This window comes from Chrysemys picta, chromosome 6 (assembly GCF_011386835.1).
Source record: "Chrysemys picta bellii isolate R12L10 chromosome 6, ASM1138683v2, whole genome shotgun sequence".
NCBI classification, from domain to species: domain Eukaryota; kingdom Metazoa; phylum Chordata; order Testudines; family Emydidae; genus Chrysemys; species Chrysemys picta.
This window is the reverse complement of record NC_088796.1, coordinates 85,865,551-86,009,729: the sequence shown is the minus strand read 5'-3', so window position 1 is coordinate 86,009,729 and position 144,179 is coordinate 85,865,551. Positions and strand designations below refer to the sequence as shown.

General features: G+C 40.1%; 1 protein-coding gene and 1 long non-coding RNA gene across 3 annotated transcripts; one reads left to right on the top strand and one right to left on the bottom strand.

Moving 5' to 3' along the window:
• The first annotated feature begins 27,112 nt into the window (after positions 1-27,112).
• LOC122174104 (uncharacterized) lies at positions 27,113-142,170 on the top strand. 2 transcript variants are annotated; one of them, XR_006175470.2, is made up of 4 exons: positions 27,113-27,723; positions 64,001-64,122; positions 133,925-138,721; positions 139,379-142,170. It is a non-coding gene; the product is annotated as an uncharacterized LOC122174104 (long non-coding RNA). The 2 variants fall into 2 exon arrangements; XR_010602293.1 differs by lacking the exon at positions 64,001-64,122.
• On the bottom strand, positions 68,591-71,128 carry LOC135984362 (uncharacterized). The gene is made up of 2 exons (XM_065599355.1): positions 70,155-71,128; positions 68,591-69,160 (listed from the first exon to the last, which is right to left on the bottom strand). Exons 1-2 carry the CDS (start codon positions 70,729-70,731, stop codon positions 68,685-68,687), a joined length of 1,053 nt encoding a protein of 350 aa, XP_065455427.1. The 5' UTR covers positions 70,732-71,128; the 3' UTR covers positions 68,591-68,684.
• Positions 142,171-144,179: the final 2,009 nt, after the last annotated feature.

Below are 144,179 nucleotides of genomic sequence, written 5' to 3'. Positions count from 1 at the left end.
GCAGTGGCCTGCTAAATCCACGGTTGTGAGCTCAATCCTTGAGGGGGGCCATTTAGGGAACTGGGGTAAAAAATCTGTCTGGGGATTGGTCCTGCTTTGAGCAGAGGGTTGGACTAGATGACCTCCTAGGTCCCTTCCCCAACCTTGACATTCTATGATCTGCCCATCCATTTTCTATCTTTGGGGAGATCCCTGGTTCCCAGTCCTCAGTTCTCAGAGTAGGCAGGATATCTCTCTCTCCTAGAATATATCAGACACTGATAATTTTTAATTACAGTTGGCTGATAGGCTGCAATTACAGCCCCAGAAAGGCATCTCCAGAAGACACCAGTTACCTGAGAAGGATGTAGGAAGGTGCTGGGCAGGCAACCAGATTGTTACCTTCTTGGAGCAATGTGTCTGTGGAGCTTGTGGGGTAAAACTGTTGCTGGGAGCAATTGTTCCATGGGAATGTGAATGGGGGAGGTGTTCTGTGGAAACAAACTGGTTAAATAAAACTGAAAGAAAACTACTAAAATTGAATGAAAAGTAGAGGGTATATTTCTTAACTTCCAAGAAATATGTAGATTTTGTGTGATATCTTACATACTGATCACTGGGTTACTTCATACATTTTTTTTTTTATGTCAAGATCTTTCAATGTTTCCTCAGTGCTGACACCCTCAGAAGATCCTCCCTAGGATGAACGTATTATGTGCCTCCAGCAGAGTGAACATCAGTAATGATAAAGCTAAGGATCTCGTTACTTGGAAATTATGCAATACATTTTTTAGTGGGGAAGATATTATTCACTGAAACTATTGCTTCCTTACTAAGATTTATATATTAATTTTCAAAAGGAGGTGGCTTTCTCACTTTTTAACAAGAAATGAAGCAAACTCAGCACACTCTTGGATACTTTATCATTTAAAATGAATAGTACATAGCACCTATATAGCTATAATGGTACATACATCAGCTCATTAATTCTCATAACTACTCTGTAGATAAGTAAGTATTGGATCTGATTTGAAAGCCCATTGAAGTTGATGAATATTTTTGTTGGCTTCAATAGATTTGAGTCAGGCCCTCAAAAACCTGGGATTGGAAGTTGGGTTTCAGAGCCCACTGGACCTTTCCTGTAGAGAAAGGGCTTACAGAAACAGAAGGCACTGATAACCCTTGCTCACAGCTTGAAGCCAGCCGCTGGGAATCCCAAAACTGGCTGGGAATGTGCTGAATGAAGAAATCCACAGTGAGCAACCTCCACAATGGTGCATCTCTCAGGGCCGCCCAGAGGATTCAGGGGGCCTGGGGCAAAGCAATTTCGGGGGCCCCTTCCATAAAAAAGAGTTGCAATACTATAGAATACTATATTCTCATGGGGGCCCCTGCAGGGCCCGTGGCCTGGGGCAAATTGCCCCATTTGCCCCCCCCCTCTGGGCAGCCCTGGCTTCTCTGCAACCCTGACCATAGTTAATAGCTGCATTCCCCTGAGGAGAACAAAGGTACAAATACTGCCTAGCCTTCCCTTATGGAAAACTTCTATAGAATGTAATAGGCATCAAACCAATAAGATGCTCTTGAACATAAATGGGGTTGTGTGGAAGTAGCTCTATTTTATAAACTATATGAATGCTCATGTCACTGTCTGAATGCACACCATGGACAATAACAGAGTGCAGATCCCAGTGCTGATTGAACCTGGTGCTATTCTAAACAAAAAGGGCTCTCAGCCATGTTGTAGCTATTTCCTTTGCTTCACACTGACTAAGAGACATTCTAGGCTTCAGTGACACAGACAGTGACAATCCTAAAATCTTACTATATAGATTATGTCCCTGATGTAGAATTCTTCTTTATTATTTATATTATCAGAGGACCTAGCAGCCCCCAGTCATGTAGCACAACAAGGTCCTGGTCCTTATTGTACAATCACAGAACAAAAAGTATCTGGTCTAAATCTAAGAATAGATGAAGCAAAAGATGGATGCAGACAGACTACTGGAGGAGTACAAGGTAACAATGAGACAATATAGGTCAGTATGACAGGCTGCAGTCTAAGCATACCAGCAGCTTAGTCTTTGTCAATATTTTATAGGAATTCCTGTCCAAAAGAGAGTTTTGAGGAGGGATTTGAAGTAGGATAATTAGTTTTGTGGATATTTATGGGGAGCACCTCCCAAGCGGAGGAGCAGCATGGGACAAAGCTCAAAGGCGCTTAACAAGTACATGAGGAAGCTGGTGGTATGGTGCTGTCAGGACTGAGATCCCCACTTTGAACTTTAGGGTACAAATGTAGGGGCCTGCATAAAAACTTCTAAGCTTAATTACCAGCTTAGCTCTGGTTCGGCTGCCACCATTTTCAATGGATTCCCTCCCTGGGAAACCTTGAAAAACCTTCACCAAATCCCTGGTGAAAACAAATCCAACCCCTTGGATTTAAAACAAGGGGAAATTAACCATTCCCCTCCTTCCTCCCACCAACTCCTGGTGAATCAAGATCCAAAACCCCTTTGGATCTAAAACAAGGAAAAAATCAATCAGGTTCTTAAAAAGAAGGTTTTTAATTAAAGAAAAAGGTAAAAAATCATCTCTGTAAAATCAGTATGGAAATCAACCTTACAGGGTAATCAAACTTAAAGAGCTCAGAGGACTCCCCTCTAGTCTCAGGTTCAAAGTACAGCAAACAAAGAGAAACACTCTAGTAAAAGGTACATTTACAAGTTGAGAAAACAAAGGAAAACTAACACGCCTTGCCTGGCTATTTACTTACAAGTTTGAAATAGGAGAGGCTTGTTTAGAAAGATGTGGAGAACCTGGATTGATGTCTGGTCCCTCTCATTCCTGGAGAACGAACACACTCCCAAACAAAGAACACAAACAAAAGCCTTCCCCCCCCAAGATTTGAAAGTATCTTGTCCCCTTATTGGTCCTTTAGGTCAGATGCCAGCCAGGTACCTGAGCTTCTTAACCCTTTACAGGGAAAAGGATTTTGGAGTCTCTGGCCAGGAGGGATTTATAGTACTGTACACAGGACAGCTATTACCCTTCCCTTTATAGTTATGACACGCCCCCCAAATCACAGATAGTGTTGGATGTTCGGTTCCACACTGGCTGTGATTTCTTCCTGGAGTTCTAGGAGAAAACAGAGTTAATAAGACACATGTACCTTTAGACATACTACTGATTATATAAAAACTAACAATATGTTTCATTCCAAAAACAATTGTTAACCAGTTAACTCTGGGAAACTTTCCCGTGAGAGTGCATCAGCCACTTTGTTAGAAGCTCCCGAAATGTGTTGTATTTCAAAATCAAAATCTTGGAGAGCTAAACTCCACCGAAGAAGTTTTTTGTTATTTCCTTTGGCGGTATGAAGCCACTGTAGCGCAGCATGGTCTGTTTGTAGTTGGAAACGCCGTCCCCAAACATATGGGCGTAGCTTTTCCAGCGCGAACACAATGGCGTAGCATTCCTTTTCGCTGATTGACCAATGGCTTTCCCTCTCAGACAGTTTCTTACTGAGAAACACGACAGGATGGAATTCTTGATCCGGTCCTTCCTGCATTAAAACTGCTCCCACGCCTCGCTCGGACGCATCTGTGGTTACTAGGAACGGTTTGTCAAAGTCTGGGGCCCTTAGCACAGGGTCAGACATGAGTGTTGCCTTAAGCTGGTTAAAGGCCTTTTGACACTTATCAGTCCACTGAACTGCATTTGGCTGTTTCTTTCTGGTTAGGTCTGTCAGCGGGGCGGCGATTTGGCTGTAGTGGGGTACAAATCGCCTATAATATCCAGCCAAGCCTAAGAAGGATTGGACCTGTTTCTTAGACTTTGGAACCGGCCACTTTTGGATAGCATCCACTTTGGCCTGTATGGGATTTATAGTTCCTTGACCCACCTGGTGCCCCAGGTAAGTCACTCTGTTTTGGCCTATTTGACACTTTTTAGCCTTAACAGTTAGTCCTGCCTGCTGGATGCGCTCGAAAACTTTTTCCAGGTGCTCCATGTGCTCTGCCCATGAATCAGAAAAAATGGCCACATCATCGAGGTAGGCAACTGCAGATTCTCCCAATCCCGCTAGGAGACCATCTACAAGTCTTTGGAAGGTGGCGGGTGCATTTCGCAACCCGAAAGGGAGTACATTGAATTCATACACCCCTGCCTGGGTGACGAAGGCTGACCTTTCCTTAGCGGGTTCATCTAGTGGTACTTGCCAGTACCCCTTGGTTAAGTCTAAAGTAGAGATGAATTGGGCATGTCCCAATTTCTCCAATAGCTCATCTGTGCGTGGCATTGGATAGTTGTCAGGACGAGTTACAGCATTTAGCTTACGGTAGTCCACGCAAAAGCGTATTTCCCCATCTGGTTTGGGAACTAGAACCACTGGAGATGCCCATGCACTCTTAGAGGGGCGGATTATACCCATCTGTAGCATGTCCTGGATCTCCCTTTGTATAGCAGTTTTGGCATGAGGTGACTCCCGGTAGGGTGGGGTTCTAATAGGGTGAGCATTACCTGTGTCAATGGAGTGGTATGCCCGTTCGGTCCATCCTGGAGTGGCTGAGAAAATTGGTGCAAAGCTTGTGCACAGCTCCTTGATCTGCTGTCGCTGCAGACGTCCAAGGGTCGTGGAGAGGTTCACCTCTTCCACGCCACCATCCTTTTTTCCTTCATAGTAGACACCTTCAGGCCACTCCGCATCATCTGTTTCCTGGGCTGTAAACTGGCAAACGTTTAATTCTCTGGAATAAAAGGGCTTAAGAGAATTAACATGGTATACCTTAGGCTTTATGTTGGAGGTGGGGGAGGCTATGAGATAGTTAACAGCTCCTAGGCGCTCGTGGACCGTGAATGGTCCTTCCCACGACGCTTCCATTTTATGGGCCTGGAGCGCCTTTAAGACCATGACTTGGTCTCCTACCTTGAAGGACCGTTCTCTGGAATGTTTATCATACCAGGCCTTTTGCTCTTCCTGAGCATCCTTTAGGTTTTCTTTAGCAAGCGCCAAAGAATGTCGGAGGGTGTTTTGTAGGTTGCTTACAAAGTCTAGAATGTTTGTTCCTGGAGAAGGCGTAAACCCCTCCCATTGCTGCTTCACCAACTGTAATGGCCCCTTAACCTCACGGCCATACACAAGTTCAAATGGTGAAAACCCTAAACTGGGATGTGGTACAGCCCTGTAGGCAAAAAGCAACTGCTGCAACACGAGGTCCCAATCATTGGAGTGTTCATTTACAAATTTAGGTATCATGGCCCCCAAAGTTCCATTAAACCTCTCCACCAGGCCATTGGTTTCATGGTGGTAAGGGGTGGCAACCAAGTGATTCACCCCATGAGTTTCCCACAGGCTTTCCATGGTTCCTGCCAGGAAGTTAGTTCCCGAATCTGTAAGGATGTCGGAGGGCCAACCTACCCTGGCAAAAATGTCTGTTAATGCCTGGCACACACTTTTAGCCCTGGTGTTGCTTAAGGGTACTGCTTCCGGCCATCGGGTAGCAAAATCCATGAAAGTCAGTACGTACTGCTTTCCTCTGGGTGTCTTCTTTGGGAAAGGACCCAGAATATCCACAGCTACGCGCTGAAATGGGACCTCAATTATGGGTAGTGGCTGGAGAGGGGCTTTAACCTGGTCTTGGGGTTTTCCCACTCGTTGGCACACCTCACAAGACCGGACATAATTAGCAACGTCCTTGCCCATTCCCTCCCAGTGGAAGGACTTCCCCAACCGGTCTTTGGTTCTGTTCACCCCAGAATGGCCACTGGGATGATCATGGGCTAAGCTCAAGAGCTTTACCCGATACTTAGTGGGAACTACCAACTGCCTTTGAGGATGCCAGTCTTCCTGGTGCCCACCAGAAATAGTCTCCTTGTATAAAAGTCCTTGTTCTACAACAAACCGGGATCGGTTAGAAGAGCTGAGAGGCGGTGGGGTGCTTCGCGCCGCCGCCCAAGCTTTCTGAAGGCTGTCATCTGCTTCCTGCTCGGCCTGGAACTGTTCCCTTGATGCTGGAGACATCAGTTCCTCCTTGGACTGTGGACTGGGGCTTGGTCCCTCTGGAAGCGATGCAGGTGCTGGGGCTGTTTCCATTGACTGTGAACCGCTGTTTGCTGGTGCACTATGTGGTATTTCAGGCTCTGGCTGAGCCTCTTGGGTAGGGTTATCTGCTGCTTCTGCCAGTTCAGGCTCGCTGGTGCCCTCTGGCGTTGGAGTTCTAGACGGGTTTGCAAGCGCTGGACTCAGGGCTGGCAATGGTTCTGGTGCTGGTTGCGTTGCCAGTTCCGGTTCTGGGACTGGCTTTGGCTGGGTCTCTGGGATTGGATCCACTACGGTTGTTGCAGTCGTTGGCAGGGGATCCAGTTCCACCACCTTTGTCTGGGTCTCCGGTAACACAGACGGGGCCCTGGTGGACGGCTCAGGAACAGGGATGGGGGTGAAAGCTTGCTTAGCCTGGCTGCGGGTGACTATTCCCACCCTCTTGGCTACCTTCACATGGTTGGCCAAATCTTCCCCCAGCAGCATGGGAATGGGATAATTGTCATAGACTGCAAAAGTCCACATTCCTGACCAGCCCTTGTACTGGACATGCAACGTGGCTGTAGGCAAGGTTACAGATTGTGACACGAAGGGTTGAATTGTCACTGTAGCCTCTGGGTTGATGAGTTTGGGGTCCACTAGGGATTGGTGGATAGTTGACACTTGAGCCCCAGTGTCCCTCCAAGCGGTAACCTTCCTTCCGCCCATTCTCAAGGTTTCCCTTCGCTCCGAGGGTATGAGAGAGGCATCTGGGTTTGGGGATCTTTGGTGTGATTGGGGTGTAATGAACTGTAATCGGTTGGGGTTCTTGGGGCAGTGAGCCTTTATATGTCCCAGTCCATTACATTTAAAACATCGCCCTGCTAAGGTATCACCGGGACGAGGTTGGTTGGTGGAGACTGGTGTGGTGGGGTGAGAAGGTGTCTGGGGTTTCCCTTGGGATGTGGGTGGGGCCTTGGGTTGTCCCCGGTGGTAAGGTTTTGTTTCGGCTTGCCCCTTCTGATATTCGCTCCAACTGCTACTAGTTTTTTTCTTTTCTGCCACCTCCACCCATTGGGCTCCAATCTCCCCCGCCTCAGTTACAGTTTTGGGCTTCCTATCTAGGATGTACCTTTCTATTTCCTCAGGAACACCCTCTAAAACTGCTCCATTTTTACTAGGCAAAGCAGATCTTCCAGAGATTTAACATTTGCTCCTGATACCCAGGCATCACAATTTTTGTCAATGTGGTAGGCATGACGGGTAAATGACACATCCGGTTTCCACTTTAGGGCTCTGAACCGCCGACGGGCATGCTCGGGTGTTAGCCCCATTCGGAGTCTGGCCTTGTTTTTAAAAAGTTCATAACTGTTCATGTGTTCCTTAGGCATTTCAGCCGCCACCTCTGCTAAGGGTCCACTGAGCTGCGGCCTCAGCTCTACCATGTACTGGTCTGCAGTGATGCTGTATCCAAGGCAGGCCCTTTCAAAATTTTCTAAGAAGGCCTCAGTATCATCGCCTGCCTTGTAGATGGGGAATTTTCTGGGATGGGAAGTGGTACCTGGAGGGGGGTTGTTAGCATTGGCTGGTGCATCCTGCTTAGCTTTTGCCACTTCCAGTTCATGCTTCCTTTCTTTTTCTCTCTCCTCCATCTCTTTTTCTTTCAGCTCCATAGTTCTCTTGTGAGCCTCCTCTTTGGCTTTTTCCAGCTCCATCTCTCTTTCATGGGCCTCCTTTTTGGCTTTTTCTTCTCTTTCTTTTAGCTCCATCTCTCTCCTGTGGGCCTCCTCTTTGGCTTTCTCCTCTCTGTCTCTCAGCTCTATCTCTCTCTTGTGGGCCTCCTCTTTGGCTTTTTCTTCTTTGGTAGTCATTTTCCTGTTTTCTTGTGCTGGGTCACCCCCTTTGCAGTTGACAAACTGGGAAGCTCTCAGCTCTGGCTGCTGCAGAGTTAACAGTAACTTTCTAACTAGCTACTCCCGAGGATGTAAAAAGAAAAAAAAAAAACAATTCAGCTTGTAAATACCTTTTACCAGTCATTTGCTAATTGAACCCTTCTCTTAACAAAGGACCTGTAAAAAAAACTTAACACCTCTGCCTTCAGGCAAGGAGAGATAAGATATGCATCTATCTACTTCCAGCTCAGCTTTCCAAGCAGCTAGAAGGAAAAAAAAAATCTCACTGGCTTTTGGGTTTAAAATGATCCCACCGCTATTCACCATGTCAGGACTGAGATCCCCACTTTGAACTTTAGGGTACAAATGTAGGGGCCTGCATAAAAACTTCTAAGCTTAATTACCAGCTTAGCTCTGGTTCGGCTGCCACCATTTTCAATGGATTCCCTCCCTGGGAAACCTTGAAAAACCTTCACCAAATCCCTGGTGAAAACAAATCCAACCCCTTGGATTTAAAACAAGGGGAAATTAACCATTCCCCTCCTTCCTCCCACCAACTCCTGGTGAATCAAGATCCAAAACCCCTTTGGATCTAAAACAAGGAAAAAATCAATCAGGTTCTTAAAAAGAAGGTTTTTAATTAAAGAAAAAGGTAAAAAATCATCTCTGTAAAATCAGTATGGAAATCAACCTTACAGGGTAATCAAACTTAAAGAGCTCAGAGGACTCCCCTCTAGTCTCAGGTTCAAAGTACAGCAAACAAAGAGAAACACTCTAGTAAAAGGTACATTTACAAGTTGAGAAAACAAAGGAAAACTAACACGCCTTGCCTGGCTATTTACTTACAAGTTTGAAATAGGAGAGGCTTGTTTAGAAAGATGTGGAGAACCTGGATTGATGTCTGGTCCCTCTCATTCCCGGAGAACGAACACACTCCCAAACAAAGAACACAAACAAAAGCCTTCCCCCCCCAAGATTTGAAAGTATCTTGTCCCCTTATTGGTCCTTTAGGTCAGATGCCAGCCAGGTACCTGAGCTTCTTAACCCTTTACAGGGAAAAGGATTTTGGAGTCTCTGGCCAGGAGGGATTTATAGTACTGTACACAGGACAGCTATTACCCTTCCCTTTATAGTTATGACAGGTGCAAAGGGAAGCGGCTCAACATTTTGATAATGAGAGAATAGATAGGATGGGGGTAGGTCATGAAGGGCTTTGAAAGTAAAAACAAGCAGCTTATGTGTGATATGATGCAGAAGAGGTAACCAGTGGGATGATGCAATGAGAGGTTAGTTTAAGTATCTATAGATAGGCTATCATACTCTATTGAATTCTATAGCATACCTCTGTGTAAAACACCATTCCAGGTGCAATTTAACTAGAACAAATACTTCAGAGTTGGTTTATTCCTTTCTGTTCTGTGAGGTGTTGCCTTCATACAAACTAAACATTCATTGGGCATTTTTGCAAGCATGTTTGATTTGAGATTCACTTTCACCCCTACATGTCTTCCAGCATTACTGTTTCCCAGATCTCTTTCTCCTATTGAGTATATGTGTTTTGGATTATTTTGTGTGCTTCAAGTTATAAAGAGTTTGGGGCAGGGACCGGGCTGTTTTTGTGTTTGGAAGAGATCCTAGAACATTGTGGGTGTTACCACAATCTAAATGATAATATAACTGCTTAAACTGATGGATATAAATGTCTAAATTAGGAGTAGAGGACAAAGTTGCAAGGATCGATAGCCAAGAGAGAGGGAGGAAAAAAGGCTTAAGATGACAACACAAGAAACGGCACTGTTAGCTCTTTAAAAGACATCTGAAATGAGCTTCCATCCCATAGCAATAAATATGATGATAAAACTGGAATGGAAAGGTTAATGGTGTCTTTTGAAACTACTCAAGTAAAGTCTCATGAAGTCAAATAAATCTAAGTTTCACATTTTTCACATTTTAAGTATGTTTGGTCCTGAGTTCATACAGTGAGCACTCAATTTTTGTAAGATCACTCAAGTAGCCAAGAAGTCCCTGTTTCTTCTAAATGGTAAACTTCCCCTGGATATTAAAAACTTTCTTAATAGCATGTGAATAACCATCTTTTATACCATACTTAATTAAATTATTAAACAGTTTTCTTGTATTTCCCCACATCTGTGTTGCTGCAATTTAACTACATTACTGTTAATGTAATCATCATGATTATTACTATGTAGATTAATCTATTCAGTTAAAAGCTGAATAACTTTTATACCTGTTATTCAGGAAGGCTTTATTTGCAGAGGACAGAAACTGGTATTCTATTCATGTAAAAAAGAAAAAGCAATTTTCAGAATGGAGATTCCTCCTTTCCCCCCCACCCCCATTTACCTTGCTTTGATGACTTAATAGATAGTGGCATGGTGGGGCCATATACTGCTCTCAGTTCATGCAGGCAACTCCCACTGAAATCAATAGCATTTCATTCTTGGTCAAGGGCAGTGCATGACCCCTGATGTCTCATACCTCATCATTCTCATGGAGACATAAAGCAAACAGAACTGGTTGTAAAATATCAGGTTTCAGACCTTTCTTTTTCCTCACATTCTAACATTTAGATTTACAATAGCAGATCAAGTATATACTATGATTCTGATACTGGTTATAAACCTTTCAAATAATTCTGATCTGACAAATAAGAAGGTCATAAAATAATAAAAGCATCAGCCTCTTCAGTACCAAAAAATTATATATGAAACCCATGACTTAAATTCCCACCAACCTGCTAGCTGTATACTGGTGATCCATTGTTTGAATTTATTGCCACTTACCTTCTCTTGTGACTTCTGTTAAAAAGTAATGGTAGCAAAATCTAGCTGCAGTACTTTCTACTTTTGTTCACACAAGAGGGGAAAAAGACATTTTCTTTGCCTATGAAATAAACTTACATTTAGATCAAGCTAATCCATAATAAAACAAAAGTGAGATTAACAGGCTAGTGAATCTGATTGCCACATTACTTTTCAGATCTTCAAGAGACCTAAATACAAGGATCAAGATAGCATGATTAACCAGTTCTGAAAATGTACATTTATTAGCATATACCTTTAATCCATGGAATTATAATGAATCCCTAGTTTTTTCTTTATGGGAAGTTCTTCCCTTTACGTTATCATCATTCAGCAGGGTTTTACTTATGCCATTCCAACCCTGTGAAAGAAGAGAGCTCTTGGGGCATTTCACACCCTCCACTGGATAGCACGAATTTGACAGCATTCTTTACTACACAGTCTCCCTTGTTCCAGGGGAGTTCTGACACCCATCACTTTATGGGTGTGCCTCAGTTCCCCTTTCCATGTGGTGTTTTGAATTATAGCATATGTTAGTTATGCCTAGTTTTCCTGCTTCTAGTGGAATTATGGAACTTCCTAGCTGTATTTGTGCCTAACTGCTCCCGGGAGACTGTGGGCCACAAACATACTCACCCCTGATTCAGTTTCTTCAGGGACGGTAGACAGAAAGCTCACCCGCTTAGCCACTGAGTCTGGCCATGGTGGGCTTAAACCTAAGCCCTCTGGGTTTAAACCTGTTATAGCATTACAAAAGATAACACTTCAAGAAAATTAACTTCCCATAAGCAGAGTTCCAGCACCTTCTGTGGTGTCCATATTGACTCAGGCTACCGGCAGGGCAGTAAGATTTCTCGTATCCATACATGTTTGCTCGCTAGCGCCTGCTCAGACACACCCTTATGTCCTTCTTCCAGGGTCCCATGGACATGACTTGATCCTCCTGTTCAAGCCAGCTACATTTGTCCTGGTCAGCAAGCTTTTGTCAAATCAGCTCTGCTTTGATGCTTGGCCTCTGGCTCTATCCGTCTCTCTTCCACAAGTAGCCTTTTCCACTGCAGCTTTCACAGCTCTGGACTTCTCACTCCCATGACTACCTCTTATGGATGATCTATGGCCAAATCCGGTCAGTCACTTCATGTTCTGTAGGAGAAAATGGGATATTTTTTGGCCCCCCATTTGGAGCAGCTGCCCCATCCTGCCTCAAAACATATGAGCACAGCATGGCCATCAGTTCCAATTTCTGCTGATCGGTAGCAGACGGACTTTGCTGCTTTCTCATGAGCTGTTTGTAACTTGTGCTTGCTAACTAGCATTTATCCAAGATAAACTGTCTATACAGTCCATGGCAGCAAGTTTCCCAGCCTGGGTCGACTAGGGTGACCAGACAGCAAGTGAAAAAAAATGGGGTGGGGGGTGGGGAGTAATAGGCACCTATATAAGACACCACCCTGAATATTGGGACTCTCCCTATAAAATTGGGACATCTGGTCACCCTTAGGTAGACAGTTTCAGGCTATTGGGGCTCATATTAGTGCTCTAAAAACAGCTGTATAGCCAGTGCTTTGAAGTTGCAACTTAAGCTAGAGTTCAGGGTCTGAAGTCCCACCTGTTTTTAAATTGTGTTTAAGCTGTTTTAAAATTGCCACCCTGAGCCCAACTCACCCAAGTCTGTCGACCTAGGCTGGGATGCTCACTGCTACGGGCTGTGCAGACATACCATAACAGATATGCTCTTGGTTTTCAGTTTAAAGAGCAAAAGTGTAAGCTCTTGCAATAATGTTTTAAAAAGCTTCACATGCTACCAAATAGATCCCAAATGCTGCCACCATTTTGTCACATACACATTCTGTGTCAACTTTCTTTTAGTAGTTAACATTTGCTTCCTCTCTAACCTTATTAGGAATTAAAATTGGTTAGACAGGGACTGAAGTTAGACTCGCAACCTCCAGTTGGTCAGTTTTATGAAGCCAACACTTAACTAACTGTTTCTTTTACTTTCCATAATAAATGCTCATAACTCCCACTGCTTTCACTGGGTGTTGTATATCCATGTGGAGAAAATAAAATTCTTACTTATGGTTATGATGTGCAGCCATTGCAAGTACACCTCTACCCCAATATAACACGAATTTGGATATAACGTGGTAAAGCAGTGCTCCGGAGGGGCGAGGCTGCGCACTCTGGTGGATCAAAGCAAGTTCAATATAACACGGTTTCATCTATAACACGGTAAGATTTTTTGGCTCCCAAGGACAGCGTTATATCCAGGTAGAGGTGCACAAATTTAGCTAAGCCAATAATCAGCTAAATGTGAAGTCATGACAGGGCTAAATAATGGAATGTCTAAACTAAAGAATTTACTAGACTGGATGCAGTACAGGGCTAAGCTAACTGCCATTGTCTTACAAGCCTTACATAATAATTTAAGCTGCTTCTCGCACTTACATAACTGAACTACAGTACATAGTATGAACTGCTCATACGTCCCCAGTCACTAAAACACTCCAGGTTTGTTCTATTGGTATTGTCTATTCAAACAGAACTATATATTCATTAAATATTGCAAAATTACAGTGGGATGGGGAAGTCCTTATGCTGGATATGACTGCCCAAAGTGTATTGTCAATGGCAAGTGGAAACTGGAATGGTTGTGGGCAAAAGGGACTATTCTATTGTAAAAAGGGTGATAAGAAACATAATGTGTTGCAAAACAAATGCTGAACCTCCTTATACGATGCATTTGTTGAATTTGTAGCAGTATAAGGCCCTTTAATCTGTAAGGACAAGCTTTACTTTCTGAAAGCATGTTTTGATATTAGTTTTTAGTTTTATTTAGGAGGACTTTCTCTCCACATTTTCAGTTTGCATAGTTTACATGGTTTATGTACGTTTCTTATCCCTTATTTTAAAGCAACCATAATGACTTTTCATTGTAGCCTCATGCTTTGTAATCTAAAATATTTTGCATGAAAGGCAAAAAGGGTTTGTTCTTATAGTTAAAGTGGTTTTACCTAGAAGAAACTGATTTTCCTGTACTAGATATCCTCTGGGGAAAAACCATCCTGTAATATCTTGGTATGTAATCTGAAAGGATTTTAATAACATGCTTCAGTTGCTCATATCTGCTTTGCAAGCTTATACCAGTTTCACACTTCTCTTAAACTTTGCCTTGACCAAAATAGGGTGTACCTATCACTGAAGTAAAATATTTCATAATTGATGCAATTTTTTTATCTTGTCTATTGAAAACTTAAAATGCAATGAAAATGTAGTCAACAAGAAATTTCAACATATACAGTGTTGACTGTTTCATGTTTAGAAGAGTTTTAAAAGTCAATTTTATGCTCCATGAAAGTTGCTAGGCTGACAGCCTTAGAGAATTAAGATTTCTCTTTACCTTAAAAGTGGCACAGCAAAAGAAGTGATAGATCTCTGACAATGCACCAAAACTTGCACTAACAAGTTGAGACTGTTGGTAGTTTCTAGGCTATTTCTTGGTGCCTCTGGGTACATCTATGCAGCAGCAGTAACTCATGGCAGCAAACCTCCAAGCCCAGGTTGACAGACTTCGGCTCACTGGGCTTGTGCTACCATGTTAAAAACAACTGTATAGACAGATTTTTTTTAAGTTGTAGCTCAGGCTGGAGTTTGGGCTCTGAAGGCCACCCCCAGCCTGGCCTTAAGCTTCAGAGCCTGAGCTCCAGCACAAACTGCAATGTCTACACAATTATTTTTAGCACTATAGTGTGAGCCCCCTGAGCCTGAGTGTGTTGACCCAGGGTCAGAGGCTCGCTGCTCTGGGCTGTAGATGTATCCTCTGATGATGATCTTTGTGATGGTAGGTATCCATAACACAAAAACACTTATCAACTGACAACTAACCTGACACCAAATATCTGCTTATTAAAGATACATCAGCACCAAAATGGTGGGTGCTGCTTTCCACCAACATTTATTTTCCCCTCGTACAGACATGAAGAAGTTATTCTGTTTATTGGGCAGAAAGGTATTGCATTCACATGCAAGATTAGGTTCATGAACAGCATCAGAAATGGAGACCATGAGAAGCGGATGTGCTTAGTATTAAGGGGAATCAGAATGTCTGAAAAATCCGGAACTTTGCAACAACTAAGGATCAGGCTACATTATGAAACCTACCTTCTACGGTTTTGTGACATTTTGACAGGAAATAAGTGTTGTATGTGCCCAGACATGTAGCAGATATACCATAGCTGGTGAGCCACTGGTTCCTAAGTTCTGTTCTAACCTCTGGCTTACCAACCTGAAGAGAATAAAAATGTGATTGTGAAAATTATCACCCAGTAAGAATAAATTCCCTCCTTGGGAGGGTTACATTTAAACAACACTTTGTGATGATAAATGAGAAAAGTTCATTTGGGCCTTCAACAAGTTTCTGCTGTCTTTGTTTCCCCTTAACATATCATTAGTGCATACACTAGAATAAAAATCTCAGCAAAGCTGCATCAAGATATACTTGTGTAGTTACAGACCACAAAATGGGATACCCATGCTTTAATCATAATTTTAGATGAAGATAGAAAGATCTTGACCAGCAGGTCCACTTTCCAGCCGATTTGTCCCCTATAGCACATTGTCTTTTTTTTTTTTTTTCCCCAAATCTAATTTTAATGGCAAACTAAATACTTAGCATTGAATTCAGTGTTGAATACTCCCAATAATCAGCCTGTGCAGCGAAATACATTTAATCATTTTTAAAAAATAGTAGTAGTTGTTCTTCCTCCTTGTGAAATCCTCTTGGTTCTTTCACTTCACTGAAGATACCTCAGAATGCCACAACACAAATACCAGAATTCATCGAGTTCACTGTATTTTGATACCACAGAACGATGTGTGTTACCTTGTAATGTAACAAGAATTACTAAGTGAATGTTATCCAGGGGTGGAAATTTACGTTTTAAATTATACTTACTTATGTTGAGTATCTCCCAGAGCCTGATTAATGGGCACGTGCTCAACCTACAAACACTTTAAGCATATGAATGGTCCTACCCTGCAATGAGTACTGGTCAGGTGAGTTTAAGTCTAAACAGAGCATCACCAACGTAATCTGGGCTCCATATACATGCAGAGTTCCACCCACACAGAGCAAACTGCAGGATCAGGGCCTTAAAGTGGAACAAAACCCCAAAATTCTGAAAAGGGAGCAGTAAAAAACAAATAATTAAGTCTTTGTGCAAAAGACCAAACAGGACTTTTCCTTTAATGGTTTGAAAAACTGCTTACAGAGTGTACATAATTACTTGATATAATTAAAAATATTGCCTAATTACATTAATTACATAAATATAGCACAGTTAAAAAAAATCAATCCTAATTAGTGTGTATCTTTGCCTGAGAGACTGTATTGCTCCAGTTTAGTCTCAAGGGTAAAGTATAAATGCGTTAAAAAATACCAAGCCTAATTATATCTTTACTGGAGGTTATGTCTGGTTGTGTACAAAGAAAAATATACTTTTTATAAAAAGTTTAAATACATATTTATCCAAGAAAATCAAACAGTCCTTTAGAAAACCATAATTTATTTTAAAAAATATTGAATCAAAATTTTGGAACTATTTTATTTTCATCCTTGTGGCTCTGGTGGCTGCAAAAATGCTGTTCTTAAATCAGATACAAATAGCTTTAAAAGAAATCTAATCAGGTCTTAATTGGGCTGTTTTCTGGAGGAAATATTCATGAATGTTTGGGCCATGTAAGTCTTACAATTATTTTTTTTTAAATGACAGATTATGGTTCTGTAGGAAGTTAACCTATTGAATGGAGACAGTAAAACAAAACAAAACTAACAATTCCTGATTAAAAGATGCAAAAGAAGAGACCAGGTCGTGCAAACCGTAACATATATAAGTAGTCCCATTGAAATTAATGCAATGACTTGCTTGAATAAATGTTTCTAGGATTGGGTCTTCCTGCATGAGTATGTGGAGAGTATGTGGTAAGAAAGCTTGCCTCTTTTCTTGGATTATAGAGCCCTATAGCTCACTTTAACAATGAGGTAAATTAAGATTAAATGAGCTAATGCAGTGCTAGAATGGAGTAAAAATCTCCTCTGTAACCACAGGGGTGATGGGATAAACTCTGACCCATCTTTTGATAAATAATTTTGGGAAAAAATAAGAGTTCTTGGGAATGCTTAATGTAATCTCCACCATGTTTAGTGTAAAGGTATGAATAGCAGTCATCAAAATGGCCATCAGGTATCCAAGGTTCCTTAACTATGGAAGGTTGGTAAGGGTTCCTTCAGGTGTTCCCAAGAATTTTCATAAAAGCTAGGGAGACCCGTTTAATATAACCACTCACCTTGGCAATGCCTCCTGATCAGTAAAGGGGGAAGTATAAGCAAATGATGGTATAATTAATTCCCTGCAGTTGACCTGACAATGAGCACAGTTTCTTAAAAGCTCTTCCTGATGATTACTGTGTGATAAGCAGGACTGAAAGAAATCTACAAAGTTTTAGTTTTATTTAATGCAAATGGAATGTCAAATTCTGCAAAAATCAGTTGTCTTAACTGATTATTACATGCCTCACCAGGATATCCAAAATGAGATAAATCAATCATAGTCCAAGTTTTAAGTCTCTGTCTTCTGAATTCATCCAGTGCTATTTGGGGGAGAACCTTTAGATGACAATGTTACTAAAAATTAATGTATGGTGTGGTTGCTGAAGTATGGATGATCAAAAAATAGAACAACCAGACTACTAGATAACAGAAATATAATTAATTTAACATGTAATGTCTTAATGTATGCATATTCCATGGAGTATTAGCTACTTCCACATACTCCACATAGCCATCTCAGCACAACAGCAGTCTATCTATCATGCCAACAAATATTGCCTCATTGTTTCTTTGTATTCCCCCATCTATCTGTCTGTTTACATCTGTTGTACCCTATTTTATCTTTAGGTTCCAAGCTCTTTAGTACAGGGAATGTCCTTGTGTTCTGTGGTTGTACAGTGCCTATTACAATGGAGTCCTGGTCCTTGAATAGGTGTTTTATATGCTAGAATAATACAAATAATAATTCCATAAAGAAGCCCCTTTTTCCTAATTCCATGATTTCCACAGAAAATCCATTACTTCCATTTGCAATACTGATAAAAATGGGGGAGAATTTATTTTTACATAAGTATCACCATAGTATCTAAATGATGAAGAGGCAAAATATATCTGCATGATGATTGTTCATAACGGATTTCATACAGAATTATTTTCTTTAATCTTCCTAAGATCTAGGCAGCTCTCTCTGGTGTATTTTTGTTGTTGTTGTTTCTTTCCTTTTCCGGTCTTTTCTTAATCTCTCTTATTGTGATATTTCTTTTATCAAATAGATGATCTGTGCAGCACGTTTTAAAAGCAGTCATGCTTTGTCTTCGTCTAATCCTCTTTATAAATGGGTCCCCTTGGGGGAAAAAATATTCAGTTCTGAGGGACTGTTCTTTTCCCTAGATTTTGTTAGCTGCATTGTCCAAGAATATGCATGTGTCTGGGGGAGGGAAGACTTGTGATATAGTTGTTGATGACAATGAAGACTAAAACTTTGACCTGCTATCAGAAATGAAGGAGGATTACTCTATTCGCTTCCAATCCAAGTGCTCCTCTTTGGGGGATGCTCATTCAGTGGAGTATCCTGGTGTTGTCCTGTTACAATAAATGGCAATCAGGCAGGTAGGTCAGAATCCACTCTGGAGAAGAGGTAATATTGAAATGCTAATGCGATAAACAAACTGAAGATACTGCTCACCTACAGCAGTTACTTTTGGCTGGTTCACAACAACTGGCAGGGAAAGGTAGAAATATAATTTCCAGTGTATTGCAATGACAGCTACATTAGCTACACTTCTGACCTGACAAGTGAAATTGCAGATCGTCAATTCATAAAAATCTCATTATATTCAATGGGAATCTCATGAATCTCCTCTCCCACCTAGATAGGAATTATTACTTCAGCAATTGGCACTGGATATGACAGAGATACCTAATATTGATAAAAATGCAGCTGAGAATTAATCTGACATTTTACCAGGATGTGTATATAAAATCTTTGGTTCAAGTGATATTTTTTCTTTATATAGCTAATTACATGACTTTCTAAAGATTTTGATCAATAATAAATAGATCCAGTCTTTAGTGCAGAAATTGACCGAGCACAAAGTTGGCTGGTTAAAGGCTTGCTCCAAGGCCCATATAAGTCAAAGGAAACATACCCATTAACTGTAACTCAGAGCCTTAATGGAAAAGCAGGGAAGCCTTTAAAAATCTTCATATGATTGCTGTGCACCAATCTGTGGCATGAGTGGAACTAGATTGGAAATGGAATTATAGTTTCAAATATTTCCATAGACAGGATTGACTTTTTTTTTTCCCCTTAGCTGTAGCTGGACTATTAACTCTATTGACCACAGATGGTGAACTGCATTTGGAAGTCTCACTCCTAATTATTATCATATTTACATTTTTTCTCCCTCTAAATTAAAAAGCATTTGTTACTTTGATCCTTTTGGCCATTTGTGACTGTTTTTTTGCTTTTAAAGATTGATAGTCAACTGATAGTCAAGTCTTAATCATACTGTCAATGGAGACGAGCCAAAATTGTTAAAGCACTTGCTTCTGTAAGATAATTTGTTACAGGAACTGAGGCTAACTAAATATTAAAATGGGGGCCTAAATAGCTATAGAAATGTAGTTAAAGTATAGATAGAAGTATAGGACTGGCAGGGACTTCAATAGGTCATCTAGTCAAGTCCCCTGTACTCAAGGCAAGACTAAGTAATAACTAGACCATTCCTGACAGGCGTTAACTTGTTCTTAAAAACCTCCAGTGATGGAGATTCCACAACCTCCCTAAGTAATTTGCTCCAGTGGTTAACTATCCTGACGGTTAGGAAGTTTTTCCTAAAGTCTAACCTCAACCTCCCTTGCTGCAATTTAAGACCATTGTTTTTTGTCCTATCCTCAGAAGTTAAAGAACTGTTTCACTCTCCTCCTTGTAACAACCTTTTATGTACTTGAAAACTGTTATGCCCATTCTCAGTATTTTCTTCCCCAGACTAAACAAACTCAATTCTTTCAATCTTTCCCCACAGGTTGTTTTCTAGACCTTTAATCATTTTTATTGTCTCCTTTGGACTTTCTCCAATTTGTTCACATCTTTCCTGAAATGTGGTACCCAGTACTGGACACAATACTCCAGTGGAGGCGTGGAGTAGACTGGAAGAATTACTTCTCAAGTCTTGCTTACAACACTCCTGCTAATACATCCCAGAATGATGTTCGCTTTTGTTTGTTTGTTCTGTTTGTTTGTTTTTTGGCAACAAGGTTACACTGTTGACACACATTTAGCTTGCAATCCACTATAACCCCCAATGCTCCTTCCTAAGCAGTCATTCCCATTTTGTATGTGTTCAATTGATTGTTCCTTCCTAACTGTAATACTTTGCATTTCTCCTGCTTTAATTTATTCTACTTAATTCAGACCATTTCTCCAGTTTGTCCAGACCACTTTGAATTTTAATTCTATCTTCCGAAGCACATGCAACACCTCCCAGCTTGGTATTGTCTGCAGAATTTATTAGTGTACTCTCTCTGCCATTCTCTAAATCATTTTATGAAAATATTGAACAGAACCAGACTCAGGACTGATTCCTGTGGCTATGCAAACTGCCCTTCCAGCTTGACTCTTAACCACTGATGTCTAGTTTTCTAGGAATGGTTTTCCAACCAGTTATGCATCCATCTTAGGCTATGTCTACACTACCATGGTAAATTGACCTATACTACACAACTCCAGCTACATTATTCATGTAGCTGGAGTCGGGGTACCTTAGGTCGAGTTACCACGGGGTCTACACTATGGGAATCAATGGGAGAAAATCTCCCTTCAAATTACCTTACTCTTCTCGTCGGGGGTAGAGTACAGGGATTGACTGGAGAGCGATCTGCAGTCAATTTGGCGGGTCTTTACTAGACCCTCTAAATCGACCATGGTGGTCAGAGCATCGATCCCTGCTGTAGTGTAGACCTGCCCTTAGAGTAGCTCCATCTAGGCTCTATTTCCCTAGTTTTATTTATGAGAAGGTCATGCAAGACAGTATCAAAAGTCTTATTAAAGTCAAGGCATACTACATCTATCACTTCCCCACCTCCACAAAGCTTGTTACCCTTTCAAAGAAAGCTTTTAGGCTGGTTTGACATGATTTGTTCTTCAGAAATCCACATTGACTGTTACTTATCACCTTACTGTCTTCTGAGACTGCAAATTGATTGCTTGATTACTTGCTCCATTATTTTTCTGGGTATAGAAGTTAAAATGACTGGTCTGTAATTCTCCAGGTTATCTTTACTCTTCTTTTTATAGATTGGCACTATATTTGCCCACTTCCAGTCCTCTGAAATATCTTCCATGACTCTTGTACCAAATGATTGGAGGATAGCTAATGTGACACCAATTTAAAAAAAAAAAGGCTCTGGGGGTGATCCTAGCAATTATAGGCCAGTAAATCTGCAAACTGGTTGAAACAATAGTAAAGAAGAAAATTATCAGACACATAGATGAACATAATTTATTGGGGAAGAGTCAACATGGGTTTTTGTAAAGGGAAATCATGCCTCACTAATCTACTAGAATTCTTTGAGGGGCGTCAACAAGCATGTGGACAAGGGAGATCCAGTGGATATAGCGTACTTAGATTTTCAGAAAGCCTTTGACAAGGTCCCTCACCAAAGGCTCTTAAGCAAAGTAAGGTGTCATGGGATAAGTGGGAAGGTCCTCTCATGGATCGGTAACTAGTTAAAAGATAGGAGACAAAGGGTAGGAATAAATGATCAGTTTTCAGAATGGAGAGAGGTAAATAGTGGTGTCCCCCAGGGATCTATACTGGGACCAATCCTATTCAACATATTCATAAATGATCTGGAAAAAGGGGTAAACAGTGGGGTGGTAAGATTTGCAGATGATACAACACTACTGAAGATAGTAAAGTCCCAAGCAGACCATGAAGCACTACAAAAGGATCTCACAAAACTGGATGACTGGGCAACAACATGGCAGATGAAATTCAATGGTGATAAATGCAAAGTAGTGCATATTGAAAAACATAATTCCAACTGTACATATAAAATGATGGGTTCTAAATTAGCTGTTACCACTCAAGAAAGAGCTCTTGGAGTCATTATGGATAGTTCTCTGAAAACATCCACTCAATATGCAGCAGCAGTCAAAAAAGTGAACGGAATGTTGGGAAACATTAAGAAAGGGATAGATAATAAGTCATAAAATATCATATTGCCCCTATATAAATCCATGGTATGCCCACATATTGAATACTGTGTGCAGATGTGATTGCCCCATCTCAAAAAAAGATATATTGGAACTGTAACACGTTCGGAAAAGGGCTTCAAAAATTAATGACTTCCATATGAGGAGAGATTAGTAAAACTGGGATTTTTGAGCTTGGAAAAGAGACGACTAAGGGGAAATGTGATAGAGATCTATAAAATCATCATTGGTATGGAGAAAGTAAATAAGGATGTGTTATTTACTACTTCTCATAACACAAGAGCTAGAGGTCACCAAATGAAATTAATAGGCAGCAGGTTTAAAACAAACAAAAGGAAGTATTTTTTCACACATTGCGCAGTCAATCTGTGGAACTCCTTGCCAGAGAATGTTGTGAAGGCAAAGATGATAACAAGGTTCAAAAAAGAACTAGATAAATTAATGGAGGATGGTGTCCCTAGCCTCTATTTGCCAGAAGCTGGGAATGGGCGACGCAATGGATCACTTGATGTTTATCTGTTCTGTTCATTCCCTCTGGGGCACCTGTCATTGGCCACTGTCGGAAGACAGGATACTGGGCTAGATTGACCTTTGGTCTGATCCAGTATGGCCATCCTTATGTTCTTGTGTTCGTCCCTATTTTAGCCACAGATCCTACCTCATTTTCACTGGCATTCACTATGCTAGACATCCGCTTGCTATTATCCTTTTTGGGGAAAACAAACAAAAATGGCATTTAGTACTTCTGCCATTTCCACACTTTCTGTTATTGTCTTTCTCCCTTCATTGAGTAATTGGCCTACCCTGTTCTTGGTCTTTTTCTTGCTTCTAATGTATTTGTAGAATGTTTTCTTGTTACCCTTTATGTCCCTAGCTATCTTAATTTCATTTTGTGCCTTGACCTTTCTAATTGTGTCCCTACATGCTTGTTTTGTTTGTTTATATTCATCCTCTGTAATTTGACCTAGTTTTCACTGTTTGTAGGACTCTTTATTGAGGTTCATATCATTGAAGATCTCCTGATTAAGCCAGGGTGGTCTCTTGCCATACTTACTATCTTTACTGTGCAGTGGGATAGTTTGCTCTTGTGCCCTTAATAATATCTCCTTGAAAAACTGCCAACTCTGTCATCCTGTTTTTCCCCCTTAGATTTGCTTCCCATAGGAATCTTACCTACCAGCTCCCTGAGTTTGCTAAAGCCTGACTTCTTGAAGTCCATTATCTTTATTATGCTGTTTTCCCTCTTACCATTCCTAAGAATCCTGAACTTTATCATTTCATGAACTCATTCACTTCTAATTGGAGAAGAGAGGGAAGAATGGTGCTTCAATATAGAACAGTGAACGACCTTATAGAACAAGTACATTATCTTGAACTGGGGCTTTCCTCATCTGATTGCTTACTGAGCCTCCACTTTGGAGATATGCCAAAGGAGTAAATGAACATACTTAATGAACACTACCTAATGTCATTACAAAGCTAGTAAGGGCAGTCTGGATATGGGAAATCACTTGCTCCACAGGATCTGTGGTGATGCTGTGGAAAAACGATGAGATAATATATAGTGAGGCAAACAGCTTAGGGGTCAAAAGTGCAATAATATAGTTCATTATACAAATAGACATTTTCATTCAGTCACAACACTCAGACTGAACTAGTACTACCCCAGTTTGTGTTTACCAAGCACCTTTCTCCTTTTCTGAAAAAATATAATCTGTTCTGTTGTGCCGTCCGACTATAAAGACCATTACCACACTCTTTGTGTGTTTGTTATTGTCTAGTATTGTACCTGCTTGTGCATTTACAATCAGAAATCATTGGGTCAAAGATTATTACAATTGGCGCATTTCAATACTGCCATTCTATCTGAAGGACTCACGCCAATGAGTGCTGACCTCAAGGCAGACTGCCAAAAGCGGGGCAGACATCCCAAAGTGGTGGCATGTTCTATAATTAGATTTCATCAACCCAGTACCAAATGTGAACTCCCACAGGACTACAATAGTATTATAATGGAGTTACAGACAGTCCCATTAGATATTCCAGTCTATCTTGCTACCTAGGCAAGCTTGATTATGAGATAAATGGATACTTACACCAAAAATAACAAATATTCCAGGTTAATCCCAGTCCCAAGAGACCAGTCACTCATCCAGGTCAAGTTGCATCCTAGATCTCACACCAAAGACAATGCTGGTACCCAATTCCATAGTAAAAATAGCTAAATGTGTATTAGCTAAGAAAATAAATGAGAATTATTGAGAAGTTAAAGCAGGTAAATATATGCACAGATGAGTCACAGTCTATAATTCCAAATTGTAGCAGAGAGATAGTAATCTGACAGTTTCCTAAAAGTTTCTCAGGACTACACACAATAACTCTAGGGATTTCTGTATTCTCATTCAGATATTCTGCCTTGTTAGAATCCAAATAATCAAGAGATGAAGGATTTTCATTTGTATCCATATATATATTAGTTCTCTTAGAACAATTTGACAGGACAGCTATCACATGTTTTCTTCTTTGATGGCCGTAAGAGAGGGATGTTTTTAGAGTTTTTGAACTCTGAATGCCCTCACTTTGAAGTGCTCAAGGTGCATTATCTTTCTGATAAGTGTCCTTCATTTGCATTACACAAGGCTTCTTTCATGTTTGGAAGGTTATTTAGATATCGGGGGTCATATACAATGCAAAGTATTAACAAGATACAGATAAGTGAAAACAATGCATGTAACATCCCATAAGTTTTCATGATGTTTAAACACCAATACATTCTTCTACATTGAACAATCACTTTGATCTATATTAATAAACAAGTGACTTGACCTGGGGCTTTGGCATGAGCTGGCTCCTGGTCTGACAGCATCACAGGTACACTTACAGCACTCTATAAGTAATAGTTATAAACCCCTTCTATGTATCATAATTATGGGAAATGAAGTTTCTTTCACTTCTTTCTCTGGCTACTGCCTCTTTATCCCTGCTCCCTTTCATTGCCATTGCCACTTCCTTCCTAGAGTTGTGTTTATCCAGCTGCCAAGCTAAGATGCTTACTGAGCAACCCCTTCAATAAGAGTCTGTAGGACAGCATTAAAGGAAAGAGGTGTATTCGCTTCTCGGCCTTTTGGCTAAGATCATGTGTAACTCTAAGGCCAAAGGTGTCTAGAAAATGACTGGAACAACGAGATCCACAAAGCCTGAGATACAGGGCCAGCTTTAAACTGATTCAGCCTATTCCCTGGAATGGGGCCCCGCGCCTAAGAGGGCCCCGCAACATCCTGGGCTGCCGGCGGAGCAGAGGAAAAAAAAAAAGCCGCTTCCTGCTTCTCCCCCCTCCCTCTAGCGCTTGCGCTGCCATACAGCTGATCAGCGCAAGCCTGGGAGGGAGGGGTGAGGAGGAGGAATGCGGCGTGCTTGGGGAAGACGCGGGGATTTGGGGAGGGATCCAATGGGGCAGGGAGGGGGCGGGGATTTGGGGAGGGATGCAATGGGGCAGGGAGCGGGCGGGGCTGGGGCGGAGTTGGGGCGGAGTTGGGGCGGGGGGGGCGAGAGACAATTCGCGTCCCAGCATGGGGCCCCGCACCTGCTAAAGCCAGCTCTGCTGAGATAGACACCTAAACTCCCTATACAATGAATGGGGAGACACCGGTGCCTAAGAACATGATCCACAAATGTTAGGTGGGGAGTTGCCTAAAGTAGCTTATGGGCGATACCAGCATGAAGGGTAGGTATTTCCTAAGCTCCATCCATCTACCGAATTAGGAGTCTAAATCCAGGCTGCAGGGATGCACTTATCTCCTCTTGTAATCCATAGCTGGGCATCCCTCTTGTGGAGCCAGGCAGTTTAGGAGCCTAAATCATTTCTTGTCAGAATGACTTAAGTGCCTGCCTCACTCCACATAGAATGACCAGAGGAAGAGGAGTAGCCCTGTTTATATCTTTTAGCTTAGTGGTTAGAGTACTCCCCTGGATGTGGGAGACCCGATTCATTTCCCCTTTCTGTCTGAGAAGGCAAAAGGATTTGAACAGAGGTATTCCATCTCTCTGAAGAGAGCACTAACCACTGAGATATGGGAGGGGGCTCAATCTTATTTGTTGAATTTGTTTCACTATGTATAAACACTTAAATAGTTAGGGCTTGGTTACATTGGCGCTTTACAGCGCTGTAACTTTCTCGCTCAGGGGTGTGAAAAAACACCCCCCTGAACGCAGCAAGTTACGGCGCTGTAAAGCGCCAGTGTAAACAGTGCCCCAGCGCTGGGAGCCATGTAAGCTAATCCCCTCGTGGAGATGGAGTACCTGCAGCGCTGGGAGAGCTCTCTCCCAGCGCTGGCGCGCGACCACACTTGCACTTCAAAGCACTGCTGCGGGAGCGCTCCCGTGGCAGCGCTTTGAAGTTTTGAGTGTAGCCATGGCCTCAGTGGGCTAGAGAATTGAATGAAAATAACTCTACAAGCCAGTTGTTAGGGGACCCACATAGGAGGTGGGAAACCCAGGGCCCAATCCTTTTGTGCCAATGATACTTGAATTATTTATCCAAAGTGGATGAGTTTCAACAAGTTAGCCAGAGGGCATTCCATATCAGGGTATCCCATTACTTGTTGCTAAGAGCACCCTCCTGAGAGACGGTAGAGACCCCTGTTCAAGTAATTTCTCCCCATCTGGTAGAGGGAGGAATTGAATCTGGGGTGACCAAACAGCAAGTGTGAAAAATCGGGATGGGGGTGGGGGGTAATAGGAGCCTATATAAGAAAAAGACCCAAAAATCAGGACTGTCCCTATAAAATCAGGACATCTGGTCACCCTAATTGAACCTGCAGCTCCCACATCCTGGGTGATTGCTCTAAGCACTGAGCTAAAAGATAGAAGGTGGGTGGTAGTTTATCCTCAGGCTGGATTTTGAATGGGGCTTGCTAGGCATGTTCAGAACACACCTATAGAACTCACACATAGAAGGCAGGCACTCCTCTGCCTATCTTTCTCTGGGGCTCATGCTTGGGCTTTGGTGGGCGATCGGCACCTGGACTGAAGCAGCAGCAGTGCACCTGTCCAGAGGCAGAAACTTTGGTGACTAGGGAAATTTTAGATGTAATGCAAATTTAGGGTTAGTCGGTAGCTAAGCAGTGGTGTTATGAATTGCAGTGTAGCCTAAATCTGGGGTTTAAGTGATTAAGGCCCTTTGTGGATCTGGGCCTTACTCATGTATGTAATTTAACTTGTGTGAGTAGGCCTACTGAACTACTTGCATAAGTAAAGTTGCAGATTGTGTAAGTGTTTACAGGATTGGGGTCATACCATGGTGTTCAATCCTTTGCAGTTTTTATTTATGCAAAATGAATGTTGTACTACTTAAGGAAATCACATGATGAATACTTTCCATCTCTGCAGACTTTGGGGGTGTATATATGATGGAACATATATAGACTACATATGGTGACTGGCAGGGATGGAGTTAAATCTTTTTCCCTGAAGAGGAAAGCTGCAACAGTTTTTTTTCCCTCACAGCAGGGCCTGTTAAACATTCCAATAATGTGGGGGAATATTACTGGGTTCAGCTGAGACAAATTACTAACTTTAACAAAAATCACAACAGCTGGGCCTATAAAATGGAAGAGTGGATAAGATTTCCCCCCCTCCCCCTTTTTCCTGTGTTTGGTTAAGTTCTGAAAACAAAGAAAGATTTGGTAAGTAGTTCATTTTTTTTTCTTTATTGTATGTCTGTTTTCTGTGGTATGAAAATCTGAGGAAAGACTTTAAAACCTAGACCTTATGGTGTTTTTTGATTGTTTAATGGGGACCTATCCAAGCTGTAAAATTATTCTTTTCCTGCTCTTGGGTGTTGTGATAGAAATCCTATACCTTGCTGTCTCCAGGGCACTTTACTTTGCTGTTTTAAGAACATGATTATGCTTTTATATTGTATGTGTGCTGATGCTGTATATAGAAAAATGAGATTGAATATGGTATAAGGATCAAGAAAATTCATTCAACAAAATGTGGCTATAATATTGACATTTTTATTTACATGTAACTGGAAAATACCTTTAATCCCATATAGGGGCCTTTTCCTGCACACACTACTAAAGTCAATAAGAACCTGAATATGCTCCCTACCCCTACTACACTGCAGACAGACAGACTTGCTGGTGTGCAGCAGGAGTTATGCTTATTCAGGAAAGACGTAATTACATGCCAGAACTTGTGCTGTTGACTTCAGTGGGAGAAAGACTGGCTCCTAAAATAGTGAGAGAGAACCTAAGTAAGGGGGGAAATTTACATCAAACTTTCTAAATGGAAAATTGGTTTTCTCAATGAGTAAATGAGAGCTTTACCGACAGTTATAAAACCTAAAACTTTCACCAAAAGCCAAATGCTGGCTTTTAACACGAAGTAGAAAATTTTCTGTGGAGGTTCTCATTTTCCAGCTAGCTCTCAATATAAGGTTTGTGTGTTGGAAGGGGGAATGTGCTTTTCTAAATATAGTGTACAAATGCACAAGCCCATATTGGGTATAATCTGTTTATATGTGTGAAACAACAAAAATGGAAAAGCCACTTTATATAGTAATAGACCGAAGTGTCTCCACTTTTGTATTTGTCTTCTGTAGCTGAAACTTTAATTCCTGTGGTTGCCACTCTAATCATGTTTAACTTTATAGCTGCTGCATCGTAGCCTAAGATTCTAAATAACTAGGGCATATGGGTGCTTGACATTCACATTGTACAACTAGGGTTTCTATAATAAAAGAACAGTTACTTGACCATTTAATTTACTTTAGAACTAGAGCTGGCCAAAAATATTCTATTGTTCTGTCTTTCAGTAGAACATTGGGTTTCTGACTTAATGGAATTTTTCACAAAGGATCTGTTTCAGCAGAATATATCAGCTAAAATGGCACCACAGTGGCTCACAGGAATTGCAGTTCAGATATTTTATGCTCCTGTTCTCCCCTAGATCATGTTCTCTGGTCAGACTACATTTTTCATGATGCACCACAGCCAAGTGGACTCTTGGGACATACCTTCTTCCTTCACCAAGAGGAGAAAACATGATGTATCAGGGAAGATGTAGTCCAACCAGGGAACCAAGTCTGTAGAGGAGAATGAGAGCATAAAGCACCCAAACTCATAAGAGACCCTGAAGTGCCATTCTGAATTGAAATGTTTCAGTATTTAGTCTAAATATCTCCCCTAAAAGTTCCACAAAATCAGGAAAAAACTTTAGTTTTGTCAATTTTCCACATGCAGAAAAACTATTTCTTCTACCAGTTCTACTTGCAGGCTTTGGGTTATCTTATATAATACTTCAAAAGAAATGTTAAACCTAATTTTTTGCCATTAGGGGCTTTAGGGATTTTCACTCTTCCAAAGAGTTCCAGAAAACTGATTCTGAAACCAAATTTTGCTTTCTTCACACACCTGTATTGCAAAAGTTGCACAAAAGGTTTTAGCATGAGTAGATTCAAATTGCTTCATGAATCAGATCCCACTCTCTGAATATCCTTGAGGAAAACTACTCCCTGAATATAAAATATAGACCATTTTATTTCCTTTTCTGAAAGCTTTAATTCTAAATACTACAAGATTCATACCCTTATATGGTAGCATATATGCCACTGCATACCATAATATAAGATCAAAAAGAAATATTTAGGTCTATACTAGGAATTCCTAGTCATTTAAGTACTGACTTATCTTTATAAAAAACTGCCCTACTTCATCATCTACCAAAGGGTTTTCAGTGTGGTTACACCAAATTACCATGCAACCCACATACACTGTCTACAGAGACAGGAGTACTACATGCTTGCACAAGTAAATTATAAAGGCTCCAAGTCAGAAAAATAAGAGTAAAAATATAAAATTGTCTTGTTACTGTTGAACAGTAATAATAGTAGACAAATGACAATATTTATATACAGAAAATATAATTAACCCAGCAATACAAAGGGAACATGAAATTATCCACAATGGAAACCTACTCTGCCTGCGCTGCACAGCAGTCTTGCATATCTGAGAATTTTAGTTTAATTATTGTCATTTTGTATTGTAACTATTGTATCATGACTTATACAGCCCTTCCAAAATAATTATGCTGACGTTATAAGTGAAGTGAAATTTAAATCAAAGGATTAAAGTGCAGTAATTTTCAGAAAAAAGACAACACAAACAATGGCATCTCCTTATTCAACAGATCTGCCCCGTTATGTATGTAGTCATGTCTTTGCTTTTTTAAATAGAGATCTCGGTAATTTCTACTCCCCATAGTGCTGCAGATCAGACACATCTGAGGCTCTGAACCAAAGTCTGCTGAAGTCAAATCTGTAGGTTGAGTGTATAGTAGGGTTACCATATCTCATAAATAAAAAAAGAGGACCCTCCACGGGCCATGGCCCCGCCCATTTCCCCACCCCTAGCCCCACCCCAATTCCGCCCCTTCCCCACCCTAACTCCGCCCCCTCCTCCCTCCCACTCCCAGCCACGCGGAAAGGGCTGCCCCAGTGCTACCAGCATCACAGTTTCCCGGGCAGCCCCCAGACCCTGCGCCCCCAGCCGGCGCTTTCCCAGCGCAGCTGGAGCCCGGGAGGGGAAGCGCCCAGCCGGGGGCGCAGGGTCTGGAGGCTGCCCAGCAAACCGTGAAGCCGGTAGCGCTCGGGCTTTGGGCAGCCCCTATGCCTCCGGACCCTGTGCCCCCGGCCGGGCACTTCCCCTCCGGGGCTCCGGCGGCTCTGCGTAACTTACACTGTATAAGTTACACAGAGCCGAAGAGGAGCACAGCCCCCGCAGCTGGAGGCTCTGCTCCTCTTAGGCTCTGTTTAAGAGCCGGGCTGCCCCAGCGCTACCGGCTTTGGGCAGCCCCCGTGCCGCCGGAGCCCGGGAGGGGAAGTGCCCGGCTGGGGGCGCAGGGTCCAGAGGCAAGGGGGCTGCCCGAAGCCGGTAGCTCTCGGGCAGCCCGGTTCTTAAACAGAGCCTCCAGCGGCTGGGGCTCTGTGTAACTGACACTGTGTCAGTTACACAGAGCCCCGGCGGCTGGAGGCTCCAGCCCCCGCGGCTCTGCTCCTCCCCGACTCTTCGGCTCTGTTTAAGAGCCGGGCTGCCCGAGCGCTACCAGCTTCGGGCAGCCCCCCTGCCTCCAGACCCTGCGCCCCCAGCCGGGCACTTCCCCTCCCGGGCTCCGGCGGCGCAGGGTCTGGAGGCACGGGGCTGCCCGAAGCCGGTAGCGTTCAGGCAGCCCGGCTCTTAAACAGAGCCGCCATTTTCCCGGACATGTTCGGCTTTTTGGCAATTCCCCCTGGACGGGGGTTTGACTGCCGAAAAGCCGGACATGTCCGGGAAAAAGAGGACGTATGGTAACCCTATAGGGCTGGCATTTAAGAAACTTTATTTTAATTGTAGAGTGAGCAAACTTGAACTGGATGGATAGTGGCCTGTCCAGGTTTCCAGTGACACTAGTGTTTTGATTGGCTTCTCTCCACCTCCCCCACCCCCCCAACCTGTGGTTTCAGTTTATATAATATATACTACCTGAGCACCGTGTTTGTTCACATTTATGTACAACTGCATGCCCCCTGAGGTGAATGTTTTTGATGCTTAATAGTTATGTAAATACATTCAATCTAGGAATGAGCATAAAAAGCAAGTGCATTTCAGTAGGAAATTAAGGTCAATATGTCATATTAATACACAAACTACATTTAAAAACACATTAGCTTTGTGACAACAATTGGGAAGGCCAGGAAATTGCACATTAAGGAGTAGGTGGTGCCCTGAAGTCAATGATTATCCATGATAGCATAAGTTAAGACTGAAATATCAGACTAAACTTTTGAATTTCCTTGCTTTTATTGGCAGGAATTACATTTGGGGTGAGGACCCTGAAGTTTGAGAGAATCCTGTTAATCTACAGGATATTTTCTAGTGCTTTGCCTAGTTCAGTTCTAAATATCTCAAACAATGGGATACTTCCTGAAGGAAAAAATCCATCTAAACATATAAGGACTTGAATATTCTAGGCCAAACTATTTCTGAACTAAGGGTGGGCAGAGAAGCCTTAAAATAAGGGATAATCTCAAAAATGTCTTATCAAATTCATTGCAAGTTAAACCGAAAGTCTATCCTGTTCAGACTATACACACACATTCTAACTTGGAAGTAGGATGGCCAGATAGCAAGTGTGAAAAATCAGGATTGGAGGGTAATAGGCGCATATATAAGACACAGCCCCAAATATCAGGACTGTCCCTATTTTATAGGGACATCTGGTCACCCTGCTTCGAAGTTACAACTTTTGAAGATTTTTTTGGAGTCAGGGGTTTGTGCAAATAAGCTTTGAATGGAAGCTGGTGTAAGAGGCAGTGAACTCTTCAAAATAATTCGGCAATGGCTTATTCAGAGTTATAGCAGACTAATGTGCAACTTGTCTTTTGAAAATGGATATTCTTTATTCAGTTACTAGTCTACAATTCTTTACAAGTTTCTAAGATGTATGCCCGTGTGATCCTTTTAATCAAATATTTCATGGTCTGACAGAAGAAAAATAGCATCAAAGAAGACAATAGGGGATAGTAGAAATAGATATTGGTCTGTTTGTGTCCAAAATAATACAACAGAAAATTCCTAGATTTATAAAAAAGCTTTACAAAAATAAACATCATGAGAGTTTGGGGGCAATGTTTTGCCCTAATACAATTGTATGGCATGTTAAGTGTCACATTCCATCACCCTTTTTGCAAGCCATGTGACTGTGGAGCCACATGTTTGAACATTAATGACCGTGCTTTGCCTACTTTGCACATTTTCATTGTGACTTTGAGTTGGTTGGTGAGCATTTCTTGGTAAAGGCCCAGGTCATACTGAAGACCTCCTCCTGGAACCTTACCCAGTGAAGTCTAAGCCTGGGATGCTGTTAACACCGATATTACCCATCCTGGGTTGCAAAATGATCATATCTTTGCTGTGGACTATAGAAAATAAAACTCACTTAATTCCCTAAGAAATAGACGTCTTTTAGTTTAAAGAGAGAGCTGGTTAAGCAAGGACTACATCTCTGAATCTTCAAAAATGACTGACACCCTCAATTTAAGGACTTGAGCCAAACCATCAGTTGTAGTCTTTTCATTGACTTCAATGGGCTTTGGATGAGGCCTTAATAAAACAGGGGTGTCAACCATAATGATCTCAACCTAAGACCATTGATGTCAATGGAATGACTGATGCTGATTTCAGTGGGCTTCAGCTCAATACTTAGGCGAGGAATTGATAATATCTGTCAGTTATGGTATGACAGCCAGAACACTGGCTTTGAGCAATCAAAACTTAGTAAAGGTCAGAGCAATCCAAGGTAAAACAAATGAAAGACTAAACATCTAAAAGTATGTGTCATTGTGAACCTAGGTCTTAGTTTTCGAGAAGTTGAAAGTTTCACATCAGACATATATATATTTGAACATATTACAACTAAGACACAAGCTCTACTTGCTTTGCAATATTAGCCATGTCTTGGCCTCTGTTGGGTTTCTTTTCCCATGATTATAAAATAACTACCTCTGCTTTTGGAAATGCCTCAGTACAGGGAGGTTCCCCAAAGGGAATGTAAGAAACGTGCCACTAAGTAAAGGAAATCAACACTGCCAGTATGTCGTCAGGTGTCTCATGTTCACTGCTATCTTCACTAGTGTGCAGCTCAATATCTCTAAAACAAATATTATTTTGCTTGATTGTAAATAATACCAGCTTTCAGTCTTGCCACTGTACATGACAGAAGTCCAAGTTTAAAAAGTCTGTCAGGTGAATTCATGACAGCCATATCTTCAGAAGATTGACATTTCATTCTGTACAAGGAAAATTATTAGACAGAATGAGTGAAGCAGTTCAAAAACCCCTGGCTGACCCTTTAAAACAGGACTGGAAGAAGAACTTTGCATTTTTTTTAACCTTCCTGTCTAATTAAGAGTTTTTTTCAAAACTTCCCAAAAGGACAGACCGAACCCATGCCAATAAAAAAGAATACACTGTAGGGATACAGAGGCATCAAGACCATGCTGATCTCCACTGTCCATGATTTACTACCTGATCTTGGGAGAGGGGCAAGGAAAAGGCCAAGACCAGGTGGGGGTTGAGGGTAACCCAAAACCATGTGAGACAAAAGAAAAAACAGGCATGTAGGTGTGAAAGAGACCATAGAACCCATCTTCGGTACTCTCAATGCCACCTTAATTAATTATGTACTCTAGTCTTGAGAAATTACTGAGATATATCATCTTAACCCTTTTCGCTGCCCATGAGAAGCAAAAGAAAGCCGAACCGAATGGCAGTCCATTTTCCCCTTGCAGCCAACAGGTATGCTGAAATTAGGGTGACCATATTTCCCTATGCTGCATATGGGACACCTGGTAAAATTACTAATCAGCAAGCTAGTTCAATGGCAATCAATCAGAACTATGCAGTACAAACATTTAAATTAACATCAAGTTGACTGAGCCTCTGTTCAAAATAAATACTGTGTAGTTGGATTCTTTTTATTTATCTTCTTATCTTTAAGGCTTTAGGGCTCATAGGGGGAGGGGTCACACACACTCTCTCTCCTGTACACCTCTCTGTCCGACCTGACCCTCTCTGCCTGGCACTCTCCACTCTCCATGCTTGTCTGGGCCCCCAGGACATACCCGCCTCTCCTGGTCCCCCATCACTACCAAGTCCTGTGCTTTGGATGATTGTTAGTTGTTTAAAGAGTGCCTCATCCACCTCTTCTTCCTGGTTAGGTGGTCTGTAGTAGACCTCTGCCATGACATCACCCTTGTTGAAAGTCTCTGGGTAAGAATAAAAAGGGTAAAAAACAAGTCCTATTTCCATCTCAACCTCAGATCAAGTGTGTACACTTTTAATATATAAGGAAATACCTCCTGCCTTTCCTTCCTGAGCAAGCTGTATCCTTCTATACCAATATTCCCATCATGCGTATGATCCCACCAAGTCTCTCTGCCAACTGTGTCATAGTAGATAAAACACAACTAGCATTTTGAGTTCTTCCTGCTTATTTCCCCATACTTCTCACGGTAGGATACAGACATCTAAGATACTGATTTTTTTTTTTTTTTTATTCCCCCACCCCAGTTCTGTCTTCTCTCCCTTATCCCCACTATAACAGCCGATGTTCCCCCTCCCCTCCTCCACCACCACCACAATTCCAACCCTTCTCCCAGGTATCCATGTTTTTGACTTTCCTGTGGGCTTTGGTCACCTGCCCCCTTTGAACCTAGTTTAAAGTCCTCCTCACTAGGTTAGCCGGTCTGTATTCAAATAGGCTCTTTCCCCTTCCCCTATCTCTGCTTAGCAGTCCTGCTTCCTGGAACAGCATCCCATGGTCCATCCAGAATTTGAGGGACAGTCTGTAGGTGGGAGGCTGTCTATGAATAATACTGCACTCTCTTCCCCCCCCCCCAAGCTAATGGGTATGGTGGGAAACTTAAGAGCCAATAGGTAACTTGCATTAGAAAAGGGATTTTGTCTAATATGAAAGTGTAAAGCCTGAGATTGTCTGTTTATTTTCTGTGCCCCTTGTATGTTTGCTTTCCCTTACAATTTCATCTTTGTCTGTTTTTTATGCCAAGCAAGTATCCATGTGGAGTGTGAATGCACCATAGATACTCTTGGGGGAATTCTGTGCCAAAAAATTAAATTCTGCACACAATATTTTAAAATTCTGCATATTTTATTTGTCATAATAACAATATAATCACACCAGTTTCAATTATTTTGGTAGGTATTTTGAAATAAATTATCAGCAAGTATGTCTGTAACAATATAGACAACAAAAGATTCAGGAAATTTTTTTTTTGACAAATAGATTCCTTGCTAGGCACATTAATACAAAACTCTGAGTAACTCATTTAAACTACAATATAGAACTATATTTCCCGCACCTCTTGGAAGCAATGCAAAGGCTTGGGGTAATGGAGGAGCTGAGGGAGAGGGGAAGTAATTGCTGGGAAGGAGCCTGGGTGTGAACTTGGAGGGTTGTTGTGTATATTTGGAAAAGTATGAAACAGGGTTTTTTTGGGGGTGAGGCGGTATTGTTAAGGAACTTCCCCCATGCAGACCCTAACCTCTCCCATTCAGTCAGGCACATCTGTCCCTACCCCCCAAGTGTCCCTGCACCCTCATATGTCCTTGCACCCCTGTCACATGTGTCCTCCCCCCCCCTTCCCTATGTGGCCCTTCGCCCCCCCAACTCCCTCAGCCAGCCCCCTCTCCTCATCTCCATGTGGCCCTACACCTCCTGCCTCCCACCTATGGCCCTCCACCTCCACTCCCATTCAGCCCCTGCCCCAGTCTGTCCTTCCCTACTAGCCTTTATGAGCAGTCCCTTGCTCCGTCTCCCCTTATCCCCTGTCTCCTGACCTGGCCCAACAGGTGCTATGAAGGCACTGCAGACTTTCTCTCTTCCCTAGCTGGCTGGGAGTGGCTGCTCTGTTCTAGTGCCACAGCAGCCTCTGGTTGGCAAAAGGCAGAACGGTGGCAACTTTCTCACATAAGCTATTTTTGGCAAAAAAAATTAAAAATATGCACAGCACATGAATTATGCATGCACACAGTGGTGTAGAATTCTGCCAGGAGTACATAGTAAGTGGTATCTCTAGGAGCCATTTTCCTGCCTTTGGGTTGATGAACCAGAGGGGAGAAGTCCAAGGGTCTGGTACTTAAGAACTCAAGGAGGATGGATTTGGGAAGATTTGGTACTGTAAGGGCTGTTGGTGTCACAGTAAAAGGAGTAACTAGGACTCTGGAAGTCAGGGTGAGATCTTGTGTTTGTGAGCAAGCTACTGGGATCAGGGAATTGAACCATTCACAACATAATGTTACAGGGCAGGCAGTGACAGTACCCCTTGTGAGTCTAGGGGATCTCCAAAACACCACAGTTGCCCCTATGATCACAGGGCATATAGCTGTGTTGCAAAATGTGCAGTTTTGGCTTGCTAAGCCGGACTCTTATTAGATAGGATGATAAAAAAATAAGGTGTGGAAGATAAAAGGGACTCCCAAAGGCTGTGTCTATGACAATCTCATAATGTTCAGGATTCCTTCAGAGCTGGTAGAGATCCAATATCATTTGGGGCCCTCTTTCTGACTTGGTCTGGTCAGGTCACCTCTCACGATCAGGAAAAAGGTCTGATAGTGTCATATTTCAGAGTAGCAGCCGTGTTAGTCTGTATCCGCAAAACAAACAAACAAACAAACAAAAAAACCAGGAGTACTTGTGGCACCTTAGAGACTAACCAATTTATTAGAGCATAAACTTATGCTCTAATAAATTGGTTAGTCTCTAAGGTGCCACAAGTACTCCTCTTTGTTTTTTTTTTGCTGATAGTGTCATAGTGCATCCTGGGGTCATAAGAGATGGTGGGAATAACAGCCATAATGGTTAAGCTCACTCCTTCTCTTCCCCCCCCCCCTTTTTTTGTCAGCTGCCTTGGGTCCAATTTTCCCCCTCCTCCTGTGTGGTTTTTTTTTTTTTAATAATAAAAAAGGACCCACAGAAGGGGATATGGGCAGAATAGCCCACCACTTAACTTTGTTTACCAATTGAGTCAAATTTCTACAATACCAATTTTGAGTCATTGATTTTTTTTTTCCTCATTTACCAGGCATGATTGTAACAATTCTTGAATTATATTAGTGGACCTAGTGTGCTATTTAATCTTAGGTTTGCACCTTTGCCCTTCAACATTTTATTGTGGGTTCTTTTGTAACACTTTGTAAGCTCAATTGTAAAAAGTTCATAATGAGGGTAAACTTGTAGGCCTGATTACTATAACATGTTCCATTTTGTGCCCTTGAAAATCTCCTCTTTGATTACAATTTCTTTAAACTAAAAATTGGTGCAGCCTTTTTTTTATTTTTTTTAATATTTTTTTACAAATTGCAATCTGAAAATAAGTATGGGAAAAGATATTCATAAAAGTATGCTAGAAAGGGCTAGATATATCTATCTATTTAACTATATGGCTTACCTACATCTCAGTTATTAGTAGAATAGATGTGCTTCACCCACAGTCTGAGGGATTACATAAAGCATTAATGAGTCAAATGTGGATCACATTGTCTGTCTCTCTCTCGCCACTCAAAACTATTTCCTCTTCTGCACTGTAAAGGAATCTCCTTTGAGAGAGCATCTGTTTGCCATGGCAGAAATTAGTTTAAGAAGCTACACAATTCCTTTATCTTTAATCATTAACATTTCATAAGGGGCCAAAACTATCTGCTATGCTTGTTAGCTGCATCATGAAGGCAAGAGTTGCTTCTGATGTTCTTCCCCAAGATTCAATCAGCCAAGTGGATCTGCTACTGTCCAATCTACAAAGAAAGAAATTAGTATTTTGCAAAGTAAAACCTTGCAATTTTTGAAATATCATGTTCCATTTTTCTTATATGCTTGGTGAAATCTATATTACAAAAGACAATCCCATGGATATTGGATGGGAAGTAGAATGTAACTGTTGTAAATTACTGAATGTAAAACCTAAAATTTAATAGGGCTTCAAGTGGGACTATATGAAATAATGTTCTATAGAGATCAGTCAACACAAGGTAGACTAGAGGTATTTCCTGACTTGAGTTGATTAATTTGTTGGCTATTGAAAGGAGGAGGTACCTGGAGGAAGTGTTTGGGGTTGAATTGAGTTGAGAAGTTGATTTCTATGAAGATAATTAAGGCCAATTTCCCTACCCATTAATTTATAAGTCTAGCAGAAGAATTGTACAGTAGAGGTACAAATTGGATGGCTATGTTAAACTCGAACATAAGGTATGAAACAACTCAGACAAAATGAATCTATAATTATGAGGGCCACAGTAACTAAGTGCTTGAGATAATACAGTTCACAGTTCTGGCACTCATTTACAGAAGAGACACAAAAGGAGGGAAAAATTCAGAGTTTGGTAACTTGAGCAAATATATATGAGCAAAATAGGATGATAAATATGGGAAGGGAGTTTGGGAAGAGAAAAAGGGACCTTGGTGATACCCCTCCAGTGTTTGAAGCGCAAGTTTTGTTCAATTGAATGCAAAACAGTAAAAATAATAGTCCAAAAGAGAACTTAAAGCTCAATTACATCTTACAGCAATAAAATATTGTGATTTGGAGATGGTCCCTCATAATCTTTCATAGACCTTTCTCTACCCTTCACACAGGGTTGAGACCATTAACTAGGAGGAGTAGAAGTCAAAGCAAAGAGACCTCTAGATTGGGTTTGGGGCTTCCCTAAATCCTGATACTGTCTGATCTGTGATCTGCTCAGGTGTTACCAATAGTGAAGCTGTATGGTTAAAAAGTTCATTTTCACACCATATTTACATTTTGAAGATTGTGTATTGTGCCATGTAGTGGGAAATAAGGTGGATACTAAAATAAGCAGCTATTTGCCTCCTTCCAACCATGTTTTAGACAAATTAGGCTGACACTATGAACTCTGAGCTGTGCTGTTGTCGTCTTTCAGATCTGTCAGATGTCAAAAATACTGCCTAAGAAACAGACATTTAATTTAAGGTGGAAGGTATCCTATTGCACAGTTTTGATAAAGTACTAGTGAAAACTGCAGGAAACTTTAGATGGTTATAAATATTTCCTTATTACAGCGGTGTGATAGCTCTGTGGAAAACATCTGCCTGGAGAGCAGATGGGTTTTATGTATGGTTTTTTTTTGTTTGTTTGTTTTTTTAAAGCTTTTCCAGTTTGTAATCTTAAGGTGGGATTAATTAGTGTTGCTCTTTTTTTTTTTCTTCATATGTGGTTTGTTAGCTATCAAGATTATTCTCAGAAAAAAAGGATGCAAGTAACAACCATCATGGTTTTGCCTTACTTTGGCATAAGTTTCCAGTCTGAGTGCAATGATACCTGTATTCAGTTTAGTGCAGCAACCACTCTTACAAGGCAATTGACAAATTTAAGAAATGATGCCAAAATATTTCCAAATACATGAACTAAAATTCTGCTCCACCTTTCTTAGAAGACTCCCCATATGACACAAATCGTTTTGTCAGGTCCTTGAGTGGTTCCTAAAGGCAAGTGACATTGTACTTTTAAATACAAATAGGAATAATGGGCTTTTTCTGTGGAAGCAGTGGATTCTAAGAAAATGGATGTTCACATCCACAAACAAAGGTTGTATTAACCAAATATATATTTGACATTTTAGGACTAGAGCAGGTGTCCTTTTTAATGTTGCTTGAGTTATATTGTGCCAATTTAATCCCTGCTATAATTTATACCCAAGATGAATTCAGCCGTTACATGTGTCTGAAATGCTGACAGGATAAGATGGTGTTTCACAAACAAACTAGAATGTTGTCTGTATCTTGGGGAGGAGGCTATGATCTGTTTAATACAGCACTGTTATAGATCCAACGTGTGTTTTATTTTTTTAAACTCTTGTTCTAATACATCAAAAATGACCATTTGAAGTTACAGTTCTAAAAAGTACTGACTTCCATTTGCATTCTCCCCTGCAATATCCTATTCCTGATTGACATTTCAAGGCATAATTTAACACATTATAGCGAGTTAAACATTTATAGATTGAAATGGCTGAGTAACTTTTTTCAGCAGTGTAGTATCTTTCAGCATGGTATCTTTGCCCAGGCTCTATCCTGTATTCACTGTCACTACTCCCAGTGCTCAGAGCCTAGAGGAAAAGCCTCATTCTAAATCAGCAATTGGCACAGGTTGGCCACAGACAAAACTGTACCTATTTCTCCAGATCTATTAATAAAGAGGGCTTGGTTTTTTGGATTCAATGATTTTTAGTTGGGATGAAAATAGACTGGAGTATTGTCTAATGCCTGTCACCTATCTGTATGCCAGAATCAGCATTTGTGTGTGCGGAACAGATAGTCCTGCAACTATAATGAATGTTATAAACTGGTGCAGGAAAACCAGGTAAACTAATCTTTTTGTTTGGACTAGGCCCTGTTAATATTATTTTAAGGAAATTATATAATTAATAATGTTGAAATCATGCTTGGAGAAAAGAGACGCTGTGGAACTGGAAATTAACCAACAAAAATTGATATCTGATTGTGCCAAGCTTGGGGGGGGGGGGGGGGGATGAGGGATGGGCTATTGCACCCATCACTTCCTTTTTAGTCCGTAGGGAGACTTTGGGTGGTAGAGAGACAAAAGAGAGAGGGAGGAAAGAAAGAACAGATGGAGGCTACTAGAGTGAGCTTCACCATGATGGCTCCCAACCCACCATCTTCTGGAACCATGGCCTTTGTCATACTGAGGTGTCCTGACCTGGCCAGGCCAGATAGAAAGATCCAGGTGATGACATCACCCTTACCAGCTCCGGCTGAATCCCAAACACCGCCTGGGATGAAATGGGATTGGTCTCAAACAGCTGAAGTTCATCTTTGCTAACTTCTCCTTTCCCCAAAAGGACAGTTATTACCATCTTTGATAGTATCTAAGACTGTCAAACAAGAGGGTTCCCCCATGCCATTCTAAAACTCTTCAGTGACAGGGAGCCAGGGATGTTAAAATAAAATCTTTATTTAATATTCTACATTTCAAATGCTTTAACTCTCTCTTCTCCCCCCCCCTTTTTAATCTTTAATGAAAGGATTAAAGGATTTTGAATGCTTGTTTTTTAATGATATTAAGCAGGCTGAGGTCTCTGTATCTCAAAACCTGAACCTAGTTTAACATGGTTTAATATTGGACAATGAGTTATGCTAACACCTTGGCCCATTTATTCCATCTAAATTAAGAAACCCTACACCCAGCTCTCTGTCAAAACTGTTGCCAACAGTGCATGGGCAAGAAACAAAGGCTATTTATTTATTTAATTTATTTATTTGTTTACTTCTTAAAGAAAAAGTAGAAGACTTAAGTGTAAGTAAGGACAGTATTAGGCAAAAATTCACAGAATGCCTGAAGCAAGTAAAAATATACCCAAGTGCTTATATGTTGCAGACCGAAACAAATATTAGTAAAGCAAAGCACATTCAGTGCATTTGAAACTGAGAAGGAATGTACTTAAACCAATATCTGAGCATTCAAATTAAATATTTTGAAAATGCAAAAGAATGGTGTCAAGCCTGATTCCCCACTCTGGCACTTTGAGTGCAGATGGTGGGGGCCCGCAAGGACTCTGCAAATTAATTCTTGCTACTGCAGGTTTGTATTTAACCTTGGGAGTTTCAGATATTCTCTGACCTTGGATTTGTAGATGCTGCCACCACGCAAGTGCAGAAGCCCTTTGAGAGATCAGGAAGGATCACTTGGGAATTCTTTCCTGTGGGGTACCCTCAAGCCCTTTCACACCCCTCCGGGGAAGCGCTGAGAAGGGAAAACAAACAAACACAGAAATCAGCTGTTGCCACCAGCTCATTTAAAAAAAAATGCACAAACCTCTTAAAACACCGAACTCCAATCCTATTCTTAAAGAAGGTACATTTTATCAAAGAAAGAAAATGCATCTGAAAACTCAAGCTATTTTTAGATTTAAAAACAAATACAAGAATTAAGCATCAAGAATAGCTTTCTTGAACTCCAGTTCAAAGGTTACAAGCAAAACAAAAGCACGTGGGGTTAGCACAGAGGAATCCACAAGTGATAAAGGAATGAGATAAACCTAATTACATTTTCCTAGACACTTCTTGATCTGCTTACATATCTGGGGTTTCAAATGAATTGTTAGTTTCTAAGTATGATACAGATTTTTCATATCTGGCCCAAAGCTTCTTACAGCATCGTTGCTCTGTCCCTGGGAGAACAACCACAAACAGACAAAGGGGAAGTTTTTTCTCAATTTTTAAAAGTTCTAGCCTTCCCATTGGCTTTTTGGTCAGATGTCCATTCACTTCCTTTTACCTGTGCATAGCAGTGAGACTTCTTAACCCTTTACAGGTGAACTTAGTGGATGCATGTTTTCCAGTCTGAAAGTCCATGGACAATACAATTTATTTGCAGGCTGGTCTTATTAGATTAGATTCAGGAAAGAGGTAGAAAGGGTATGTTGCTGGGGTCTAGGGGCTTGGCTTTGAATTGGCTCACAACAATAGCTGATGACCACGGTTCTTCTCAGCTTGTGGAGCTTCAGGTTTATCTTGGCCAAGACATCTTTTTCTTGTGTTTATAGCATGCATTCGCTAAAACGTTTTAAGCAAAGTACTGTTTTGGTCTCTGTCTGCAGCTTTCTAGGAAGAACAGCCATGTTTCTCCCACCACTCTGTACCACTCTGCAAAGAGTTCCAGGAATTCCACCAGTGTGAACAGGCTGTCTTGAGCATAAGTTGCCTTTGTGCCTCTGGTGCCTGCCCTTGTGAATGATGTGTAACTAATATCACAACTGCCTTCAATTTTTAGCAGTGTTTACTCTACTTTCCTACACTTGCCTAGGGTCCCTCCTCCCTGGTAGAAGGACAGAAGATTTGAAAAGTACTCCCACATGCTATTACATGGCTCTGAAGCAAATATTAGTGGATGTGACCTTGTTCATATTCTTAAGCAGGTCTATATGGGACACTTACTCCTGATGTCTGCTAACCCTTTACATCCAACAAGGTCTGTCCGGTTGTTTCAGAGTACTTTGAGGTATTCTTGAGGGGCATTCTTTCAACACCTGTTGAAAGACATCCCTGGATAAGGAGGGAAAAAAGACAGACACAAAGGAATACCTTGTTTTAGAACTACTCAGTTGTTGAGGCCAGGCTGCAAGATCATGGAATGGAGGAAAGGCATGCTCGAGGAAAGGCAGAAGGACTGAGAAACGGAAGTGAATCAAGACATAGTGTAGCTTCTCAGAGGACAAATTCAGATACTCCAAAGTATTATGGAGCAAAACATCCCAAGGTCCACACCCCAGCAGCCATTACACTGCTTGGACAATTTCTTCTGCATACATCCTGCAGGCATCAGCATGCCCGGTGACAGTATCCATCCTGTTCAACCCCAGTGGAAAATAAAATCTACTATGAGTTCATCTGCACTGACCTGGGATTCATCCCAGAGTGGCCACCACCTTTATTTTTTTTAATCTTTTAACACTTTTTTTTTTTAGTACTACAACTGTACAATATAGTTCTATTATGTGAAAAACATATCTGTTTGGGGGGGGGGGGGGAAATAATGTAAACACTCCAAATTACTAGCCTCGCACCACACCACAAGATTATATCAAATCACCACTTGGCTATGCCCTGTTTATTTGCAAAGCAGCACACTGGCTGACTATGACACACTCTCAAAACATGATCTGGAGATGATCTCCACTACACAGTGCCTCTAAGTGCTCTGGTAACAGGCTGTCTGTGTCAGGCTGGTCAAAATCAACAATCTTTCCAATCTCACTCCACCCTCTCCATGCTGCCTCCAATACTTTCCCCTTGACTTTGCAAATATTATTTAAAGCACAACATGGTGTAATAACCATAGGTATACTTAGTGACATCCTGTCACATTCTGAGACCTCTCCACCAGCCCTTTAATCTGCCAAAGGCATACTCTACAGTCATCCTGCACCCACATCAGTGGTGATCTTTCTTGTGCATGTCTAGCTGCCCAGTGTATGGCTTCATGAGTCAGGGAAACATGAGAATCTCAACTGGCATTGGAAAGAAGTAAGGATGCATATATTGTGCACCTTTTTCTGAGCATCCAATGTTAATGTCAGTGAAATGTCCCCTGGGATCCACCCACATTTGCATAACCATGGAAAGTTTCCTTGTTTTTGTACTCTGAAGCAAGAGGGGAGGCAGGGAGGCATCTATTGCCCCACTGTAGTTAGGGAAGCCCATTAGATCCACTTTGTTTTCTGCACATTTGCAATCCTGTGGAATAGGACTTGTTTAATGGCTTTGCACACTTAGATGACAACTGCCCACCAACAGAGAGCAATCTGGAGTTGCAAGCTTCCCCAGTGTTTACCACCGCCCACTTTTCCACTGTCAAAGCAGCTCTCATTTTGGTGTCTTTACTATCTTCTCCCTACCCCTCTGCTTCCTTTGGAAAGCTTAAAGTCTCCAGGTGAATAGGGAAGGAACAGTCACCAGGCATAGCATTGAGAATTCTTATGTAGGCTGTACAAGGGGTGGGGAAATTCTAAGCCCCATCCCCTGATAAACTATATGCTTTGCTGGAATTTGGCCCCTGTACTGGCAAACGAGGCACTTAAATAAGACCACAAACTGAAAATGACAGGAAAAAAATAGCACAATGTCTTGGAGGCAACCAGTGAATTGGGAGGGTGGGGGGGTGGGGAAGAGGCTACTAACCTGTAACACAAAATATAACTCCTTCAAGGTTAGCATGAGTAGATGATGCTAGCAGAATTTTTTTGAAACCCTGCTTTGTAACAACTAAAAATATTTCACTGCCACTATCTCTCTACTTGCATTTCCATTATTTTCTTAAAATGTTTCATTGATAAAACATAAAATGTTAATCTATGTACTCTTGCAAGTCACTTATCTACCAATACACTGAGCTGGTCATATATCATAACGTGGTATTCTCTCACAAAGATTAAAATTAAATCAAGTCAGATTGTTACTTCTAACCATCAAAGGGAAAAGAAAATGGAAGTGTGCTGCAAGGAAGGTTAGGTCATGTCATCACCAGAACTTGCTGCATGCTTAGTGTAAGTGGTAGAAGCAGATGTTGGCAGAAACATTTCAGTTTATATTTTTAAAGTGTAATAACATTTAAATCTTGCAGACAATGTTGATAGACTAAATATTTGAAAGCTGTATTTACCCAGATTTTGTATGTCTTATTGTATATGTTCCTTATTTGTTCATGGTAGGTAGCTAATGAACAGATTTTTTTTTTTTCTTTCTTGTCTCATCACTTTTTACTTGACAGTTTAAAAAAAAAAAATCTTGGTGCACAGGCTTTCTAATTCGATGGCTCAGTAACATTTATGGTATGTGTTTTTTCTTCTACCTGCTGAGCATTATACATCAAGACTTGTGGAGTAGGACATAAAACATTCAAGCCCTGCATATAAAAGCAGAAAAGAGTACATAATTTTACTTTGTAATGTGAATATTAACATACTGTAAATAGCCTGGCACTTATTGTAAGGCCATGTCCGTCCTCAGTTAAGATGTAGCTGGTTGTGAATATTGTAACTGATTGTGGGAACAGTGCCTGCTTTTCTAGTATGATATGCAGATGATTGGCTGGTCCCTCTAATCTTGCTCAATACTTAATATATATTGAGTTGCTATGGGAGTCTTTTTGCTTAAAGTGAACATGCATCAGACAACTAGTTCACAAACTCATGGCTGGAAGCATCTAGGTGTGGATTCAAGCCAGACATGATGGATCTGAATCTAGATTTTGAACACTCTAAAGAACATGTATGTTTGGAGCTGAGGTTTTGGCTCTGGCCTAACTCCAATAATGCTATTAATGTTCCATCAAGTTGGTAGGCTATATGGGCAACTATAAATACAGACCATTTTACATGTAGTAAAATCAGTGGCCTTTAAAACTACAGTGCTCTGAACTATTTCTTCATCATAGAATGTCAGGGACCTCAGGAGGTCATCTAGTCCAACTCCCTGCAGGACCAATCCCCAGACAGATTTTTGCCCCAATCCCTAAATGGCCCCCTCATGGATTGAACTCACAACCCTGTTTAGCAAACCAATGCTCAAACCACTGAGCTATCCCTCCCCTTGGTAAAGGACCAAATTATGCTGCTGCTGTGTGCCTGGATTCTGTCTACAAGATGGTTGACAGCATCATCCCCAATCCTACAAACAGGCAATTCCCATAGCATTAGGATAACTTGTGTGTATGAAGTTTCTCACATGCATAGGTGAATGCGATATTGGGATCATGGAGCAGGAATGAGTAGAAATTTATGGTGATCCTTTCATACTCAAGTCATGTTTCAAAAGGTTCATCTAATTTTATGGGTGTTTACATCCAGCTACAATACTGCACTTTCTATAGCGTTTTAGAACATTTTCACAAAATATTCCTGTGATTTCTTTTTTTAACAACATTTGATGATTTCTTTCAAAGTGTTGAGATGATACAATACCCTGGAGTTTATTTCTGTTACCAGAAACTACAGTGTAAATTGCATGCTTTCACCTAATGCAGGCTAATGGCTGGCAACTTATATGCACAGCTTCTTTTGCAAATTACCAAAGTCAGCTCAGCGCTTAATTTTGTTCAAGCTTTTGTTCTCTTCTCCCCCCCCCACGCCCCTTCAAATAACCCCCAGCTCTCACTGCTTGAGAAAACCACTCTTATCACATTGGCACATGCTGAAGTCAACAGCCTGTTGCTTGCTTCTTTGTGCTCAAGGCAACATATAACATGCTGGTGCTTCATTTCTGTAGCAGTCAAATCCTGCATTTGGATGCCACTGTCCAGTATTTTCAGCTCCAATAAACTATATACAATTGCTTTGTGATTTTGATTCTTCTCTGCTGTCTGTTTACTTGCATTTCCAGCTGAGCTTGACATTTGTACTATGAGAACCAAGGCTGCTATTTAATTTTTTATATAGTCTGAGGAAAGGTGGTGAAGCTTAGTAAACGTTTAGTGTTTGTGTTCGTGAGTAATGGAAGTAGCTGGAGTCAGGTACAGTGAAGACTAACACTGTGAAAACTTGCATGTTATATTAGTCTTCATCTTCCACTTGACCACATTTCTTCCCCCAGGTCATATTGGATGTAACCTTGGGGCTTTTTTACCTTGCTCTGCAGCTTGTGGGTGCAAGTCAGTTTCCAGGATTATCTGTGTATATCTGAATTGATCATTTACCTGCCATTGCAGGGGCCTCAGACACTGGTACACCTCTATCTGTCTGTGGCACATAATAGTCTAGTCTCCTCTGGGCTGTAATACTTTGGTCTACTTTAGGTACTGGGCTAATGTGCAGGTGCTGGGTGTTGGTGTTAGCTTGTAATATGCATGAGGTCAGACATGATGAACTGGTGGTACCTTCTGGCCTTAAACTCTGACAAACTGAAGCAGAGCAGTGTATCTCAATGCTGATCAAAACCTCCCAAAACTAGAGCAGAGGGGGTGTTTCATAAGCAGAGACTGCCAACTGAGCCTTTTGGTGTTTGGGGCTGGGAGGACAAGTTATTTGAGTATTTTTTATCTTCTTTGTGTTGAATGTGCTCAGTGCTGTGCATGGGGGTTGCAATTCCCATGAAAAACTTTGATAAAACTTTTTTTTTCTTTTTTAAATCACTTGTTAGAAATTTTTGTAGGTAAGGGGGTGTGCGTGTGTGTGTATGAGAGAGAGAGATTCCAACTGGAAACTCTCTCTCTCTCTCTCTCTCTCTCTCTCTGTAAGAAAACTTCGTTAGATTCCCAAAAAGCCACAATCCCACAAGTGTGAAAGAATGTTGGTTTTAAAAAAAATGGAAGAGGGTAAGTTTGGTAGTAATATAAATCAAGCTTGAAATTGTAGAAAATTTCATAGGGAATGCAAAAGGATACAAGGAAAATAAGGAGCTAGAGTTGACACAGATGTTACAGAGGAGACATGCATTGTGCTCTTTTACAGAGACTTTACTTTTGTGTTTTTCGTGTGTTCTTATCTCCCTACCTCTGAAAATATTTTTTTATGGATATACATAACAAACAAGTTATGAAAGGTCTGTGAAAGCTTGTTTTTTTTTTTTCCTTTTCTTTTAGTTCATGCATTTCAGGTTCTACATGGAACTGGGAGAGGAAATGTGGAAAAACCACAAGAGAAGTTGTTAACATACTATTGTAGTCAACATTTAACAGTTACCACACAATGGTATGTCTGTTATCTTTTTTTTTTAAGGCAATAGATCTATTTGGACATCTGAAGTACTAAAACTATTGTGGGAGAACCTGTTTTCATGAGATGTCTAGATGTTTATAGATTCCAGCTGTTTGGATAATAATCCAGGCTATTGTGTACTTTATCTGAACAAAACCTGAGGTCCAGATCTTTTCAGTTCATCCACTTCCATCTTTGACTCAAGATTATTCTTTCTATCCTTAGTGTTGTACTTTCTTAGGAAAAGCCAGATTTTAGGTTGTGAAAAGCTTTCTATTCATAGAAATGTAATTGCACTAGTAACAGAGTTTCTTGTCTTTAGTATTTAGAAAAAAAAAAAGACAAGTGAACTTTTTGACACTTTTACTTTAGGTATCAAACTTTCTCCATGCTAGTGCCAGTTACATTTTTCTGGACTCTCATATTTAATGAGTAGAGTATAATTCATCAAAACGTTAGTCATTCAGTGTTTCACCACAAACTATGAAAAATGTTTATTATGTAATGCTAATTATTTCATTATCAGAACCTTGCAGAGGAAATATTCGTTTCTGGACAGGCAGTGAACTATTGATCTGTTTCTTTTCACATACAAATCAAAATGAATACAGCTTGGGGAAGTTGTCAAAACTCCATGTATTTCACTTAGTAAAATGTACGGCTGAACTGGCAGTTTGTGGCAACCATAGTTGAGCATAGAATACATCAGTTACTGTTTCTTCCACAAACCTTGAGAATTAGGTTAATTTACAAGGAAGGGTGAAACTCCTCCTTTGTGGCAAAACCTTTTTTAATTAGCTCCCGAAAGCAGGGCTACCAGTGCTCTTTTCCATGCACATGGAACAAGTGCAGAATATTTAGGAAGTGCTTTGAAATTTCTTCCCCACCCCTATCTTCTTTTGTCTCATTTGCCTCTTTCTCTGTCCATCCTTTCTTCTGCTCTGTTTTTCTATTTTCCTGCTCTTCTTTCTTTCTCTTTATTCTTTTTCTCTGCTCTTACTGTTTCTTTTCGTGCTTGATCACCTTTCTAATCTGTCATCAGCAACTCATTACACAGAGGCCAGTCTGCTAAGGCCTGGTCCCCACTAAGCCCCCACTTCGGACTAAGGTACGCAAATTCAGCTACGTTAATAACGTAGCTGAATTCGAAGTACCTTAGTCCGAACTTACCGCGGGTCCAGACGCGGCAGGAAGGCTCCCCCGTCGATGCTGCGTACTCCTCTCGGCGACCTGGAGTACCGGCGTCGATGGCGAGCACTTCCGGGATCGATTTATCGCGTTTTAATGAGACGCGATAAATCGATCCCAGAACATCGATTGCCTGCCGCCGGACCCTCCGGTAAGTGAAGACATACCCTAGGATTCTTTTCTTCTGTAGACATATCAGAATAGCTTTCTCCTTCCTGTATGAAAATGAGAATAAGCTATGCTGATATAAGATATACTTTGTGCACAGTTATTTGTATAATCTAGGGGTTGTGCAGATGGAACTTTTAAAAATATATATCCTTTACTTCCTTTAATATAATTAAAGTGGTTCGAAAACCTGTGTATGGACATAGTGTGATATACTACATTAGGCATACAAAACAAAATCTAAGATGTGGCTTTTTAATGTAATTTTCATGTGGGGAGGGAAATGTCTTGGGTTCCTAGGCACAGATCTAATCCCATAATATACGGGCATTATCCCTATTGTCTGCCAGTAGGAAAATAATTGAAGATGAGTGTGGCTTACTTTTGATTAGTGCAGATACATAATTGGTGAGATCTTTGGCTCATGACATAGTTCAAGCAATTTCACAATAGTTGAAGGTTCCACCTAATATTTCTTAATTCTTTGCCCAATACACATTTTATGTATCTACTCAAGGTGTAATGAAGAGGATCTGTTTGGGATATATTAAAACTGATTTTTTTTTTAATTCTCTGTTAATTGAAATATGATCATTCCAGGTTACAGCTGGCCAAAACTTAAAAAAACAACCTCCCCCCCTCCACCATTGTGTCCTTTTTTAAAAGATCATATTATAGGCTCATGAGAAATGAATTTCCATTTGATATATTTTTCAAAACCAAAGGAAATTTTTGCTTGCAGCTGCATAATTTTGTATGCCAATATTCAAAGTGAAAATCCCAATTTTCCCCATAATTCTGCTGAGAGGCTTGATCCAAAGCTGATTAAATGAGTCTTCCCAATGACTTCAAGGGGCTTTAGATCAATCAGATCTTAGTTTCACAGCCTGGAAAAATACAGTGAGGGAGCACCAATGTACTCATTACCCATTTTTTTTTTTATTAAGAACCCTTCTCTCTCTCCCCTCCCCCACCGAAGTATTTATAATGATACTCCTAGCCTTGGACATGAGTCAATAAATTGTTCCTATGTTCTATGCAAACTTTCACAGGAACCATGAACAAACTTGTAAACTTCAAGAACAGCCATATGATTGCTATATTTTACTGCAAGCCAATTTCCTTGCCCAGTCGCTATATTTAGGTTTATGGTCCCATAAACTTGCCCTCTATTGTAAACTGCTCATTACTCATTGTAAAATGCCTTTGCCAGTCAGTATTCAAAGGCATTCTATAAACTGGCCATTGTGATTGTCTCATAAAAGGTGCACTCATCAGTGATCCTACCTTGGAGAATTAGAAGAAACGGAGACATCTGAAAATTAATTTAAACTGCTCTAAAATTCTTTTGGCCGACATGATTTCTTCTAATTTTTTTTCTTTGATCACAATGGCAGTCCCAGAACTTTGTCTGCACCTTTTCCCTGCTGTGGATGATTGTTGTTGAGTGTTTTTTTGTTTGTTTGTTTGTTTGTTTTTAAACTGTGTATATTTTTTCAGGTAAAGCTTCCAACATAATTCCTTTGGCCTAAATACTATTTGTTAGGGCTTTCTATTTAAGAAAGATTCATTGGACTTCATTATTTTACCTCCAGTTCTTAGCTTCTTCCTAAATTATTCCTTATAGCGGCTGTACCTAGTGCAATTCTCAGCTTGAATGAATAGAGCTTATCTAAGTTTTAACACAAAATGCTCTTTACCTGTAAAGGCTGAGATAATTAGCAACTACTGTGTTGTCTCATATTTCTATATTAAGACCTAAGAGGCTGAATTGCATTGCTTGGTGCCAACACAGTGCACAGTGTAAAATATGGTAATATATAGAAATGAAGCTGAGCAACAATAGACCTTAGGTTTCCAAGAATAAGAGTTTAGATAAGATTTAAAAACCCTCCCATTATAGTCTGTGATTGACACTGATCTTGATCTGCTCGTTGCATTGTACATGGTCAAGGCATCTCTACAACATAACTCATGTGGCTGACTTTTCTTCTTCTTCTTCTTCTTCCAAACAATGCTATGATCCATGTTCCTCATTTATGGGGGAACCTTGTCTTACTTTTATGTAGTTTTCCATTTCAAAATGCATAGAAAATGTAATTTAAACATTTTTTTTTTAATTTTATCTTCACACAACAGGAATCCCTTCTTATTGCTCCTTAAAATACAATGTACACAGTCTCTTTTGCTTCCCAACTTGTGTTATGATTTGTTCTTTGCATTACATGTCTCAAGGGAATGTTCACTTTCGTAAGCATGTGTGTTTTTTGGAGGGTGTGTGTGCAGGGGAGGGGGTTGTTTTTTTTTCCCTCCCTCAGAAGTGATAAAACTACAAATAAATATACTAGCTTTAGGGTGTAGACCACTAGGGGCTTGTCCTTCTTTGGTGGGACCTGCTGTACAAATGTGGGGCCCTGTCATTTCTCCCAGATCCACAGATAGAAGTGTCATCTAATTCATCCAGGGCCAGTCAACCCCCTCCCCAAACCTCATACCCCGACTGAAGAATTTGGAAGTGAACATCTAGGACTCTTCCTTTTCATGACTACCGCTGTCCCATAAGAAGGGATTAATGTGGGGCCAAAACGACTAGCTCATTTAAACAAGGTAGTCTGCTTTTTGGGACTAGAAGGTCTATGTTGTGAGTTACAGCTAAGCAAAACTAAGAATCTCAAACTAAGTCTTTATCTTCAAAGTTGATGAAATCAAATGTCACTGTTAACCTTTCAACTTCCTTCCCCCTCCCACCCAAACAACAACCCTTAAAATTGCACTAGCACGTTGAAATGTCAAGATGTAATTACTCTGAAATGTCCCTTTTAATATACCCAGAGTTGCTTATGTATTTAGTGAATTACTTCTCATTGGTGGATGGAAAAGACAGAAAAGCTTCATAGTGGTGAAGATAATTCCTATTTGTCTGGCTTCTAGTGTGACAGTCTTTTACATGCTCAGTCCTGCTGGTACGTAGTCACTTCCCCCTGGGAAACAATGCACTCCTGTGACAGATTCTCAAGTGCTTTTCTTCTCACCTTTCTATAAGAGTTTCTCATTGACCAACCCCTCCTCCCCCCCCCGATTCACCTTCACCGAGGCTACCCCTTCTGCTCCTCACAACTGCACAGCACTCCTATTGCAACTACAGCATTTGCTTACACATGGGGGAAAAATATTTGAGGGAAAATACATTTTTGTACCTGCCTTTTATTCAGATGTTTTGTCCATTTTTGAGACAACTTAATCAAAGTGCCTTTTGCTGTCTCTCCTTCCCTGCCCCATTTCTAGTGGGGGGGTGAGCCAACACTATGTGACCATCCAGATCTCTGTGGTACCTGTGAGAATGAAGCTGAGTTATTTACTTATTATTATGGGAAGGTTAAGATGCATCACCACTCTAATCTGTGGTCTGTTTTGTGTTTTTAGACCCAGTTACAAGATACACTGCTCTGCTTCAGTTTGTCAGAGTTTAAGGCCAGAAGGTACCACCAGGTCAATTACAAGCCAGTGCGTGTAAGTGGACAGTATTAAAATCCCATTGAAGTTAGTGGAGTTTGTCTGAGTAGAAAGTGAGGGAGGAAAAAATTTTGGGTTTCTGCCTGTAATTTATTTCTAGTCCTAAATTCAAGGTGAAAGGAAAGTTTTCAGAACTACTCTTCTTCTACTTGTGGACTAATATCTTTATTAGAAGCAGGATTAGCAGAGGAATATTTCTCTTTGCTACTACAAGACTTCTCATCTCACTTGTAAACCTCATTTATATTGAAACTCTATCCAACCTCATAAATCCTCAAATCATATGTACCTCATTACAAATAAACTATTCCCTACACAGAATTCTAATTCACTTTTTGTCAGGTTGGTCATGCAGATCCATCATTAATACGGAGACAAGAACATAAACAAATTTCTGTTCCCCATTACTTACAGAAGTGCAGAGGCTCAAATTCAGAACCACATAGCATATTTATTTCTACTCAGGAATAAGTCAGAATTTTTTCAATGAATCACTTTTCACTGAAAAATGCCAGTTTGTCAAAATTGAAACTGTTCATAATTCAAAAAAGTTCAGAATTTTCAAAATTGTCAAACAAAATGACCTGGTTTTCCAGTTCAAATCAATGCTGGGAGGGAGAAGGAGGAAGGATGAAATGAAAACTAGCTGATCCAAATTGACTTTGTGTGTTTAATTTTTGTTGTTTGAAATCCCCAAAATGTTTTACATTTTTCATCCCAAATTGGAACAGTCAAGTTGTTGAAACTCAAATATTTGTGGGACAGGAAAAGTTTCCTATGAAGGGAAGCTCTACTTATGAAGAGATTAGGCAACATAATGTTCTTTATGAGAACAGTTGTTTTGAGCTAAAACTTTTAGAATGCCAACACGCGGTCTGCACCATGTAATTGCCATATGCTTATTTACATATTTTTTTTAAATGATGGTCAATGTAAAGTTGTTGTTTGTTTTTTTAAAATTGATTTAATCTTTATTTGCCACCCACAAGATGGCAAATCTCAGCATTCTGTAAACACCATCAGATATTAGATGGTCTTGTATTAGATTCCAAAGTGTAAATGCTCTTGCCATTGTAATTATGATAGAGTAGCTCTAAAACTATTATTTGTGTACCTGACAGTGAGCTCAGTGATGAACAGAAAAAGGCACAATACCCTTAAGACCAAATGGCCAAAAAAACAGATGGAGGCTCAATATCAAAGATGTTTAATTACTTAATATATACATTAGGAACTACTTTCTTTAGTGGATTCTCTATCCCATTGTGGGATCAAATGACTGATTACTCCTTTGTGTTTAACTGTGTGGGAATTTCTTTAATATTCATAGAAAGTAGGTTATAACTGAAATTTCTCATTAACTTTGTTCAGAGCTCTTCTATAAAAAGCAGTAAGTCAAAACAGAGGCCTTCAGTACATGGGTCAGAACCTCCCTCACTAAGTAACTTGAGGGCAGGCATTTGTGTGCCAGCACTGCTCTTCAAGGGACAGATTTGTTCCATGAACATGAAGGGGGGAGAGAGAAGGCTTTTTCCAAGCACCCTTCAAATGAGGGCAAGAGAAAACTGAAGTTAGTACACTTGAGGGAATATAGGAATTACTTCATGTGCATCCTCAGGTCAAGCACAGGAAAGAGGCAGGGGGCAAAAAGATGAATTGTATAGAAATTTTACAAAACAAGGAGTAAATTAAGAGAACATTTAGGGTGATTGAGGCGAATCTTCATGATGCTGAAATCTGAGGCTCTGAATTACTCTCCCAAGGGAAGTCGTGGTAGTCCCACCACTTGAGTCATTTATAACTAGGTTGGATAATACACTAGTAAGTATACAAAAGAGAATAATCCTGATCTTGTAGGAGGATAGACCTAATGGGTCTTTTGAAACTTTGATGTCTCTGATTTTATGAAACAGAAAATTATCAGAATAAATAGATTCTGAATCTAATTTACATGTGAGTTGACTTTTTTTCATTCTTGACTATTCCAGTGTGAACAGCTAATTGGCAGCCAACAATTAATTGGTTAGTCAAAACCAAAAGGCCAGCTGGCACTATCTTACATTTCTCTCTCCCAGGGTTTATAGATGGATTCTGGGTAAGGTGGGAATAGTTTTTACAGCAGCAATTAGTTCATTCCTCGGGCAAACTACAAACCGAAATGGGTATGTACATACAGCAAGAAATGTGTTTTCCATTCCACTGTGGCTGAGGAAATGACAGCCAACTGGCTGTCGGCCATATCAATCCAAAATGCCAACTGGCCACTGTCTGCTTATCTTTTTTCCCATAAGCTTGAAGTTTTCATGTTGGATGGTAAAGGGATATTTTGTTAACTGAATACTAAACAATGTTGACTGTTTGAGTAGCCAGTGACAAGCTAGTCAGTAGCTGCAAATTCAACAACCAAGTCGTATTTATTTTTATTACTGATGTCTGTATGTACTGAAATCTTCCAGGAATAGAGCAGGCTGAGCATGTTATTCTGTAAAACCTCACCAAAAACTAAGTGAATCTCAGCTGATTCAATTCTTTGATTTGAAAGAGTAGCTGAAAGTTCAGGTTTGTTTGAACTATCCTCCTCACACCTGCAATGTTGGGCTGGAAATCTTGAGACAAGGTTTTCTCATGAGACTTCCAGCATCTCTTGTTTCTAGATGAGCTGGAGATGCCATGAGAGCATCCCTTGTTTTATGGATGTCTGACACACAAACATGAACAATAGTGAGAGAAGTAAACACTTTTCATCTCTCCTAAAGGTTCATTTGGGTGCTCTCCCTAGGCTAGTGGTATTCCATGCCAGAGCCATGTACACCTCACTCCTTACCCTATCCAAAAGAGGAAAAAGTTCAGTTCACTCAAAAAAACTGAAGTCTGTGTCTTCTAAGCCATCTTATCTTAGCCAGATCACTTCTTCCACCTCTGTTTTACCTGCACTCCTCATTAGGTTTTCACCCTGTATTGCATCAACAGCAACTTTAAGGACAGGGTCTTTTGCCTCATGCCTTTGAATAAGAACTGTAAAGGGTTTAAGTCTAGATTTCATAACCTCTCCTCAAAGGTCCAAGGTTCATTTTCTCTCCCTTTAGGTTGGCTGTGCATGAATTACCCCCAAAGGGTCTAAGACTCAAGTGTCATAGAAGAAACTAAATTAAAAACCGAGTGAAAAGGGAAGAAATAATTAAAAATTAAAAATAAATGACAAATTCATATCTAGCCTAAACTGGCAATAGCTAATCTAGGTACAGCTCAGGCTTGTAACTGCCTAACAGAAAAGACTGAAAATGAAATTACTCATATCTTTTTAGACTCTATTTTCCAGTAACTGACTGTCAGGCCTTTCTCAACTTCAGTCAGTCTGAGTGACTCTCTTTACTGCTATACACGCCTGCCAGTTAGTCTCTGAACCTTCTAAAGGGAGTCTGAGGTGTGATCTTGCAGTAACATATGGGTCTACAGAGGCCCTCTTTGTTTCATGTTAGGGAAAGTTAATATTTGCAGGACTGTGCAAATATTGGAAACACTTTTTTCTCATAACATTAGCAACATTTCCAATTTTATTCACTACTATAATCAATTGTCTATGAGAATATCCTAGGAATCTGTACAAAGCAGTACTTACCACACACCAGGGTTTCTCTCCTGTTGGACTTGTATACGAACATGTTTATGGCTCTTGATATCCCAGGGCAAATTACCATCATCCTTCACCCCCCATCCCATAGGACTTGATCCTCCCTTATACTCAGTGACTCAAAAGAATCAGAAAGATGGCTTAATTAGCAACTTCTGCATTTTTCTTGTGTAGTGAGAATCCCTGAGTGGTGTGCTTCCCTGCTTACATCAGACATTAGGGCCTACTTTTATTTTGTCTTGCTTATGCCTGTATGACTCCAGGGACTTGAGTGACATTACCAAGACCCAGTGTGAAATTAGAATAGCAATCTAGGCCACTTAGCAGTGTCCTGTGATGGTGGTGTGTGTGTGTATTTTTTTTTTTTTTTTTTTTTTTTGTAATCAACATAGGAGTTATTTTCTCTTAGACATTGATGAAGGAACTTGATTAGAACAAGCAAAACAGTATTATCCCTAAAACTAATTTATCTACTTGACTGAAAAGTTTCTGCCTAAAAACTTCCCTACTCTGGCATTCCAGTACGCATCTATACACACCATCCCTTTGGTCAGAATTGGGAAGACTTAATACTTCAGTTCCAATTTTAGAGAGGATCAATTCAGTGACCTATTTCAAATAAGGAATGCCTCCAGAACTGGTACCTCTAGAAACAAAACTTTTCAAGTGTGTTCACTGTATTTACTATAATTCTATATTGCTCCCACTTCCTTGTCCATCACGTATACATCCTCAAAAGACTGGCAAAAATTTTTCAAAGTCACCTAGATGTCTTATAAGTGTCTCACTGAAAGTCAGCAGGATTAAGGCTCAAATGCCTAAATCACTTTTGCAAACTTTACGTGGTATTTGATGTCTCGCCCTATAAAAACACAGCTGTGTTCACATGACCATCTCTGTTTAGCATATTGACTTAGGCTAGGTCTACACTACCGGCCTGAATCGGCGGGTAGAAATCGACCTCTCAGGGATCGATTTATCGAGTCCCGTCAGGACGCGACAATTGATCCCCGAATCAACGCTCTTACTCCACCAGCAGAGATGGGAGTAAGCGCCGTCAACGGGAAGCCGCAGAGGTCGATTTTGCCGCCATCCCTATAGCGGGGTAAGTCGGCTGCGATACGTCTAATTCAGCTACGCTATTCGCGTAGCTGAATTTGTGTATCTTAAATCGACCCCCCCCCCGTAGTGAAGACCTGCCATCAGTCATGTAGATGGATCTCTATTCCTGATTCCTAACTAGAGCTAACAAATTTTCCATTTCTAGGGTAATTTTGTGATTGCAAAAATATTTTCATTCGATTTCAGAACAAAACCAAAAGTGTCAATTTCTTGCAAAACAAAATTGTGTTTCAGGTCAATCAAAATGCTTTATTCCTTTTTTAAAAAGGAGGGAGGGATAGCTCAGTGGTTTGAGCATTGGCCTGCTAAACCCAGGGTTGTGAGTTCAATCCTTGAGGGGGCCACTTGGGGATCTGGGGCAAAATCAGTACTTGGTCCTGCTAGTGAAGGCAGGGGGCTGGACTCGATGACCTTTCAAGGTCCCTTCCAGTTCTAGGAGATAGGATATCTCCATTTAATTTAAAAAAATTTAATTTAATTTAATTTAAAAAAATATAAATGTATTAAAGTCATTTTAAAATGGAAAAATCAAAATGTTCCAATCTGTAAAAAGTCAAAATGGAATGTTTCATCCTTATCAATGATCCATTCATATTTTTTTCTAGACACAATTTCATTGAAATAGACAAGTGTCTGTGAAACCTTTTGATTTTTGATGAATTGGTATTTTCTGACACAGTTTTCCCCCCGCCCCCATGTATAGAAGTTGCCAATCTGCAATATCAGATCACCTTTCAGAAATATGCTTGCCTATGCAAGAAAGCTTGAGAGAGGAGTTCTAACTGAAGAGTAGAGTATCTGTCATGGTTATCTTTTCCTACCCTTTCTAAAATGGTGAAATGGTTACTGAATTTGGCCCTTAAGTAACTTTAGCTGTGAATGGGAAGTCAGTTATGAAATTAAAATCAGTTACAGGCTTGGACCAACACTCCTTAGGATTTAATGTCCACCTGCACAATGGCTTACTCCACATGGCATAAAAAGCATGACGACCTCCTCCTATGCTGCAAAGGATTAAAATGCTGCCTCATGCCAATTTATGTAACCGCTTGGGGGGGAGAGGTAGGTGTGTGTGTGTGTGTGTGTGTGAGAGTGACACAGGTATAAATTGCCCGTGAAACTTCTAGTATTACACATTGCTTTTGCAATAGAGGACAATGCAAAATGTTACAAACTAATACAGTAAATTAGATGAGAACATGTTGTAGGAAGAATATTGGAAGCTTAAATGACCATCAATTTGGAGAAAATTAATCCTGGTTCGTAATATTAAAGATGGCATACTAATGAAGGTTATAAGAGAGAATAAAGGGGCAACTCTGTGTGGATGAAAAGTAGCAATAATCTATCAGTGAAGCAGAAAGCAACCACAATATGTACTGTTCTAGTTCATTATAGTAAGTATCATTAAATAAACTTGTCATGATAGAGCATGTGGATTGAGTCATTAGGAGTAATTTATGAGCTCTAAAATGACCATCCCAATTAACTTATAACAGTGAATAGTCTGCAATTTACATTTTATATTTTCCTGTAAAACATGATACTCAAATGTTAGAAGTTACACCCCATGCTTTGATTCTGTAATTCCTGCTGGGCCAGAGCCATAGTTGGATGTCAAATGCCAATTTATGCCAGCTGATGATCTGACCCTCTCTGTCTGTTTTACTCGGTACTTCAGGTAGATCGGGAAGACTTAAAGCATATTTATGTTGGGAAGCTAATGTTATTACTTTAGTGTTGTGTACGCAAAACCAATTTATTTTTGTTAACTTACAATTCATTAAGATCAGTAGTCTTCCGTTTTACACATCGGCTGTATTTCAACCACTGGTGACCACTTAAGTATATTTGAAATGCTGATATTAAATACAAAAAGTACATGTGTATAACACTAAGGGTTCTGATCCTAGACGTTACAAAACACAAGTAGACCCCTGCACTACTGTGGAGACCCCCACAGATACAGAGGATAACTCTAGAGACTATCTTGGTTGATATGGGTCCTGATTGTGACACTGAAGTGGGATGGATGAGAAGCCAGTCAGGCAACTGGAGTTCAAACTGCATTTTAAGGACACATTTTGATTTTTATCCTACTCTCCATTACAAATTAGATCACTAGAAATCAACTTAGCTTGATTTGCATAAGAGATGCTCAAAGGGCCGGGGGAGGGGGGGGGAAGAGTACATTGAATCGGTATTAAAGTAGCATGGAGATGGTTGCATAGCACTTTCCCACAGGGTGGCCCAGATCTCAACTCATTAATACTGGAATAAGTGAAACACAATTCCACTGTAGTGGTTAATTTTTGGCATAAAACCAGTGTAAAGGAGGACAGAATCAGGCCTTCTTTCTCAAGGCCCTCACTTGTTGTGAGCACTAATATTGTTTGCATACATAACATGAAAGAAACTAAATCTAAACGTCAATAGAGCAACTGATGCTATGCTTTCAAAGAATGAAAGGATCCAACACTGTGAATGAGTCTTGTTTTTGTTGTTGTTTCCCCATGATACAGTTTACCATAATTTTAAGACGATCCGAACAGAGTTTTATTTGCAAAATTTCTTTTTAAAGAATTTATACTATACGGTGTATAGTTCAAAGTGAAGGTTGGTTTTAACTAAGGGCTTGTCTATACTTACCGCGCTGGTTCGGCGGCAGGCAATCGAACTTCTGGGTTCGATTTATCGCGTCTTGTCTGGACGCGATAAATCGAACTCAGAAGTGCTCCCCGTCGACTCCGGTAATCCTGCTCACCGCGAGGAGTACGCGGAGTCGACGGGGGAGCCTGCCTGCCGGGTGTGGACCGCGGTAAGTTCGAAGTAAGGTACGTCGACTTCAGCTACGTTATTCACGTAGCTGAAGTTGCGTACCTTACTTCGATTTGGGGGTTTAGTGTAGACCAAGCCTTATTCTTGTTTGTCCTTTATGTAACTAAAGTGTTTTGAGGCTGTTATAATTCTAAGATGTTCAGCCACTGCAATACCATTGTGTAAATGCTTAATAAAACTAGGAAAAATTTCAACCATCCAATTTTGTGTGCATGCGCACAGGTTCTGGTTTCACAGCTGAAGTATGTGTGTATTAGTTAATGCAACTCTTAGAAGTGAGCTTTATCATGTCCCAGATCAAGAAGCATAAGAGCCCACTGAAAAGAAATAATTGTGTTGCTTACATGATATTCCACAAACCATGGTTCCTACTTAATTAACTCTTGCTTCAGCATTGTGGGCCTCCTGTCTGTCCAGCTGCAGCTGCTGTCCCCATAGCATATTATGTCTCATAAAGCTCTCCTAGAAGAGAGACAACCTTGAGGTTTGAAGTTGTATGTCCACAAGTTACATATTCCAAAATCTTTTGGTCTCCCCTGTCATTAGCTGGATGCACGAAGTGATGCACTAGATTACCAATGATAGCATCTTCTTCTTTTTTTTAAATTCCAGTTATCTACTACGGGCTTAGTGATCTATGATCATAGGATTCCATTTGAGATTATATGGTTCTGTGGAGAAGAATCATACAATAAGGGGAAAATAGGGCTTTGAATCTTTGTATTTTACCATTTAAAATTACCAGCTGGTATGGCCCAGTAGTTCTTTTCTGTTCTAGTTAAAGCACATAAAAAGGAGTAGTCATTCATATTTATTTCAATCAGGTACAGATCCAATTCCTGTTGTGAAGATGAAGCCAATGGTTATAAAGCAAGAATGATCAGCCAGCTTAATATTCTAAGTCTGGTATGCCTTTTCCAAAAAAGAATGATGACTTATACAATAGGCCATCTAATCAAGCATTTCAGTTCTACTGTTTTGTTTAATAATTCTAACTTTCCACCTCTCTGCTTGAATTTATTTTGCACTATAAATTTATTTTTTCAAATTTTGAAAAGAGAAATGAGTAATTAAGGCATTATGCCTTAGAGTATTCTTTGCCATATGATTTTCCATAGGACCTCCAAAAAATTGACATTGAAGACAAACAGAAGGGACTAAGCTGGACCATACAGTACAGAGTCTGCAGAGGAATATTACTTGTCTAGATCTTAGCCTGCCTGGTTTCCCATACAATGCTATCCATCTGAGATGGTGGCATAATATAATGGAACTCAAAATAACACAACTTTAAATACTTAATGCAAGTATGTAAGAATGGCCCTACTGGGTCAGACCAAAGGTCCATCTAGCCCAGTATCCTGTCTTATGACAGTGGCCAGTGCCAGGTTCCCCAGAGGGAATGAACAGAACAGGTAATCATCAAGTGATCCATTTCCTGTCACTCATTCCCAGCTTCTGGTAAATAGAGGCTAGGGACACCATTTCTGCCAATCATTTAGGAGGACAGACTAAATGATTACACTGGTTACTTCTAGCCTTAGAATATATATGCAAATGAAATCTGGTAGCACATAGGAATCTCTTCAATTTTTCCTGTTTATTTATAGAGGGAGCCAGAGAGCGTCTATTTCCAGCAAGCCTCCTACCTCTGCAGCCTATGAGTGTCACTTGTTGTGAGCACTAATATTACTAGATCCTCCGCTTCTATCAGTTTCAGTTCAGCCCCAAATAGGCTAATCAACAAAGTGAATGAATTCTCAGATAGGATACAAGTAAACAATATCTGGCATCCGCCCAGAAGGACTGGACTGGAAAGTTATGTATTGGCTGTGGAATTTCCCTGGGAAAGGGAAGCTGGAAGGGAAGTATCAAATCCCTACAGACAGACACATACACAGAATATACTGAAAACGGGAGGACTGATCACTACCTTGTGGCGGGGGAGGGATCACTACCTGTGGAAGGGGAGTCTGGGAGGAGGAAATTTCATGAGGTTCCCTGTGAGGCTGTTTTCAGGCATCATCCCGTCTGGTGGGGGAAGAAGTGGGCGTTGTCTTTTCCCACAAACTGTGTATGGCATCTTAGAGTAGAATGTATTCAGAGCTGGTGTTGGCTTGATGATTACATTAAGTTACAAGTTTCAAGGGTGAGATGACATAATTAGAGCTACACAAATTTCAAATGCTTTATTTAGAAAAAATAAATAAAGTAAATAACAAAAGACAAACATTTCATTTTGAATGTGTCAAAATAAAATGTTTAGATGTTTTTTGAATTTCCTCCTCTTCAAACCTCTCCTCCCCCAGCTGAAAAAAATTTGTCAAATTCATCACAAATTTGACATGTTTTGGCCAACCCAAATCTGTGCATATATATATGTGGAGAATTTTTTTTTTGTCAAAATTTTACTAGTCGTCATGCACATATCATCTCATTGCAATACTGAGACTATCAAACAAGAACCCACAATATTCAGACTTAATTTTAGTTGATCTCAGCCAGTTTGGGAATGTTTTTCTATTCCCTACATGTACTAGCTGCACCCTTGTTTGAATATGAAGTTTTTAATGTTTCCTTACTGTAATGGCTCTGGAAAGTAGCAGGTCAGTTTGCAGAACTGACAAAACAAAAACATTCCATCTGCAGTTCTAATTAACTATCAAACCTATTCCCTCATACACTATTCTATTTAACATATGTGATATGTTCACCAAGGGGAAATTCACCACTGTGCAGAGGACCAGTACAAGGTCTTGGTAGCGTTTCTCACCTGCTTAATTGGTACAGAAGACTTGCTGGGTGGCTTTGCAGCAGTGAATTTGATGATGACTTCAGATGTGAGTATGTATGTATTTTTTTTTTTTTAAGGTACCCGCTAATTACTCCTACCCAATGTTGTTCAAAAGTATTTGCTAATTAATTACTCAAAATGACATGAGACATTAATTTCCTGAATTATCAAAAACTTATACAAAGTTGGATTGGGGGGGGGGGGAACAAAGCTTACAACTGCTGTTTCCAGCATGCAAAACCATTTTAAAAAGAAAACTCTTCTATTGGGTGTTTGACCTACTTCTCTCTTCTTGTTACTCTAATTCTACCTAATCTTCTCATCACAAGTACTGTATATAACAAAACATTTCAGGTGATTAGAGAGTATAAAGGGAGCTGAACTATGACTTACTGGCTTATGTAGTTGAATAGCTCTAATTTCAGAAATTAAAAAGATCTAGCAATTTGGTAAATCCAAAGTAAAATTATAACAAAGGCCAATATCCAGGACACCAAAAACAAACAATGAAGGCATCCATGTTACATCTCAAATTATTTCAACACTCCAATGTGGAAACTACAGAACCTGACCCACCAAAAAAGAAAATCAACCTTCTGCTGTTGGTATCTGACTCAGATGATGAAAGTGAACATGCGTCAGTCTGCACTGTTATGGATTGTTATCAAGCAGAATCCCTCATTAGCATGGATGCATGTCCTCTAGAATGGAGGTTGGAGCATAAAGGGACAGATGCTTTAATGCATCTGGCACGTAAATATCTTGCAGCGCTGGCTATACCTGTTCTCACTTCCAGGTGACACTGTACACAAGAAGTGGGCAGCATTATTTCCTGAAAATGTAAACAAACTTGTTTGCCTGAGTGACTGACTGAACAAGAAGTAGGACTGAGTGGACTTGTAGGATCTGAAGATCCTACATGTTTTATTTTTGAATGCAGATTTTTTTTGTACATTCTACATTTGTAAGATCAACATTCATGATAAAGAGATTGCACCACAGTACTTGTATTAGGTGAACTGAAAAATACTATTTCTTTTTTTTATAGCACACACATTTGTAATAAAAAATAAATATAAAGTGAGCACTATACACTTTGTGTTCTGTTGTAATTGAAATCAATATATTTGAAAATGTAGAAAACATAATAGAATACCATTTAAATTTTTGAACAGTACAATTAATAACTTTTTTAATTGCACAATTAATCATGATTAATTTTTTTTAATTGCTTGATAGCCCTACTATTACATATGCAAACACTGGTACGCACAGTTATAGTCAATGTGAGATTCAAAATAGGCACAAGAATACATGTGAACCTAGAATCTCAGTATAACTACATAGCCCCATGGACAGAATTCTTCTCAGTAGAGACTGATTAAAAATGAATTTTCTCTGTACTAAAATAATGCACACAACATGTGTCCATGTGGTCTGGTTTTGGGGGGAGTTTTGCTATGTATTTTGGGTAGTCCAAGATCTAAATTGTATTCCCATTGCCACTAATAGCATTTTGACTTTTAGTTTTAAAGCAGCCTAACTACACAACTACTAGTTTTTTCTCTTTTATAAGCTTCAAATCAAAAAGCCATTTTTATACTTTCTAGGAGTCCCATACCTAAAGGCTAAAAGGGTATCACTTAAAAGAATCCAGATAGCACTGGAAAGGAAGTTGGCACATTATGATTGCCTAGCTGACTCATATACAACAGGAATGAGTCAAAAGTCCAAAATAAAAACATTCATTATCAGGTCAAAGCGATTACATAACATACAATTATGACTATATTATAGAAATTGATGGCTGGTCAGCTGCAAAAGAGGCTGTATTTGCATACGTGATAAATAGCTGAATAAAGCAAGTAGTTGGGATCATCATATCAGGCAATCAGCAAAAAATAATTATGGTAATTATGTTTGTATTTAGTTAGCGTAAAATGAAGGTGGTACGTTCTTTCTGCTATACCGTATCAGAAAAGATGGCAAATCATTGATCTCTTTCCCCGTCTCCCCAGCCATGTGTTGGGTCCAGATGTGGTTGTTCTCACTTCATTAGCTGTTTTTTCTCCCAATGCATGAGAAAAGAGGTTCTTGCCTGCTCCCTACCTGAGACAACAGTTCTGGGTTTCTGGCCAATCTCGATAGTGGTTTTACACTTCTTGTTCACTGTGCCACTTCTATCACACCCATCTTAGGCCTTGTCTACACTACGAGAGTAGTTCGATTTTACTTGCATCGAATTTTTGTAATCGATATTGCAAAGTCGAACGTGTGTGTCCACACTAAGGACAGTAATTCGACTTTGTGCGTCCACACTAACGGTGATAGCGTCGACATTCGAAGCGGTGCACTGTGGTCAGCTATCCCACAGTTCCCGCAGTCCCCTCTGCCCATTGGAATTCTGGGTGTAGCCGGCAATGCCTTCTGGGTAACAAAATGAGTCGAGGGTGCTTTTGGGAAACTGTCGTCATCCGTCCATCACTCCCGCCCTCCCTCCCTGAAAGCGCCGGCGGGAAAACAGTTCGCGCGCTTTTCCAGTCATTGACAGCGCGGACGCCACTGTACTCCGAGCATGGAGCCCGCTGCGACCATCGCTGCAGTTGTGGCCGCTCTCAACGTCTCGCAGCTTATCATAAAGGTTTCCCTGAGGCAGATGCAGAAAAGTCAGGCAAGGAGGCTACGGCACCGCGGTGATGTCCTGAAGTCTGAGAGTAGCACAGACCTGTCAGAAAGCAGGCGACCCAGCGCCGAGGACATCACAGTGGCAATGGGTCATGTTGATGCCGTGGAACGGCGATTCTGGGCACGGGAGACAAGCACTGAGTGGTGGGACCGCATAGTGCTGCAGGTCTGGGATGAATCCCAGTGGCTGCGAAACTTTCGCATGCGGAAGGGAACTTTCCTGGAACTTTGTGAGTTGCTGTCCCCTGCCCTGAAGCGCAGTGACACCCGGTTGCGAGCTGCACTGAGTGTACAGAAGCGAGTGGCCATAGCCCTGTGGAAGCTTGCAACGCCAGACAGCTACCGGTCAGTCGCGAACCAGTTTGGGGTGGGCAAATCTACCGTGGGGGTTGTTGTGATGCAAGTAGCGAAGGCAATCGTTGATGTACTGCTGCCAAAGGTAGTGACCCTGGGAAACGTGGAGGCGATCATAGATGGCTTCGCAGCGATGGGATTCCCAAACTGCGGTGGGGCCATAGATGGAACTCACATCCCTATCCTGGCACCGGACCACCAGGCCACCCAGTACATTAACCGAAAGGGATACTTTTCCATGGTGCTGCAAGCACTGGTGGACCACAGGGGACGTTTTACCAACATCTACGTGGGATGGCCGGGCAAGGTTCATGACGCTCGTGTTTTCAGGAACTCTGGTCTGTTTAGACGGCTGCAACAAGGTATTTACTTCCCGGACCACAAAATAACTGTTGGGGATGTGGAGATGCCTATAGTCATCCTCGGGGACCCAGCCTACCCGCTAATGCCCTGGCTCATGAAGCCCTATACTGGCGCCCTGGACACTGAAAAAGAACTCTTCAACTACCGGCTGAGCAAGTGCAGAATGGTGGTGGAGTGTGCTTTTGGCCGTCTCAAGGGGAGATGGAGAAGCTTACTGACTCGCTGTGATCTCAGCGAAACCAATATCCCCATTGTTATAGCAGCTTGCTGTGTGCTCCACAATCTCTGTGAGAGCAAGGGGGAGACCTTTATGGCGGGGTGGGAGGTTGACGAAAATAGCCTGGCTGGTGATTACTCACAGCCAGACAGCCGGGCGATTAGAAGAGACCAGCGGGAAGCGCTGTGCATCCGGGAGGCTTTGAAAGCAAAGTTCCTGAGTGAGCAGGGTAACCTGTGATTTTATAGTTTGTGTACTGAGAAGCTAAACCTGCCCCCGTTTCTTTACCCAGGTAATGTTGACTATCCTATCCAGTTACATACCCCCTTCACCCCCCCTCCAACACACGTGTCGAAATAAAAATAGTTCTACTTTGTTAAAGCACACCGTTTTCTTTAATACTGTTTTAGCGGGAATTTTTTAAAACTGGGACGCAGACTGTGGTGCGGGGCGGGTCTAGTGTTGTGATGCGAATGCAGCTTCTAAACTCAAGGATTGACAGGCTCCGCTGCGGTGGGATGCTTGTTTCAACGGAGCCTGTCACCCCTCCTGATCGGGACTGTGTGTATGGGAGGTCTATTTGACTTTGTGGCAGGGGGAGGACGGTTACAGATCCCATGCTGTGTGGCTCTGTGATCCTGTCTAAGGACCGGCGCTTAAGATCTGTAACTGCCCTCCCCCGCCACAAAGTCACAGAGCAACCCACCCCCCCCAACATTACATCAAAACAACCTCCCAGACTAACCGGGGCAACTAGTCACTGCATCACTGCACTGTGTATGTGCCCTGCTGCTGTGCCTGCCCCCGACTATGTACCCTGCCAAAGGAGACTGTCCTGTCCAATTTCCAACCCCCTTTCCCCTCCTCCTCCAAAAGAACATGATTGAAACAGTAGTTAACAGAAACGAATTTTTTATTATCAACTACACATGGCATTGGGAGGTGAAACTTGGACGTGGGCTTGTGTCAGGCGGGAAGGAAAGAACTTTTCAAATTTTGGGAAATGAGAGCCTTCTGCTACTAGAGCTCTCTGCAGGGGTGGAGTGAGAGTTAGCAGGGACTCTGCCGCCTCTCCTTCTTTGCACTTTGGGTGAGGTGGGTATGGGACTTGGTGGCGGGGGAGGGCGGTTAGAGATGGACTGCAGCGGGGCTCTGTCCTCCTGCCTCCGTTCCTGCAGAACATCCACAAGGCGCCGGAGCGTGTCCGTTTGCTCCCTCAGTAGTCCAAGCAGCGTTTGAGTCGCCTGCTGGTCTTCCTGCCGCCACCTCTCCTCCCGATCCATGTTGGCTTGGTGCATTCGGGTCAAGTTCTCCCGCCACTGGGTCTGCTGTGCTGCCTGGGCTTGGGAAGAGGCCATAAGCTCAGAGAACATGTCCTCCCGTGTCCTCTTCTTCCTACGCCTAATCCGCGCTAGCCTCTGGGAGTGTGATTCCAGGCTAGGTTGTGAGACAGTCGCAGACGGGGCTGTGGAAATGGGAAAAAGGGAGTGAATTCCTCTGAAAGATAAATGTAGTTGTGAACAAAGAACATAGTCTTTCTCTGTGAACAAGACCATGCACAGCACCTTTCACATGCGCACTCAGCACAAGGTCGAATTCTCGGCCTTCGCATTCTGTGCCTGGGGTCTTGAACAGCACATTTGAGAAGCGAGGCAGCACAACGGAATTTCTGTTGCAGGCAGACATGGTAAGCCGTACACTTGTGGCAGTTTAAAACTTTTATATTACCACTGGCCTCATTTCACATTTAAATCAATGTCAGTCCCTGCTGCCAGCAATCCGGCAAGCGGGAACTCTGCCCCTGTCCCACCCCCTCGCGGCTGTCCCCGGGAATGATCCCTTTCGGCTGCCCCTCTCCCGCCTCCACCGCGTGGCTGCAAACCAGCGGTGACAGTTCTGTAAAGGAACGGGAAAGCAGTCCCAACACTAACATTCCCCTACCTAATTAAAAGCAGGTCACCATGGCCGACATCACCCTGATGAGGATCTCCGAGAGCGACAAAGAGAGAATGCTCCGGGAAAGCCTCCAAAGACCAGGGCCGTATGCCGCCCTGCTGTGCAGAGCAATGATCCCCGAGTACCTGATAATCTCGTGGCGCGGCAACGTGTCGTACTTCGGAGGACCCAATAAGGCCGCTCTCCCCAAGAACCTCATGCAACGGCTTTCAAGTTACCTCCAGGAGAGCTTCATCGAGATGTCCCAGGAGGATTACTGCTCTATCCCCGCACATATAGACCGCATTTTACTGTAGCTGCAGTAGCAGGGAATACACAGTAGAGCGGCTTGTGCAGGACAATCACTGAAAACCGGACATTGCTAGATTTCTTTTCAAAACTTGCACTGCCCCTTACTAAACCGTTAAGCGCCTAGGGCACACTAATCATGAACAACCCATTCTTTTAATTGTTAATATTCCTGTTTTGTTAAAAATAAATGTTTAGATGTTTACAACACTTACTGGCTGATCCTTCACCAGATTCTGTGTCCGGGGTAATGGCTGGGGACGCTTCGTAGGGGATCTCTGTAAGGGTGATGAAGAGATCCTGGCTGTCGGGGAAATCAGCGTTGTGAGAGCTGCCAACTGCCTCGCCCTCCTCATCTCCTTCCTCATCTTCCCCGTCCCCTAACATGTCTGAGGAACCGGCCGTGGACAGTATCCCATCCTCAGAGTCCACGGTCACTGGTGGGGTAGTGGTGGCGGCAGCACCGAGGATGGAATGCAGTGCCTCGTAGAAACGGGATGTCTGGGGATGGGATCCGGAGCGTCCGTTTGCCTCTTTGGTCTTCTGGTAGCCTTGTCTCAGCTCCTTGATTTTCACGCGGCACTGCGTTGCATCCCGGCTGTATCCTCTCTCTGCCATGTCTTTAGAGATCTTCTCGTAGATCTTTGCATTCCTTCTTTTGGATCGCAGCTCGGAAAGCACGGACTCATCGCCCCACACAGCGATGAGATCCAAGACTTCACGATCAGTCCATGCTGGGGCTCTCTTTCTATTCCCAGACTGCACGGCCATCACTGCTGGAGAGCTCTGCATCGTTGCCAGTGCTGCTGTGCTCGCCACGATGTCCAGACAGGAAATGAGATTCAAACTGGCCAGACAGGAAAAGGAATTCAAATTCAAATTTTCCCGGGGCTTTTCCTGTGTGGCTGGTCAGAGCATCCGAGCTCGCACTGCTGTCCAGAGCGTCAACAGAGTGGTGCACTGTGGGATAGCTCCCGGAGCTATTAGCGTCGATTTCCATCCACACCTAGCCTAATTCGACATGGCCATGTCGAATTTAGCGCTACTCCCCTCGTCGGGGAGGAGTACAGAAGTCGAATTAAAGAGACCTCTATGTCGAACTAAATAGCATCGCAGTGTGGACGGGTGCAGGGTTAATTCGATTTAACGGCGCTAACTTCGACATAAACGCCTAGTGTAGACCAGGCCTTACACCTGTAAGACCAATATTACTCTTTCCTGGTAGTTGGCTTACTTCTATTTTGTATGACTGTATTTATCCAGTAGTGGAAATGCAAAGAATCCTCTGAAAAGCAACAAAATTATCCCAAAATAACTGCCAGAGGATGTAAAATAAACACAAGGGTCTCCCATTGCTACTAAGGCTGAAAGGGAGATCAATGATATCCTGAGGATCACTGTCCCAGAACAAGGATTCAGAAGTCACCTAGAGAGTCCCCTACTGCATGGGAGGACAGTGTTACTTATTAAGCTATCAATTCAATTTTAAGCCAGGCACTTTTGTGCTGAAGGATGTTGTGGTCAATTAACTACTGTCACTAATGTGACTGTCACATTCAAGAAGAGGAAGCTTGTTTTTAAATACTCTCCCTTTAATTTGGGATAAGAATAACCAAAGTTCAGTTGCTCATTTAAACTTATCTGGACTTCTTGGGTAAAAACCCTGGGTAGGAAATTTCACAACAACCAAGCTCTCTCATGATTTGCTGTGTTCTGACTTGATCAGGTCTAAAATACTGCAAAAAGAACAAGCCATGAGTGAAGCAATATCTGATTTTTTTTTTTTTTTTTTTTTTTTTTTTTTTTTTTTTTTTGGCCCTGCTGGGATCAGAAGGTGCAGAGACATGCAAAAAACAAAACCAAACCACACACCAAGATATTGGGTAAAATTTTCAAAAGCTCTTACATGACTTAGGAGCTAAAGTCCATTTTGCAAGTGGGATTTGAGTTCTAATGGGTACTCTTGGAAAAATGTATCCATTACCAAATGTTTCTGAACCTCCAAAACAAAATCTCTAATACTTTGGTTCAGTTCAAATTTTGGGTAAATAAAATAGTATTTAATTTTCTAAATCAGTATGGCCAGCCCTACTATAGATGGTTTCATGAATATTTAGAAGAGTGCAACTTGGCTATATTTCCAAAATACCTACCAAACAACTTAATATTTTGTTGAAGTAATTTGTGGGGCAGTAAATGTTATAGGATACCTTCTTAATTCCTGAATGCCTACAGCATGTAGTAGTCAAGAAATAGGGATGTTCAAAAAAATGAAATATTCAGTTCAAATGCAGGTCCAAAAGTACTTATATGTACATATAAAACAGTTTGTCAACCAACAATTAAATCCTTCATTTTTAATTTCAAAGCTTTTAAAATGTTTTTTTAACTCCAAGTGAATTCTGAAACAAAAAGTTGAAAAGTTTCACTTTTGCTATCTCCAGATTTTTTCTTTTCTGTGGAAACAAATCACTGAAATTGACCCACACGTGTGAACTATTTTAGTTGACCAAATTATGCATTTTTCTGGCCAAAAAACAAAAGGGATGCACACATAAGTTTGCCCACTTTAGTTGAGAGGTAAATATGAATGCTTTCCTTTTAGAAATGCCGATCTTCTGTTCCTTTATGAAACTGAACTGATATTTCATAATTTGGTCTAGCTATAATGTATTCAAGAAGCTTTCTGCTGCCTCGTTCATACTTAATATTGTACTTCATTATGTATTTGACTAGTTAATTTCACCCTGTACAGCAGCATACTGAAGATTCTATAATTCTGCAGCAGTTGATTGCTGCTTAAGTGTGGGGTATGCAGACTGTCAAAACTTCATTTCACACTTCATCATACAATGAGCTTTTTGCTGAGTCTATTTATTTCCGCAGAACACCAGAGTAGATTCTTCAATTAAAGGTGCAATTGCAGAGTAAACTGTATTCTGTGAACATCACCTTATGGACGTTTGCTGTAGATGGTGGTTAAAAACTGTTTTAGCTTAAATATGTCACAAAATGAAGGTCATACAAACATATTTCAGTTCAAAATTGCTTCCCAGTGCAATCAAAACAAAATGTGGGACTACTCTATCTCAATTAACATTTCTACTGAAGGTTAATGATAGTAACATAGAAGACCCTTGCTGCTGGCTCAGATTCTTTCATAATGAATATTTATCTTCAAATCATGCCCTTCCTGTACTCTTGGTTCATGACAGTACCCACATAGGCAGAGCATAAAAGCTTCAAATGTCCACCAGGAAAGTCTACATTTTTGACCATATCTAGAGTGCTGAAAGATCTCAAAAGGGTCAGAATCTGAATACTTATCTCAATTAAATCATATAACCCCCTCTCCTAAACAATCCCCTTCTATCCCTTTTTTGGTGGTGACTCGCAGAAAATGACCTGTGGCCGGCTTTTGCCTCCTATATATCTGCCAGATGGACTGTTCTTGTTGTCTTTGGGGATATAAGGGTGGAGTGGCTCTGGACAAAGTGGCTCTTTGATGCATGTTGAAGTGGCTACTGATATACTCTGCACTGCAGTAGGAAGCAGTATAGAGCTGTTCCCTGTTAGCAGCCTTTTCTCCCATCTGGCTCGGGAAGAAAACAAAATAGAACAATTTTTTTCTCACAAAATGAGTAAAAATTTTGACCACAAAAGGTAGTCTGGGCTAATAGGGAAACCATGCAACTTTTGTCACCAAAGTTAATCAAAGTGAGGGCATCTAGGAGCATGTGGGAAAAATCTTATGGATGCCTAAGGAATCAGTGACCTGCACTTATATATGTTCTGACATTTTGAAGTTGAGCATTCAATTCTGGCTTGAGGGGTGACCACAAGTGGCTGGTATGGTGTGATGCCAGTGTAGCAATTGTCAGTAGTATCTAGTGGCACCATGTAATATTTTACAAGAGGGAAAATTCAATCCTCTTTTGGCTGAGTTTATATGGAGGTGTCATAACTATAAAGGGAAGGGTAACAGCTGTCCTGTGTACAGTACTATAAAACCCCTCCTGGCCAGAGACTCCAAAATCCTTTTCCCTGTAAAGGGTTAAGAAGCTCAGGTAACCTGGCTGGCATCTGACCTAAAGGACCAATAAGGGGACAAGATACTTTCAAATCTTGGGGGGGGGAGGCTGTTGTTTGTGTTCTTTGTTTGGGAGTGTGTTCGTTCTCGGGACTGAGAGGGACCAGACATCAATCCAGGTTCTCCCCATCTTTCTAAACAAGTCTCTCCTATTTCAAACTTGTAAGTAAATAGCCAGGCAAGGCGTGTTAGTTTTCCTTTGTTTTCTCAACTTGTAAATGTACCTTTTATCAGAGTGTTTATCTTTGTTTGCTGTACTTTGAACCTGAGACTAGAGGGGAGTCCTCTGAGCTCTTTAAGTTTGATTACCCTGTAAGGTTAATTTCCATACTGATTTTACAGAGATGATTTTTACCTTTTTCTTTAATTAAAAGCCTTCTTTTTAAGAACCTGATTGATTTTTCCTTGTTTTAAGATCCAAGGGGTTTGGATTTGTATTCACCAGGGATTTGGTGAAGGTTTTTCAAGGTTTCCCAGGAATGGAATCCATTGAAATGGTGGCAGCCGAACCAGAGCTAAGCTGGTAGTTAAGCTTAGAAGTTTTCATGCAGGCCCCTACATTTGTACCCTAAAGTTCAAAGTGGGGATCCAGCCTTGACAGGAGGGGAGCTTTAACTCCTAACCTTATTTACTGGAGCATGGGGACAGTCATTGCCATGGGACAGCAACAGGTGAAGATGGAGTTTGTGGTAGCTCTAATTCTTTTCATAGGTAGAAACTGGCTTTTGATCCAAGACTAATGTCCCAGTGGGCTGGGTGAAACCTTATGGCCTGGATGGGAAATCACTAGAAATATATATGCTCAATATTGAAGTCCAACATGTAGTTCTTCTTTGCCCTTCGCTTAACATTTTTAACTGGAAGAAAACATAAAATCATTACTGATAAAATTTGCAGATGACCAAAAGTTAGGGGAAGTCAGAAATAATGAAGAGAAGAGATCATGGATACAGAGAGAGCTGGATCACTTGGAAAATTGGGCATAAACTAATAACATGTTACAGTTGGCTGTATTGAGGAATAAATAGGCCATACTTACAGGATAGAATCCCCTATCCTGGGAAGCGGTGACTGTGAAAAAGAGATGTGCGTGTCATGTTGAATAATTTGAGAGCTCATGTTCAGCCATGTGCCACTGTGGGCAAAAGAGCTAATGCAATCTTTGGATGTATAAATAGAAGAATATAGAGTAGGAGTAGAGAGTTTGCATTACCTGTATATTTGGCCCTGGTGCAACTATGACTGGCATACTGTGTCCAGTTCTGGTGTCAACAATTCAAGAAAATGTTGAAAAATGATTCAGTGGAAAGCCACAATAATGATTAGAAGATTGGAAAACATGCCTTAAACTGAAAGACTCAAGGAATTTAATCTCCTTATTTTAACAAAAAAAGGTTAGGGAGTGATCACAGTCTATAAGTACCTTTTCTGGGAAGCAGAAATTTGATAGATGAGGGAAACTGTAACTGCATCTTGCTCACCACCACCACCCATAGTCCACCTCAGGAGTCCCCAGTTAGGTGTCAGGTATCACCTGTCTCTGGGCAGGGAACTTTGTCCCATGCCCTTCTGCCTGGGGAGAGTTTAAGGCTGCCTTAGACTGAGTGGCAGACTGACATGCTGTGGGTAATGGCCAGCACCTGTTTGTTTTCTTTCCTAGGGCTAGGAATAGTGCATTTCGAGCAGTAACTAGTTACCTCACAGCTCATTTTAGGCAGGCACATTTATTCTTAAGGTAAAAACATTACAGAGAAAATATAATATACAGATTTAAACACTAAATATACCAAGATTCACCAATCTTATGGGACCCTAGCAGGCCAAAATCTTTCCAACTTTTCCACAAAGGCCGGAAGCCCTCTTGGACAGAAGGTCCTGTATGTTTTCTTGATAAGAAAAAATGCACTGAATCAGTTTAAACACAACCATTTTTTTTATGCCAAAATCTTTTTTGGGGGTAGAGGAGGGAGTCTGCTGGTCTTTGAAAAACACATTTTGAACTAGTATATGCAAGCCTTCTTAAGGAGTGGTACCACTGTGGAGGTGTTTTCAACCTAAGTTATTCACCTTAATCTCCCCCATACATACTATTTGCAGTTCCTGGAGGAGTTGTGGTAACCTTACCCTATGAAGTTGCATATAGTCTCTGGCTCGCAATGGTACATAAACTTAATATAACATTGCATGGAATATCTATCACAGAAGGCTCTTCAATCTAAAAGAGAAAGCTATAACAAGATCAAAAGACTGGAAGTTGAAGCTAGACCAATTCAGATTAGAAATAAGGTACACATTTAATAGTGAGTAATTAATCATTGGACATTTTAAAATCAGGATTGGATTTTTTTCTAAAATACATGATCTAGTTCAAACAGGAATTAGTTCAAGGAATTTCTATGGCCTGTGTTTATGTAGGAGATCAGACTGCATGGTCCCTTCTGGCCTTATAACCTACGAGTCTAAAAGGCCAGGGAAGCCAAATATTTGACCTGGAAATAATTTTGCTGTAAAATCTATTCTTGCTATGGAGGTTGGGCAAACCTGTGTTGAAGTTGGTGGGCATGATCATACCCTTCATTCAGGATAATTGTAAGAAATTGTTTGCCTCCCTTTTTGGACTAAGATAGCTGGAACAATAGGAGCTAGCACCCAAAACACAGGTCATGCACAAGGTGGTCAGAAGCTGAGTGATGTGTGCAGAGGGTTTTGCAGAGGAATAAACGCAAATGTGGAGGGCTAGATATTGTTTTGGTTCAGGGATGAGGGTGGTGCAAGCCACAAGAAGACACAGAAGACAGCCAGAAAGCCAAGGAGATGCATTTGCAGTATGACCCTGAATTCCAAGAGGGAACTTTTGGGGAAGAGTGCTAGCCAGAAAGAGACTTGGAACCGTAAGCACAGAAACTCTGTTTTTGCTTTGTTCCTACTGTGTTCAGGCAAACAGGATTTTGTATATGTTCTTTTTTAAACAAACAGAATTGCATTAAAGAAACAACTGACTTAGTCATCAGTTTCTCCTCCTGACTGAAACAACCCACAAAGCATCCCAAATATTGACTAACCACCTGGGTCAAAAGGGGTATCATTACATTTTTTTTTTAAATTGTCATATATTAAGAATTCTAAAATTTTTCTTAAGGATACCTTGGGCTATATTAATTGCTTATTAGAGACTTATTACTATGCATCTGCAGTAATTGGGGGGGGGATAGGTAGTAGCATTGCTGATGGAATCCTTGTTTGGTTTATAGAGTTCTGTCTAAAGCAATGTGTGAGAGTGTGAATTTTTTAGGTCAAAAATAATTTTTCACCCAGTGAAATCTGGCACTGGTGAAATTCAAAGTTGTACATCATAATGATGAAGATTAATGCTGAATTGCAGATTGTCAATTTGAATTTTACACAGATCGGCAGCACTCATCATGCCATGAAAATAATGGATTAAGTTAAGGGATGTAGATTTGGGGTTTGGCCAAGAAAAATACTATATTCCACTATTGTAAAAGTCACAGGGCCAAATTCTCAATTACATTCCAGACCTTTTGCACCAGACCAGAAAGCAGTCAGATATAATAGGCCGAAAATTCCTTATCATGTAGGAGCTCACAGTTGGCATGAAGCCTCTACAATTTGCTCCCATCTCCCAAAACCACCCTCCAAACTTTGCAAAAAGGATGAGTCAAACTCCCTAGTTTGTAGACACCTTATGTTTATTTCATAACAATTCTTGAGCGCTAGGTCTGGGTGAACATTCCAATATGCTAGCCAGAAATATTTGTTTGAATTTTTAAATGGATCTGCATCAGCTATGTCCATGTAATCCACTGTCTGTCTTCCTTTAATTCACATAGGCTAAGAGTCTGTTACAGCTCCCATCTACACAACATAATCCTTTAGCTCAAATTATAAAAGATCATGCTTTCAGCTCTGGAACAGTTCAAACAGCATATGCCTTCCATCACTTCCACATGCCTTTTTGTGTTCATTTAGAGAATGAGTTTACTAATGGGAATATTTGTGAAAATGGAATATTGTAAGTAAATATTGAAGAATCTTTGCGGACAGATAAATTAGGATTTGTAAGTGCACACACATTTGCACCAGAAACGTTACTGAAGACATTTCTCCAACTGGGGGGGAGGTGTGAAGAAACATTCCTTGTGATCTATGTGACTAGCGAAGTGTAACTTAAATTTTGAAATATTGAATGTACACAATGCATTCTGTGAACAATCTTCCAGTGCAGAATTATTCTCCAGAATTATTGGGCAAATAATGTCAAAGTTGAGAAAATCACAATCTGCTTGCAAACAAAGACACAGAAAAATTGCTTGCATCAATTACTGTTTACAAATGTATTTGCTCTATTGATCTCACTGCTAATCCTGGGAAATGATTCAGTTGTGACCCATTCCTGCAAGATGCTGAGTGTCTTGGAGGAGGTACTGAGCACCTTCAATTCTCATTGAAATCCATAGAAGTGGATGTTGTTCAGTACGTCACACAATCAGATCCTTAGTGTAATGAAAGTCAGCATGTTCTCTCATCTCTGTGGCCTTCCTCGTGTTTTATGCAAACAAGAAATGGAGCCAGTTGACTTTTTTTCTTCTAGGACAGTGTGCCTTAGTACTATTTTTTAATGTTCAGACTGATTAGTATTATATTCATTTTTTTCTCTCTTAAATTTCACATTGAGGTTTTTTTGTTCTTCATAACTGCAGGCATTCTGAAGATGTTGCTAGGTAAGCACAAATAGTAGTAATGCAGCAGCCTTGATATATAGGGTTTAATGAATCTGAGAAAACACTGTAGAGTGTGATTAGGTTGGAAACATTAGAGTTTGATTGAAATGTATCCTTTCTACCGTATTAAGTTAAAAATAGTCATTTTGCTACTAAGTAGAATGGATTGTTAGCTGTGACTTTTTTAGCTGCTTTAATGAGTAGTTTGAATACTTCTAAATCAGGGGAGGATTTGGCAATCCCTGTGTACGATGAGATGGACTAGTTTACTGCTCAACTGACTGTATATACGGATACAGGTAAAATTTGTTTTCCACGGATTTCTGAAGATAATTGCCTTTCAGAAAATACCTATGAGGAGAGTTAAGTAGTGATCAGAAGGGGGGGGGGGGATAAAGTAGAAACAAATCATATTATACTTTTAGCTCCAGTTTAATAATAATAATAATAATTAATAAAAAAGGAGAAAAAAATTGACTGGAACAGTTTCTGTCGGAACATGCTGATTTGACAGAATTGAAATGTCACCCTGCCTTGTTTCCTGCCAGTGCACTTACTCACCAGCCAGCTGGCAGGCACTTTGCCCAGCTCTCTGGGATCCCATGTTCCCTTGGCAGCCATGCTCCTTAGGCTGTTCTCCTGGTGTGCAGGAGGGTTCCTGGGTTCCAGTATTCCCCAGCTGTCTGGCTCCAGGGCTGGCAGGGGTACTGGTCTCCCGGGACAGTCAGCTCCCCAGCTGGCTAGTTCCCTGGGACACACCTTGGCAGGCAGAAGGACCTTGGGGCTGTCTAGCTCATTTGCCAGCCAGACAACTCCCTTCCCAGAATTTTTCAAAAAATTGCATTCCATGGACAATGTCACATTTTTACTTATTCTGATTCAACATGTAAAAAATTTTTTGGAACTGTGACATTGTCCATGGAATGGAAATTCTGGCTTCTGTACAGCTCTAATGTATATAAAGTGGGGGAAATAATGATAGGAGGTGGCTTATTTACCTATATGTACTGATAACTTATCTCCTTAAGGATTCTGCCATCTGCAGAGACAGGCAGTCGTGTGTGTTCAGTTCAGACTATATGAGCTTCACATACTGTTAGCTGTCTCCTGGAGACTTTTTTTTGTTTTTGATTTTTTTTCTCTAAAATAGAAGGTATTCAAAGTGGAAAATACAGTATCTGTGTATTGGGTAGTTTATATTAAAAACATTAGCAGGTTTTTTCGTAACATAGAATATAGTAAAGGTCTCAATCACTGAGCAACCTCTCACATTCTGTAACAGCTTACTCAGTGAGTAGATCCATTGATTTCAATTTACAACTGAATTTAAACTTCACTTTACTGTTGTACTAATCAATTGTGTAGGGTACTGCCCTGTGTGAGTAGTGATTGGCCCCGAAGTAACACTATTGTAATAACTTTTTTATAGCAGTAAATACATAGGGAAACCTGTAGAGTTCCAAAAACTATAATTCTTTGATCTCTGTAGCTTTATAGAGGAAGCTTAGTATTTAGAGGCTTTAGAGCAGAGTCTCTTTTATTAAACATTTCAATATTAAATAATGGTATAGTCAGATCTGGGTGGGGCCTAAAGGGAACACTAGCTGTGAAGTCCTGAAACTTTGGATTCATGCAACATGACCTACGTGTATAATTCACCAAGCTGGAAAAAGAAATCCAAAACCCCTCAAACTTGGAAGAAGTTTGCATCCAGATTTGAAATATGAGGTTTAAGTCAATCCAATCCCTAGATTTGACTACCTTCTACAAGTTATTATTTTTTTTTTCAGCATTCAATCTTGCAATAATGAAGTCTGGAAATAAATCTTTGAGAAGGTTTTCCCTTTTTAGGCTGAGGCGATAATTTATCTCTTCTATACATACACATACATGTTAGATGAGAATATGCATCAATGAAAAAGCATAAAAATGTACTGCACTGACATGGGAGCAAATTTTCCACCAGCCTTCATAAAAACACATACACATTCTTTGTGTATGCAAACCTTGTATGCAAAATCGGGAACTGTGTATAGACAGGTGGTTAATTTAAAGAATGTTAGATGGTGTGATGAGTAAATAGATGAAAATCTGACTATCTAGTACAATTGTCATTATTGGACCTATTCCGGTTCCCACTGAAATGGGGAGTTTTACCACTCCCTACAATGAAAGTAGCATAGGACCCATTTTGTTCCATACTTAATTTTTTTGCAATTTGTACATCTATAAGTTGATAGGCATCTTAACTAGAGAGGCCAAATTCTAATAAATATAATATATATTGGCCTTGATAGGGAGGGAGGGATGGAGATGTATATATTCCAAGCAAGGCCAATATTCGGCTTTTATTTAAGCAAAAACTCTATCAGATTCCTAAGTAAACTTTTCCATTAGTAGTGTGAAAGACTTGGTTAAGCAGATTTGTGAGCTAATTTCTCAGAGTTGTATGTAGAGGTGGGAAAAAAGTTAATATTTTTTCATGAAAATCCACGAGACACTTTTTTCCCCAAGTTTTTCGTGATCTCACACTTTTAGGTCCACAAAAATATGGAATCATTGAACAATACCATAATATACCACTCTCTAATTGTATTCAAGCTGTGGTTGCTACTGTGTTTCTCTTTCCTTATGTAACTATACACTCTTGAAATGTAGTAGTACTACTGTGATCTTGAAAAGGAAATTTTTCATCTGAAGGATAAAAGCCTCAAAATGCCAGTCTTATTGTTTATATAATAAAGTATCTGTCAAACCTTTCCTTAAATGGGGAAAGAAACCCAAAATCTTCTAGATGACTAAGATAGTGATAATTTTCCACTGTTCTACAGCAGGCCTCTGAAAATACTCTAGGTTTTTTAGCAACCCAAATCCAAATGATTCTCTCAGACTTCAAGGACAAAAGCGATCATCGTGGTCTTCTAGTCTGACCTCCTACATATCGTAGGTCACAGAACCTTGCTCATCTACTCCTGCAATAAACCCATAACCTCTGTCTGAGTTACAGAAATCCTCAAATCATGATTTAAAGATCGTGGGTTACAGAGATTCCACCATTTACACTAGTTTAAACCTACACGTGACCCATGGCCTATGCTGCAGAGGAAGGCGAACAACCCCCAAGGTCTTTGCTGGTCTGACCTGGGGAAAATTCCTTCCCAATGCCAAATATGGCAATCAGTTAGACCCCAGGCACTTGGGCAAGACCCACCAGCCAGAGAGCTGGGAAAGAATTCTCTGTGGTAACTCAGAATCTCCCCACATAGTGCCCCATCACTGGTTATTAGAGATATTTGCTACAAGCAATCACATTGTAGGTAGCCTGTACGGGCAAATTAGTCAAAACAATAGTTAAAAATAAAATTGTCAGACACCCAGGAAAGCATAAACTGTTGAGCAATAGTCAACATGGTTTCTGTAAAGGGAAATCATGTCTTACTAATCTATTAGAGTTCTTTGAAGGGGGTCAATAAACATGTGGACAAGGGGGATCCAGTGGACATAGTGTACTTAGATTTCCAGAAAGCCTTTGACAAGGTCCCTCACCAAAGGCTCTTAAGTAAAGTAAGTTGTCATGGGATAAAAGGGAAGGTCCTTTCATGGATTGAGAACCGGTTAAAAGACCGGGAACAAAGGGTAGAAATTTAATGGTAAATTCTCAGAATGAAGAGGGATAACTAGTTGTGTTCCCCAAGGGTCAGTCCTCGGACCAATCCTATTCAACTTATTTATAAATGATCTGGAGAAAGGGGTAAACAGTAAGGTGGCAAAGTTTGCAGATGATACTAAACTGCTCAAGATAGTTAAGACCAAAGCAGACTGTGATGAACTTCAAAAAGATCTCACAAAACTAAGTGACTGGGCAACAAAATGGCAAATGAAATTTCATGTGGCTAAATGTAAAGTAATGCACATTGGAAAAAATAACCCCAACTATACATACAATATGATGGGGGCTAATTTAGCTACAACAAGTCAGGAAAAAGATCTTGGAGTCATCGTGGATAGTTCTCTGAAGATGTCCGCGCAGTGTGCAGAGGCGGTCAAAAAAGCAAACAGGATGTTAGGGATCGTTAAAAAGGGGATAGAGAATAAGACTGAGAATATATTATTGCCCTTATATAAATCGATGGTACACCCTCATCTCGAATACTGGGTACAGATGTTGTCTCCTCATCTAAAAAAAGATATACTGGCACTAGAAAAGGTGCAGAAAAGGGGCAACTAAAATTATTAAGGGTTTGGAACGGGTCCCATATGAGGAGAGATTAAAAAAGCTAGGACTCTTCAGCTTGGAAAAGAGGAGACTAAGGGGGGATATGATAGAGGTATATAAAATCATGAGTGATGTGGAGAAAGTGGATAAGGAAAAGTTATTTACTTATTCCCATAATACAAGAACTAGGGGTCACCAAATGAAATTAATAGGCAGCAGGTTTAAAATAAATAAAAGGAAGTTCTTCTTCACGCAGTGGAGTCAACTTGTGGAACTCCTTACCTGAGGAGGTTGTGAAGGCTAGGACTATAACAGCGTTTAAAAGAGAACTGGATAAATTCATGGTGGTTAAGTCCATTAATGGATATTAGCCAGGATGGGTAAGGAATGGTGTCCCTAGCCTCTATGGTTTGTCAGAGGAGATGGATGGCAGGAGAGAGATCACTTGATCATTGCCTGTTGGTCCACTCCCTCTGGGATACCTGGCATTGGCCATTGTCAGTAGACAGGATACTGGGCTAGATGGACCTTTGGTCTGACCCGGTACGGCCGTTTTTATGTTCTTATTAGACCATCCCCTCCATAAACTTATCAAGCTCAGTCTTGTAGCCAGTTTTTTGCTCCTACTGCTCCCCGTGGAAGGCTGTTCGAGAACTGCACTCCTCTGATGGTTACAAACCTAAACTTGTTGATGACCAGTTTATATCTATTTGTTTTTGTATCGACATTGGCACTTAACTTCAAGAACTCCTCTCCATCCCTGGCATTTATTCCTCTGTCTCTCCTCACCCTTCTTTTGGTTAGGCTAAACAAGCCAAGTTCTTTGAGCTTCCTCTCCTAAAGTAGGTTTCCAATTCCTCTAATCATCCTAGTAGCCCTTCTCTGCATCTGTTCCAGTTTGAATTCATCTTTTTTAAACATGGGAGACCAGAACTGCACACAGTATTCCAGAAAACTGCGGGGAGGGAGTGGTTTGAGCATTGGCCTGCTAAACCTAGGGTTGTAAGTTCAATCCTTGAGAGGGGCACTTAGGGATCTGGGGCAAAATCAGTACTTGGTCCTGATAGTGAAGGCAGGGGGCTGGCCTCAATGACTTTTCAAGGTCCCTTCCAGTTCTAGGAGATGAGACATCTTTTTAATTTAATTTAGTTTAATTAATGGAGATATCCTATCAGTGCCTTTCAAAATGGAACTAACACTTCCCTGTCTCTACTGGAAGTACCTTGCCTGATGCATCCTAGGACTGCATTAGCCTTTTTCACAGCTGAATCACATTATCAGCTTATAGCCATCCTGTGATCAACCAAATACATCCAAGGTCTTTCTCCTCCTCTGTCGCTTCCAATGATAAGTCCAGAATTTTATAGCAAATTTTTTGTTGTTAGTCCTTAAATCCAAGGTCATGCACTTTGCACCATTAAATTTGATCCCATTTCTATTACTCCAGCTTTCAAGGTCATCCAGATCTTCTTGTTTGATATTCCAGTCCTCCTTCATATTGGCAATATCTCCCAAATTCTTATCTGCAAATTTTATTAGCACAATTTAATGTTTCTTATATTATGTCATGATATCATGGGAAGTCTTACTTACTAAACTCATAGCAGGCAATGTTTACCCAATGCCCTTTGCCAGTATGAATCTAGTTCTAAGTCATCCTAAATATTCTGCCATATAAAGGTGGTACATATTTTAGGCTCCCTATTTTATAGCCTCCATCCTGTTGTGATCAGTTGTATCCAGATTTAGTTCTGTTCTTCAGTCTATGCTAACATATGGATGTACCTACTGCTGATGACCAGAGTTTAGTTCTTGAACCATAGATTGCTCTCAGTATTTACCAATTTATATATATCAAAGTTACAAAGGTTGCAGCCTTAACGCTTTATAGGCTCTGTACTGCCAGGAGGTCACTTTCTTCAATGTTGCTACTCAAATTCAGAAGAATTCAGGCCAGGTCTACACTACAGAGGTTTTCTGGCATAGCTATGTTGGTCAGGAGGGTGAAAAATCCACCCCCCCTGACTGACATAAGTATGCCATCAGGGACCTGCCATCAAGGACCTCCTTCTCCCCTCATCTCCCTTGCCCCACGTAGACACAGCTATACTGGTAAAATAGTCATGTCCTGATTTAACTATTGACAAAAGATCTCCTTATGCACATATCAGATGCATCTCCTCAAGTGGGCTGGTATAGCTATTCCAGTATTGCTGTATCTGCGATATCTTTTTAGTGTAGACTAGCCCACTGATTGTTCCTAGAATCTGCCATCTTCAAGTTTACTGAGTCAGAAACCACCTTCGATAGTCTCATGGTATTACGGTAGCCGCAAATTCCTGGGTCAATGCAGAGGAATAATTATAGCAATTTACAGCATTACAGCAAACATTCTGTTACAAAAATAACTATAGAAGAAAACCCAAGACAAGGGATAAATATTTCTTTTGTGTATTTAAAGACCTGGCTGTACTGTGTGCAATATTTAGTGATGTAATAAGTAATTGATAAATCCTTTATTTATTTCTCCTTAACTTTCATTAATATTATGCGGAGTATGTGTAGTCATTATTAATTAATTAACAGACAAGAAAATGAAAAAAGGACTTTTTCATATATCGTTGGCTATTGGTTTTATTTTGCACTCGGTACATCAACCTCCTATCAACTGCTGTGTCTCAGTGGAAAAATCTATTCAGCTTCTGATGGGGCAAAGGCATCTTTCCTGTGCTTGGATATAATCTATTTTACTGTTTTTTAATGTTTTGTGTTAAATGATTACAGACCTATTTGAATTTGATAAGTGGGACAAATTCCCCATCAGGATTCCATAAGCAGAGCACAGAACAAAGGACTCTGATGCATGGATGACTGCCAGCTGCCAGAGCACAGCAGCACAAGCCACTTTCAACTCCAACTCCATTTCCATCAGGGTGCCAATTGCCATCCTGTACTGCTAGGAGGGGGCAGCACAAGGTCAGCCAGGAGATGAGTTGATTTGGCACATCTCCTAGGTAGCCTTCACTGGCAGGATTCCTATGGACCCCCCAGCTAGAATGTATAGCTGTTCTCCTCAGGTAGAAGATCTGTCAGGGAGCATTAGTTTTATGTCTGCCAGCTCTCCTCAGGGTGAAAATACCCTAAAGGTTATATTTTGACAAAACACTGGATTGATTTACATGTCTTTAGGATTGAATAAACATAAAACTTTACAGCATGATTCTCCACTGCCTTGTATTTTCCATCCTTGAGTCCAGTTGAGCTATGTTAATCACCTCCTCCAGGTGAGGCGGGAAAAGATTCTCATGGTTTACTTTGGAGCAGCTTTGGACTGTTGTAACTTATGCTGGCAGTAACAGCCGTTCCATTGTCCCAAGTTTGCTGGATCAGAGCACATTCTCCCCCAGATTTCCCCAACATCAGGAGTTTATCCATAAGGATGTTTCAGATTATTTCCATGGTACAGTGCCCAAACAGCAAAGTCTGGTGGGGGTGGGGCCCTCGCCCTACTTCCTCTGTCCTTTTCTGCATGATTTATTCCCTCAGGGGAAAAAGATTTAGCAATCCCTGTAGGTTCTGGTGTTTACGCATATTATGCTGTCAATCAAGTAGTAGTATCATCCACACAGGCTAATCACAATCTGAACCTTTGTGTTAACAAAGTAGTGCCTTCTGGTGGTGGGCCTACAGAAGATAAGGTGCTACTACTGTTACATGAGTTTTCTTTTAGTCCTAATACTTATGTTTGGAGAACTGAAGGACCAGGGATCTAGTGATGCCTCCAAGTGTGCATTTGTGATTTAAATAATAATTTATGTCAAGAGCTGGGTGAACGTTTTCAGATGCAACTTCTTTTGCTGAAAAATGCAGATTTGGGGCGAACAAATTATTTATAGAATTTCTTGAATTAATCAAATTATTTCCATGGAAGGGGAGGGATATCTGAAAACCTGGAAAGGTTTCATTTCAACACTTTCAAAAATGAAAAGTTTCAACTTTAATTCAAAGTGACTTCATTTCAAATTTTACTTTATTTTTTTTTTAAAAGGTAACCCCCAAGACCCTCAGATAAAAACAAAATGTTTCATTTGACTCCTCCCTCCTTTTTTTTTTTTTTTTTTACTTTTTACCTTTTCCATTTGGAAAAAATGCAACAAATTTTCACGTGGGGTAGAAATGAATGGATTGTTTCTATTCAGCCACTGAAATAAAAAAAATTGGTTTTCTCACAGCTCCAGTTGTATGTGACGTCTTTCCCATACAGAATATAACATCTTGTTGTAAAAGCTTTCAGATTTTTCCTTTGATCATTAGATAATGTTAACAGTATAGTAACATTTATTAGTTACTATTCTGAAGAAATGTAATGAAAACTGTGGCTACATTATTTAGTTAAGACAGTGATCTCGTACTGTAAAGAAGACCTGGGTTGTTATGTGTGGGTGATAAAATTCCTTGAAATAGCTGAAGAAAATGCTTTATGATGGGGAGAGGAAAGGATAACCTAAGAAAATGTACATTCCTTGAAGGACTGTTTGTGCTTTTACACTGTAGGATTTGATCAAGGACAGTTTCTGATATGACTCCTGTAAACATCCGAGATGATCTGACACGAGAATATGTGCTGAAAAAAAGAAAACCCCAAATTAATAACCATGTTGGAGTATGAAGTCTGCTTCAGGGATCATCTGCAAAGTGGAAAACAGTATTTTTGTTGTGAGCTTTCAGAGGCATCCTTATTGTCAAGTTGTCATAACACATTTTGTTTTCCTCTTTTAGCACATATTTAAATTAATCCTTGGTTCTATTTACAGACTACACACTAATGCAACATTTTTTTTAAAGATTTCACAAAATGCTAACTTCTGATGTTGTCATGAAAAATAGAACTCCTAAGGGAGAGTCTCAAATATTTTGAATCAAGAGGTAGTTTGTTCATATAGGTCAAATCATCCTCATTTTGAACATGAAAATTACCTTCCATCCAATCCTATTCCCTCCCACCCCTGAAACTCCCTTCACTACTGTGAAGAACATGGGACCTATCTGTGCCATTTTTATGAATACTGTGGGAATTCTATTTGTTGGTTATGAGTGGGTGGCTGCTATATGAAATCCTAAGAGTTAACTCAGTACTAGGGGGTACAGAGGGACTGCAGGAAGGCATGGTTTTAGATGATGCCTATATTGTGTTATGTATTGGTGATTGGGCAAGTTCCTCTGGAGGTTCACCAACATCCTGGGAAAGGAGGAAAACCTAGGCAGGAGGTTTGGAACAAAGGAACTTTGAAATTGATAAACAGCCCATGACCTATGAGAGATGTACTGATTTGGGGTCAAAGAGGCAGAAGTTGAATGGATGCAGCCTGTCTCATTCAGCACAAATGCTGAGAGATTCCTGGGCCAACGGGGACCTTCTTAAACTAAGAAGAAAAGGCTAACTTGAGATAGGAAAATATGCATTTAAACTTTTATTTTAACCCCTTTCTCTTTATCCTATGGACAAATAAGTATCTGTTTTGAAGAAACTATCTTGAGTAAGTGCAATTTCATACAGTTCACAAGCTCCTGGAGAGAAATCTATAGCAGGGCCCAAATCCCATGGGATCTGCTGAAGTAATATGGTTGGGACACATGAGTTCTATAAGATGGTAACTCAGCCTTAGATTGGGGGTGAATTGCAGGTTTCCACTCTGAAATAAATACAGATATGGGTCTGTCACTCGGAAACAGTGCCCACAGAGATTGACACAGGAGTCAAAAGTAAAACTTATTCCTGAACAATAACCCTTAACTTGCTAGTTTCCCATCACTTGCATCAAACCTTTAACCATCAATTACAGATTCTGGCCCAATTTCCAAACATGAGGTCCTTAACAGGGCACCTAGATAACACATTTGGATGCTCAAATTTGTTTTCAGAAAAGGCATTCACAAGCCACAAGGCAGATTTGAAAATCCAAATATTGGGGTTTCACATGCTTTCCAGAAAATTAGGCTCACTGTCAGTGCAACTTTAATAAAATAACTATATAAATAGGAAAACCAGTGGTTTATTCAAAATGACAAAAATACAGTTATGTGGAACATTAAGTAGAGGAAGAAAAATGGAGCCAAAATGCTGCTAAGAGAACCATCTAGCCTCTTTGCTTTTCAGAAATGTATTCTTCACTGTGCTGTGTAGGAGTTTCATAGTTAATGAGGTCTTAATAGCATTTTTGGCTCAAGCCTACATTTTTTTCTGTATGGCTAATGCACAAAATTTATTCCAGCAAAAATGCAACATAGGAGCTTTTTGCTCAACTTTTTATGGATTAAAATTGCACATAATGAGATCTTTCTGTAACAAGGTTTTTTGAGTGCACACATTTTGTGCAAGCAAATCTTTTTTCTGTATAACTTGGTTCATGAAAACTGTTGTTAGCCAAAGCAATTTTTTGTATGCAGTAACAAAGATCTGAACAATTCCTTTTTTTCATTAATACCACCCTTTTAGTTTAGTCTTAAAATGGTATGTTTCCTGGATCAATATGCATTTTCTGTGCAATCATCTTGCACAATACAAAACAGCTAAGGGTATTATAAAGAGAATAAGGATGAGAGAGTATTATTAAATAAGCAATAATACATGACACAATGTGTGGATAGTTAAGCAATAAGATACAATTTGCCATGTGGCTATGCTGAAATATTGTCATAATTTATGTGCATTATTAAACATGTCTCCAAGGGTCAGGTGCAGCAGTAAGCCCCCAAATGGTTTTGTTCCAGTATGATAAACACTTAAAATATTTAGGTTTCAGAGTAGCAGCCGTGTTAGTCTGTATCCGCAAAAAGAACAGGAGTACTTGTGGCACCTTAGAGACTAACAAATTTATTAGAGCATAAGCTTTCGTGGGCTACAGCCCACTTCTTCGGATGCATATAGAATGGAACATATATTGAGGAGATATATATACACACATACAGAGAGCATGAACAGCTGGGAGTTGTCTTACCAACTCTGAGAGGCCAATTAAGTAAGAGAAAAAAAACTATTCTCACACTTCTTATCAACCTGTCTGTACTGGGCTAGCTTGATTATCACTTCAAAAGTTTTTTTTTCTCTTACTTAATTGGCCTCTCAGAGTTGGTAAGACAACTCCCATCTGTTCATGCTCTCTGTATGTGTGTATATATATATCTCCTCAATATATGTTCCATTCTATATGCATCCGAAGAAGTGGGCTGTAGCCCACGAAAGCTTATGCTCTAATAAATTTGTTAGTCTCTAAGGTGCCACAAGTACTCCTGTTTTTTAAAATATTTACAAATTCTAACCTGCGATGTTGTGCCAAGATATTGTTCCATATATTGACAAATCTGAATTCAGGATTTCTGAATACCAAAATATTAATGCATTGTACTTGCAAATATCTCTTGACATTGACAACAATATCCAATACATTTCATTGCAGCTCCGTCTCTCTTGGTATTGGGAAAAATGATTGATTGATACAGGTGATAATGACTGAATTAGTGGATTTGAAAGTTTTACCCACAGACAATAAATTCTTGAAACTGAATATAAAATCTGGAATTTCACTGACTGTTAAAGCCCTAAGAATTTCCATGCTGGACCACGTGTGTGATCTATCTAATCCAGTATCCTTTAACCAACAGGGGCCAATACCAGATACTGCACAAGAAAGTGCAAGACATCTGTAAGGGGCAATTATGAAAAACCCAGTCATAAGAGTTTTACTAAAGTCAGGCAGTTATTGATTGGCTTGTGCCCTGCCCATGACAATTTGTATCATTTTATAAATTTTAAAATAACTATGGACCTCAATATTAATTTGTGTCTAATCTGAATGTACTCTTGGTTTTAATATCTTGTGGCAGTGGGTTCCACAAATTAGGTAGGGGTGTGTGTGTGTGTGTGTGTGTGTGTGTGTGTGTGTGTGTGTGTGTGTGTGTGTGTGTATATATGTGAAATTATATATAAATAAAAATAAAAATAAATGAAATATGTTTTGAGTTTTACATTTGTTTCCAGTTAATTTCACTGGACACCTCCTTGTTCTTGTATGAGATAGAAACTTTTTTTCTGTTCAAAAAACAGTTTTTCTGAACTGATCTGTATTTGATGGATTGTGACTTTTTTTAATTAGCTGCTTACATAGTTTTATCATGCAAGTTGATATCTTAGATAAAGGGGGTGGGAAATTGAAAAATTCTTTGAACCTTTATGGCAAGTGGCTTCTGAATACCAAACAGCCATTTGCAGAATATAAATTGCCAAACTAAAGAAAAAAAGCTGACCGAACTTCCATTGAAAACATGTCGCAGTGAAACACAAAAATTAGTTTTAAAATCTAACAGTCATACTTAATAAAGAGAGTGAGCTTGAAAATCAATAAAATAAATTTTGATTAATTAACCTTTCCAGTGCCTGTAGCTCAGCCTTATTTGGCCTTCTGTGATGTGAACTCCAAATGGAGTTTTTATTAAAGAAGCTCCAATTTACTCTAAATTGATAATATTCCCGAGATTTGTTTCTATAAACTAAAACTGTACATGCTAATTAACAACTTGGAGCTTGCTTCTAGCATTCCCATTCACAATAGTACCTTAGCGTACAAATGGCCCTACTGAAAGGAATGGAGCTACTCATGGAGAGAAGTACATTTCTGCCAGTGTAGTGGTAGCAGAATCTTGCTCTTGGTATATATCTCTCACTCGGTATCCTTATTATCTGTATTATTGTGGAACCTAGAGGCAACTATCAATATTTGTTGGGAGAGGAGAGAAAGAGGACCAATATGTTATGTGCTGTGCGAACGTAGCGATAGACTGTAAACTCTTCATGACAGAGACTAACAAATGAGTCGGGGGGAAAATAAAAGGAAGAAGGAATGTAGGGGAAGGAGGATGAGTATAAAGAACATATCAGTTACATAGGTAGCTATTGAACAACTTGATGGTTCCAAATGGCCTCTAAAAATTGTTGGCTAATTCAGCAAATAATCCAAGTTTCTGCTGTGAGCAGGAACAAGTAAATATGACAGTTCCATATTGATTGCATAGTCAATAAGATAAATCTGTTAAGAGAATGTATATCAGCAAGAACTTCCCAGCCACCAGATAAAGAAAAAAGGTTCTTTATATCCTGCAAGAAATATATTTCAAAGTCCAAGTTTAAAAGTAACCTCTGCTCTTTTATGTTTCTGCCAAAGCCCGGTGGGTAACCTGGCAGCTTTTAAATGTCTAACCTGTAGAATATAGGACATGACCTATACACATTGCTAAGCCAAAGCAGCCGCTCTGGTCCTACCCCTTCTCCTCCTGTATTCTAGTTACACTTTTCTCCCTTCTGATCCCTGGGTATAGGCATGCAGAGAGTTCACACAGGATACCCATTGCTCTGCATAAATCCTCTGCATCTTGTCAATCAAGCTCCTTCCCCCCACATTCCCCCCCCAAAAGAAAAAAAGAAACAAAACTGAGAAGTAACATAGGCCAGTAAATAACAGCAGTGAGTTCAGAAGTTGAAAAGTAAAAGTCAGTGTGGTGAATCTTACATCCTGAAGAAGAATGCAAGCTATAGCAAACCATATAATGGTCATTCCATCAATTGGTACACATAAACAGGTAGCAGTAGAATCATATAGTGATGCCTCATCTGCACTTGTAGTAGAGGCATACATTTAAACAGGAAAATGTTCCCAATTTTGACTCTATTACAACAAAAATATATATAAATATTTCAGAATTCAAACAACAAAACAATGGGGCCAATCAAAACATAATATATGGATAGGTCTGCAGATAGTGGCCATCTGGTCCCAGGTTTCATATAATTATCAATTCAAAGTTACACTTCTGAACTATTTTAAGGTTTGTCTCACAATCTCAGTATGGTTACTCAACATGGTGATGACCCCTCCCCCCATAATGTTATCAGTAATATAGGGAATGCATTTTTCTTCTTTAAACTGGTCTATTCAGACATTACTTACAGAAACAAAACCATATACTTTTCTAAGATTCACCATTGCATTTAGCAGGCAATATAAAATGAAATGTATTAAGTGTTCTTGAATTGATGCTTCAATTCTTTATATTTTTTGTAGTATCACTCAATGTGCAATCACCAAGTCATCTCAACAAAATTTGTAGGACCATCGAATACTTCCCATTTTTTTGGGCACAGGTATCATTGTGATATACTGAAACAAATTAGAGATGAATATTTCTGTCCTTTAAAGTATAAAAGGTTTACGTCAAGTTACAGCGACTGAAGGGTGGGCCTCTCAAGTCTGGAGCTTTGGTTTAGATAAAATAGCTTATTTGGGGTTTTTGTTTTTGTTTTTATTTACTCAGAATTGGAGGGTAAATGTGGCAGAAATATAACTTCATAGAGGATTCTAGGGACTTCTTATTTCCATCTGGGTTGTATATAAAACTAAGAACTGGTATTTTTGCACTTTTGCTTCTGAGAGTAATCAAGTTTATGGACTGAATAGGGTTTAAAAATAATTAAACATTTCTGAATCTCCTAATATATTCAGGTCACATTTGGTTTAAGCTTTGAGTGATTGACAGGGTCATTTTTATTTTATTTGTACTTATTCAACCACCTTAAATACAGTGACATAATTTTGCAGGCTATGTACTTAATAGATCTATAGCAAACAAAATTCAGTGTTCACTGAATCTGATTCTTGTCATCTAGATTATGGTCCTTCATTTCTCTTCCTCCACCTATGTGACTGGGAAAGAAGATGATTAGATCTGGATCCATAGCATGACAGTGATGTACACTCTGAACTTTCCTTAGATTCGACAGTCAGTTCATGTAGGCAGTAGTAGACTCAGTCTCCTATTAAATTTCAGACCATTCTCCAATTGTGCATACTCAGGAATTCAGATCTTCCTGGCTACAGGTTTCATGGATCCCAACAGCTGGCTCAAATTCTACTTAGTCTCTTTGTTATGCCATAATTTTACCATAAGTATAAGCCATATTTTGGAAGGTCTTTAGGCATCTAAAGATGTAGCAAGGTGCCCAGTGGGCTTTTCCCAGACTCTTGAAAAGAAAGAGAAGATGCAATGGACATGGTTTAATTAGTCCACAAACTTTTATTATTTAACTCCTCTGGGAACTAACATAATTCATACAGTGCAAATCATAATGCCTTCCTTAATTATTTCCACCTGGCAGAAGACTGCCATCAGCCCTCCCACACCTCCATAGCTTGTCCCAGCCCATTTCTGGAACCCCACTGCACTTCCCTCATGTGAGGTTTAAGAGATGGGGCGGGGGGGGGGGGAGGAGGGGCTGTCTCCTTGCTGTACTGAGCTTACACATCTAACTCCCCGCATGCAATTAGGAGCATAGGTGCTTTTGAAAATCCCACTACGCACGCATCTGCATCTTTATAAATTTGTCCCATGATGCTTTGATTTGATGACACTGGAGTATTGGCTAGTTGAAAATCTGCTGCACTATACAAGGTGTTTTGTGTTTTCTTGGAATGTATAGATATTTTTTTTAAAGATGTGGGTTGTTCTTTAAAATGATTTTCATTAGAACATTTACAAATGAGAGGAAAAAATAGCTTTGGCAAAATTATCATTGACCCGATAGTCTTCTACATTACAGTAAGTCATGGGTGCTTATTACAAGTTGGGGGAAAAAGTGATTAGGAGGAAGGATGTGATGGTAACACAGATCTTATTATTTTGGAATAAATCCATGGTCTGTCTAGCTAATGTTCTGCCTCTGACAGTGACCTATGACCAGTACTTCAGTGGAAGGCAAAAAAAACCCAAAATACCTTGACAATGCATTTAGTAAATGAGATACCATACTGTGAGGGAAGATGTCTTCCTGGCCAAGGCTGAGGATCTCCTTATGAAATGGGAGTACTATGGCTTCTAATAATCCTGTAATGTTAATTTTTTTTCTGAGGATTCTATTTTTATTTGTGTGGAATCTCTTTTAATTTTACGAAGACTTTTACCTTAGTAATATCTTCTGAGAAAAAAGCTAAATATGGACTACGTTAGCAAGAAAATTCTTGTATCTGTTTTAAACCGATTAACCATTTAGTTTAATTGAATATCGCATTTGTATATATTCTGGAAAATCTGATTAGCCTTTCCTAGATCTTTCATAATTTGACATCTAGTATTTCTCTGTAGTATTTAATCTTCCTTTTCTCTTTTCTATACTTAATGATCCCCGACTTTAATATTATTTTTAAAAATAAATTTCACTTTCACCCACTTCTAATCAAGGTCAGTGACCTCTGAACTCTTCTGTTTCTGATCTACCTTTTCCAAGATAAGTGACTAAACTGAAAACAATATTCAAAGTGATGATGTACCAAGTTATTGATACAAGCTTAATGCCATTATAATATTTTTCCGTATTATTCACTGAACACCACCAGTCCACATACTGATCCTGGGGCAGCCTGCTATTAACCTCTTTTCACAGAGAGAATTGCCTATTTCTTCTCACACTTTGCTTCCTATCTCTTAAACAGTTTTTAATTCATATCAGAACTTCACCTCTGACACTGGGATTGTTGCCAAGTTCCCTTAATGACCTCTTCTGAAAGGCTTTTATCACAATTTGTTGGGAAGTCTAAGTAAATTACATCTACTGGTTCTCCTCCTTTATCACTATATTGTTAACTATTCCAAAGAATTTTAACATGTTACAACATAATTTACCCTTGCACAACATGCTGGATTGTCCCGGTTGTACTTTTAGAGGAGCTTTAAATCACGCTCATGTTTTTTCTGAATTCTTTTTCCTTGACTCTCTGGAGAGGCTTAATAATCTTAATGTTTCATTTGTATTGTTCTTAGATAGAGGCTGATATTCTTAGAAAGATAAGCAGGAGTAACTGGAATTTAGAGATCAATATCGGTAAATAATCAGAGCCCAGACTTTTCTGCATTACACTAGGTGTTCTTAATTATGTACATTTGCATGAGCCTAGAATATGTGCATAAATACTGGGTATCTATTCTTGAATGGCGTATTAATTGTGTGTTCATGGCCACTTACACGCACAAGGTCAGAAAGGCATTTATATCTTCGCACATGTCTTATCAGTTAGCGTCATGCAAATATCAGAGGGGTAGCCGTGTTAGTCTGGATCTGTAAAAAGCAACAAAGAGTCCTGTGGCACCTTAAAGACTAACAGATGTATTGGAGCATAAGCTTTCGTGGGTGAATATCCACTTCGTCAGATGCATGTAATGGAAATTTCCAGAGGCAGGAATAAATATGCAGGCAAGAATCAGTCTGGAGATAACTAGGTTAGTTTAATCAGGGAGGGTGAGGCCCTTTTCTAGCAGTTGAGGTGTGAACACCAAGGGAGATTCAAGTGTTCTCCTACAGGTTTTTGTATATTGCCATTCCTAATATCTGACTTGTCCGTTTATCCTTTTACGTAGGGACTGTCCAGTTTGGCCGATGTACATAGCAGAGGGGCATTGCTGGCACATGATGGCATATACAACATTGGTGGACGTGCAGGTGAATGAACTGGTGATGGTGTGGCTGATCTGGTTAGGTCCTGTGATGGTGTCGCTGGTGTAGATATGCAGGCAGAATTGGCATCGAGGTTTGTTGCATGTGTGGTTGCTGGTGAGAATATGCTTAAGGTTGGCGGGTTGTCTGTGGGTGTGGACTGGCCTGCCTCCCAAGGACTGTGAAAGCAAGGGATCATTGTCCAGGATGAATTGTAGGTCACTGATGCGTTGGAGAGGTTTAAGCTGAGGACTGTAGGTGATGGCCAGTGGAGTTCTGTTGGTTTCTTTCTTCGGCTTGTCTTGTAGCAGGAGGCTTCTGGGTACACGACTGGCTCTGTTGATTTTGTTTCCTTATTTCCTCATACGGGTATCTCCAGTGCATCATCAGTGATCTACAACCCATCCTAGACAATGATCCCTCGCTTTCACAGACCTTGGGAGGCAGGCCAGTCCTCACCCACAGACAACACTTCAACCTCCCTGGCCACACAATAGCAGATGTCAAGGTAGCCATCTTACAGCAAAGAAACTTCAGGACCAGACTTCAAAGAGAAACTGCTGAGCTTCAGTTCATTTGCAAATGTGACACCATCAGATCAGGATTAAACAAAGACTGTGAATGGCTAGCCAACTACAAAAGCAGGTTCTCCTCCCTTGGTGTTCACACCTCAACTGCTAGAAGAGGGCCTCAACCTCCCTGATTAAACTAACCTTGTTATCTCCAGACTGATTCTTGCCTGCATATTTATACCTGCCTCTGGAAATTTCCATTACATGCATCTGACGAAGTGGGTATTCACTCACGAAAGCTTATGCTCCAATACATCTGTTAGTCTTTAAGGTGCCACAGGACTCTTTGTTGCTTCATGCAAATGTATGTGCAAAATCACATTCCCTTATCAATATCTGTCCCCAAAGTTTGTTAGTAGGGAACTTAGTTTTGAAATGGTTTACTGAGAAAACTTAGCAGGTTGATTTCTTCATCTGACCTAATTTTTGTAAAGCAGTTAGATCATCGTGAAATCAAAATGAAATGTAGAATCCTAATTTTGTCATGGTCATTTTGCACAGGCTTTGTGATCAAAACAAATTCTAGACACAGAAATTTGAACTTCAATTTTTCAAACAGACTTCAGAAATTATTCATGGTGAAAAGTGCATTTTAGCTTTATAACTCCAGATTGATCATCAGAGCAAAATGAGTGTGCTTTTCCTCTAAGAATTAGTCCAAAAAAGCATTTTGACCATTAGGACCAATTATTCCATCATTTGTGTGTGCTGAATTTTGTGGGGAAGGGAGGGGTATACCAGGGCTCTTTCTACCACAGACGTACAGAGGGGTAACCATAATTTATCTGTAGGAACTAAGTGCAGAGTTTCTGTGTGTAGATATATTTGCTGTGGAAGGAGACCTTAAGGTAGCACAGAAAGCAGTGCTAGTGACTCAGTAAGACCATGTTCTTGATAGTAATGAGTAATGGTCCCTGTCCCTGCATTTCAGCAGAGTGGTATTAAGCACTCTTCTTATGCATTTTCAGTAGAGTAACAACAGTTACCACCTCCTCATGGCTGGGGGCATTATGCTTGCCAAAGCCTCCCCTTGTGCACAGTTTGTCACTGCCACATAATTTTCCTCTTAACTTTGAAGCCAGAAGCAATACAAAGGCCTTAAAGAGGGAGGTTGAGGATGAAATTTCAGCCTTTATTGTGATCACTAGTCAACCATTTGTTGTTTTAATATGCTATATATCTGACTCTGCTCCTCTTCTAGCTATGACTAGCCCTTCTGTCTGTCCATTCTCCAGTGGTTGGTTGGATTGTGAGATCATGTTGTTCTAATCAGATTATCGCCCTTCCTTTTTATCAGACCTTCTTTCAAAAATATACAGACAATATAACTAAGCTGTTCAAGTAAACCAAACCAATTTCATGAACCTGTCTTAATATTTTTTTCTTTAATTTTTGTGACATTAATTGGTAACGGGTGGTTATAAAAAGTCATAAGGAGATTATTGTGAAAGACCTTGAAAAGTAAGAAGGTTTAAGGTTTTATTGAAGTTTAAAATTAAGTTTTGTCAATGAAACTTCTGCATAAATTATTCATGGGATACCATAGTGCATGAATAATTCAAGCTGTATCTTTAATTAGACACACAAAAAAAGTTCAATAGCAGCATATTGGTGCTTTAATGATCTAGAAGCAGATCAGATTTGAAACAAAAGCACACTTGCTCAAAGTGAAATTAGCAGACAATTATTAAACATCTCATTGTAATTGAACTGCTATCAGTACTGCTTATACCCACAAACATACAGTTCATTATGATGTATAGTGTATATGAAATGCCAACAAAATGGAGTCCAACAATGAGATTTTTAATGAAAATACTGTGGCATTTATAGGCTGTTATTAGAACTAGAAAAATGAGCCATGAATAATAAGCTTTTGAGACCTAACCGTGCAAAATAATGGAATATTGTATATTGGCACATAATAACCATGGCTGATTACTGTTAATATATTTCTGAAAGTTTGCATAAAGAAATATCCTCATGACTGGAGTGTTGACCTTCTTGGTTTTGCTCTAATATAGTCTGAGGTGTTGGGGTTAAGGTCAGTGTCATATCAGAATGTTTGTCATATTTTAAAATTTCTTTTCTTACTGTTTTAAGACGACTGATATGTCTAGGCATAGAAATGCCAGAAACTATATAGATATTGCCACTAGATCACAATGCAAATAACAGATCAGTGTTCTGATGATTTTCCCCTTTGGGGTGCCTGGAATACTGGTCTACTCAGGAACAAGGGAAAATCAAAGTAAGAATATTTTTCATACCATTTCTATATATTCTATGGCTGCTAATATATCATCAGAGTATTCATTTTCCAGAGGCAGGCACCCCACATCTAATATTCCAGACCCTGTAGTGCTTGTTCCAACAGGGTATTAAAAAGCAACAGTAGCTGATCTTCAGGAAAGTCACCCAAATTTAACTGAAAAGGCCATGCAGAGAAAGCAGTGGTGAGAAGAGAATATTCAAAAGAATATGTACATCTATGGAGGAGGAGTGTTAAAATGCCTCACCTCAAATTTCTCTAGAGCCCCCAATATTCTAAGCACAATCCAAGTGTAGTGTGATATGAGTTTTCATTATAACTGTTCTATGAGGCTGATGAGATGGCTATGATTAGGTTGCTTTTGCTGGAAGTATTAGAATCAGTTAGTGGGAAGGGTTGGGGATTAGGAGGTATTAGCGCAGAACAGTAGAACCCAATCCTGTCTCCTTCATGTGATGTAGACAGAACCCAATCCTGTCTCCTTCAGGCTCAGAGTCTGCAGGCCACAGACATTCTTGCAGGTGGTCTTAATTTCAGGAGTGTGGCAGGGCTTGGGGACATAGGAGCTGTGCTGTCAATGCGTTCCTTCTAGCAGCTTCCCTCCACGCCTCCACCTCCCCAATGCTGTATGAAATTGGTGCGTGATGAGGAAACCAAATTACATTTATGTTGAGCGATCACTATTAAACTTGCCAAGAATTCCTGTGGCACTGATTGGGAGCAAGCCTCATCTTTTTGCATCCTAGCCTCACACCACTCTCTCTGAAGAGCATCTAGAGTGCATATCATGGTAAGAACATACCACATTTGTGTTTTACCCTATACCCAACTTCATTCTATTACTCATTTCCATTCATGCTGGAGGAGGCAATGATCAGGTCACCTAAAGGGAAAACAAAATTATAGTCATTCCTTGCACTGCTCAGCCTATGTGTGTAGTTGGTAAACTCTAAAAACTATTTCCCGAAAGGCAAAATGTTCCATATTCCTGGAAGCAACTGACAGGTATACTAGGGAAAGTTGTAAAAAAAAAAAAAAAAAAAAAAAAAAAAAACCTGCTGCTTTAACAGTCAGATGAAAAAATTGTTACTCAAGTAAAATTTATTGACAAAGTTTTATGGAATTTTTTTACTGCACACCTTCTGGTACTGCCTTCAATTTACTGCCTGCCATGGAACAGAAGATTGGCATTGGTAACATCTGATGTTTTGTACCTTCTTTCGGCATGGATAGAGACATTTTAACCTACGCTTGCTTGTTTTATTGAAATGTTCCAGCAGTTCTTTAAAACCTAATACACTAGTAAATCAATAATCACAGAAAAAGCCTAGGTTTCTACACTTCTTACATCAACAAGAAAAAAAGACTGTTAGGCTGGCAGCTCATATTTCTTTAGGCATTGCCTATTTTTTCTTTGACTTTTGGGAAAATAATGCACTTGATTTTAAAGGTGAAATTAAATTATTAACGCAGTAATATTGCTATTTGCAAAATGACCTCCATTCCAACTGTCTTCTGATGCTGTTTGAAGACTCAGAAGCCTTTTTGGTCTGCATTGCTGCAACCTGCTACAAAATAGAGAGACCTGCTGTGCTTTCTCAGAACATTTGTTTTTGTTGTTTGTTGTGTTTCCTTAAACTAAAATTATTGTACTCTGAAAGTACATATTTGTTCCTTGAATGTGGTAACATACCAATCTATGGGCCAGATTTCACCAGCGTACTCTAGCTACATTGCACTGCTTCAGTGACACAAAAAAACTGCAAACTCACAATCTAGTTGAGCCACGCTTGTCTCATCAGAACAGCAGAAGCATCTGAAGCATGCCAGTAAATCTGGCTTCTGATAATGCCATTGACACTTTTGTGTGTGTGTGTGTGTGTGTGTGTGTGTGTGTGTGTGTGTCTTGTGGGTTGGAGTGTGAGGAGACAGAATTACATCAGTGCATCTTAAACCAGTCCTTTCCTATCTTTGTATAGAACTCATATTAATATTTGTGGGTATTATGTGGATTTAGGATAATGTCTAGATTGAGGCTTGTACAAGTTTGATACTAATTTCACATGATTATATAACTGATCTGGCCAATAGTGTATCCTTTCTCTTCAGATACAGAAACAAACATTTATATCTCGGTATTAATTTTAAGAAATAATCAACATTTAATTCAGTGATTTGAACAGCAGAAAAATAGTGCATTTTGAGCCTGGCTGACTAATCTCATTCTCCCATTCTCTCTCTCTCTCTCTCTCTCTCTCATCCTATGCCTTCAGGAAAACCAGTTCATCACTGGTTGATCAAAGATGTTAGTTTTCTATGTCAGAACCTTTTTTCTTTTTCTATAGTTTTGATCCATGACATGAGCAAGATGAGGTGATCTGCAGTGTTACTAATGCTCCAGCTGGCATAGCCTCTCAACAGAAAATACTATAGAGCTATTTATAACAGTCAAAGAGAATGTCATCCTAACTGTTAGACATCTGATAGAAAAAGCCTAAATAACTGCTAAAGCATCAAAATACATTCTCAGTAAAATTGTATCTGCAGGGAGTGTGTGTATGTATGTATGCAATATAGCTGTAAGACCTTGGCATCTTTCGTGCCTGGAAGGCTGTTGTTTCCCCATTTTTCTCCTTTTGTCATCATGTTATAATAAGTTTTAGCTTTAAATAAAAATCATATAAATAAAAGTGGTGCTTCTTAGTAGGTTCAGTAGGTTTATCTGTTCCAATATATTTATACAGTGAGGGGGCTCCCTGAAGACTATCTTGTATTAGCAGTAAGATATATCTTACATGAAGAATTTTTGTAGTCTGTTGATTGCTTTATCTTCACAGAATGTATCAAAGATCAGGTCATCAAGAAAACATGAACCAACTGTAACCTGATAGCTCGTTTGGGCTCAAACACATTTATTTGGCTCTAGAAGCCATATAAACTTTAAAATTGTCTGCTATTCCATATCTCTGATTGTTAAGTTGTAGGTAATTCTCTAGGTAGTACTAGCAGTTAGGAAGTTGTACATATTTGATGCCATTTGACAAAATACTTAATATTATATGTGCATAATTTAGAAAATGATATGAGTGATGTGTGCTTGGTAAAATAACCAGCTTTGCCCTAACTTTGTTGTCCACTCCTATAAACTAAGTGTGCTTTTTGTGCTTAAAGGATTTCTCAGAATTGATACACTATCTAGTTGTCTCAGTCGTAATTATTCTCCCTTTAAGTAATGCTTGTGTTCTTATTGTTTGATCCTGATACTCAGCTGCTCTGTGCTGCATGGCTGGCACATGGTAGTCTTAAAGCAGTCACATTGGGTCATGGAACAATCACCCCTGTTTAGGAACCTTCTGCTGGCACAGATCTGGGGTAGTATTTCATATTGTTCTGCCTCTATTTGCCTGAGTAAGGGACTGTGGCTGCAGGAGAAGGAGGTAAGGTCAGGGATTCATTATGCAATGGTAATTATCACAGTTCAGGGCAGCTGCATATGTACTGGGTCCTTGCAGTGATCAGAAAAAGAGATGGTCCTAGGCATGTGCAAAAAGAACACCATTTTGTCTGTGGTGCTGTCTTGGTGACCAATTCTCTATGGCAAAGAATAGAATTAGGTAAATTATCTGCAGAGAACAGTCATATGATTAAGTTTGCCCTCTGTTTTTGATTGGTTCACAAACAGACTTTTTTCTAACAAATCTGCTCATTATTCAATGAATGTGTGTGGACAAGTTTCAGTGGCATACATTGGATAGAGATCAGAACATGGCATGTCAAAATTTGTGTTTTTTAGTGTATAAAAAATGCATTTTCTGGTTATTTACCAATCTCTTCTCAGGAGTAATAGCCATAAAGTATGTTTACAAAGAGGAAGGATGGTCTAGTGATTACAGCAGTAGGACATGGAAGGCCTCAGTTCAAGTTCCTCCTCTGGTACTGGCTTCTTATGTGACCTTGGGCTAGTCACATAGCCACTTTGTGTCCCATCTGTAACATGGGGATAACAATACTTCTCTACCTATCAGGTGTGCTGTGAGGAATAAATACGTTAAAGACTGTGAGGTGCTCAGATGGTACAGTGGCGAGAGCCATATAAGTACCTTAGATAGTCTTTTGTGACCTGTTAAGGATGAGAAGATTGAGGAAAGCAGCACCCTATTGGCAGCTCTTGCATGTCCTTTAAAAATAAGACTGGCACTGACCAAGTCCATTGAATCTGAACCTCATTAAGGTTGAATTCCACTTTCCAGTGAATCTCTATTGACTTCAGTAGAGCTATGACAAGTTGACACCAGCTGAGGATCTGCCCCAGAAACTTTAACATTTCATAAATGAGGAATAACTAATTTTGTGTTGAACAGTAATAGACAACTCTTCAAATCTTGAGGCCAGATTCTCATTTACACTACATTCACATTGATTATGCCAACTGTATGGCCTCTTTACACTTAGAGTGGTAAAAGAACACCGGTGAGAATAGGTCTTTAGAGTTCAAGTTTTATTGGGATAAACATCCAACAGTTCTTAACTTTGTTCAGAGCATGAAACCCTCTGACTATAAAAGTAACAAGAAACTGTGTGAGGATACTGCAGCTTATCTCCTTTAGCAACATATTGCATTGCTGTGACACACAGCAAAGAGTCACATCCCACCTATTTAAGAAAGACTTCTGAAAATACACATCAGCTTATCTTTCAGCTTCCGGATTATTTAATAGATGTGGGCTGAGAATGAAGTTCAAATAATGATCCAGTTTGTGTAAAACTGAGTTTGGCTTTGAGGCAAAGACACAAAGACAGATGAGAATATGGTGATTGGGCCCAGGAGTGCACACAGAGAAGGTGGTGACTTTGCGGGGATAAAAACAAACTAGCTTTCTGGAAAGGGAAAAATACACTGCGGGTTCTGGGCCTAAATGGGTCCCAGGCTGGGTCCAAGAGCTCCTTGGCTCCATTAAAGAATGTAAGTTGGCCTATTCTTTCTTATAATTCAAGGGGGAAGCCCATCTAACTCAGTTTGTAGTGAAGCATAAGACTAGATTGGACAAATTATGCTTGTAGTCTATTTGTTGTTCTGAATTTTCTCTAATGCTTTGTCCCCTTGGCCAATATAAACATACTTGTTTTAGAAAGGTTGTTGGCCACAGGTCCCCCAAGTGAGCACCAGAACCTATTTGGGCCTGTTCAGTAATGAACAGCTGACACAGTCAGGGCGGTACCTGACCCTGAACTAAAGTAGTGGAATGAGACCTGACATTTGAGGATGTGCACTGAGAAACCAAAAAGGGGACAGAGTTGCAGCTAGCCCTAAACACTGAGTATCTCTAGGGCTTGGTCTACACTAGCCCCCCAAATCGAACTAAGGTACGCAACTTCAGCTACGTGAATAACGTAGCTGAAGTTCGAAGTACCTTAGTTCGATCTTACCTCGGTCCACACGCGACAGGCAGGCTCCCCCGTCGACTCCGTGGTACTCCTCTCGTCTAGCTGGAGTACCGCAGTCGACGGCGAGCACTTCCGGGTTCGACTTATCGCGTCCAGACAAGACGCGATAAGTCGAACCCAGAAGTTCGATTGCCAGCCGCCGAACTAGCGGCTGGGTATAGACGTACCCTAGGTTAAGGTTACACACTGAAGAATAATAGTTGAGACCCTTCTACCTTTCATACCTTCAGAAATCTGCACAAGGGGAGGAGAGAGGAGATGGCCAACAGACACTGCTCATGGGAAGATTCCAAGAGCTCCAGCCACAGCTGCCTTGATTACTCAAATGTGTATATGCAGAGGTCACCCAAAGAAGTAGCCATCAACTTTATTCTACACTTGTTTTTAATCAGTTACTGATACTGTATCTTACAGCAAAAAGCTTCAGGAAATAGAGGAAGGTTGTGCTCAGTTTCACTTTTAAACGTTTGTGTTTCTTCCCCGCCGCCCCCAATGGAAAAACACAGTAATTATTCAATGTAAACTTAGATTTAGATATTAGTACAAAATGACGATGTGTAGGCATTTGTATCTAAAATTGCATTGTATTGTGTCTTAGTAATCAAAAGATGTATCTATATGAAAAAATCTTCATACATAATCTTATTTCCAAGGTGTTTTTCTTTGATTCACTTGTTCTTTATTCAGTTGATCCATATGTGAATACCTAAGAATTTCCCTGAGGACACAACTACCCCTGTTTCTGTTCAAAAGTGGCAATAAGTGTCAGCTTATCCAGTGCATGTTTACTGTTTCCAATAATAATGCATTGACATTTCATTTCTAAATTGTCCAAATACCTTAACTGCTTTGTGTTCAAATATTGTGTTCAATATTTGAAAACAAATATGCAGAACAGAATACATAAAGGAAGGACGTTTCTTTTCTCTCTTGGAAAAAGAACAGGACTATTTTCAAGACAAGCCTATAGTAAAAACAGAGAAATTCTTTGGGAACAAGGGTATGCAATATATGAGGAAAACAGTACTGTGGGGCATAACTCAAAATACAACAGAGAACCTTGAGGCTATCATTTAAATAGATCAAAGATGATACATGAGAAGATATAATTGTGCCTACAATTAAGAAGTTTAAAGGGCTTTTATAAACAGTACACAATAGCAGAGAACTGAGAAATAAAGTGACACTGCAGACAGGGTTTACCAAATGCAGAGGTGTCAAATGTCTATCCTGATTTCATGTATTTTTGGGCACCCGTAAGATATAAGATTTCATTTAAAATCAAATGTTTCTAGATCTCTTGGTTACTCCCAGTGCAGTGTTGTTGTCCTGAGGCTTCAGATAACCTGAAATAATGACTGAGTCATGAACTCTTTTCCTCTTCAGAATTAACATTCTAAAGGAAATATTGAAGCTTAGTGATGACACTTTGAATGTCAGCATAATCTGTTTAATTACTGATGATTTTATTGAATGAAATGAAGAAGGGAGTAGGGAGTAAAGGAGTGAAGCCTCCAAGGGATGGGGCAACTTGGAGTTGCTGCAAGGTAGGAAATACAGAATGTTATTGAAGTGCTATTGAAATGTGAGAGGTGAATTTTCACAAGTCAATATAGTCATTCATCAGAGATCTGAACTATAAGGGTAATAGAATTATAGGCAGGGCTGGTAATTTTATTTTTTATGAAGGTTACCCAACACCTCCCATTATAAGACCTTATTTTCAGTTGTTTATAATTTGCCAATCTATTTCAGCTGAAATTTTACATGTCTACCTCCCCCTGATTTTGGGGGGGGGGGGGGGGGGGAATAGCCAAAATGGCTCAGCCATTTCCAAGAGCAAGGCAAGTGAAAAATGTTCTTTTACCCAGGTTAAAAATTTCTGGCAACTGTATTAAAAACAAACAAACAAAAAAATTCCTGCGTGTGTCTAAGCTTTGGAGCTGGGATTTGAATTTTGGTAGGATGGTGCCTTTGTGTCAGGGATATACTTTGTGCTGTCCTGTGAGAATCTGCCCAAATTATAAACCTTTGAAAAATTACAGTTTGCACTTGCTCAGACTTCTTAGATTTTAGCAGATAAACTCCTTAAAGATTCCAACCACACTGAGAATGCTCCTGCCTGGGGCTAAGTAGGATGTTCCCTGCAATACCAGCTCTGGGTTACTGTATACTATGCTGGGTTCAGGTCTGGACAGTGGAACTGGAAGCAGGGAGATGCTGTCAATGACTCTCCCCTTCCTCCCCCCTTTCCCCCCGCTGCTGGGCCCAGGCCACCTGAAGTTGGGGGATGTGGGAGAAAGCGGGGCTGGAGCCTCATGGGGAAGAGAGTGGAATTGGGAGTTAGGGTGAAAGGGTGGAGATGGGGACGGGTTGGGAAGGATAGTGGAACTTAGAGTGGGATGGGGTGAGGCGAGAGGGAAAATAGATCTGACCAGGCATTGGAATGTGAGGGGGAAATTCAGATTGGTTGGAGATGACTGGAATGAGGAGCTTGGGAAGGGAGATGAGACACTAAGATTGGATGTAGAGCCTGGGGAGGGAGATTCAATGGGGTTGGGGAGTGTTGGTGGAAGGAAGGGGCAATAGGATGCCAGGATGTGTGGAGGGAATGGGAGGCAGGTTGGATCAGATGCCAGGAAGAGAGGAGGGACTAGAACTGGCTCAGCAAGAAGATTGGGGGAAAGGAGCTGGGTCGAGGCAGGGGTAATTAAAAATGGCTGGGCAAGGAAACTGGGACTCAGATAAAAGTTTGAGGAGTGGAGACTGACTGACTAGGTGAGGAGAGTGGGAATGGGTTAAGGAGTCAGGCAGAGGAAGACACGGGACAGGGCAGGTTGCAGGAGATGGGGAGAACCATGTTTGGGAGGAATGAGCAGATGAATCTGTGCACACTTCTCTCCCGAGCCCAGAATGAAATCCGTGATTCCTGAGTCTCCCCATTTCTCGGCTGCCAGCAAAGATCTGTGAAACCCACTGGCCAAGTGTATCACCCCCCTCTAGTGCTGATCCACATAGAGGATGATAACCTACTACTGCTATCAGAGAGTCTGTTAGCTCAAGTGGCAGAGGTCTAGTGTTTCCTAACTTTTGAGTGTTTGACTTTGCAAGCTTACTTATGTTCTTTTAACAGTTTGTGTCCAATATTAATATCATGTTTTATATAACTGAAAGTTTCTTAAATGTTCCCATTATGTATTCTGTATAAGGGCTATATGATTTACTACAGCATTTAACTGTTAATTAATTAAGTTGTTTCTTGAGCAATAATACTAGTTACCTCCTGTAGGGTTGAAAGAATTAATAGATGCATATCTTGTAATTAATTGTGAATTATTAAAACCATTGTCAAGAGACAAGTACAGTTCAGTAAAAGTGAAAATTACATGTTTGTATAGTCTGTTCCAGATCTCCTGGAGATATGATGTGGTAAGATGATAAAAGAAAATAATATAGTAAAGCACATTAAGAACATTACATGTGAGGCTCTGAATGTGGAAAGCAATTTGGGTGAAAGTGATTCTGAAATGATACATTTTGTTGTTCTAACGAAAGGAAGGAGTAACAGGAAAATAACAATGGACCTCAAAAAAGGAGACATTAACCAACTCAGAGAACTAGTAAGCAAGGTCCCCATGGAACAAAATCTAAGGAATAAAGGAGTTCAGAAAAGCTGGCATTTTCTCAGGGACAACATTAAAAGCACAACTACAAACTATCCTGATATGAAGGAAAGATAGGAAGAATATGAAGATGCCAATATGGCACCACCAGGAGCTCTTTAATTACCTGAAAATTAAAAAGGAATCCTACAAAAAATGAAAACCAAAGACGAATTGCTACGGAGGCGTACAAAAGAATATGCACAAGCGTATAGGGACAAAACCAGAAAGGCTAAGGCACAAAATGAGTTACACCTAGCAAGGGACATAAGTCAATAAGAAGAGGTTCTTTAAATACATTAGAAGCTAGAGAAAGATGAAAAAAGTGTAAGTCCTCTATTTAGCAGAGAAGGAGAGCTAATAACAGATGACATGAAGAAGGCTGAGGTATTCAGTGCCTATTTTGTTTCAGCCATCATTTAAAACGTTAATGATGATTGGACACTCAACACACTATTAACAATAGGGGGGAAGGAACTCAAGCCAAAATAGCTCAAGAACTGGTTAAAGAATATTTTGAAAAGTTAGATGTATTCATATCAGCAGGGTCTGATAAAATTCATCCTAGGATACTTAAAGAACTTGTTGAAGATAATTGCTGACAGTTCTGAGATTGCTTCAAGAACTTGTGCAGGACACGTGAGGTCCCAGAAGACTAGAGGAAGGCAAACATAGAACATACTTTTTAAAAGGGGAACAAAGAGGTCCCAGAAAATTATAGACCAGTCAGAATAACTTTAATACTTGGGAAAATACTGGAGCAAATTATTAAACAATCAGTTTGTAAGGACTGGGAGGATAACAGGGTTATAAGGGAGAGCTAGCATGTATTTGTCACTCATGGCAAACCAACTTAGTTTTCTTCTTTGACAGGGTTACCGGCCGGCCTAATGTATGGGGGGAGGGGAGAAACAGTAGAGGTGATATATCTTCATTTTAGTAAAGCTTTTGACATAGTACCATATGACATTCTCATAAACAAACTAGGGAAGTGTGGTCTAGGTGAAATTACTATAAGGTGGGTAAACTGCCTGGAAAAACCACTATCAGAGTAACTATCAATAGTCCCCTGTCAAAATTAGTATCTAGTTGAGTCTCATAGGGGTCAGTCCTGGGTCTGGTATTCAATATTTTCATTAACGACTTGGATGACTGAGTGGAGAGTTTACTCATAAAATTTGTAAATGACACCAAACTGGAAAGGGTTTCAAACACTTTGGAGGACAGAATTAAAATTCAAAATGACTCTGACAAATTAGAGAATTGGTCTGAAATCAACAAAAGGCAATTAAGTGAAGACGAGTACAAAGCACTTCACTTAGGAAGGAAAAATCAAATGCCCAGCTATAAAATGGGGAATAACTGGCTAAGTGGTAGTTCTGCTGTAAAGGATCTGGAGTGGATCACAGATTGAATGAGTTAATGTGATACAGTTGAAAAAAAGGCTAATATTCTGGAGTGTATTAACAGTGGTGTCATATGTAAGGTACAGAAGGTAATTGTTCCACTTTACTCTGGACTGGAGAGGCCTCAGCTGGAGTATTGTGTCCAGTTCTGGGTACCACACTTTAGGAAATATTTGGATAAATGGAAAAAGTTCAGAGGAGAACAAAAAAAAAAAAAAGCAGGATTAGATAACCAATTGGGTATGCTTAGTCTTGAGAAAAGAAGATTGAGGGTTGACCTGATAGCAGTCTTCAAATACATTAAGAGCTGTTATAAAGGAGACTCTGATTAATTGTTCTCCATGTCCACTGAAAGTAGATCAAGAAGTAATGGATTTAATCTGAAGCTAGGGAGACTTAGGTTAGATATTAGAAAAAAAAACTTTTCAACTATGAGTAGTTAATTTCTGGAATAGGCTTCAAAGGAGCTTCAAAACATCATTGGAGGTTTTTAAAAATAGGCTGGACAAACACCGGTCAAGTGTAATCTAGGTCTAGCTGGTCCTGGTTCTTATGTGGTAAATGACTGTTATTCTCACTGGAACATAAAAATGGCCATATTGGGTCAGACCAATGTTCCATCTAACCCAATATCCTCTCTTCCAACAACGGCCAATCCGGGGGGGAATTAACAGGCAATCCTAGGTTTCAGAGTAGCAGCTGTGTTAGTCTGTATCCGCAAAAAGAACAGGAGTACTTGTGGCACCGGTGCCACAAGTACTCCTGTTCTTTCTTCAGGCAATCCTACTGATCCATCCCTTTTTTCTTTTTTCAGGGTCTAAGGACATCCAGAGCATTGCATCCCTGACCATCTTGGCTAATAGCTATTGATGAACCTCTCCTCCGTGAATTTATCTAATTCTTTTTTGAACCCTGTTATAGTTTTGGCCTTCACAACATCCCCTGGCAATGTGTTCCACACAATGGCTCTGTGTGATGTTTAGAAGTACTTCCTTTTGTTTGTTTTAAACCTACTGCCTATTGGGTGATCCCCTGGGTCTTGTGATCTGTGAAGGAGTAAATAACACTTACTTTCTCGATAATCTGTCATTATTTTATAGATCTCTATTATATATCCCCCTTAGTCATCTCTTTTCCAAACTGAAAATTCTCAGTCTGACTTGGGGAGGCCCTGAGTGGATAGGAGTAGGGGTAGTTCCTTTTGTGCTCATAATCTCAATGTTTCATTAAGCAACTACAAAACCTAGGAGTAAGACTGTCTGTGTCCTCCTCCTCCCTTTCTCTCCCCCACACCTGCTGGGCTTTTTCTAGTGTCCTGTTTTGTTCCTGTCCTGTAACACCTTTCAAAAGTGGTATGTTACAGGAATATGTCACTAGAGTAGGGCAAACGAGGAGGCAGGATTCTCGGGTTCTACTATCAGCTCTGCCATTGGCTCACCATGGGAATTTGGATAAATAAGTCTTTGCATCTCAGATTCTCTATCTGTAAAATGAGGGTAAGGCTCTTCCTCTGGAATAGTCACAGGCTGTGTCTGGTTATGGAAAAAGTACCTATATCTAATGGAGGTGAAAAATAGATTCTCCAGTCCTTCACCTCTCCTCTGTGCAGCACACACAGGTTAAACAGATTACTAAAGACAGTGGTACAAACAATACAATTCAACATGCAAAAAACACACACAAATCCCAAGTGCATACAACACAACAATCAATAAAAGGCAGTGCTGTTAAACCTAGAAAGCTCTTTGCCCTGTCATCCCCCATGAAGAATTAAATTAGACATTCTGGGGATCTGTATCGTCTTTGTCTCCAATGGAGCAAATAAACTCTGACCACAGTAAATTAAACAAATGTGAAATGTCCAATAAACAATATTTTGTATGTCATAAACTACCTTTACCTGTCGCTAAAGTGATCCAGAAGAACAGTGGAACTGAAAAATGCTGGGCATGAACAGTGGGCATGAAGTCATTAGGCGTTTTAGGTGTGCAAAAACTACAGGATTATGCCCCGTTTATAGTCTTTTCCCAATAGCAAAAACTATATAGTCATTGTTACATCAACATTTTCACCATAACCTGTTTTTTTGTTTTGTTTTTGTTTACATGTTTGAACTATCAGAACAATTATTTTTTGGCCTGACGTTTTCCATGGTGGAATTATTGGTTTATATGGGCTGTAACAAGTACACTACATTTGAGCTTGCCATATGTAAAGGAGTTAATTTTACCATGAAAGTTGCAGCTAGCATCATAGTTTCCCAAAGCAGCCAAAGGTATTACTGCTCAGGGATGAAACTCGAGTGTTTAAATTTTAAACTTTAAATGTTATATATAATTTTCAACTAATGAAAGGACCTATCCAGAACAAGCCCATTTGAAAATATCAGGTGATAAATTCAGTTTTTTAAAAGAGGCTTGTCTTGTTTTCAATAAAAGTGTATTTTTGTCACCATTGTATAACCCAGAAAAGGCTGAAGTGGAATTTAAGTGCTACATTCTGGCCTTACCCATCCACATTGCAAAGGTGGAAATGACTCCACAAAGTGCAAGGCAGTGGAGAATCAGATGCTATGTTTTTAGAAGCCTATATAAAAGAGTAAAATGGTCAATGGCTCAACAACTCCTTCCCTAACTCTGAACATAAGAATGGCCCTACTGGTTCAGACCAAAGGTCCATCTAGCCCAGTATCCTGTCTTCCAACAGTGGCCAATGCCACGTGCCCCCAGAGGGAATGAACAGACCAGGTAATCATCAAGTGATCCATCCACTGTCACTCATTTCCCAGCTTCTCGCAAACAGAGGCTAGGGACACCATTTCTGCCCATCCTGACTAATAGCCATTGATGTACCTATCCTCCATGAATTTATCTAGTTCTTTGGAGTTGTATAATAGGCTATGATATAAATGAATGGGGTATCAGAATGAATCAATTGGCTATATTGCATGTCAGATTAGAACATATACATTTCTCAAATATTCTATTTTATGCATTCAATTAATATTGTATTTCAGGTATTTAAGATGAAGTTCTAATACATTTAAACACTTATTGATATGCTACAATAAGATTTTTTTCCCACAGCACAAATTGTATCATGATTTTGTATATAATGCTTTATCACCATTGACAATTTTATTTCTTGAGAGTGCTGTCTAGGCCTAAACCCGCAATCAATCAGCGTAGAAAATCTTATTGGCCTCAATGAGAGATCTGAGCACAAAAACATTTCAAGGTCAGACCCATATAGGGGGACAGATCCTTAGTTATTCCCAGGTGAAAAGCTGCTTGATTTCTGTTTCCTGATTTTGCTTTTCTCTTCTTGGTATTCTCTTCTTAGTGTATCTTATTTTATTCAAAGTTAAGAACCCACTTTGAAGAGAGAAATGGATTATTTGCTTCTCAACCAGCCCGTTTGCTCCTGTTCATTGGAAGTGGAGCACGGTAGTTGAACTATATTACTACAGGATGGGCAATGTCAGTGAAACATGACTGTCCGAAAGTGACACTAGCTAGCTTTCAAAATGACAATTTTGAATTCAGTGAAAAATTCAGGAGTCAAAAATACTATTGCATATGAATTAGCATTTCAATCCAGATGCATTGTGTCTAGGGGAGACAACAGTTTTAAATCAATTTATTTACTATTTTAATGTCTTTTGGCATGGCTATAGCAATTTTCTTCTCTTTTATTATAAGAGATACTTCCAATTCACATGGCTTTTGAACATAAATATTTCAAACAGTAGGTCACGAATCATTCAAAGCTATGATTTAAACTAATAGTGTTAAATGAAGAAGTTTTCTTGTATGGTATTTGTTTGCCAGATTCACTGAAGGATGCTATAAATCTTGATAACTAAACTTTGTACTAACCATTAAATTAACATGCTCCACAAATTTTATTGTTGAACAAATCTTTAGTGTCGTTACCTTATCATGAATCATTCTATGTCAAATTTGCCTTTTTGCTGCTTAGGAATACCAGTCCTAACTTTAATTTTTTTTTTTTAAAGCTATCATTCTGCCACTATGCAGAATGATTAGCCTGTTAAACGTTTGTAGTCAGTGCCAAGTCCCAGAACATACAGTTGCTTCTTTTAGCTCCCCATTGTCACTTAGATACGAAGAGAAATGTATATGAAGGCACTCACTCTTGTGAGAGTTATAGGGAATATACTGAACTGCACAGATAAGCAATTACTGTGCTTTCCCACCTCCAGCTTTTTAGGGGTCAGCGTAGTCCTTGATGCTGATCATATTCTTTTCCCATCAACTTTGTTTCATTTTGTAGATTATTTTACTGTGTTGGAGTTATCTTATCTGTCAGTTTAGATTCCACTTCTTTCAGACGTCCGGCTTTTTCAGTGAGACAGTCTTTGAAGGAAGGGTCCTATGCCCATCTCTTGGTGATCCTGGAAAGCAGAACACCAAATTATGCATTTAAAAAGTGTTTTAGGTGCACAGTTTTTTGTTGTTGTTGTTTTGGGGTGTTGCGGGGGGGGGGGGGGGCTGCAGTTAATGATCCGTTCATGGGTTGGTGCAAATACTAACAGTAGGAAAGATGCTCTTTCAATTAAGACATTGGAGTGGGATTTAGGAGTTGCATGTTCCTTTCCTGACTGTGCCACATCATTCGTGTGTAACTAGGGAAAGTCACTTAGCACAGAGATTATTATTGGTGATGGTAATACTTTCCTAGCTCACAAGTGTGGGCAAAATTCAAACTGAAAACTCACAGCTAATTTAGAACCCATTGTTTTGTATGTGTAGTTGGGATTATGTTTTCCAATGTGCATTACTTTGCCCAGTCACCCAGTTTTGTGAAATCTCTTTGTAACTCTTCATATGCAGCTTTGAACTTAATTATCTTGAGTCGTTTTGTATCAGCTGCAAACTTTGTCTCCTCACTGTTTAGCCCTTTTTCCAGATCATTAATGAATACGTTGGACGGCATTGGTCCCAGTACAGATCCTTGGTGGGACTCTGTTTCCCTCCACTAATGAAAACTGACCCTTTATTTCTACCCTTTTGTTTCCTAGCTTTTAACTGATTCATGAGAGTACGTTCTTTCTTATTCCGTGACTGCTTAAGAGCCTTTGGTGAAGAACCTCATCAAAGGCTTTCTGAGAGTCCAAGTACGCTATCCTCTGGATCCTCTAGACAACTAATTTGTAGGTTTATATATTGTTAGATTTGTCTCCTAAAAAGAATGGCTTTGCTGGGGGAGTCTCCATCACATTTTCTTCAGTGAAAACCGATGCAATGAATTTATTTAGCTTCTCCATAACAGCCTTGTCTTACTTGAGTACTCTTTTAGCACCTTGATCATCCATTGGCCCCACTGATTGTTTGACTGGCTTCCTGCCTGTGATGATAATTTTTTTGTGTCATTTTGCTAGTTGCCCTTCAAATTGTTCGATAGACTGCCTAATTATACTTTTAAACTTGACTTTCCAGAGTTTATGCTCCTTTCTATTTTTCTCATTAGGATTTGACTTCCAGTTTTTAAGATGTCATTTTGTCTCTACTTGACTCTTTTTTGCTCTGTAGTTTAGCTATTGTGGCACTTTTTGGTCCTATTACTTGTTGTGTTGTGTGGTTTTTTTTTGTTTTTGTTTTTGTTTTGTTTTGTGATTTTTGTGTGGGGTGGTATACATATAGTGTGAGCTTCCTATTACAGTGTGTTTAAAAAGTATCCATGCAGTTTGCAGGCATTTCACTCTTGTGACTGTTCCTTTTTATATGTGTTTAACTAGTTTTATTTTTGGGTAGTTCCCCTTTTTGAAGAAAAAATGCTTCTGTGATAGGTTTCTTTAGTATTTTCCTTCCTACAAGGATGTTAAATTTAATTACATTATGGTTCCTATTACCGAGCTCTTGAGGAATGTTTACCTCTTGGACCAGATCCTGTGCACCACTTAGGATTAAATCAAAAATTGCCTCTCCCTGTGTGGGTTCCAGGACTAGCTGCTCCAAGAAGCCATCATTAGTGCTGTATATTCTCAGAATCCTGTCCTGAGCTTATATGTCCCCAGTCAATCCGAGAATAGTTGAAATCCCCCATTATTATTCAGTTTTCTGTTTTTTTGTCACCTCTCTAATCTCACTGAGCATTTCACAATTACTTGTCACCATCCTGGTCAGGTGTTGGTAGATATTCCTACTGCTATACTCTTATTATTCAAGCATGGAATTTCTACCATTGAGATCCTATTGGTTTGATTCCTTTAAGATTTTTACTATATTTGACTATGCTTTCTTTCACATTTAATTCTACTCATCCAATGGCATGACCTACTCTGACATTCCTGTGTGTTTTGCACCCTGGTATTACCATGTCCCATTGATTATCATCATTCCACCAAGTTTCTGTGATGCCTATCATATCAATACACTCCTTTAATAAAAGACATTCAAGTTCACCAATCTTAGTATTTAGACTTCTGGCATTTGTATACAACCACTTATAAAATTTGTCAATATTTAGTTGTCTGCCTTCATGTGATGTAATTGAATGGGACTCTCTTGTTTGACTGTTTCTCTTCAATTCCTGCCTGTACTTGATCAATTTCTATTCTCTACTCTTTACTAGGATACAGAGTATCTTTTTAAATAAATCCTTCCATAAGGGATGTGCCTGTCTAAACAGTGTGCTCCTCCACACCTGTAGGCTTTTCCCCCAGCCCTGAGTTTAAAAACTCCTCTATGACCTTTTTAATTCTACATGCCAGCAGTTTGGTTCCATTTTGGTTTAGGTGAAGTCCATACTTCCTTTATTGGCGCCTCTTTTTCCCCAGGTCCTAATATAGCTAAATCCTTTCTCCAAACACCATTGTCCCATCAACGTATTGAGACTCCATAGTTTTGCGTGACTAACTGGCCTTGCATGTGGAACTGGAAGCATTTCAGAGATTGCTACCATCAAGTCCTAAACAATAATCTCTTTCCTAGCATCTTAAATTTGACCTCCAGAACCTCTCTCCTAGCTTTTCTTATGTCACTACCACTGGCTCCTCCCCAGCACTGCACATAAAGCTGTCTACATATCTCAAGAGGTCTGCAACCCAGCAGTTCACCATGTGATAATAAATCAAATCCCTCCCATAACTATTACCTGTCTCTTCCTAATAACTGGGGTTTTCTTCCACAGATGGGTATCATCAGTCTGAGAGGATACCATGACATCATTTGTAAGGAAGGTCCCAATGAAGGGACTATTTCCCTGCACTCCAGCTTGCGAGCTCCTTTCCTGAGACTTTCATCCTTCTCCTGTCAGACTGGGGGTAGGACCACTCTGAGTGTCTCTCCCTTAGTTCCTCCAATTAAGCCACTCTTCTCTCAAAAGGCCATACTCTGTCTTTGGGAACCAGGAGGGGCTTGCAGCACATGCCACCTGTCATACATGCTGTATTCAGTACAGTAAACTGGATAGCCCTCACTCTGTTGCTAGACTTCTGCCTGCATTATTTTACTCTTGCTGGTTTTTATTTTTATTTTTTTTTGTTCTTTTGTGCATGCTGTATTTTTTCCCCATGGGGGGCAGGTGGTTATTGGCTTAAGTTTAGAGAATGTCAATTAAGTGTATCTGGCTCTCATGCTCCCTCACAAAACTCTCCTGTTTGCTGCTTCCATTCACTGGTTCTTCTGGTTGCTTAGGAGCTGGCTTTTTAAACTACTGTTCTCCCTGAGTTAGTCCTTGTCCCTCATCAAGTGATCCTAAAGGGATTAGAGATCAAAGGATGGCAGGCTAGAGCCTTGTTAGGAAGCTCTCAGTCTTACCTAGCAGGCCACGATACATAGCACACAGTTTCCCCTCTCCCGCCAACAGACCACACTATAAACTTAAATCAAGCAGGCACAAAAACAAACAGACAGATGACCAACTCACCCCAATGGTCACATAGTCACTTCTCCCCTGGAGAACTCTCTCACAAAACTCACCTGTTTGCTGCTCCTGTTCACTAGCTCCTTCAATGGGATGATGTTAAGAACATGCATACCCTCTGACTGTTCTGCATCTGTGCCCTGGATATGGTACTTCAAGCTCCAGAGCTGTTGGTCTTACTTCTTTCCTTCACAAGCACTAAAAGGAAAAGAAAATGTCATTTCCTTAAAACGTGCACAGTACAATGTTGTTAATATTCTACAGTGGTTGGCAATGTAATAAGTCTGCTGACAAAATAGTTTGGTTTGGAGGAATCTGCAGGGTCAGTGAAATGGAAACTCAGGGCTCAATGGAACAGTAAGATATTAAAATATGCAAACCGAAAAAGACAATTTAAATTGAATAACTCAAATTATCTTTAAATAATAATAATAAAAAGAAATACTGTCAGGTTGAAGGTAAAAATAAGGCTTTTTCCCCATCTCCTATAGAACAGTTTTAATGTTTCAATGACAGTGTTTGGTTTTAGAAAATATTTCAATTCATCAAAACTAAAGTGCAAAGCAGTAAGAGTTGGCAAAAACCTGTTAGATTAGTTGACCTATCTCCTGGCCTGTAACTCTTCATTTTCTAGTGCTTTGTACAATCTAGTTTAAGTATCCTACCAGTTGCCAGGGTAATTCATTCCACAGTAAAGCTCATTGTCAGGAAGTTTCTAATGACAATCAGTCTAATAATCCATGTCATCATTTCAAATAATCATTTATATTTGCTGTTTGTCAAGATTTTTTTTCATACTGAAATGCTCAATGGGGGTTTTGTTTGATTTAAAGTTTGTGCAAAATCCATTGTCATTGATGAGATATCCAAACACGAGAAGTATACTTTTCCTGGATCAGAGTAGCAGCCGTGTTAGTCTGTATCCACAAAAAGAACAGGAGTACTTGTGGCACCTTAGAAACTAACACATTTATTTGAGCATAAGCTTTTGTGGGCTAAAGCCCACTTCTTCAGATGCATAGAATGGAACATATATTGAGGAGATATATACACCTACAGAGAGCATGAAAAGGTGGGAGTTGTCTTACCAACTCTGAGAGGCCAATTAAGTAAGAGGAAAAAACGGACAGTTTGATCAGAAGTGTGAAAATACTTACATGGGGAGATAGATTCAATGTTTGTAATGGCTCAGCCATTCCCAGTCTCTAATCAAGCCTAAACTGATTGTATCTAGTTTGCATATCAATTCAGGTTCAGCAGTTTCTCGTTGGAGTCTGTTTTTGAAGCTTTTCTGTTGCAAAATTGCCACTCTCAGGTCTGTTATTGAGTGATCAGACAGGTTAAAGTGTTCTCCTACTGGTTTTTGAATGTTATAACTCCTGATGTCAGATTTGTGTCCATTTATTCTTTTGCGTAGAGACTGGTTTGGCCAATGTACATGGCAGAGGGGCATTGCTGGCACATGATGGCATATATCACATTGGTAGATGTGCAGGTGAACGAACCCCTGATGGCATGACTGATGTGATTAGGTCCTATGATGGTGTCACTTGAATAGATATGTGGACAGTGTTGGCATCGGGCTTGGTTGCAAGGATTGGTTCCTGGGTCAGTGTATTTGTTCAGTGGTGTGTAGTTGCTGGTGAGTATTTGCTTCAGGTTGGGGGGTTGTCTGTAAGCGAGGACAGGTCTGTCTCCCAAGATCTGTGAGAGTGAGGGATCATCTTTCAGGACAGGTTGTAGATCTTTGTTGATGCACTGGAGAGGTTTTAGTTGGGGGCTGAAGGTGACAGCTAGTGTTGTTCTGTTATTTTCTTTGTTGGGCCTGTCTTGTAGTAGGTGACTTCTGGGTACTCATCTGGCTCTGTCAACCTGTTTTTTCACTTCAGCAGGTGGGTATTGTAGTTTTAAGAATGCTTGATAGAGATCTTGTAAGTGCTTGTCTCTGTCTGAGGGATGGAGCAAATGCGGTTGAATCTTAGGCTTGGTCTACACTACCCCCCTAATTCGAACTAAGGTACGCAACTTCAGCTACGTGAATAACGTAGCTGAAGTCGAAGTACCTTAGTTCGAACTTACCTTGGTCCACACTCGGCAGGCAGGCTCCCCCGTCGACTCCGCGGTACTCCTCTCGCCGAGCTGGAGTACCGCAGTCGACGGCGAGCACTTCCGGGTTCGATGAAAACTTTTGCATTCACATTGCTTAGAAATGTCCTGCTTTCTAGATCTATTTGACACTTACAAAGCAAACTGTGCTTGAAAAACATTGGCTCAGAACTTTTAAAATGATCGTGTTTAAATCAGATTTTTGTGGAAGCACATCTAGATTTTTTTCCCAGTCTTTTTAATTAATGCATTCCAGATGCTGTCACACCAGAGGTTTATAGCACCGCTTTGTTAGTGTCTCTTGTCTGCATGTGCAAGGTAGAACATTACAAAGGAGCCTGCCATGTAGACTGCTCCTTAAAGTCAAATACAGTTTTAGTCCCTAGGCTCTCCTTTGCCTTGGCAACTCAAATTTCCACTGGCCTTTTTGCTCCTACTCATATTTAATTTTCTTTTCACTATTATTCTTTCTGTCTTTCAGTACTACTGCTTCTGAAGTTTCTCCCTCCCAATGATGATGTGTGTTTCAGATTATTTTTACCTCAATGTCTTACTTTGCATTGGTTCCAGGTGTAGGGTGATCATATTTCCCAAAGGGAAAATGGGACATTGCCTGGGGCTAGCCTGAGCCCCGCTCCCCGTGCTGGTGGTTGCTGCTCACCGGAGCCCTCCCTTACCACCCCAGCGCAGGGCTGACATCACCACTCACTCCCTCCACATGGTCCTCTGCACCCCATTTTTTTTTTGACAAAAGTGGGCAGTTGTCCTGTTTGGTTTTGCCAACTTGATCAGTTGGCAAAAGCAAACAAGACAAATGCCCATTGTTGACAAAAAATTAGGATGCTCGGACAGGGCTTAAAAAAAGAGACTTTCCTGGCCAAAACGGGGCGTGTGGTCACCCTATCCAGGTGAGGTCTCCAACAGTGAAAGACTCATGCATTTATATACTACAGTATGACACCTAGGATCAGTATCTCCTTTCACACTGGTATAAGTCAGGAGAAATTACATTGATATCAATTGTGTTCACTCTAGGAAAAGTGAGTGAAAAAAGAATTAGGAGCCTAGGCTCTCAAATTACCTGTACACAGACCAAGTTGGTTGAAGACAAAGCTTTGGTAAGAGAAAAACACTATGGGATGTATTTTTAAGCTGCAAATATCACCTTGTGCTTTAGATGTTTATAGTTCATAAAACTGTGGTTTTATAATTTTGTTTCAAATATTTTCCTAGTGAAATAAATCAATATATCATTCCATACTTTGTAATTACTGACATTCTTTTGTGGATTCTGTTCATTCTATTTTTTTCATATACAGGATTTTATTGATTTTTATTTTCATTCTTGGATGAATTAATGGATTTCTTCAAAACTATTGTGTGCTTACTACATTTGGGGGCAAGTAAAATGCTATTTCTTTTTTATTTTTATATAAAAACATTCATACTGGTAATTTAAGGTAAATGCAACTTGAACTACTAACTTGTAGTGGCAATAGTATTCCACTTAAGAAGTCGTCTCAGGAAGAGACACTAGTTTCTGGATGGGAGAGTGGGCTAGTGGTTTTAGAAAGCCTTGCTAAACACAGATTTTTACATTCATTCAGAAAGGCATTGTGGCTAAGAGATGCCATATTAGAGATATGGGTTCTACTCCCCAACTATGTCAGAAGTGACCTTCTGCAACTTCTCAGTTAACTTCTTTGTAAAATTATGCTTTCCTTCCTTCTATGACATCTTGATCAATAGTAGGGGCTATGAACATCAGAAACTTGGCACCAGTTAGTGAAACAACCAAGACTAAAATTCATGGTCTTATGCTGGCTTCCAACCTTGTGCATCTTTCTTCAGGTCAAAGGAGGATGGCAGCTGCTGTTGCTGCATTCTGTCTGGATACCTAATAGCATTTGGGAATATGCTTAATACAGTTGGCATGTAAAAGGCTGTGGGAGACTGCTACGTGCTCAGTGCAGATGAATGTTTTAAAATTTTAACAGCAAGGCTCTAACAAAGGTTATTGAAAAGAACAGGAGTACTTGTGGCACCTTAGAGACTAACCAATTGGTTAGTCTCTAAGGTGCCACAAGTACTCCTGTTCTTTTTGTGGATTCAGACTAACACGGCTCCTACTCTGAAACCTGTCAAAGTTTGAGTGTGCAAATGGCACTTTTTTGAGACTTATAACAAATCTTCTGTTTCTTTAACCAAAACAGAAATTGATTTGATTTTTCAGACAGCTTTTGTTTATGGTAAAAATTTGTGTATTGGTAAAAATTGTTTAGGAAAAAAATCGAAACAACTTTTTTCAGAACTTCCAATGAAAAATAATCACTCTTCAGTCAGCTCTACTTATAATTCTGCCAAAACAAGGTGGATTTTCATGGAACCTACATAAGGTACTCCGCCCCAAACCAACCACAATGCTAAAACTCTTCAAAGAAACAGAAGACATTTTTGACATTGACAAAACTACCTACTTCCCCTTCAACTATTTTCAAAAAATGAGGTTAACTCTTTCATCTGAAGCTTTTCATGCATAAAAAAGTTCAGCCTGAGACATGAAAAGGTATAGCCTGAGTTGTTAAAGTTGGGAAGAGTTATAAACAGCTGAAAATGGGTTTATAATGGAAAGACTTTGGCTACTTTAACTTCAAGGGTTCCTAACAGCTCTGCTAAATTATCCTTCCTTTTCGTCAAGTATACTATTAACATATTTTTATAAGACTCCAGAATTGAAAATAGGCACACAAAAAAACTATTAAAGAAAAAATGGACAAATAGACAAATAAATCATAAACAAGTCATCATATGTTTGATTTCCCCCTACGAGTAGAGGGTACAATGTGCTGCACACCAATTGGGAATATTGTTGGTAGTATTACCACTGCCCTCCACTAGCAGAGTCAGATTTAAACTCTGGCCAGGCTTCCATAACATTCATACTGACAGAAACCGCACTGGACGTGCTGAGTCATTGCTATTGCCCCACTTCCTTCTTGACTGATTGTATCCAAATTGTGGGCAGTGCCAGCCAGTCCCTGAAGGAGCTGTGGTTGCCAGCAGTTTGCAACCAGAATCCAGGTATTGAATTTGACCCCAGAAGTAGAGGTACTCAATATTTTGTTATGTTTCCATCTATATTTCTCCTATACCTGCTTCTTTCATACTTGATGGGGCATTGCCAGACTTAGTTCCTTTAGGGTAGGTCTTAAAGACTGAGAAGAAAGTTATACTGGCTCCTTGATGAGTGAGGTTTTTTCTTTTTGTCCACAAGGAGGTTTCCTTTAATTGGCTTTGAGTCGTCATACCTCCCATGTCTCTTCTTCCACTCCTTTCCCTGTGATACACATGTTAATTTTATAGGATCTCTTCAAAACTTTAAGTTAAATAGATGCATATCTCCTGGCACCATACTCCACTCCATTGCTTCCTTATTATCATACTAATTGATTACTTGTTGGATATATAACTGAAGCAAACAATGAGAATAGTTTGTCTCCATCTTTCATATATGAGACGCTGATTAAGAAAGTTAGGGCAATAAAACATTTTCTACCATATGAATATCAGGTTTTTAAAGCGATAATGAAAATGCTGGCCTTTTTACCTTTATGGAGACTGAAATTCATCTATTAATTTACAGAACAGGTAAGGCATATGCAGGTTCTCACCTGATTAATGTGTTTCTATCATCTTAAGGATGAAATGCCATTCTGCGTGATATGGTAGGTCATTTTCCCTGTCCATTCAGTCCTTGGCCTCTCTGCAGAGGCAGCATCAGGAATGACAAAAAATTCATTAATACAGTTATGGTAGCGGCTTCTTTGAAACATACATATGACCACTACAAAAGCACTGATATCAGCTCACTTTATAGAGGTCACTGAACAATCAGCAAACGATGACCATTTTTGGTCACACTCAGTCCAGCTAGATTGCATTAGAATCCAAGCTTTTCTTCACTAAGGCAATTGAAATACAACATATTGGCAAAGCGTGTGTCGCATCTGCCTCTAGTGACTGTTCCATGAGAGAATAATAGCCTATTGCTGTTACCATGTGAGGGAGTTTATGCCTTTAGCTCAAAAACCAGAGGTCTGTAATATAGTACTTAGATCCCAGACCCGAACCCTGCTGACAGTCCATATCAGATCAATTGTTAAATACTTTTTTACTAGCCCACCAAGTTATCCAGTGACCTAACAAAAATGGAACTTGAAATTGACTTTCATTTTCAAAAGAGCTACAACCAAGGATTTCTATAGCAAGACAGCCCCACTACCACCCCATTAAATATGTAGTCATAGGTGTTTTTTGTTGTAGTATGAAAATGAGTTTTATTTTAAATATTTAATTGAGCCATTGCAAATATTAAATACTTACACATTGGTGAATGCACTTTAAAGAACCTGAAGCTAAGAAAACAGTGTTTCACTGATACTATAACATGTAAATAATTAAGACAGATAGGATAGGTAACAGTACATTTATAGCACATGACATTAAAATGAAAGCTGTCAATAATTAAATTGGTCTGTCTTCTCCTGCTACTTATTTACATCTTGTGGATTTCATTTAAAAAAATCTATTCTGTTGCATGCAAATGGCTGCAAAAGATTTGCTACATTTTTTCTTCATTTTATAAGTCTCATTCTTTCATGAAAAAGTGGTGTTCCTGAGACTTGACATATATTTTAAAGCCTGTCTCATTTGGAGCAGACCCTGTGCCGGTGCACATATTTCAAACTGGCTGTTTGAGACTGGTACAGTCATATATTCAAGCTATAACTTTATAAGCTATTGGAAAATAGGATGTTAAATTGTCTAAGTCAGTTTTATTTGTGAAATTTGGGCTTTGCATAAAGAAACAATAAGTAATTATTGCATTGTTGGACATTCAGTAGTATCTGCTCTGGGTAATGATTAACTTCAACTTGTCCTTGTCCCCCTCCTATTCTGGCTATGCCTTATCACCTCCTTGACACATTGATTCACTTATTTGTATGCTGACAATTGGCAAATCTACTTCCCCATATCTAACTTTTCTTTCTCCACTTCTGTATTTTGGGAATCTTGCCAATCTCCTCATATCCTGGGGATTACCTGCCATCAATTAAAGTTTAGTAAAGCTAAACCTAATCTCATTTTAACTGCAAGACTCACTTTGCTGCCATTTATTTTTCTCCATTGCTGTTAATAGCACTTCATCCTCTCTCTCACCCAGACTTGCAGTCTCAGGGTCAGCTTTGCCTGGTTGCTTGGATCTTCTTCATGGGCATCCAAATCTTAGATATGGTGCTCAGGTAAAAAGATCATAGATGTCTTAGATTCTGACACATCCTGTCTGTCCCAAGATTTCATGCAATAATCATTCTATCACCACTTACTGTAACTTCTGTAAAAAGAACAGGAGTACTTGTGGCACCTTAGAGACTAGCAAATTTATTTAAGCATAAGCTTTCGTGGGCTACAGCCTACTTCATCGGATGCATGTAGTGGAAAATACAGTAGGAAGAATATATATAATATAGATTGAGAGAGAGATATTGAGATTGAGGTGGATACCGTCATAGGACCTAATCACATCAGCCATACAATCAGAGGCTCGTTCACCTGCACATCTACCAATGTGATATATGCCATCATGTGCCAGCAATGTCCCTCTGCCATGTACGTTGTCCCAACCCACCGGACAGTCTCTATGTAAAAGAGTAAATGGACACAAATCAGATGTCAAGAATTATAATATTCAAAAACCAGTTAGAGAACACTTCAATCTCCCTGGCCACTCGATTACAGACTTAAAAGTCTCAATATTACAACAGAAAAACTTCAAAAACCGACTCCAAGAAGAGACTGATGAATTGGAATTAATTTGCAAATTGGAGACCATTAAATTAGGCTTGAACAAAGACTGGGAGTGGATGGGCCATTACACAAAGTAAAACTATTTCCCCATGCTTATTCCCCCCCCCCCCCCCCCACACACACACACAGTTCTCCTTGTCAATTGCTGGAAATGGGCCATTTTCATTACGACTACAAACAGTTTTTTTTTCTCTCCTGCTGATAAAAGCTCACCTTAACTGATCACTCTCCTTATAATGTGTATAGTAACACCCATTGTTTCATGTTCTGTGTGTGTGTATATACATACATATATTCCTACTGTATTTTCCACTACATGCATCCGATGAAGTAGGCTGTAGCCCACGAAAGCTTATGCTTGTTAGTCTCTAAGGTGCCAGTTCTTTTTGCGGATATAGACTAAACACAGCTGCTATTCTGAAACCTGTAACCTCTGTAGATTTCCTGAGACCCATCACTCCTACAAAAATCATGCAGCCAAAATAATCTTGGCTACAGATCACTTTCAAGACACTAACAAACTCCACCTGCATCCAGTGTCTGACATTATTTCCCCATCTACCTTCCTGCTCCACTAGCAATGCCATTGATCTTTCTACTCCCTTCTCTGTATCTCTTTCTCATGCCACTCCTTCTGTACAAAATATCCTCCCACTCCCATCTTGCCAAAACATCCTTAATGATTTATAAAATATAAAACAAAGTTTTAAGGTCATCCCTTCTCAGGGATTCTCGATCTGAGAGTATTTGAATCTATTATTTGGATACAAAATGCTTTCAATTGTTGTGTCCTGTGTACTGCTAAATATAATTATCTGTTTATTCCTATTGCATAATATCCCTAAACTATACCAAAATTTTCTAACATCTCATTCCCCACAGTTTTTCATAAGTCTGGTTACACATCTCAAGTTACTGAAGGCAAAATCTCAATGGTAAAGTTATACTGCCAAATATTTTGTTGATTAAAAAGCCATCATAACCAAACATATCTACTTTTTTGTGACTGTCAAATAGGAGGACTTTAAAATGCTTTAATTTCTATATGGTAGGATGGGATTTTTAGTTGTCATCCTTTTATGCATGTCCTTGTAAATAATACATCTGGGATTCAAAACATTTTCAATTGCGAGTAGTCTAAAAACTAGCTTACATTTTAAGGAAGTCTCTTTTATTTCTGTTACTGTATAGTGCCCTGAAAGCTAAAGGGAAATGACTGCTCACTATCAATAAAGATGTCACAAGTATTGTAGGATTCTGCCTACTGTGGTGAAAAATAAATTGATTTTTAGGTTCTTCTGAGCTAACACCTTGTTCAGTTTCCCTTTCAGAGGTTTTAAAATTGAGATAGGTTTGCTGTTCCACTTTATCTGATTAGTCAATTTTCACAGCCTTGGCCTTAGTCAACAATTTCTCTGTTAAATTCTTCCATAGCCATGGTAATAAGAATGCAGTTCTACAAAGGCAAAGCCATATCCCTCAGCTTATGGTGGCTGTTGTTTTTTAAATACTGCTCCTGGTTTTAGAGTGACATGGTAGGTAAAGTAATATCTTTTATTGGACCAACTTTATTGGTGGGAGAGAGATGCTTTTGAGCCACACAGAACTCTTCTGTCCTTCACCACTATCATAATCACATGTTTTTGCACTAGGTATGCCTTGTTGAACTATCATTTGAAAAATCATGATCTGCTGAACATAAGTATCCTATTGAATAATGTATTACCATTGTATGTGAAGTTATGAAGTTTGGCTATCTGTTACTGAAATCTGTTTGTTACTGGGAGACGCCTACAGCTAGCCTTTCAGTGGCAACAAAGGAGCAATTAACACCCCCTAGATATATTTACAGCAGGACTAGCCACCCATTGTTGATGGTACATTAAGAAGAATCTACTCTCACAGTGAACCCTCCTGAAGACTTCCGAGAGAGCATGCACACGGTGGGGCTGTCTAACCCCCGATGACACAGCAAGGATCTTTACTGAACCTGGAAGAGTATAAAACAAGGGGCAATGACATCACCACTTGATCCCCTCTCCTCATCCTCCTCCACCTACTCTGAAAACAAGAATGTTTGGAAGAAAAAGACTTTGAACTGGGGAGATTAGTCCCAGGCTGAGCAGGGAATTCAGCCTGTGTATTAAGAACTGTGAACTGCTTACAATGCCTCATGGAGTGAGGAAAAAACTGTTTGATTCAACTCTTGCTTAGTCTGAAAGTTTAGGATTTAGAATGCATGTTTACTTTTTATTTCTTATGTTACCATGTCTGACCTTTTCGCCTACCACTTATAATCACTTAAATTTAACCATATAAAGATTTTATTTTAACATTGTATCTATCTTTACCAGTGAGTTTGTCTAAAGTGCTTGGGGAATCTGCTCAGATTACAAAGGTTGGTGCATGTCCACTACCTTTTGAAGGAGTAGCAAACTAAAGGGGGTACAGCAATCCCACAGTCCAGGTTATACGTGGGGGGTGTCACACTCACCCACCTTTTCTCTCTAATATGGTGGGAACAGCATGGGCACAACTACACTGCATGCTTCTGGTTTTGTCATTTTGGTGCAGGAATTGTATCAACATCCAAATCTTTTAGGTTTATCTTTCAACAAAATAATTATGGCACTTATGGTGTTCAGGCAAAAGAAGCCACCAAAGCAAACATTGCAAAATTGCTCATATCCAGTGGATCATGCATTGTAACAAAGAAGTAAATGTTAGATGGAGAATATAAAATTGCCAGTATGAATAGAGCTGTGTGAAACATGGTGTTTTCTCTTCATAGGGTTTTATGGCAGTATTTTCTTTGCTTGTGAGCAAACTCCAGTTTTGCATTGACTTTTGCGCTCAAACATTAAAACAAACTCCGTCAAAACTGTTGAATTTTACCTAGTTTCATGTCAAAGCCACTGCATGATTCTTGATGGAGAACCTGTTTTATTTCAGAAGCACTATGGTCTACTGGAATGACTACTGTTATGGGCAGGATCAGGCCCAATTATAGTTCTTCCATTGATTTGCTTGCACAGATCCCTAACTTGATAGCCATTTTCCCATTCTATCACAGGGCTTGTCTACACAGCCCATTAGACCTCACCAGAGGGGTATAAATTGTAGTTTGCACTAGTGTGTCATGCTCTAAATGGCCTGGGTGGGTGGACCCTATTGGCATGCACTAGAAGTTCCCTAGTGTGCATTAACTTAGTACTGTTTGAAACAGGATTATATTAGCATGCACTAGGGAACTTTTAGTGTATGCCAGTAGGGTCCACACAGATCAGGTAGTGAATGACATGCTAGTGCAGATTGAAGTTTAGACTTGTCTGGTGCAGACTAAAATACACTTACAGGGATAAACCTAAAATTGGGCACTTCACAGAGATGTTGAGAGCACTAGGACACCTGACAATGTCCAGTGAAGCTAATGGAAAGATTCCTGTTGATTTCAATGAGTTTTGATCTGGCCGTAAGTAATTAATGTCTATACAGGGTTTTGAGCAAGTAAACATTTTAGAACTGCATTACTAAAATCACCCATTTTTCTAGCTTGCTGAAAAAGTTTGTGAAGCATGATTCAAGTAGTGGTCTCAGTACCAGCCACTTGAATATAGAACAGTGGTTCTCAACCTGTGGCCTGTGGGCCACTTGTGGCCCAGTCAGCACAGAGCTGCAGCCCATGTGGCATCTTCAGGGCCATACAAGTAGTATTGGTGCAGCCCACAATGGTAAATAAGTTGAGAACTACCGTTACAGAAACTGAATCACACATGGTTATATCTGTAAATTCAATGGGATCAGCTTCCACACATTATACTAGCCTGAACAAAAGACCTGCAATGATGTATACGCAAAGAGCAAGCCAATGTTCCAAGAGCAAGTTACTAGCGTGACTTATTTTTGTATTTTGGATTCCATGAAAATCCACTACTATGCTAAGTTAGTAGTACATATTATAAGATTCAGTAATTCACATCCAGAATAATGAGAGGATAGCTGAAGTCCACCAGAATGATCGGTGTAAATAGGCTGTGTCAAGACTGTATGTGAAAATTAATTACGGCAATCAATCAGTTAGTAATGGACAAGTACTTTTAGATAAGTAATGACTTTTCATTAAAAAGGAAAGATAATTGTAGACAAATGTCAAAACAAAACTTTGAATTACAGAGCATGCAACTATGAACTCCTGATCTCTCTCACTTCCCATTGCTATAAGTGGAACTAATGTAGCTAAATAAGAACAGTTCATTCACAATGAGTCAAGTTTGCAGGATCAGGCACAAAAGACTGTCATGCCTTCTAGATGGTAGTGCTCAGACTCTCTAGCAACATAGAATCGGATTCTAATTTATAAAATGGAAAAGCTTCTTTGATTAGGGAATGATTACTTGTAGACATTTTAAGGTTTTGTCTGTTTTGATTAATCACCATTTCTCAATGTTGTGTCCAGAATGATTTTACTTTTTTAAGCAAACATGTTTTTCCTGGGGAAAAAAAAATCTTTGGGAAGTTTAACAGTCCTAGCATTTCATTTTTTAAACATCCAGTATTAACATCTGATTAACTTCTTACATAAGTCTCATTTGTGGCTACAGGTGAGCTCATAGATGTAAATGAATACTCCTTCCTTAACATTCACTTGTAACTCCTTCAAAATAAAAGTGCAATCGAGGGCTTTTACACTATAGAGGGACACTAGTCAAGTATTGAACACTCTTGTATCTCTATAGAACCACAGCAGTTCTGCATGTGTCTTAATAAATTAGCTAAGCATGCTTTTGAATAAAACTATTAATTTACACATTTAATCCATTATAAAATGCTTTTTTAAAGCTGCAAGTGCAATGTTTCATTCTTATTAATATTTCAGTTAAGAATGTGGGCAGTAGTTAGTCTCCAGAGGCCATTGCCAGCACTGTACCGTCTGTATATCATCTGTCATAAAGAAAGCAGTAGTGTGATGCTTGGAGTACTGAAGAGGTTCTACAGACAAGCTGGGATACCACAAACAGCAGGAAACATTCAAGGACTCAATTAGAGGGGAAGTAATCTGTCACCTGGGAAAAGCTTCTAGCCTCAACATTTTGCAGTATCCACAGTAATTGCTACATGCAAACAAAAGCAAATTGAACAGCTAGGAAAAAAATCCATTCCAAAGCAAGGTGAACATTCCAAGTTAACAATTTGTTAGCATTTCAAGGTGGGACGGCTAGGTCAAGAGATTCCATATGCAGGAATGGCCTTAAGGACAATCATAGCAAGCAATCACTTGTGGTCCTGCTCTTCTGTGTCTCTCCTATTCCATGCAGCTCATAGGCTGATCATAACTCCTTGGCAGGCAGCACAGCTGGGAAGTAAGTATTATAAATAAACATGCCTTCACCCATATATAAAGATTAGTCACAATAACTTTACTCTTTATATAATGAAGACATCCTTTGTACATCAGAAGTTTCCCTTGTATTGGGAGCTGGGTGCCTCAGCTGCCTGCTAAAGGAAGTTTCAAGTGTCCTTTACTCCACTGGGGCAATGTAGAGGACATATGAATGGGAGAGGATCAGTCCCTATGGAGAACCTCTCATTAACTTCAATGGTAGCAAGATCAAGTCCTTGGGACTTCATCCAAAATCCAGTGAGGACAATGGAAACATCAGGCCTATAGTGAGGGTTGAGGATATGGTCCACTGTATTCTCTTTTACGTGCTGCTGTTCCCCATCTATGTAAGAGTTTATTTTAATTTTTAAAATTAGATTCTGCTCTCAGGTTTTTAAAGGGATGTACATGCTGCTATGCTCAGTGTTGCAACACCTAAATCTCATTTTCAAAAGGGATTTAGGTACTTGGGAGCCTAAATCCTCTTTTGCAAATGAGTCCGGCAAACCTAAAGCCCTTTAAAAATCTGGGGTCGAGTGATTTAGGAGAATAAGTCCCATTGACAGCTGTCACTTCCAAATGCATTGATCCCTCAAGCAGGGGAGGTATCTTGTGACTCACTCCACCATTTACATATTTGGATGTTTCCAAGTCCCTTGTCATGTTGAATGAATTACCTATGGAGTAGAACTGCACTGCTATTTTCTCCATGGGGAGAATACTTTTGGAATGAGTGACTCACACGTGCAAACTGTCACACTGGATGGCATATGGTATCTTCAGGTATTGTATGGTTTATTGAATAGAACTGATGGTAGGACTTATTAGAATGAGCTTTTAAGTAGTGATACAATCACATATTATACCTATTAGTTAAAAAGCATTTAATCAATACCTCTTAAAGTGTAACCCCAAATGCTTAACAAGTTCATACAATTTTATAAATATTCAGCTCTTTAACAATCTTTTAAATACAGGGCAAACTTTTCCAACACATTTTTTTCTGCATGAAAATTTTAAACTGCAAGTGTTAATATCTGGATACAAAATTGTTTATTATGCCTTAAAATATGTATGTTTTAATTTCAAGGCCCATTACATTAGTCAAGGGAATGCAACTAGCCTTGTAGAATCTCTCAGCTTTAGGCTGCAGAAGACATTTTAAAAGAAGCAATAAATCTCTGGAGATCATACCAAAACCCACACAAATGATTTGAAATGGAACTTGTGAAAGGTCATTGAGCCTGAAAATGATGAACTGAATGTCTATTATCAAAACTTTGTAATGATGACCACTTAACCTTTTCATATACTAATATGAAGTTCATAAAGTCCTCCCTTAGAATGACTCTTAAAGCTCAACTAATTCTTATGCTTTCTTACATTTTCTGTCCAGGAATTTGAACATGCAAATATGTACACAATTTGCACTGTTTTACTTCTTTTAAATTTTCCACATATCAATTCCAATAGGGCCAAAAAAACCCTAAACAAAAAATATGTCATGAACCATTTCCCTGCCAGAGGGATACCCTTGATGATTTTCTAAATAGCTATTCAGGGATTCAATGGGAGTTTTTCTCACTTCTTTTCCCCATGATATTGAATATCATGAGAACAGACCACTTAAATACCTAGAATTCTATTATGTCCTATCTTAAAGGTTTACTAGATCATCAAAGTAAACACACACAAGTCTTGCGCTGCATATTTGGCTTTGGGAGGTTTAAAGCATTGCAGATTTTCACAAAGCACACCTAAATAAGTGACTTGTGCTTACAATTCCAAACTTGCTGAAAGTTAGTCATCTAAGTAAAGTACCTGACTTTGAGCAGGTCTGAGCTGCTGTTGATGCAATGGGAGCTGCAGGTGTTCAGTACCTCTCAGAGTCGGGCTAATTATTGATGTGCCAAAATGTGCATTCAGACTTGTAACTTTAAGCAAGCACCTATTGCCTCTAGATACTGCATAGGTGACTAAAAAACTTGTTCTTGTTCTCATATTCTGCTTGCATGGGATGCAATTATTGAACTGAAACTTAAAAAAAGAGAGTTAAGTTAGCTCCAAATATCTAGTTGTCGTAGTTCTTCTCCAAGTAACTTTGGTTGAAAACAGTTGTACTGTCATACAAAAGTGTTTCACTGAAAAAAGTATTATACTAAACTAAACAAGTTTTTAAGCTACTTTGCTAATGTCCATGCTATTTTAGGTTTCAGAGTAGCAGCCGTGTTAGTCTGTATCCGCAAAAAGAACAGGAATACTTGTGGCACCTTAGAGACTAATGCATTTGTTAGTTTCTAAGGTGCCACAAGTACTCCTGTTCTTCATGCTATTTTAGTTGAGCTTCAGAAGGAAAAAAGCCTGCTATCAGCAGAAGCAAGATCTATTAACAGGATTAACTCCACTTTCTATTAAGCCAGCATTTAGCAGACCAGAAGGAAGTGTAAGATTACCACTTGGATCACAGGGTTTGTGAAAGATAATACTAGAAACTTAATAATGGGAAGAAGTGTAAAAATATTTCTTTCAACCTTTGTCCTTTCTGAAATGTATGGTTCTGACCTGGCTAGCCTAATGTAAGCCATTAGGAGATTTCAGCATCACCTGCCCATACCAAAAAGGAAGATAAAAATATCTGTTAGTCTCTTGTTAAAAGTCTGAATTCAGTGGTCTTGGTGTCACAGAATTTTTAAATACATTTTTTTCTTCTGTGAAGCTGGCTTTAAAGTTAGAAATAAAATGTGTTTATTGGTTTCAACAGTCTTTAATGGACCCATGCTTTTCATTCTCTACCTTATACAGACGGGACTGTCTCTACCAATATCTCTAACAATCAGAACCCACAATTTCCCAAGATTACATCGTATGAAGAAAATTGTCTCCAATGTCGAGCCGCTACATTTCCCCCTTGATGGAGTCTGCACTGCCAGCGAGAGGAATAGTTTTACAGAATTTTGAGATGCATTCACAAGACTCCCTGAATGCCATTTCAGGCATTGCTCTGAAAATTTCCCCAAAGTTCCTGTTTTGAAGATCTCTGACAGAAACAATGGGATACTGATAGGTGTTTCAGGGAATCCCAGAATCCACCAATGCAAAAACAGCAGACAGGGAGATCATGATTAGATGTGCCAAACTGTTTGTTTCAAAAGCTGAGTTGCTGTGGGGATGTGTTGCACTAGTGTCAAGACAACTGGTGCAACTGTGCAATCTATGCCCCTAAAAAGATGCACTTGCCTATTTTTAAATACCACCATACTTGGGGAGGGAGAAATCAATTGGACCTCCCTTTAAAGACAGTCAGGAAACATCTTCACATGAAGGCTTTAGAACTTCTCTACATGGTGGAGAGAAGTTCTAAAGCCTTCATGTGAAGATAAGTCTTTGGGGATAGCTCTACACCAGGGGTCGGCAATCTCTCAGAAATTGTGTGCCAAGTCTTCATTTATTCACTCTAATTTAAGGTTTTGCGTGCCAGTAATACATTTTAACCCTTTTAGAAGGTCTCTATCTATAAATCTATAATATATAACTAAACTATTGTTGTATGTAAAGTAAATAAGGTTTCAAAATGTTTAAGAAGCTTCATTTAAAATGAAATTAAAATGCAGAGCCCCCTGACCGGTAGCCAGCCCCGGGCAGTGTGAGCGCCACTGAAAATCAGCTTGCGTGCCTCCTTCGGCATGCATGCCATAGGTTGCCTACCCCTGCTCTACGCCCTCATCTAACAGTGTAATTCCATAGTGTTTCCCTGCTCCCTCAAGGTTAGGCAACAGTAGGCTCAAGGAAGAGTCTTGACCCTCTCTGCAGAACCCCTTTGCTAGTGTGTTTTAATCTCACATGAAGAATGCTATCTGACCTGAACCAGCTGTGATTAAATGATCATCAGTGTAGAGAAGATAAAAGAAGGAAATTGCATTTGCCACACAGCATGAATGTGCAATATTTTTAATGGTGTTGGGGCACTAGAGTCAAGACTACTCAGTGCTCCTAACCTATCAAGGAAGAGATTAAACTCTTTGCCATTCACTAAATGTGACTATCACAGTCAGATGTCTTACCTCGTTGCAGTCAGTGCTTCTGGTTTTTCCTCTATAAAGAAATGCACTAGGGGTCTTCTTCAGCAACTGCAATAGAAAGTGCAATTAGGACAATTAGTGTTGTAGAGGATATGTTCCCAAAGGATTTGCAACCAACCAGAATAATCAACCTTAAAAATGAAACAACCTGAAAATCTGAAAGCTTTGATTGTAATTCATAGAGAGAAAGTCTAAAGGTACAGTAAACTGTTGGTTTTTGAGGAATTTCTGTAATGCCCACTGGATAGTTCCCTAGATGCTTGTTTTAATGCCCATGAGAGATTTTAGGCATGGAGACTTCTTAGATAGGCTAGACACCAACACATCAGAGAGGGTCCTAGCTGGGTTACTGCTCGGATGCTAGACATTGCTATTGAACATTTTTATTGATTTTAAAGAATGTTTACAACTAAGGAAGTCTCAAAGTGGAGGATTTATCCTGGAATGCCAGACAGTTTGTATTTATTGGTTCCCTCTGGATACTAGTTTCATTCCTTGTTGCAGTTAGTTAATTAAATGATAGCTCAGTGTTAAAGCTATACAAGGATTCTGAGTGAATTTTCTCATTTAATGTTGTCATTTCTTTAACTAAGGTTATTGACTGTTACAATTTTGGATGCATGGTTTAAAATCTGCTTGTTCTTTTATTAAGAAAACATGTTTTTCCAAACTTTCCCTCAGAGTAGGAGAGCATTATTCTAAATTTAGTTAGGACTAACTTTGATTTTTTAAAATATTAGGCCTGATAAATTGAATATTAAAGCTCCCATTGATTTAAGTGGGAGCATATTTAGTTAGTTAGTACCCATTATTCCTCCGGTGTTTAGGGCAGTGACAAAGCGCCTCCACGCCTGTCTGTTTCTGGCAAGTCTTTCAATTGTTCCCTAGCTATGTCCCGGGTTTTTCAGCTCGGCTTTCACAGATCTTTGCCATGTTTTTTCGGGTGGCCACATTTTCACTTGCCGCCAGGTATCCACCTTATTGCTATTCTGGTGATGGAATCAGTTCCCACCCAAAGCACATGGCCAATCCCTCTCCGAAGCCACCTGATAATAATGGTGCTCAGATCCTCTTGGCTGCACTGTTGCTTTGAGATTGTTCTGAGCCAAAAGATAGGGAAGATTTTTCTGAGGCAGGTTGTATGGAATGAAGACAGTTTGGACATGTCATATTTTGTCATTCCCCAACATCCTGCACTATACTGTAGTGTTGAGAGTACCCAGCTCTGATAAATCTTGAGTTTGGTTCTGGTGTTACATTTTGATGATTTCCAGACTGTATTTAAGCTCCTGAAGGTGTGCCTAGCTTTATTGATTCTGTTCCTGATGTCCTGTCTTGTTCCACTGTCCTGGCTGATGGTGCTGCCTAAATATGTGAATTTTCCTACATTGGTGAGAACTTGATCCTCTACCCATACTGCAAACAACCCTGTCCCGTTTAAAAAAAAAAAGTTACAGAAACAGCGGCAGGAAATACCACGAGCAGTATAGCAAGGAACAGCAGGAGGTCAAACGACTTGTAAGAGTGGACAAACAAAATTATATTGTAAAATAAATAACACGTGGTAGCATAGTTTAGCTGAAAACTCTCGTTAGCTGAAATGGGAATGTCTTGTGCCCGCATTTTAGTCAGCAATTGGATATTGGTTTAGATAGTGCAGGGGTTCAGCTAATAGAAGGATCCATTAGAATTGAGAGGAGGAGTCCAAGGAGGAGAGCTCCTGGGAATAAGCCAAAGAGCTGAAGAGATGAGCGAACTAGCCCCTAGCACTCTTCATATGTTGAAGGCCCTTAGCACACACTGGCTTCAGTACTTCAGTGCATAAAGATTGCTGTAAACATTTAAAAAAAAAATCAATAAAGCTCAATAGCTGCCTGTCATCCTAGCAAAAGCACAGCTATGAGCCACACAGGAGTTTTAGGCTTGTGCTCACATAAGAGTCACTTAGTGGCAAACATGGTAAGTGTCCTATGATTATTAAGGTGTAAAAAATTAGAGTATGTGTAACTCTCTAGTAGGAGTTGTTGGCCTAAACTGTTCATCAGAGTCAACAATTTTACCTTTCATTTTACTATTTTAATTACATGTGCAAATTAAAAGGTTTTTTTTTCATAATACAAATAATGAAACCAAGGAAAAAAACCTAATCCTTAAGCACATGAGTTTGCACATCAGGTGACTTCAAACCAAAAACTGAGTGCAGAGTTTAAAAGTAATAGATTGGGGCAGGAACTGTCTCTTACTATCTGTGTGTTTAGTGCATAGCACAAAGGGGTCGGATCTTGGTAAGGACCTTTAGGTACTACTATATTGAAAGTAATAAATAGTAGCTATTCAAATATTCAGATGTATCCCAACAGGGCATATTCTTGAAACTTCACAATCAAGTTTCTCAACTGATCAAGGATATTGCAAATTTAGAAAACATTCACAAGTCTAGGATGGTTCAGGGCAAGGAAATTAACATGGAGTTAATTGGGAAACCACTGCAGTCCATATGGTATATGTAAGCAGAGTCAGGATAAGCTCTACTCTGACATCTGGTGGTGAATTATGGCAAGGGTGGAAAAGAACTTCAGGGGCTGATCTTGTTTGCATAGGCACACCCACCTGCCTAGCCTCGGACAACAACAACTGAAAGTGATTACTCTGGCTGGTGTGGGATCCCCAGTTTCTCTGTTATTGGGGCAGGAAGAATAAAGTGTTACCCTGATTCTGTGAATCAAGGCCAGTGGGACTGTTGTATGACAGAGGGACTCACCAGTAACTAAGTAGCACTTACTAGACAAGGGGCATGGGTTACAAAACACAGTGAATGGAGAGAGGTTGGGGACAGGTATGTGTACTTGATGGTATGGGCCCCTTTTGGGGGCCTGGAACATCAATTGCACTACCCCCTCTCTCCACTGTTGAATAGCAGAGCTAAGTTTGCTTCCATTAGGAGTCTAGCTAGAAGTTGCTGAGCTGAATTCACTTTGGGCCAATGGGGTGCACCAGCACTGGGGCTCCCTTACTAAGAGCTGAAATCACTAAAAGAGCTAAAATTGCTGAGCTGAGATCACTGAGTGCTGTGTTAACCAGTGGGGGAGCCTGAAGAAATATTGCTAAGCAGCTGGCAGAGCCGAGCAGTTTGTGGAACGGTTGGAGCAGCCCATGGAACAGTGAGTTGAGCGGCGCAGAGCAGAGCTGAGCCATTTGTGGGGGCAGCTGGAGCAGTTCATGGGACGGCTGGAGGAGCGGAGCGGCACGCTTGGTAGAGCGGAGTCATTCGTGGTAAAGGCTGCAGCAGAACTCCATGGAGAGGTGGGGCAGTCGGCCTCGGACCACGTAAGGTGCCCGCTTAACATCCCGTGTGCCCCCCCCCCCATTTCTGCCCAGGCTGGGGGGGTAAACTCTGCAGATAAACTTTTGAACTCTGTGGCGGCACTGAGCAGGGACAGAGACTTTGGGGTTGTTGGACTTTGGGGTGATTGGACTTAAGACCCTGAGGGGAAAAGTTTACTGCCAAACTTACTTGGAGGTGGGTCTTTTGCTCATGGTTTGTGTTATGAATGCTGTTTGTGGTGTTTCCCCAACATAATGCTGCATTGGTTCCCTCCTTTATTAAAAGGCTTTTGCTACACTCGGACTCCGTGCTTGCGAGAGGGGAAGTATTGCCTCCTAGAGACGCCGGGGGGTGGTATGTAATTGTCCCAGGTCACTGGGTGGGGGCTCAAGATGGTTTTGAATTGCGTTATTGAAACGGAACCCCTAGATACTGAACCCGGCCCTTGTTGCTGCCAACTCAGAGGGGCAGAAGGGTTACATATAGAAGGAGTCTTTTCCCTCTCCTCAAACACTGTGATGAGACCATGACAAGGTCTGGAAAGCCCCAAACTTGTATTGCTGTTTGCACTTGAGGGATGCTAACATGTGCAGGTACAATGTCTTACAGAGTTGCCGACAGGAGGGTTCATTCTGAGGGAACAGTCTACACGTTGCACGGCTTAGTTGAGATGCTGGGAAGATGGTAAAGTCTAAAAACTATGTATACTGGGAATGGCAAGCGTTGGGTGGTGGCTGGAGGGGACCACTTCCAGTATGGACCCAGGGAATGTTATTTTAATAATACATAATGTGTTCAAGGCTACTGCATGTGATATATCCAGTAATAACCTTTGTAATTTGTTTGGTTTAGGGAACAGAAGAAATAAAACAAGGGATTGGCAGAACACACTTTGGAACAGTTGACACCCATCAACCAGGTCATATCTGAACAAAATAATGAGGTGGACACCACCATTCTAAGTCTCTATCCTGTAGTTCAGACAAAATATTTGTTTTTGATGGTTGTACAATTAGTAACCACCACTGTAGTCCTGGGTGTGTATTTTTGGGTAATAAACCTTTTTTTTTTTTAATGGAAATGTAGGCCTTGCATGAACAATGAAAGGTAAGAGAGGCTAACAATGGACAAAGCATGAATTCACAAGTGGCCTTGTAAATAATATGTAGCTAGTAGATAAACAGTAAGAAGAAGAATAGGTGATAAGCTTGCAGCTGCGCATACTAGGACACTTTGTAGCACATGGATAGCTCATGATCTATACGGGAATTGGTTCACAAAATTAGTAAGCCAATCAAAGTGTGTGAAACAATGTAAAATGTAACATGCATGTGTTGGTCTGTTTTATAATTATGTACTTTGGAGTTGTAGTGCGCCCAATTACACAGGATAGCTTAGTGGTTTGAGCATTAGCCTGCTAAACCCAGCGTTGTGAGTTCAATCCTTGAGGGGCCACTTGGGGATCTGGGGCAAAATCAGTACTTGTTCCTGCTAGTGAAGGCAGGGGGCTGGACTCGATGACCTTCAAGGTCCCTTCCAGTTCTAGGAGATAGGATATCTCCATTAATTATGAATCTATGAACCTCCCCTGAGATACTGCTTGGGGTGTGCTATAGATTGCTGGGATCTGATATGGATAGAGACCTTTTTAATGTTTTTAATGAAGTAAATACTAATGGGAATTGTGTGATCATGGGAGAATTTAACTTTCCAGATATAGAGTGGAGGACAAGTGCTAGTAATAATAATAGGGCTCATATTTTCCTAGATGTGATAGCTGATGGATTCCTTCACTAAGTAGTTGCTGAACCAACAAGAAGGGATGCCATTTTAGATTTGGTTTTGGTGAGTAGTGAGGACCTCATAGAAGAAATGGTTGTAGGGGACAACCTTGGTTCAAGCGATCATGAGCTAATTCAGTTTAAACTAAATGGAAGGATAAACAAAAATAGGTCTGTGACTAGGGTTTTTTATTTCAAAAGGGCTAACTTTAAAGAATTAAGGAAATTAGTTAGGGAAGTGGATTGGACTGAAGAACCTGAAGTAATTCCATGCTTCCTCCACCTTTAGATTCCCCAAGTCAAAGTTGCAGAAACTATCAGAAGCCTGCATCCCAAAACAGGGGAAAAAATTCATAGGCAGGAGTTGTAGACCAAGCTGGATGAGCAAGCATCTCAGAGAAGTGATTAAGAAAAAGCAGAAAGCCTACAAGGAATGGAAGATGAGAGTGATCAGCAAGGAAAGCTACCTCATTGGGGTCGGAACATGTAGGGATAAAGTGAGAAAGGCCAAAAGCCATATAGAGTTGGACCTTGCAAAGCGAATTAAAACCAGTAGTAAAAGGTTCTATAGCCATATAAATAAGAAGAAAACAAAGAAAGAAGAAGTGGGACCTCTAAACACTGAGGATGGAGTGGAGGTTAAGGATAAGCTAAGCATGGCCCAATATCTAAACAAATACTTTGCCTCAGTCTTTAATGAGGCTAATGAGGAGGTTAGGGATAATGGTAGGATGACAAATGGGAATGAGGATATGGACGTAGATATTACCACATCTGAGGTAGAAGCCAAACTCGAACAGCTTAATGGGACGAAATCGGGGGGCCCAGATAATCTTTATCCAAGAATATTAAAGGAACTGGCACATGAAATTGCAAACCCATTAGTAAGAATTTTTAATGAATCTGTAAACTCAGGGGTTGTACCATACGACTGGAGAATTGCTAACATAGTTACATACATTGCTAACATAACATGATCTGGGCAACTACAGGCCTGTCAGTTTGACATCTGTAGTATGCAAGGTCTTGGAAAAAATTTTGAAGGAGAAAGTAGTTAAAAGACATTGAGGTTAATGGTAATTGGGACAAAATACAACATGGTTTTACAAAAGGTAGATCGTGCCAAACCAACCTCATCTCCTCTGAGAAGGTAACAGATTTTTTTAGACAAAGGAAATGCAGTGGATCTAATTTACCTTGATTTCAGTAAGGCATTTGATACGGTTCCACATGGGGAATTATTAGCTAAATTGGAAAAGATGGGGATCAATATGAAAATTGAAAGATGCATAAGGAACTGGTTAAAGGGGAGACTACAACAGGTCATGCTGAAAGGTGAATTGTCAGGCTGGAGGGAGGTTACTAGTGGAGTTCCTCAGGGATCGGTTTTGGGACCAATCTTATTTAATCTTTTTATTACTGACCTTGGCACAAAAAGTGGGAATGTGCTAATAAAGTTTGCAGATGACACAAAGTTGGGAGGTATTGCCAATACAGAGAAGGACCAGGATATCCTACAGGAAGATCTGGGTGACCTTGTAAACTGGAGTAATAGTAATAGGATGAAATTTAATAGTTAACAGTGCAAGGTCATGCATTTAGGGATTAATAACAAGAACTATTGTTATAAGCTAGGGAGGCATCAGTTGGAAGTAACGGAGGAGAAGGACCTGAGAGTATTGGTTGATCACAGGATGACTATGAGCCGCCAATGTGATATGGCTGTGAAAAAAGCTAATGTGGTCTCGGCATGCATCACGCGAGGTATTTCCAGTAGAGATAAGGAGGTGTTAGTACCGTTATACAAGGCACTGGTAAGACCTCATCTGGAATACTGGGTGCAGTTCTGGTCTCCCATGTTTAGGAAGGATGAATTCAAACTGGAACAGGTTCAGAGAAGGACTACTAGGATGATCTGAGGAATGGAAAACCTGTCTTATGAAAGGAGACTCAAAGAGCTTGGCTTGTTTCTTCTAACCAAGAGAAGGCTGAAGGGAGATATGATTGCTCTCTCTAAATATATCAGGGGAATAAATACCAGGGAGGAGAGGAATTATTTAAGCTCAGTACCAATGTGGACACAATTGGAACAAATGGATATAAACTGGCTATCAGGAAGTTTAGATTTGAAATTAGATGAAGGTTTCTAACCATCAGAGGAGTGAAGTTCTGGAACAGCTTTCCAAGGGGAGCAATGGGGGCAAAAGACATATCTGGCTTCAAGACTAAGCTTGATAAGTTTATGGAGGGGATGGTATGATGGGATAGCCTAATTTTGGCAATTAATTGGTGTTTGACTATTAGCGGTAAATATGCCCAGTGGCTTGTGATGGGACACTAGATAGGGTGGGATCTGAGTTACTACAGAGAATTCTTTCCTGGGTGTCTGGCTGGTGAGTCTTGCCCTCATGCTCAGGGTTTAGCTGGTCGCCATATTTGAGGTCGGGAAGGAATTTTCCTCCAGGGCAGATTGGCAGAAGGCCTAGGGTTTTTTTGACTTCCTCTGCAATGTGGGGCACGGGTCACTTGCTGGAAGATTCTCTGCACCTTGAAGTCTTTAAACCATGATTTGAGGACTTCAATGGCTCAGACACAGGTTTGATACAGGAGTGGGTGGGTGAGATTCTGTGGCCTGCGTTGTGCAGGAGGTCAGACTAGATGATCATAATGGTCCCTTCTGACCTTAAAGTCTATGATTCTAACCCACTCCCGTACATCTGAGCCTGATCACCTGAGGTGTGGCTTTATGAAATGTCAGTTAAAAAAAACCTCAGTGATGAGTCTGGATTCAAACTGACTTTTTGGATTCCAGAGAACTGGCTAAAGTGTTCTCCCAGAACAGGATGAAGTGTTCTGGATAACCCGAGTGCATCCCACCACATGGGATAATGGATTTAATTAAATTCTAACCCAAATCATACATGGGCCTGGTTCGTTCTCCCAGCACAAAAAAGTGGCTTTTCAGAATTATCCTCCAGCTCGCATGCAATTAAAATGCATTAGACCAAGCCAAAATCATTTCAGAGGCCTGCTGATTTTGCCAAGACGTACTTTGCAGTGGTCAGTACTGAGTGTTAACATGGTAAAATAACTGATGATGAACATCAGTATCCAAATTAAAATATGAAGGCCAAAAACTGTTTGCAGGGATCAAGACTGTGAGCCAAAGGCTATTGAACCATTCCTCGGTTGCCTCATTATAGTGGATTAATAATATTGATATGGGTCATATGCTCTCCAATTAATCTGATCAGAAGATAAGATTTTTGTCCCAGAATGAGGCTACACAGAGTTTTGCAAGGACCCTTGGGATGTATGATCAGGACACTCACACTGAAAACAAAATACATCCTTAAATACTTTTATTGAGATAAATTGAATAATAATCAAATGGAAAAGTAATCAATCATAATTTAAAGGCAATAACATTGTTCTAGAGGTACATGTGGTATTAGCTTTCTAGATTAATACATTCAAACCCTTCCTTGATAATCTGGTAGTAAGAGACAAAGAACCAGCCTTGCCTCTGCCATGCCAAAAGAGTCCTATGGTTCAGGTTCCTCAATTCTCAAGTGGGAGATGCAGAATTTAGGAGAAGCTAGAGCTAACTTATTGCCTGACTTTAACTAACTAACTAACTAGTTAACATGGTGTGTTGCCCATTTTATCAACCCTGAGCACTATGTGCCCACTTCCCATGTCCCAAACGTAAGTTCCTCACCCACAAAATATCAGGGTATGCTTACTCTATAGGCTGGCATGTTCATATGTATTAATGCCCATTAGCTCATTCTCACATCTGTTATTTCCTGCCTAACCAGTTATTTCCATGTTCTTTGTGGTGTACCTGTTAAGTTTAAAGAGGGCATGAG

Excerpts from the sequence above, each read along its gene's own strand:
- LOC135984362 (XM_065599355.1), bottom strand. The coding sequence starts at position 70,731 with ATGCAGAGCTCTCCAGCAGTGATGGCCGTGCAGTCTGGGAATAGAAAG. Across the intron at positions 69,161-70,154 it reads ATCTGGTGAAGGATCAGCCA|CCCCGTCTGCGACTGTCTCA; the intron begins GTAAGTGTTGTA and ends CCATTTCCACAG.